The sequence below is a fragment of the Athene noctua genome, chromosome 2 (assembly GCF_965140245.1).
Source record: "Athene noctua chromosome 2, bAthNoc1.hap1.1, whole genome shotgun sequence".
NCBI classification, from domain to species: Eukaryota; Metazoa; Chordata; class Aves; order Strigiformes; family Strigidae; genus Athene; species Athene noctua.
Window position 1 is genome coordinate 56,845,761 of NC_134038.1, and position 144,179 is coordinate 56,989,939.

General features: G+C 40.5%; 2 protein-coding genes across 13 annotated transcripts in view; one reads left to right on the forward strand and one right to left on the reverse strand.

Moving 5' to 3' along the window:
* Positions 1-236: 236 nt before the first annotated feature.
* PPP4R1 (protein phosphatase 4 regulatory subunit 1) lies at positions 237-67,173 on the reverse strand. 10 transcript variants are annotated; one of them, XM_074899218.1, is made up of 20 exons: positions 67,012-67,173; positions 66,655-66,699; positions 51,165-51,249; positions 42,424-42,530; positions 31,507-31,649; positions 29,981-30,127; positions 28,317-28,424; positions 27,484-27,549; positions 25,025-25,183; positions 23,855-23,985; positions 21,833-22,350; positions 14,176-14,351; positions 9,972-10,067; positions 8,533-8,718; positions 6,813-6,974; positions 6,102-6,202; positions 4,253-4,373; positions 4,022-4,156; positions 2,896-3,037; positions 237-1,276 (listed from the first exon to the last, which is right to left on the reverse strand). In XM_074899218.1, exons 1-20 carry the CDS (start codon positions 67,016-67,018, stop codon positions 1,113-1,115), a joined length of 2,799 nt encoding a protein of 932 aa, XP_074755319.1. In that variant the 5' UTR covers positions 67,019-67,173; the 3' UTR covers positions 237-1,112. The 10 variants fall into 10 exon arrangements, with proteins under 10 accessions (XP_074755319.1, XP_074755317.1, XP_074755323.1 ...); XM_074899216.1 differs by having other exon boundaries at positions 51,165-51,300; XM_074899222.1 differs by lacking the exon at positions 67,012-67,173 and adding an exon at positions 66,033-66,175 and having other exon boundaries at positions 66,655-66,681.
* A 17,984-nt stretch (positions 67,174-85,157) lies between these two features.
* Positions 85,158-144,179, forward strand: part of RAB31 (RAB31, member RAS oncogene family) — a 67,181-nt gene continuing 8,159 nt past the window's right edge. For 2 of the 3 annotated variants that reach the window (XM_074899228.1, XM_074899226.1), the window contains exons 1-6: positions 85,158-85,305; positions 113,023-113,102; positions 115,679-115,760; positions 129,854-129,925; positions 131,828-131,934; positions 136,526-136,635. In XM_074899228.1, the coding sequence (XP_074755329.1) occupies positions 85,267-85,305; positions 113,023-113,102; positions 115,679-115,760; positions 129,854-129,925; positions 131,828-131,934; positions 136,526-136,635 (490 nt within the window). In that variant the 5' untranslated portion in view covers positions 85,158-85,266. The remainder of the gene's footprint in view (positions 85,306-113,022; positions 113,103-115,678; positions 115,761-129,853; positions 129,926-131,827; positions 131,935-136,525; positions 136,636-144,179) is intronic. The other variant, XM_074899227.1, reaches the window with a different exon arrangement.

Here is a 144,179-nt window from a genome sequence, read left to right on the forward strand (position 1 = left end):
CAGGCTCCCCAGCACAACAGGGATGCCTGAAAGAGAATCTTAAAAAACCTCAATTACAGGACCAAAGTCCATCTGTGCTGTAGTATATTCCATCTCAAAATGCAAAATTCTTCACAATCATTAAGCAAACCTTTCCCCCTGCAATAGCTGTCAAAGTGTAAAGAACTAGGAAAAAAAAAAGGCCACTTAAATTTCAAACTTATTATTTTAATGTCTTAAAAAGGTCACAAGATTGCTTTCAATCTTATTAATAAATTTTATTTGGACAAGTAGAGAACAACTTGTATCACAACAGCTTTAAACAACATGATTAAAGACTGCAGCACTCCAAGGAGGCTCACAGATATGTACAGTATATGAAGAAAAAAGTTGCACCTCAGAGCCGATCATGATCAAGTTAAAAATACCTGACTTAAAGTACATGTGCTAATAAATTTCCTTTAGGTCATGACCAGCATGAAAATAATTAGGACACAGGTACTCAGCAAAGTTTTCTGCTAATGGGTACAGCAATATGCTGCATTTAAGGATTAAAATCAAATTCTAGTTTAGTGTTAGCACTGAGCCCTTAAGAGACATCCCAATTTCTACTTTTTCCCCATTTACAAACATCAAAGCTATTCCCACTTAAGGGTGTGCCCAGCTGCACACAAATCAAGTCCTTGAACGATAAAAATTTTTAGCGCTAATACTGGAGGTCTTACAGCCCGGTATAAATTTGCCTTTCTGGCCATTTCATCTATCAGTTGCTACAGAAAATACTTGCTAAGTTCACTCCTCAGGAGAAACAATGCAGGTCTCTGGAAATCACATCCTTTCTACAATGAAAATGATCTGCCAATTCAAGTTTCATTTGTTCAGGAAGACAGAAGATTTAAGGCTTCGGTGGCAAAAATAATCCTCTGAGCAGTGTTTTTCTAAAGTCAAGCTGACACAGGTATGGGTTTTTTTTCTTGACTTAAAATCCCCAGTATCAGGTTTAGATAACATCCACCTGTTAAGTCTGGCAAGAAATCTCTCCTTCCAAAGAGGTTGTTCTAGATCAACCATTTTAGAAGCATTTGAGGATAGTTTGTTTAAAATTTTTTTAATTATAGCAACATTCAGAACTTTTAGTAAGTTGATGAAGCAGTGCTCATGGCATCATCTGCAATTTTGGTACTGGCAGGGTGTATGCTTGCAAAGTATTTGACATCATTATCATCATCCATTTGAAGCACCATAATTGTTTGTTCCACAGCTTCTTGATGAGAGTTGGCAGAATTTAGAAAATATTCTGTAAGAGAAAATGCACAAGACTTAGAGGAGGAAAAGACTGCAGATACTTCAACACTAACCTCAGCATGAGGTTCAACATCTCAGGAGACAATGCACATATATAGTATCATAAAACTGGAATATCTGAGCAGGCACACAATACACTTCTGAATATACCTATGAATTCAATTTTTTAAAAAAATCATTCCATGTTTCAGAGCACAGTGCTGTTAGAGTATGGGATTTCTACAGTCCTTCAGTATAAGAGTAAGCGTGACAGACTCCACAACCAAAGAGGAAGAAAAAAATGTGCAAGAGACTCAGAAGGAGAGTGCCTATATTTGTGACGGAGGGAAGGTATCACAAACCCACAGCCATGCCATTCCAGTTCACTGGCAAGCTTGCCAAATAATTATCAAACAATAAAACTCCCAACATCTGACAGTTTTCATAAACTGTACGACACAAGTTGTACAAAAGCAGCTACAAACAGCTCACAGGAAGGGCAATGTAGATCTGAGGTTTAAAAGTTTCTGAACTTATTTTTTAAATCTGCCTTTCATAATCTATCCACCACCCCTAACCATATTCACAGCATCTTCTGAGGCAGGGACTACCTGGGTTCTAAACTTACATAGCGGCAACGCAGAATGGACGTGTACCATCCAGGTGGGGAACAAAAATAACGAGGACAAAACCATAAATACCAATACTACATGATAACAGAAAGACTGGTGACAGCCTTGGCACAATTAACAGAGGATAAATTACTGCACATCAACTGATCTCTCTTAACTATCTATATATGCTTACTCAGAGTCTCCAGCACGCACAAGACAGCCAGCAACAGCCTAGTTCTCACTGTGTTGGCACCCTTTTCACTGTCCAGTCTTTTGAACAATTTGCATTTTTCTTCGCACTGTCTACACTAGAAACAGTGTATGGTTTTGAGAAAGTGACCAGAACTGGATGAAGTATTTCAAGTGTGGACACTCTGCTGGTTTACAAAACAGCATAATATTGCTAATGCTATTTGGACTCAGCACTGCTGACTCTTCTGGCATCTGCTATGCATTGGGGATGCTTTCCTAAGCAAAGTCTGCAATTTGAAAGTTACATGTCTAATTTCCTAAAGATACTCCAGAGAAACTTTCTTCCCAATGCTACCATAAAATATAAAAAACCCAACATCAGCCATCTCTTCTCCCCCAGTGAGAAAACAGATGGTGGGTTTGTATGGAAGGATTCTTCTTACTCTTATTACACAGAACATCAACAGAATGTTTTTAACCTAATAAAAAGCACTGCTCAACAACTTCACAGTTGCTAGTTGTTCAATTTGTGCTTTCTGTGCCCTGATGACACCTCTACAAACTAGCTCAGTCAGGGGAAATGGTACCAAAAGAACAGGCTGGCACATGAGCAAGAACTCTTACTTCCTCAGTGTTACACAACAGTGCTCTGATACCACAAGGTTCATGGGTTTATCTCAGCCAAGGTAACATCCCACACCAAGGAGACTGCAAAATCAAGAGTGACCCACATCTGATACTGTTTCTTCTTTTCCAGCTGACTATAGGAAAGGGGAGGAACAAAAAGATACACAGTCAACACACTGCAACTCCTTCTGCCACTAACCTTTCTCTAAAAGGGTTTGCTTTAATGTTTTTGCAAGCAGGACTCTAACGTTTGGAACCCTGTCCGATGCCAAGTGTAATAAGTGTGGCAGCAGATGTACAGCAAACTGGTCCATGGGCAGGCAGTCGTCTTCACTGATAGTCTGGCAAGAAGACAGAAGCAATTTCATTAGATTTCAGAACAGTGAGGATAAAATCCCAACACATAATCAGAGCTAATGTATCTTAATACTTCCATAACACGAATACAGTAGGTAGTATCCAGTATCCACTAAGTTTTAAAATATGGTACAATACTTTCTAGCACAAAGGTGTACACAATGAAGCATGTTAGGGTTTGGCAATTTCCTTTTTTCTTTTTTTTTTTCCTTTCTTTTTAAAAATCACAGTATAATTTGAAAACAGGGAAGAAAAGTAAAAAACCTTTCCAATCCTTTTCAAGGCTGGTTTAGTCTTTGTTTTAACTAGGTACTATATTAAAACAAGAATGATCCATCTCAGTAAATATCCATTGTGCCCAACCATGTTTCTGTCTCAATAAGCTCAAAGCTCACATTTCTCCAAATACTTCAAAGAACTGTCCCACTTGGGCAGCAGTCATGTTGGCTCCCAGTCTGCACCTCTGCTACAGCCTCCAAATATGACTATTTCCTTGGGACCCTAGCTAGTTTCAACTCTTCTGCTTATTTTGATGAGAATACGTTGGTTTTGACCAAGCTGCAGTAGCTGGCTAAGAAGAGGTCTAGTCAACTCCCAGTGCTTGACTTCTAAAGGGTAACCCAAAAAAGCAGTAGGCTGCTGCAGCATATTATAAAAACCTCACTTCCTGCTGAGTAATGAAGCAGCTTCCCAACTCAGGGATTATTTTGCTATGCTTTTGTTTTATAATCAACATCAGATTTGACAACCTGATGTGAACATGCTAAGCCAAAGACGCATTCAAGCTCATCTATAGAGCAACACTGAAGAAAGCAGCCATGAAACTTACTCCCTTAGAAACAAAGTTCCCAAATATTCATGAAAACAGTGTCAATAGACAGCCGAAGAGTTCCAGTTGCTATCCCCCCCTTAATTCTTACCACCACCACCTGCCAAAACCAAGAAAGATGAACAAAAAGACATTTCACCTGGCAAATAAAGACAAAAGTTTGTCGACCAGACCATTTGCGGCATCTACAGAACTTTTCAACAAGTTCATTCATGAGGTCTACCACGAAGGTTGATGTTGAAGCCATGTACAGCTTTTTAACCATTTCACTAACCTTGAAGAAATGAGAAGGAAAAAAAAAAATACAAAAATTACTTCTGACCACCAACCCTCAGAAGTCGAAATCCTGAATTTACTTAGACTGCTTTACCAGCTTGTAAGAAATCCAACGGACAGAAGACACTTTGTCTGCACAGAGGCTGAAAGCAATAGGTCGCAAGTAGTCGTAAATGTCTCTGGCACTGTACAGATCTAGAAGCAAGATCAGCTGCCTACAAGATGAAAGAAGAACCAAACAAGAGCACATTATATTAAGAAGGTAGCTTTAACTGTGAATACAATCATTTATATGACAGCACTTGCCAAATATGCAATGTGGCCCTAATAAAGTTACTGAAAAGTAAAATCTTCTGGTTTTCAATGCCATCAGTTTGACAGTGGGTCACTTGCAAATTTTAACTTGCCACTTATTCACAATAATGGAAAAAGGCCACATGAGCTCAAAGAATGAAAAACTAGAGGAGAGGCACGGGAATCAAGGTTACATTTACAAGAGAGATATTCTGGTAATGGCTACCACGTACACCCAGCACAGCGACCCAGCCATGAGCAACACCGCAGGGTGCGCGTGCATTTGAGTACCTGGTAAAGACGTTTCACACACGTAACACAGGTACAGCCACAAAGCAACTACTCTAACTTGGTTTGATAAGTATCCTCGGTCACTTAAGTACACTGATCAGACCAATAAACTTCCTCTACTTCAGAGTATACTGGACAGCTAGAGGAATTATCAGTCGTCTTTAATTTGTAATGAGTTGATTAAGATCTCAGCAGGTTACAGGCATTAGTATGTGTCATGAATGGTAGAAAGTGTGTCAAAAGAAGTGGTGTGACATGTTACAAGGAACCAACTGGACATCTCCACACCAGCAGTAACAGGTAAGCGATTTGCAGTTACTAAATCAAAACTACACTTAAATGCAGCAAAAACATCATGACATCATAATCAGTTGTTAAACTAGTCTCTCAAAATTTAATTCAAGAGACAGACTGTAATGAGTCATTACTATGTGCTCATTTTATCATTCCTGGTAGAGGAGCCCTGGTCACACAGTCTCTCCCCACAGGGTAAGTGCTGCAGCCCTGATCACCTTGGCAGCCCTCTGCTGAATGTGTTCCAGTCTATCAGCATCTCTCCTGTACTGGTATAGATGCACTGCTCCAGATGAGATCTAATCAGTGCTGACTAGAGGGGGCCGATCTGTTCCCTCGATATCCTGGCTGCATTCCTGTGGATACAGCCCAGGATAGTGCTGCCAGGACACACGGCTGGTTCATGTTCAGGTCACTGCCTTCTGCAATACTCTGGGCCTCTCCAGCAGGGCTGCTCCCAGGGTAGCCAGTCCTCAGTGCCTGTCAGAGGCTCTTCCTTCCCGCACACAGGACATAGCATCTGTCCCTTGTTGAATTTCATAAGCCCGTTCTGCCTGCTTTCCTGAGCAACTTGCCCCTCCAGAGCTGCCTCCCACAGAAGCTCACCTACCAGTTCCAAGAAAAACCCAAAGTCTGCTTGGATGAAGCCCAAGGTCACTACTCTGCTACTCACTTCCTTCACTCCTCTCAAGATCTTGATCTCCTCTGTTTCATGGTCATGAATTCAGCGTACTTATCAAGTGCAGCAACTTCAAAACAAATTGCTAGAACACTTCTACTGACTTCAAGAACAACCAGATGTGTTCTCATCTTTTGGCAGCTTTTTTTTAAATGGAAGGATAATGTTTTCAACATACAGTGATGGAAAAAGACATTCAGGTTTCAAATATTTTAAGTGATATACAACTACTGGGGATTTTTAAGCAAGGGGGACAAGTGAAGGAGGGTAAGGACTATCCACTAAAAAATGTAATGAAGAATGTCAGTGTAAAACATCTATTTTATGTTTTTAACATTTTTAAATATCCACAACAATAAAAACAAGCATCCATAAAACTACATACTCAGCCAGCTCAGCACGGAAACGCCAGTTCCTGCTGTTATCAGTCACTAGGAATTCCTGCAGCTGATAAAGATACTCTCTTCTTTTGTCAAGATGAAGAAGCTGTAACAGTAAATATAAACTTACATAAAGAAATGTAGGCTACAATCAGCAGATAGGGCAAGAGCTTTAAAATACAAGTAACGGAACACTTGGTTTTATTTTTTAAAAAAAATCTTTAGTAATAGTGTGGCTTTCCTGGGCTAAACCCTACCATGCTTAAATCTGTAAAATCACATGGCACACTACTGAAACCAAAATCTGATGTAGTTTCTGCTTTTACTCTAGGAAACAACAGGGATAAGCCTTAAGATAGTATTGATTTTAAAGGTTTTATGATTTGTGTCTTTCGGGTCCAAAAATGATGGGGTTAGAGGAAAAACTCCTAAAGAAATTTGAGAAGTAAGCTGCATAGAAAGCTCAAAGCCATCAAAAAGCTTAATACCATCCACTGGCACCTATAGATTGAACAAATATGCACAAACCAGGCTCTTCAGAGAGAAGAAAGTATCAGCCACACAGATCTCCTGCAAAACATACTCTAGTATTCCACAGACTTCTGTATGGATTCCCACAGAGAGTTATACCGGTGTTATGTCAAAAAAACAAGTGCATACGAAGAAATGAAGCAAAATATATAATCGCACTTGAGCAGATTTGAACACAGACATACCTTCAGAAAGTCATGCAAGTGTTTAAGCACACCTATTCTGACTTCATCTAAATCTTTTAAAAAGCCATTGAAGACAGGAACTAAATCTCCAGCTGTAAGCTGATCTCCAAGGATGACAGCAAGTTCGTGTATAGAAAATGCTAGTGTCCGCCGAACCTTCCACTGTAACATAAATAAATAAATGGATTTAATTGATGTATCATGTGAAGTGCTCTATTTTAACCCGAGCGTCAGTATCCAAGCTGGACTCCCAGTGAGCTATTGTATTTACGAATACATTCAACAGTGTTTCATGTAACAATTTTGTAAATGTAACAATCATGTAAAAAATAAATTAGAAATTAAAAAAAAAAAAAAAAAAAAGGGAGAAAGAAAGAGGACGACAGGGTATCATTTATTCCACCTGAATATCAAGGAACTAGGCAAATAGAAGTAATGGAAATATTTTAATTTTGCAGGTGTCAGAGAGGAAAACAGTATTCTTGACATCAGTACTCTTCTACACATTACTCTCTCCTTTAAATTCTTTTGGGTCAATTAGTTCCATACTACCACTCTTCCACTCAATTTATAAAATAGATTTTTGTTATATATATGCATATATATTTTATATAAGATATATATCCCACAGTATTTCAGCTGGCGTATTTTAGCTTCCATAATAGGTAAAGTTTCACGCACGCTGAGTGCCCAGCGGTCCAAGGACCAGTAGAGCTTTTACTCACCCTAAATGGAGGAGGTTTAATGGAGTAACTATTTCAAATAAATCTTTTTAAAAATAAAATAGCATCTATTCTTTAGCCAGCACTTTCTAATTAGCATACAGACTGTTCTTCTGCCCTGGTTTGGTGATTCAATGTTAGTTCAGATTAGACTGGCGATAAACTCTGGACAGTTCTGAATACAGAGTGATTTGGTTTTACTTATGTTTTAAATTTATTAGCTAGATGCTTTTAATGCTTGCAAAAGAGTTCGGAAAACATGAGCAATAGCCATGTATAAAATTACTCACTACATTATCACTGTAAACTGCTGCTCTGACATAGCAAGCAGCAAGTTCAAGAGAGGTGAAGTAGTCTGAGAATGCTTAAAAAAATAAAAAGAGCATCTCCAAAAAAGGAAACAAGGGACAACTGGGAAACAACTGTAAACCAACAGTAAAATGCACAAAGCCACCTCCTTACCACCTGACAAGGAAAATGTTGCTATTTCCAGTATTTGTTTTTAAAACAGCAATGCTGCATGGTGACAGTGATGTTATTCCCTTATGACTAACTGGATGCAGCACCAAAAGGCCACCAAAAGGCCTGGCGTGAGGCTGAGTCACTGAGCTCTAGACATGCCTGCAGGGGCACATGTCTGCTCACGCACAGCAGCACAGCCCTCATCCCTATGTGAATCCCAAGCACTGCCATAAGATCTCAAGCAAGCACAGGAAATCAGAGACCTCTCTTCACATTGCCACTGGAAATCCACCTCCCAACTCAAACTGCCCCATTTCCTTACTGCCTGAGCACCACACACACCCAGCTTCCTCCAAGATAACCGTTACACTTTAATTCATTATGCAACCAACTAGTATCAGCAACAGAAAGCTCCACATAAAAGGCAGAGCAACCCAACACCCAGTAAACAAGAGGAACCATCCTAGAAGTGCAGATTATTAATTGTTGCATCATAAAAGTTCAGATCATTCACTGTCAGAGGTTCTTGAGCCTACCTGCATGTCAGATGCCAGCGTCTCATAGGTGTCTTTCAAACAGTGCCAATTCTGTCTGCCCAGTGTAAGTGCCACCCCTGGCAGGCTGTAGGCACAGTGCTTGGCAATCTCAGTATCAACTGTTTGTGCGCGAGATGGATCAGTCATTGATAAATACTGATCCAGCAAGGCTTGAGGTACAACATCCTACAGCAAGAAAAGGGTAGAGTGTTTACACTATTTTCAATAAACTGTCATATGGCTTACTAAAATTCCAGGGCACACTGTCAGAACATTTTTTCCCCACAGCTACAGAGTATTATTCAATTACAACCTCTTAATAAGAATGCAACGATTCTATATTTCATAAGTTCCACCAAAAAGTTCCAAAGAAACAATGACATGACTGAAGGCTATTTGAAAATATATAGACCAATGTAACAGATCAGTGGGGTGGATCAGTTTTTACTTAGGCAGACCAGAAAATTAAGACTACATTCAAACAGGCTCTTAGGCTGTGCAAACTGGCCGTTTTAACTCATCCACAAAAATAGGTAGAACAGCAAATGGCAAGATTCATTTTCCTATTCCTCTCAGAATCTTGGGGAGGTTGGGAGAATAAAATGGAATTAAAATGCCTTAGTGAGGGAGGGAAGAAAAGGGTGCAGAGTATGTATAGTGCGTTCAATATTGCTTCCAAACTCTCTAAATAGTCAGCAGGAAGAAAAAGGCTTCTCTTGAGACTGAGGTCTCTGGTGAAGACCAATCCTTTTCTCCACTGAAAAAATTAAAGCATCTGAACTAAAATGTTGTGAAAACCTCTTTGATTCAGCTGTTGTCAGTTTATCTCAGGCACTGACTGTACCCAAGAGGGTGCACAAGAGCCTTTCCCCAACACAGCTGTCCAACAGCTCAGCTCATGTAAGCAACAAGAGGGACTGCGGCTCCCATTCAAGGAGCAGGGTGGCACACTTAATACTGAATTATGTAACAACAAACATTCAATTTCTTTTGGAAACAAATAACAGAGACAGTTCAAGCTTAATGAAACACTTTCACAAATTTTCTGCAAAAGTCTGTCACAGGGTCAGGGCAGTTCTGCACAAAACATTTAACAAAATCCTATTTCCTCAGTAACCTGATTTCCACTACAGGATAGTTTCTGTAGAAAATGAAACCAAACAAAACAGGAGCCTGGAAGTCTACAACAACTGTTACCTCATGTCAAAAACCACTGTCATCTCTTATTACATAATTAAAAAAGAAGCAACTACTGAATTAAGCCATTATCTCTGGAAACACAGAATATTTTAAAACTATTTAAGAGGTTTGCCATATTTAATAGAAACTACATTACATCAGAAACAACAGAATGAAACAAATAAAAAAAAAATCCCTATATACATTTAAAAATTCCACTTATCTGATACATGTAGGAAAAGTAGAAGTCACTCATTTACCTGTACTTTAGATTTTCTTTCTTCTTCAGGGCTGAAACTACTGTTGGTGCTCAAGTCTGAATCATTATGAATATAGTGAAGTGTAGAATCCATATTCTATGAAAAAAGAAAAAAGGTCACATAAAATACACTCAAGGATTAAATACAAAACAAATGTCAATGTTAAGAAGGGCTGTCCTCACCTCAGGGTCTTTTTTAGATTAAAGGAATATATGTCTTAATATCAAATACAATTTTGCTACAGCCCGAAATCAAAAGGTCTGTAAGATAAATCTTTCTGCTTTCAATTTCAAACACAGGCTCCTCTTATTCTGCTCCATCTTGGTTCTTATGGAATAAAAAAAAAAAAAAATAATCACAGGAGAGAAGTACCTTTGATACTGCATTAAGGAAAATGCAGCTACCATATGGGGCACACTGCTACCTCACTTAAGGGAATAAGGAAACATCTGTAGTGGATTTTGTTGGATTTGTTGCTTTGGATTTGTGCTAGAAAGAGGTCAAAACAAAGCCACACTCACACTTAAGAGTAGATACTGATGAGACTTATGCTGTTGCTCCTTTTCTGGAGGTGATTATTCTGTTTTCCTAGAGGTGATTATTCTATAATCTCCTCTACAGATGAGCTTCACCTTATAACACAGATCCCAGTAGACCACAGCTGCTGACACCAGTCATTACCCCTTCTCCACAGTTCTATGAAAATAGTTTTTAGCAATCATGCAAGCATCCTGGCTACATTGCTGGGCCTTGAAGGTAAGGACTGAGACTGCTTCAGAACTGAGCAGCAGAAGTTTGATACACTATGACAAACTGTGCTGCTGAGGAGATGCTCTGTTACTTTCTATACCAGTGGAGTTCCCCAACTACAACAGACTTTGCATAATTAACCATGAATTTCCAGAAGTATGTGATGAGTATTTGAAAAGTAGATCAGGCTGTTGTGTGGTAGAACAGGACAAAGGCACTTTTGCTAGATATTCACAGATGCTGCAGGGTGAGCTCTCAGGGTCAACACACACACACAGGGAACATGCCTACTCTACCAGCTGTTCAGATCAGTTTAACAATGACAATTTTCCAGCAAACTATTAAGCTTCTTCAAAAAAGCCTCCAGACCATCTGTTTTCCTTAGTTTGACTTCAGACAGTTGCTTTTTTCTCTTCCATGAGCTGCGTTCATCTAAGCATTGGATTGTCATTTTAGTCTCTGAGGTATAATTACAGGTGATAAAGAACAGACAGAGCTGTGAGGCAATCATATATTGCTGGCACAGCAGCCCAAGTCACCCATCAGGCTTATCAAGCAGCAGTAGGAAGGTGTCAAAGAACCAAGTAAGGAACAGACCTGTAAGTGACTCTAACTAAATGTGTACAGCAACATACAACTACAAAACCTCCAGACTCCCTGAAAACCATCTTCGCAGGATTTTAGTTTGCCAGTCAATTCTGCACTCTTTTTAGCATTTTTTTTTTCCAGAAAAAAGAGATCTTTTCAGCATCCACCAGAAAGTCATCAGCTTTGACCTCTTTCAAATCAAGAAATTACGAGACAGCCAGCACAACCGAGCCACAGTGCTTTCCATGAGTTGCCCAGGTGCATGAGAGCAGAGGCTAGTCATCCATTCTGCTACAATAAAAATGAAAAGACTCCATCTCACAGTCTCTGCTACCCCAGCTCTAAAAGGCCGACTTCAAAAAAAAAAAAAAAAAAAGATAAAAGTAATACTTTATTGATTGAACTAAGTTGAACTTAAATATGCTGAAGGGTGTCACAGATGGGAACAATTTTACCCAGCCACTTTTAAAGTCAAATATGCATTCCAAAACGGAAGAGTCTCAGTACAGAAGAACCGCAGCATCCGTTGGTATTTAAGTCTACTCAGTGTCTCTATTCCTGTAGATGAAGTCCTCCATCTGTACTTTTTCCATATAACACACATCCACTGAACTGAGCAATGTAGAGAGCTAGGACATAAAAATTCAGCAGGGTTTAGCCTGAAAGCTTCTTCCATACCCCTGAGATGTAGTGTCTTTGTCATGGCCTTTACAAATCTCCTAGGTGGGGTTTCCTTTAGCTGCAGCGTAACAAGAGCTCTGTGGTTGTGCTCCACAGACCCCTGATCTGTGCCATGGACTGCACACAAAGCCCCCAGCACCAGGACAAGTGGTGCTGGCGTTTCCTGACAGGGCAGCTGGCCCAAACAAAACCAGAAAAAGCCAGTATTAGGGGTCCAGTCTCCTGGCATCCACCCTCTTCTTAAAGAGAGGCACTTGTGCCAGACAGGAGTGGGCTGATTTTAGTCCAGTTTCCTTATTCTTCTCTCCCTTCACCTCCAGCCAAAGAAAGAGGACTCCCACACCCATCCATTGGGAATACAACTTGGGGAATTACTTAAGGTTTACATTCATTTATCAAACCTTATAGAGAGCATACAACCTAAAGAAAATAAAAACAGTGCCTCTTGAGGAAAAATAAAACAGCTATCCTCATCCTCGAGAAACAAGCTTCATCTACGTCCCAAAATCTTATCTGTTCATCCTATTACAGCATTTATCCTCATCTGAATAGAGAACTTTTTTACCGGGTTGCATTAACTCCTTCAAGAGCCAATGCAGCTGCAGAAGGACAAGCAAAGTGTGATTTGCTTTGTGCTATGTGTGTAGAACTATGAAGGCTGCTTTTGAACATAAAATGTCGTAGCTTGACTTTTTAAAATTGTCCAGCACCCTATTGACACATTGTTATGTTGAGACTTAAAAACAAACTAAAACATGAAAGACACCAAAAAACCCCCACCCACAACAGGAGAAAAAAAAAAAAAAACACCAAAACACACCGCCAAATAAAAAAAAATCTAGAAAATCAGAGCGCTCTCTACTGCTACAGGCAACAGTCCACTTGCTCAACAGCTCACAGCGTGATTCCCAAATTCTAAGGCACCTCTATAATATCCTGTCAGTTGTAAAATGAAGACTTGATTCAGTGCCAGTAACAAAGAACTGACAGGTTAAGAGCATCCTTTTAAAGAGTAAAACCATAACATGCAATACCAACATATAGCAGCAATGTGACAGGTTCTTAAACTTTGTCAGCATCATGCTCTGTACAGAAATAAAATGCAGGACAGGTGCCTCTGAATAAACACCACCCTCATCACCTCCAAAAATTAGGACAGAGGATACATTTACCCTGTCATTTTACAGGTTAGCATTAGAAAGAAGTGACTACAACAGATCCTATGATAAAGAAACATATCAAACCTGACATTAGGAATTGGGGGCAGGTTGCTATTTTGAAACAAACCAACCAATCACATTTGTAGTGTTAAACTATGATTGAGTATAAACAGCAGTATTCAAGCAAATGTCACATTTCTCCACTCCCCATATTTTTGGGCTACATGGTAGTCCAATAGCTTAGGTGAAAAGTTAATCCAGTGTCACCTAGAAACATTGCTCTAATTAAAGAAGGCTGAAAATGTTTGCACTGGACTGATGTCACCTCCTAGGCTTTTTTAAGACATTTATCAAAATTTCGTATGAAAATAGTATTTAGGCAGTTTGATTCAACAAATCACTTGCTGTGGGTTTCTGGAGCATATTTTGGAGCCATAGCTTTCTATGTAGCTACAGCTTTTAATACCAGCAGAGCTTGTGGTACTACATGCAGTGAACATAGTGGGTTTGGCCTAATACACAGTACAGAACAGAAAATACTACCGAATGCCACAGACTTTAGTCAGGCAGGGGGAAGTGGTGTGGTGTTGATGAAACAAGTGCAGAACCACTAAGATGCTACCGATTACTAGAATTAACTTTCTCTTTCAACAGTCCAATCCTACATTGCAAATCCTCAACTCAATTTATCAGTAGGGCTCTGTTTTAAGGAAGGCAATTTCACAGTAACGAACTGCAGTAGCATTAAAACATCTTAAAATGCAACAGTCACAACATATTAGAAACAATTTCAAGAATTTATATGGACAAGCACACAACTGGCAAATCAAACGCACCCAACGTAATTCATTTTAATTTAGTAGCTAGCACTTCAATACCAGCCAAGAAATTTGTCACACTAGCCAAAAGTAGGAAGCATTTGGCTGCAATTACCGCATGAATGCAAAAATACAGCTCTATTACTGGAGCCCTGGAAATCCTAATGAAGAAAAAAAAAAAAAAAAAGAATAAAACTCACTTCTTACCTCAACAGTGTCACCAATTAAAGGCACAATATCACCCAGTATAGGTTTAAAATTTTGTTGGTCATTGATGGTTAGTTCAGTCGGAGAGTCTGTTCCCTTGCTGACACTGGCTATTGTCTCTTCTTGAGGATCCAAACCTGATGCTCTGAGTGCAGCAGACAACACCTCCACTTGTGCTGCAGCATATGAAAGAGAAATACATGAGAGTCTGAACTGCAGTAAACTTCTAGCAAGCCCACAATCAGCTTTCAGACAGTGACTAATTAACTGAAAGGTGGCAGAAGAACTATAGGGGAGGTACAAATTTAAGATTATTGACTGTTAGTAAATTCCAAACTGGGGACAATTAGTGTAAAATGTAAAGCAGATTAACACTCCACTCTTTTCCTACAGTGCTCAACCACACTACAGTTCTGTGAAACTGGTCTTTAAAGTGGAAAAAAAAACAGGAGTAAGAAACTGCTGTTATGGCAGGATGAGTTCTTAAAGAATCTCCGTACATGTTAATGGTGCAAATAGCCTTTGGGGAGGAACAGCACATGAATACTAACTTACTGACCGAGTCTTTTGTGGGAGGTGCCAATAAGAAAGAGAAGGGAAAAATAATTTAAATGAAGAATAGGTTTATTTCTACAGAAAGGATTTCGGTTCTGAGAGGCTGTGTCTCTATATATGGTCATTAAATCCTTACATTTTTATAGCAACTCTAAAGCAAGATCTCTACAGAAAGACGCTAGGCCTCAGTAAATCTTTTCTGGACAAGATACTTCAGTCTTCTTGCATTCTCCAGACAAATAATGAAGGTTGCACTGTTTGATGTCTTCTCATTCATCAAAAGTATTAGCACTTCACACTCTGCCATCCACTCTCTTGAAAAAAGATCCAGCAGTTCTGAGACTGCTCTGCTTTCTGCTAATCAAAAAAAGCTTTGCTGAGCAATGTTCCTTGGATATAGCCTGACCTAAGCAGATCAGGTATCACAGCCAATCTTAGCCACAAGCAACATAGAATTTAGTGCAAAGTGATACCCTGTCTCTCTCCTCCTCTACTTCTTTCCAAGAAGGTAAGGAGGAGTAATCTCCTGACCCATTAAATTTACCCAGCCATCTGGAGACTCTGTTCCTTACAGACTTTGGCTTTTCCAAGGTTTCTTAAATGCTCACCATGAAGTTAAACAACAAACCATATGCTTGCTTTTAATCCCATATTGCCATAATAAAATCACAGAATCTGCATTTCTCCCTCTAGATTTTTTGATAGGGTTAACAACAAAAATTAAACAAAAAAAGTTGGACTCATTTGTAGATAGAAGAAACAGATATCCAAATACATCTGTTACAAGAAGCAAAATTATAACTTGGCACAACCTTAGCTAGCAAAAACTGGATAACATACTACTGGTTCATTAGTTTCTAGGCTGAGTCTGATGAGCAGTATTAAAAGATAATTCCTTACAATATGCAATTCTAGCTCTGTAACCGTGTCAGATTTCTGACAGAATAGCCAAATTCTTGCTGTATTACTGTAAAACCACAGCAAGTTAGAAACTGAAAAACAAAACCAACAGCATACTAATACTTCTACTATAAAACACATTATGTTAAAAAATACAGTTTCAATACATATATACAAATTATATATTGTAATTATAGATAAATATATAAAATAGGAACTTTACAATTTGTACTATTAACAGAAGCTTGCTATGACCTCACTCTTCAAGTGTTACTTCATCAACAATAAACCTCTGTACTTTAAGGCCCATGAGAATAAACAAGACCAAGGTTAGTAAATTACTCCAAAACTTAAGAGTTAAATAAATCGCCACAAAACCAGCAAAAATAGGTGGTCATTTCAGAGCATCTGCTAGGGCAAGAAACATTTGTCTGATTTCCAGTTTATTCTCATTTGAGAAATCAAACACGAAAATTAAAAGTAATTCTGCTGCACATCAAGGAGACATTTTTCACAAAGACTTCTTTCATGAAAGACAACTTCATGAAAAACATATGCTCCTCTCATTTTCACTTAAAAGTCAAGAAAGCTTATCCTGACTAGGTAACACATACTGCTTCAACACTGAATATGTATTTACTGAACAATCCACACAGAGCTCCAAAGATTACTTCTAGTAAGAGGAGTGAAGGTATCTACAGCAGTAGTTGGGAATTTTCCAAGACACATTCCCCACCCATGCTCCACTGTCAGCCTGCACGCCTGCACCACCCTTGCTTAGGAGCTTAGCAGGACAGAGACCACAGGTATCCTGATTTCCTCTGCCTTTCCTAGAGGAGATATGACACAAATGTGCAAATCCTCAGCTTCTTGTCAACTACAATCCCAAGACAAGGGGATGAAGAAAGAACAGGTGAGGCCAGACTCCCAAGGATTTCTTTGATTGGCAAGGGCCGCCTTTCTTCTCTGAGTGCTTCTCCATAGGTTCCATCACCAAGGGCGACTCCAGTGCCATCATTCACTGAGAGGTAAATGACGGGAAGTTGGTAAACATCTTAAAGCCCTGATAACCCCATTACACACTGACACAGTCCCAAGATCTGCGCTTAAACCCTCCTGACTGAGGTGGCTGCTGCTCTTCCCCATTTCCCACAAAGATCTTCTCTACAGCCACAAGACAGGCAACCTTTCCCAGAAAACCATTACAAGCAAAGGATAAGGCTCACCTCACACATAACAGAAATGCCTCGGAGCTCTTGGGAAGCAAGGTTTTGAGAGGAAAGCTGGAAGGGAATCTGCTGGCTAACTAGCTTTCACAACTACCTTCAGTAAAAATTGGAGTGTAGAGGTCAGTTTTGTGCATAACAGCACCCACATATTGAATTGGTAAGTCAGTGTTCACTGGATCTTAAATTACCTGCTAATTAACTCTTGCTTCCTTTGACTTTGTTACAGGTAAGAAATATTTTTTCAGCAAGGAATTACTTACTCTTGGCTTCTGCACCTGCATCCTAGAACTGGCACAGCCTCTAAATTCAGAACCACATTTTACCCGGCCTTATTAAATTTCCCAGTCCTTAGAAGTTTCTGTCCCTTCAATATGCTTCGTTGGTTTTTTTTTTTCCTTTCTCTCCTGATGTTTCACTAGAAGACATTGGTATTTTTAAGTGGCATGCTCCCTTCTTTTTTCTGAAGGAACTGCCTTCCTTACCCACACTTCTTACTCAGAGGCAAAAGCTATGGGCTGCATTAACTGGTACGGAAATACAAGTAATTAAAACATAAAAATAAAGAATTTCTTCTCCACTTCCTCCTCACCTACTGTTCCATTAACAATATATTTTAAGACTTTACTGCAGGCAGCATTAGTAGCCTAACTTATAAACATAGTTTTTTATAAGGGAATGGGATCAATTTACCCTGCATTTGGGCTGGTTTATCCCTATTAGGTCTCCTTTTGGCAAAGCAGCCTGTAAATGGCACAAGCCACAGTAGCCCAGTAACCTGCAAGTCAGGCTTTCTCTCTTCCCCCTAATAATATTAAGAAAGGCTGACATTACATGATTTATCACTTTCTATGCAGAACATAAGGAGATAAATAAAGCGTACTCGGAAATAAAAGAAATAAAAAAGATGATAGAAAAGCAACATCTGAAGTGAAGACAGTAGCAGCCTCAGGGAGCTGGAAGAAGGTGACCTGAATAAAGACTCTGTGATAATTTTAAAAGAGCTGGCATACTTCAGAGGAACATGCAGGTTTCCATCCCTCAGTCTGAGAGCCTCAGGATGTCTGGCCAATGGATTGGGAAGGTGTTATTGACAGGGATTACATACCACTGCTAAACTCTGCATAGCTTGTGTAGCCTTGCTAGCCAGTCAAGTTCGTCTGTGAGGAGACAGGCTGTCTTCATCTTGGTTGCTGACTGCTCAACCACCCCTTACTCAGATTTTTTGGCAACAAGCTAGATAAGGAAAGAAAGCCTCAAGGGTAAAGATTTTTGGGAGTGAGATTCAGTTAGAGCAGTTCACTCCTTTCTAAGAATGAGATTATGGAAAATAGTATTTTCTATTATGGTTACTGGTCACTGTTAAAATGTATTTGCCATGGAGCAAGGATTTGATGTTTGGAATGGAAACTGTTCTGATGATGAGGAGGTGCACTACAGAAACACAGAAGACACAGTCAAGTTACAAACCTTAAAAACTCCCAAAACAAGCAAACAAAAACATGTGAAAAAAATCCACAGAGCTACAAACAGTTCATTCTGCATATGTAAACAGTAACCCATTAGTGCTTGGCAGCCAAGAGGTCTGGAAGATTGGGGTATGCACTGAACACACCATACTCTGGGCTGTACCAGCTGACAGTGCCTTTCCTTTCAGCTGAGCCTTCCCCTTGGCATGGTGTGCTGAGGTACCCCTTAGATAAAAACTGAGTTACTCTGTTCTCAATACTTCTGCTATAATGATGCAAGCAGGTGAGAGGAGTAGCACCTCACACAACATAGAAGGGTGAGGGGAGATATGTGAAGTAGAGGAATTCAGAATCCAGAAAGGGAGATAAATGAAAACAAAAAGGAATTATGAGAGAAAGTACATAGAGAGGGAGGGGATAGAGGTACAAAGGTATAGTAGTTGCTATAGATGCATATACAGCACAAAGCACAGGGAAAAACAAACAACTGTACTCCTCTGACTCGAAGAATCACTGCCAGTTGAACTCCAGTACAAAATCTCTACATCCGCCTCGGCTGTCCAGGGACTGGCTCTAAAACCAACTACCAAAATGGAAACCATCAGCCTCTGCTGACTGTACCATGAAGGCCATCGCCCAATTACCATCACCAGTTACGCTACAGAGTCAAATAATAAAAATTCAGTGTGATCTTAAGAACCTTTAAAAACCCCATGCCAATGACTCTGGCCAATATGGTTCTGCACAACAGGTATTATTTTTTTTTCCTTTTTTAAGTTTAGAAAATATTCTCCAAAACAAAACGTGTTAAGAGAAAGATGCTGAAGTTGCACAGTCAAGCACTGAAAGGCTAGGTACAGCCAGAGTTAAGGTTGTCTGAACAACTTAACCTTACTGACACATGCATAACATCCTACACTACAGTCTCACTCCCAAATGACACTTCTGCGAACTCATCCCCACTTCACCTTGTGATGTCTCTAGGATGCTTGCCCCATTTGCTATAGAAACCAGAAGATGTGTACCCATGGGAGCTCTTCAGTATAGCAGGCCTCTGCTTACCCACTACAGAGAACACAGCATCTTCTGCTCCCATCCCTTGGCTGGGAATGCAGCAATAAAGACAGGAGCACAGCACAGAAGCAGGAATCCAGGACTTGGATGACAGCAAACCATTGAAAAAAAGTAAGTGCAAGAAAAAGGTCACAGGGATTTAAAAAGAAAGGAGAAATAAAAGAGGAAAAAAAAAAATTCCTATCTTGCTCAGTCTTTGCTGTCAAGAACCCATCCACTCACAGTACAACACTCAAAAACGTAATGGCTAGTGTTGCAAGGAGGAGTGGGGAGGGCAGGGAAAGACCCTAAGCGCTACTTGGGACCAGGACTGTTTGGCAAACAGTTAAGCCACATATATGATACAAAACTATTTGCGAAATTAAGAAGTTTTGTAAATTTTCTATGAAAATAACAAATTAAGACTGCCTTTGGACTGAGTATTTATACCATCAGTTTGCAACAACAGCTTTAGATGGTAAAGATGGAAGCATTATTCCTGGTATTGCCATGAGCAGAAGCAGTCTGGGCTGTGATCATCTGGATCACCCCCAAAGGGAGTCTACCTACCTCCTGTCACAATTTATGGAGTGTAAGGTTCACAACACAGGCACTAAGCCGGCTACTCTGAGACTAAAGTCTGGATAGCCACCATTTCTATGTGCGCTCTGGTGTTTGAGACAAGCATGCAAAATAAATACTATTCTATCAGTTTGGTCTCAATTTCCTTATGCCTCAACACACTTTGTGTAAAATTAAAATAGCAACATTACCAAATCAAAACAGGCATGTTGTTAAACTTCAGATTCTGAAGTATTTAGACCAAATAATGAGAATACAGGCAAATGGAAAAAAAAAAAAAAAAAATATTTAGAAGGTGTGTTTCATGGGGCTTCAATACACAGCCTTGACCAAGTCAGAAGTACTGAATGAAATACAAAGGTGACTCGGTAATTAAGACCACTCACCCCAAAATTAGAATAAGTGGCACTGATAACCTTAATTCGAGTCTTTCCTAACCTGTGGACACTGGGAAACCACAGTGCTGTCAACCTAGTAAGTTTTCCACTGAAATGCACAAGCGTTAGTCAACAGTTGCACAGACAACCTCTTGACAACTAGTCAAGAGCACTACAAAACACCTCGAACTACTCTAAAACAAGACATGCACACATGACAGAAACAACTGTGTAAAATAGGGCAATTCTGGATGTACAGATATAAGCTTACATAAATCTTCCTTAAAAGCGTTTAAGATATGTTCTGTAACTGGACAGAACAGGGTTTTATAAAAGAAACCTAAATAGCAGTGCAAGTTTTAACAGTGGGCTTAAGAGATGGGTTATGTGGAGACTGAGATCATTAGCAAGGCTGAAATTTTTTTCTCTCTTCCCTTAGAGAGTACCCAAAGCACTCTTAAAGCAGCAAAGTTTCATCTGCTCACTTCACAGTAGTTCAAATAGAAGCAGTCCAAAACGGATTGAAGAAAAGTTATTAGCATATCAACCTACTAACAACAAGAAGTTGAAAGCTGCATCAGTTTACTTTAAAATCTTTACCCACTCTCAGCTTGCCCCTCTTTTTCCTTCCTACTTTTTCTGGTATAGAGGCATGCCTCCCCCTAGGGATTCTTCAGCTCCAGATAAACACAGCTTCTTCCTCAGTGGTACCTCTGGACTTCGGACTGTCACAGTCAAGCTTGATACGCTTTAGAATTCACTCACCATACAAATACCAAGGGAAACGTATATTCAGCAGGTATGTGTGAAATAGCCAAGGCATTTTAGCCCAGAAGGTATCTCCGAGGTGCTGCTTCACCAAGTGGTCATATTTATGAAACCCTTCTCCACCCTTCAAGAGCTTTTACAATGAAGGATGCATGTTCACTTCCAGAACTGAGTTTGAATCAATTCTCAGTTTGACCCAACAAACTTGGCACACTTAAGTAGACAACATGTGACTGCAATAATAAAGACCTTGCAGTCTTTAATTATTTTAAGACTTTAATGCAGTCTTTTTAATTCATTAAAAATAAAATGGATAATGCATAAAACCAAAACCCATTTATTACACTTCAATATTTAAAAAACATAATCTGACTTTGTATTTTGCAAGTATGCTAATTTAAAATTAATTTCCTGATCAACATCTTATGCCATTGAACCATCTATTTGATTATGCTGTCAAAACATGCAGACAGAAGTTTATACTGCTAACTGTATGTGTATTCAGTTTATGGAAGGAGTTATACTACCTTTAAATATCTTTACATAAATGCAAGTTCTCTTTTAGTTCATCATCACTTTTCACAAATAAGTCAAAACAGATACAATCTCTTTGAGGACCAGAAGAAAGTAGTACTTCTGACTTAAAACAACTGAAAGGTTAAAGCCCAAACTGTTAAGGCAACATATGTATACCTTCAAACACTAAAGATGCTTATCTTTACTATACCTTTAACATCTGGATCATCTATATGGGGTTCCAAATTTTCTATCATTTCTTCCAATTCTTTCCTTGTTGCCATAGGAACACTTGGAGACACTGGCATAGCGAGTTCCTGAATTTCTCTATCGAGTATTATCTCAGAAGTCTGCTGAAGCTCGAAATCAATATCTATTTCAGGAAGTGGAGTCCTCCAGAAATGGAAAGAGTTATACAATTCCTGCTCTGAAAGAGAGGTTTCCTGTGAATTCAGCCCAGTCTCCCGCAGACCTGCTGTACAGCAACGAGAGCTTCGCTCATTCTCATCAGCTATTTCCCCACAAGATTCTGAAGACAAAGTGCAATGGAAGGATGACTCAGTCTGGAAATCGCTTTCCCTCTGGGAATTATTTGACACTGTATTTTGATCTTCCATGGCATTTTCAAGTTTTGTTCCAGAACTGTTGTTATCAACATGCGAAGACAGATCCTCTGTCCTGTTGTGCTCATCCTCTGTTGTGACATCTTCTCTAGTCCTGACTTGTTCACTGTTGAATACCAAAGCAAATGAACATTTAATAACCAAAATATACTTGTTGCAAACACAAGCTCTTGAAAATTCACACACATACTATCAGCTTATTATTTATCAAACTAGATTTACTTAACAGCATAGAAAAATAGTTTACAGAATCACAGAATGGCTGAGGTTGAAAGGCACCTCTGGAGGTCATCTGGGCCTAACCCACTGTTCAAGCAGGACCACTCAGAACCAGTTGCCCAGCACTGTGTCCAGGCAGCTTTTGAATATTTTGGAACACAGACACTCCACAGCCTCCCTGGACAACCTCTGCCAGTGCTCAGTTGTCCTCATGGTAAAAAAAAGTGATGTTTCCTGATGTTTAGAGGGAACCTCCTGTTCTTCAGTTTGTGTCCACTGCCCCTGGTTCTGTCATTGGGCACCACTGAAAAGAGCCTGGCTCTGTCCTCTTTGCACCCTCTCTTCAGTATCTGTATACATTGATAAAATCCTCCCTGAGCCTTCACTTCTCCAGGCTGAGCAGCTCTCCCAGCCTCTCCTCATAGGAGAAGTGTTCCAGTCCATCATCTTTCTGGCCCTTCCTGAACTTTCTCCAGTATGTCCATGTCTTTCACAGCGGGGAGCCCAGAGCAGGACCCGGCACTCCAGCTGCAGCCTCACGAGTGCTGAGCAGAGGGGAAGGATCACCTCCCTCCACCTGCTGGCAACACTCCTAATTCAGCCCTGGATACCACTGGCCATTGCACCAATGACATGTTGCTGGTTCACGGTCAACCTGGTGCCTACCAGGACCCCCAGGGCCTTTTCTGCCAAGCTGCTCTCCAGCTGGTCAGACCCCAGCGGGCACTGATGCCTGGGGTTGTTCCTCCCCAAGTGCAGGACTTGGCACTTTCTCCTTGTGAACTTCAAGAGATTCCTGTCAGTCTATTTCTCCAGCTTACTGAAGCCCCTTTGGATGGCAGCACAACCCTCTGGCACATCAGCCATTCCTCCCAGTTTTAAGTCATCAGCAAACTTGCTGAGGGTGCACCCTGCTCCACCATTCAGATCACTAATGAAGATGTTATACAGGACTGGACCCAGTACTGACCCCACTGGGGTACACAACCAGCTACTGGCCTCCAACTGTATGTTGCTAATCAGCATCCTCTGGGCCCAGCCAGTCTTCCCGTTCAGCCCATACCTCATCAGCTTCTCCATGAGAATCTTATGGCAGATCATGTCAAAAGCCTCACTGAAATCTAGGTAGACTGTAACTACTGTGCTCACTTGTCTATTATGTCAGTCATTTCATCACAGAGTTATATGCTAAGGTATCTGAAGTTACTGAATAGTTATGTATTTTTAGTAAGTAACTAAAAATTCTGGTAGTCTTAAGTAAGATGAGAAGTCCAGATTATTTCCATTTACCACAATAAATACAGGAAAGTGTATTTCCTTAACGTTCATACGTTCATACAGAAGAAAAACAAGGAGGAAAAAATAATTTGTAGATTTAGAAAATTCTTTACCTGTTTTCCTGTACAGACCCACAGTCTTCTGGGGTTTTACCATCTTCTTCTTTAAAGTACTGGCCACTGCTGGATGGATTAGCAAAAGTTGATATGAAAGGCCCCAGAGATTGAAAAGCAGCTTGGCGGACCTAATGGAAAGGGTCCAAGGTGAAAAAAAAAAAAAAAAAATTTATATATAAATCTTGCTGTCCTATGAAACAAACACCTGCCACTACAGGAGAGCCTCTTGTCTGGAAAGAGTCAGCCAGCTGTATACATAAAGTGCTAAGTGAAAAAAAAAAACAAACAACAAAAAAACAAAAAAGCAGGGTAAAAAACCGTTAAACCACAGGTAACTAAGTTGACAGGCCTATTCCCCACAACCAAAGAAATCACAACTATTTAGATAGTAGAAGCAGGTAAATTTGACAGCTCAGCTGAATATTTTAACAACACGAAATGAAAAATTTTGTGCAGTGAACAGACATTTCACTACCATAAGTCTGACTGATGATAAGCTCTGCATTTCTTTCCCTTTCTTATTTGTCCATGTTGCTCATTTGCCTGTCCTTTCTCCTATTATTTGTTCTCCTCAACAATTATCTACCTCCATTTTTTATTATTTGATTAATGCTGCTGAGCTACAACTTGCATGACCTTCCAGGCTCCAAGAGCTCATGCTCCTGTGCAAAAGATCTACTTTTGGCTCTCAGTAGTAGTCTGCTCAGTAACAGACTTAACAAGGCTTGAAGATTAGATCTTCAAGAAAAAAAACAACACAAAACAAAAAAATCCCCACCATACAAAAAAACCAACCAACCAAACCCAAAAAACAAACACCACCACCCCACTCACCCCAAAAAAGGTGGTGGTGATAGGGAACCTGAAGAAATGCAAATAAATCAATTAACTTTCCAGTTCTGTTAATGATTTTCAGCAATGTTAAGTCACAGGCAGTTCTGTAGCTAAGAAAAGCTATCCCACTGACACAGTTTTTCTTACATGCTGCACTGAAAATGTGAGGGACTCTCTAGACCCATTGACAACCTAAGCAGTCCAAGAAGAATTTTGCTTGAGGTGCGTGAAACAAGTTGTTGTCCACACCTATGGGGAGACGTTCTATGTGGAGTATCGCAGTAAAATCCTTTAAATATGAGAGCTATTCAAGAAATAAAAAGCAATTCTTACCCATCGTGAAGGATCACTAATCAAATTAATAAAAAGGGTTGACAATTTTGTCCTCCGGACTTCCTGTGATGTTGCACAAGAAACTGCCATGAAGCATTCAGCACAGGCTTTCCTAACTCCCCACACATTATCAGAGCAGAGCTGGAAAAACCTCGGCAGCTGTTAGGAACATAGCGAGTGAGTTTGCAAATCTTAACAAGCAGTACTTGTTTCAAAGCAAGTTCTTTTTTCACATTCATTCCCTTCATCTGGTTCTCTGCCCTCATACTCAGATGCATTAGTTTAACATTGGCAAAACAAGGAACACACATTCAGTAGCATCACCCTTCTAATCAGTTGCTCTTGTGTTACTCACGGATACAGATAAGGAAAACTCACCTGTCTGAAGAACAGCAAAAAAGTACTAACCTTCTAACCTCATTCATATCCAAACCAAAATATCCTCAGAAAAGTCAACTACAAAAAATATCCCCAAGCCCAGCAAACCTATTTTAAGTTAAAACCTCATCTCTACACCATTCTTTTAAAGCAGTTAACATTGAAAGGAACAAAAATATAAAGAATACTGGTGCATTAACATTTTACTTATCAGAGACCACTTCAGATTCCCACTGAAATGCAAAGGAAAATCATCTTCAGAAAGACAGCCTTTCCCCCCCCCCCCCCCCCCCCCTAAACTTCTCATTGTTAGATTTACCAGTCTTTGTCACCACCCACACTACAAAGCAGGACCTGAACTCCATACGGGACTAGGGAAATGAGAGAAACACATTTTTCTTTAGCATTTGGTGCTAAAGAAAATCGTTTTGAACAGAGCAGTTGTTTTACTAATAAAACTGAGGCATTCTGAGGTTGTTTGGGGTTTTTTAGAAATAGTAATGGGAAGGATAAAACAGTGGACAGAGCACAGGTGAGAAAGTCAAAGACATTCTGGTCATCATCACATGGCTGCCTTTGCTTGCAACAGGCAGAGTGGTAAGATGGAAGTAATAAGACTGTTGGTACAGCTGTTTATCATCTGATGTTCAGCTGTTTCTACTTTCTGCAGCAAAGTTTTCTGGGCTTTACTTCTGATTAAAAAGAGTATTTACATTAAAAAAATTAAGTTTGACCTAAAGACACTAAGATTTGTGCCCCCCCTCCTCTTTTTTTAAAAAAATAAGCTAAGAAGAGCAGAAAATGGCATTTTCTATTACAGAAAGAGATCCCCAACCATCCAGTCACATGTTATTGTTTTCACATTAAATAAACACCACTTTTTAATTTCATAGTTTAACTGCACCCTCTACAAGGTTTTAATCCAAGTTCATGACACATATCACTAAGAGGGCATTTATGTGAGAGAAATCAATTTATATTCCCAATCAAGAAAAATACGCGATGTAAATCTGTGCAATGGTACTTCATTATCAGATGGCTTGAATCACACAGTACCTAGAGAAAATGCAGCAAATGCTGTAAGAATGTAAAAAATGCCCTGAGGGTCACACTAGGCCTACCTGTCCCAATACCACATCTGCATCAGGCTGTCGAGCCTCTTGTTGAAGTCATGCCTGTGTTTACACTCTTCTCCATGCAAGTTCCTTGCTAACTCATGGCACTGACTTGTCAACCTCTTATGGCCCTTATCAAGCTCACTGGTCACATCCCAACAGGAGAAAGCTTTAAGAAAGATCCCAGGCCAATTTCTGATCCCTAGGTCCTGTCATGTCTCCAAACCTAGCAACATCCATCAGCTCCTTGGACCTGCCAGGGTGGCACTGCTAAGGGATCCTCTGCTCATCGCTCCATTCAGCTTCCGGCTTCTCCATTTTGAATTTGTGTCTCTTCCCTCTACTTCTTTTATTATTGCCCAAATTAATTTATTTTCTCTGCCTTTCTTTCTCTTTCCCTCCTTCCCAGGAGGGCTGTGAGGCTTTGTTAGGAACTGATTTTAAAAGATTAAATCGATGAACAGGAGTATTAAGTGATGCTGTTTAAATAGACAACATAAGCCTTGCCACTTCTAGCGGTCTACGCCCCCCATACTCTCCCTGCACCTGCAATCTCTTGACACATTTATGGACATTGGAAGACATATTGCTGCCTACTTCTTGCCTAATGTATTTTTGAACTTGCAAATACTACCTGCCTCCACAGCCTGAAGTATTTTCTTCAGTCTGGTTTAAACCCTTCAGCCAGCTCTAGAATTGAGTACCCCTTATCTCTAGAACGTGTGACTTGGCAAGGAAGAGTTCTGTATTCATGGTAACTGTCTCTAAGATTTTGTTAATGTCAATCATAGCCTCATGTCAGCAAAACTGAACAGTCACAGCTTTTTTAGTCTCTCTTTACTAAGGGTGTGTAGCAGTTGTCTAATCATTTCAGCTCCCCTTTTTCTGTACCCTGTACCCCCAGCTCCACTACTGATTTATGGGGGGGGGGGGGGGGGGGGGGGAATCCTTTAAGAAATGGCTTACCAGCATTTCTTCAGTGGCTTGTTGCCCAACCACACTGCAGATATCTCCAAAATTGGCTGCACATACCTTGCAGACAAAAAGACAAAATGCAAGAAATAGTTTTAATATAGGAAAGTTTTAATGCAGGAAACAAAGTAAAAAGGAAAAAAATAAGCAGCTCTTAAAATCATAAAAACAGGTTTCAGTACAAACTCAGTATCAGCTACTTCCCCATTCCATCAGTTCCCATGGTTTAAAAAAAAAAAAAAAAAACCCACCTTAAAATTTTCATCTTCATTTCAAGCTTAATCAGCCTTTTTTTAATCACAAAAGAAACCCCTCAAAACTTAAGTGAAAGGGAAGGAGGATAAAATACATTCTGAAGTACTGTCAAATTAAAGAATACAGTTATCAAGAAAAATAAACTATGCAATGGCAGGGTGAAACCAAAACACAGCCTCTTCACCTAAATACCATGATGGAGTACTGGCTTATTTCATCTCAATGAGCATCTTTAATTCCATCTATGCACAGAGATATGAGCTCAGGTGGCTGATGCTGTATCTGTTACAGCTGGTTCACATTTTCATGGCTACCTACACAATCATAAGGATAAGCAGATTCTTTCTTTGTTTCTGATAATAAAAGGTAGGGACTCTGGAAAAAAGCCTCAGTGTCAACTATAAAAATCTGTGGAAATGCAAGCTACAATGAAAGCTATGGGGTTACTCTTATACACGTCACAAATGAGATCTAGCAGGGAAAAAAAAAAAATATCATTTAGTCAAATAAAAGTTCCAAGTGCATGACACTCCTTTCACAGATAATCCAGACCAGATGGCAATAATTCATACCTTACGAACATGAAACATTCTGCAGTCACAGCACATCTCACAAAACCTAGGAAGAACAAGTCTTTCCGTGATGTCCTTTCCCACCATGGAGGCCATTTTGCACATTATCTAATGACAAGACAGACACTAATCAGAGATGCTTGCACAACACACAATTCCATGTCAGTTACACAGATGTTTATTTTTCATTCTGATGCACATTATTTTATTGAAAATTGTGAAACTAAATCAAATTCTTAACTAATGGAGATAACTGAACTCTCAGAAATTACTCTCATATCTTACCAGACTTAGAAAACTAAACCAAGTATGACATTATTTCACTATTCCAATACTTAACAAATATATATTTACAATTAAGAGATAATTATTGACGATTAATATGCTTAACCTCTACAACTTCTATATGATTTAAATATGAACTAAAACACACTATACTGCGCACATTCAACTCCCTAACATAGAATTACTGAAAAAGCATATCATAAAGAAAGTGAGTTTTTCCCTCTAACTGCTCTTTCATTCTGACTTTTAGATTACTGTCTTTTAGTAAAAGAATTATGTTTAACTTTCCTAATTACGTCAGTAGAGCTATTTAAATTCATTTTCCTGTAATAACAAATTATTATTTTTCTAACTTCTAGGGGGTTGGTGAGTTACAGAAACCTTTCAAGTTCCAGTATCTTCTAAACAATGAAGATGGGCAAAACAATTCTGCTTTAAATTTTATTCCTTTATGTATTTGTAAGCTTCTTCAAAAAAGTACCAGAAATTTGATGCCAAATGCAACATTGCCCAGCCTGCTTATTTACTTGCAAGTCCAGCCACATTACAAAAGTAAAAAATTAAGTGTGGTCTCTCTCAAACAAAAAGAAAAAAAATAATTTAAATGTTACCCAGCAAGAAGCATCAACATAAACTGCAAAAATTCAAGGGAAACACAAGGGCATATATCTTCTGCCATTTCCCCTTTATAAATTAATTTATTCATTTGCTTACTATTTTAATTTGACACAGAATAAATTTAAATTAAGGTTGTGTCTAATAGAAAAAAGAAAACCACCAACCAATCATGAGTTAATCAATTCAGATGTTTATTATTTTGCCCAATAAAACAAAACAAAATCAATAAAGAGAATAGACATACAGCAAAGACCAACCGAATTCAAGCATTAAAAATTTTCCACTGATGGAAATTTTACACGTATGGAATTTAAATTTCCATTAAACAAACAAACCTGAAAAAAAATTTAAAAAAAAAAAAAAAAATCAACAATAGCAGATGCTTTAGGAGTTGATAAAATTAATCCTCAGTATTTCCTTGTCCAGCTGGGTTTTCTTTATAGCATATATGTCATAGTTTAAACCCAGCCAGCATTCAAACACCACACAGTTGAGTTTCCCACATCTGGGGATATCGCAGGAGTCAGCACATCCAGAGTGCAGGCGATGAGCCTCTACCTGACAACATATAGACTACTGAATTTAAATCTAACCTTGAGTGTAACATAGCATGGAAAAAGTTATATATTAGTTATGGACACCAATATAATTTTTTCTTTTGAATGCTCCATCAATGTGCAACTCGGAATGACACTGCCATCACTAATATCAAGCATTCAAGCAAACGTTACACTGTGTGATTTGGTATTGCTGTTACTTACAGCCACGGCTTCAGTCTTCACATCATCATTGCTGTCTGGAGCTGTCAGATCTATCAGAACAGGGCATACTTTGGTCTCCACATCATATCTCTCTATGAGTTCTTGCTCCAAGAGAACTAACAATGCTGCCTGGCTTGTTTTTCTTACCTATAAGATAACAAAAATCGAACCAAAGAATTCAAAGGGAGTTTTTCAGTTTTTTATTTAAACATGCATCCTGTATTTTAGAAGCTGTACCTATATACTACCTCACACTTACACTAATTGCACTCAGCAAGAAGCCAAGTGCTCCAACAGCACTTTTGCAAACACATCATGTTTGAAACAACCTATGTCTGAAGCCAAGAACACCTGTGTATTATAAACTAAGGCAGTGCTGTTATAAAAGTGTCCATCTACATGCTCCCCAGAACACAGGACAGCAATGTCAAAAAAAAGTCGTGATGGCAAAGCTCATGCGATACATAAAAGAAAAACACCACAACTACCGCTTTTTGAGAGTAACAAAGTTCTAAGGAACATGAATTTTATTCAACAAATCCTCTTTTTCTGAGATTACCAAGTTCAGCTGACAATGAACAACTGTGCTTATTTCTAATGTATTTTAAATTCTGAGACACAATTTTGCTTAGTCCCATCTAAAAAAAACCAAAACAAGATAACCATTAATAATTGACGTCATACGTGGCTAACCTCTCAAAAAAAGTAATTTCACCAGTAGAGAAAACATTACATACAGAAAGAAACTATATACTGCGGTACAGCCATTTTGAAAACACCTTTGAGATTTTTGTTTCAGAGCAAACAGCCAAATTAACTATGAAGTATCAACAGAGGTTAAAACAATGAAAAGAACTGCTGCATCTGCTACCAAGAGAATATCAAGCAGAAGTATGATTGCTGTACTATACATGAATTCGCAAAACTACTACTGAGAAAAATAGGTTTGGGTGTCTCCTTTTAATTATGGAAAATCTAGAAGGGGTAAAGAAAAAAAGTGACAAACTCGGAGGCCTAAAATACTTAAAATAACATATCACTGAGGATTACCCTAATCTGAAATGATGCAGAGAAGCTTGAAGAAAGCTTTATGCAAACTCATAAATGCACAGAAACAAACCACATAAATTCAATCCAAAAGCTTTATTAAATTGATATACAAAGAACTAGTTGAGAAGACACACAATGGTGTTAAAAAAATGAATTATAACAAGGAGTCAGTTTTTCACGACTACTGTTCCTTTTTGTCAGAATTTAAATTATGTAAGCTTATCAAAATGACTGTTTGATTTTGTCCATGAATATACAATACCAGATAAAAGGCCCCAAATGAGAGCAGATCACGTTAGACAAAAAAAGATTGATAATTTTCTTTAATTGAAGGTCAGAGCAACATGTATTTCATGTCCATTCGAAACCTTTTTACCCTGAAATATTACAGACTTGTATGATACTAAATTATTTAACTCTAACATTACACCAGGTATATTCAACCAGTTAATAAACTATATGAAAAAGACATTTACCTGGTTATTCTGGTCTGCGAGGTATCGTACCACAATAGGCAGTAAGTATTTGGAAAAAGCATATGGTATTGAAGGTCTATTTTCTTGACAGAACATAGCAATATGAGGCACCTGTTCCATCAGTTCTGCCCGTACTGTTGGCTCTGTCAGGGTTAAAATAAAACCAAAAAAGGCACAATAAATGTTCACAAGCATACTGTCAGAATAAGTTTTTTACAGTCATGTACGTACAAAGTATGTTCTCAATTGTTCATAGCAGTTTATGTCAAGCTTCATTTTGACAACCACCATCTTTTTGCAAAACCAGGTACAACTACACTCTGTACTGCTAAGCTACTAAAAATACAGGTCCTACCTTCCTAGTAAAAAACCAACAGGTATAACACAGCAAGCCACCAAATATTACATCAAAAGCTGTCTGAACTCCCTACAAGCACCACCTACTTCTAAGAAACCTGCTAAGCATAAAGTCAAGCCAAAATTGGTACCACTGTGAGAAAAAGTGAACTGAGGGGGACTCCTGGCCACAGCCTCTCTGGGCAGGAAAGATCCTACTGAGCAGGACAAGCAGCCATAACCACAAATACTTTTTCATTCTTTGCTTTTTAAGGCTACCGATATTTTGTCAGATAGAAAAGGTCTGGCATCTTTCCAGTTGCTTCTGTTAAACATTTCAGGTATGTTTTTCAAAGTTGGTGACTATTTAAAAAACATTTCATTCACTTATAAAATTCAGGAAACAGTGCACTGCTTGAATCAATCCTAATCCCCACAGAACATGCGCATCTATTTGGTGGATGAGAGGAGAAGCAAGAAAATACAAGTGTGGAATAAATTCTAAATATTAGAAGAACCCCTTCAATTTTAAAAGTACGTCATCACCACCTGCTGGATAGGCCACTTGTCCACAGGAAAAAAAAAAACCTAAACCACATACAAAAACACATTAATTTCAGAACTAAGTATTTCTGTCCTTTCAGAATTTGCTGACATATGTGGTTACATTAGAGAACTGTTACCTATAAACACACATAACAATCAACTACTCTCAAGTTACAGTAATTCGGATTTACAATGTTTTGAATAATAGGATGTATACTGTTCACAGACTACACATGCCTTACTAAATTTTTACCTATTAATTGTTCAGGTAAAGCTTAACGGTATGACCAGAACCATCTTCCTTGAAATACTTGGAATTAACATGATACATTAAAAATACAACCTTTTGTTAGATAGGATAATGTAATTTGCATTTGTATTTAACATGGCCAATGCACGTACCACTTGGCTTTCGTGAACACTGGTGACAAGTGACAACTTGGGCCTGAATAAAACAAAATAAAGATAAAGCAAATACCATGCTGTGTGCAGTCACTGAAGACAGTGAGGACAGAAAAGATCACAGCACACAAAGTAATCAAATGCCTGTAGGCTCTATTTCTTTGGCTACAGTCTTAAATTACTTTTCCTACAGAAAAACATACCAAAAATCCTCTGTAGTTTATGAATTGCCAACAAAGTTTCAAGATACAAAATTAAATCCCAGACAAATCAATACTGAATAGGTTAGCTGTTCGTAACAACAAAGAAAAAAAGTCTCCCATCCGCTCTGTTTCTCTTCCCAAAACATTAACAGGAACACACAGGACAAAAGCCTTTTTATTTCCAACTTCAGATGTTCTGAAACATGCGTAGGTTGAACTCCATAATACACACATCCTGAAGTTTATATTGAAGAAGTCAGATCCTGAAAAAGACTACTCAAACTATGTGCAAGTTTTAGCAGACCTGAATTAACAAAAATGAACAGATAAAACGCTATATTTGTAGCACTAAACATGACAGTTCACCAAAGTAAGCACCCGTAAACAGCACAAGCATAATAGTTGAGATCATTATTTCTGAAAGCTAAATTCTACATATCATATTAATGCAAAGAAAGGAAATACTACTTGCAGTTTTTCTAAAAAACATAGAGAATACAAGATTACTATCCTCAGTTTAAGTTTTTAGTTTCAGTCTAGCCATCTATGGGGAGTTTGCAGCATCTCCTATTATAAAAGTTGCCTATTGCTTCCTGTCACAGTAAGTTTTGCTTCCTTATAAAAATTGGCCAAAACAGTCCTTAGAACACAAGATAGGATAAGCTGCAATTCTTCATTAGGATGAGGTTTGGGGGGGGGGGGGGGGGGGGGGGGGGTAAGAATCACCATCAACCAAAGCAGATCAGCTGTTTTCAAGACTGAAGTTGGCAAAACCATTATTTTCTTCCTACGGTGAATTCTGGTCCTCTTATCTGACAAGGTTTAAGCTTCTTCACTTCTGGAAGAAGGTCTTGAAATGTGTCAGAGAAAGAAGTCCTTTTACAATTCAACATGTTTTTTTCTGTCTGTGTGAAAACCTGACCAAAGGTGACTAAGAGGTCTTGAAAACACCCTGAAAGCACCTGCCCCATAGCTGATAGAGCACAGCAACTACAAACTGAAGAGTCCTTCCCTCCAAGCATGTTTTTAGATGGAGAAAGCCATCACTGCAGACAGACTCCCTCCCAAGAGCAATTATTTTGAAAAGGCTGCAGATGGGAAACAGAGCAGAATGAGGAACCAACAAGGCTGTGCAAGGAGGGATGGAGGTGAGTGACAAGGAGGTTAAGACTAGTAACTAAAGGGAAGGGAGATTGGAACTTGCTGGACAAGAAACTAGGACTAGGGCCCAATGCCAGGGCGGAGGGACTCGCTCCCACCTTTCCACAAGGCTGCTATTTCAAGACATGCCCAGGACATGATCTAAAGGTACAAGAGGCTTGTGTCACAACACTTATCACTTTGATCTCATTCTCACTTCTTAGGAGTCCTGCCTCATTGTCCTGCAGCAAACAGAAAATTACTTGGGAGGGGGGGGCAGAAGGGAGGAAGAGTGAGGAAGATAAATCTGGCTAAGACTGCATGTTTGGCAGCACTGTTTCTTAAATTGTTTCCAAGTTTGCTTCAGGCAGTTCCCACCCTCCCAAACCCAAACCTTGCAGCTTCCATTATGCCAATGCAACTGTCCGTGCAGCCAGACAACAAACCATATCAAAGAATTGATCTGGCTGACGCAGCTTTTGCCCCACCACAGCAGCTTGATTAAACAGCAAGAACTGGCACTTAGATTGGTTTCCCCGTGCAATCACATATTTTCCTCAAGTAACAGAACTATCTGATGATGGAAGCAAGCAAGTGATGGTAAGAGAGGACACTGGGACTGCCTACTGTGGTATTACCATCAAAACAGAGTGAAAGAAGCAAAATGATGAGAAACCCGACTCGTTCCTTTGCCTAGGGTGTAACTGTGCAAAATGCTCAAGACAGTCTTCATTCTGGCACACTACTCCTTTGACTGCAGTCTAAACTCTGTGTCTTCACTGCTGAAGAAATGCCACCACTACAGTCAGAGCCAACAAAAGCTCTGTATTAAGCATATCAGGAACTATGTATAAAGCTTCAGACACTAGACCCTCAAAATGGGCAGACTGTTTTGACTTTGATACCCCACCCACTGGTTTGCCCACCCACTGGTAAAGTAATGGCAACACTCTCTCTCCCCAAATTGACTAGGTCTGCTCTGAAACTGAATTCATAAATTTCTAAATGAAGCACTCCAGTAAGACAGCAATGAGTACCAAAACCACAAGATCCCTTTTCCTTCGTAATGGGGTTTGCCTATTATGCAGCACTTACAGCCAGGCCACCTGACAACATTGAAGAGCTGCTCATGTAAAGTGACCCCCTTCTTCCTGAGCTGCTAAGCAAGTTCTTGCTTTGTGAGGAACAGACAGATGAGATGATGCAATTAAAGGCTTGAAAAATTCATGCCCGGGAATGAACTAGAACTGTAAAGTCACCTTAGTTCTTACATTCCCTAACTTTTAAGTACATGGTTCTGCAATCTCAGTAAGGTCAATTCAACAAACAAACGAGCACTGTGTATGTAATGGGCTGTGTAACGCAACACCATAATTCGCTATCAAAAAGGCATTTGTGCTGTTCTGAGGAATTACTGCTGCTATGCAAGAACCTGAACCTTAAGCCTACCAATTTAGATAAGAGCTCAATTCTTCCAAATGATGAAGCATATGTTCCAGTGTGTAGCGAATAGAGCCTAATCTTGCAGTCTGATGGGGTTACAGTAGAGCTTTTTTTGGCATTATGTTTCCTAAAGACTCAAGCAACAATGCCAAAAATTTATACTGAAGATACAGCACTTAATCATTCTCTTCATCCATTCCTCAGCTTTGTCTTCAGCTTAGACAGGTGGCAGCTCCAAACACAGATTTCAGCAGGCTTCAATACACGACAGTGTCTGCCATTTCAGTTTAAACTTTTCTGTTGTTGATAACCAAATTTATAGTCTGGTCATCACCACAGTGAACAGAGCATGGCAGTATCACTTAAAATTATTACACACAGCTTCCTAAAGCGTAAACTCATCCAGCTGGTGAATACATCTGTATTGTGTATTTTTTGCACTGTAGAATACAGTCAGGATCAGGCTTGCACACAGTATAAACAAAATCTGGGTGGAGAATTTTGCTTCATATCAAGACTGAAAGTTTCTATTTTAGGCACTCTGGAATATTACTGTGTACAATTAGGTTCTCCATAACATTTGCTTAGAACAGTATTTTTCTGTTTGGCAGACGAAGTTTTTTTAAATGCTGCTCTTTTCAAACTATCTCCCAAAGGTACAAATCTGCGCCTTAAAGTAACAGGCTACTAGAAAAAAGCTGCAACTTATCAAAACAAAAGAATTTGGAACCAAATATTAATATAAAAAATTACATTTCAGAAGGAAACTCATACTTCTTCCTCATTCATTAGAACTTTATTTCATTCTGTCAGGTCTTGTGTATTCTCTAGATACAGAATTATACTGAAAATAGACCACCATTTCTTCTGTTTGTGAAATAACTTTAAAAAGAAGTTGCCAGAATAAAAATATGCAGTTCTACCTCTCTCGATGTTCAGATCACATGAAACCAGCAGTATATTCCAACCAACACCTCCAGAACCTGGGCAGTCTTTTGATCTGCACATGCCAACCTTCAGTTTTAGCTATTTCACCAATCACAATTTAAATCAACACCCCAAACTGACTCCAAAGTCACAGAAATAATCAACTGTTCCTTCCTCACCAATGAAAAAACATTTCAGTTTCCCCTAGAATCTGACACTAGCTCTCATGTAAGCAAAGTGCCAACATACCCATTCAGCTACTCCCAGCACATACACTTAGTTTTCCTATACGAATGTGCAATGTTTATCTCATTCCTGCTGAGGTTTCAGTTCACCCTGTATTCCACTTCAGCTATGAAGTAAAGCACCACAGTTAACTGTATACCGAAAATTAAAAGGGGATTATTGCAGAGCCGCACAGTACAATACCAATTAATTGCTCCAGAACAGTTATTTGTAAATGAAGTAATTATTCCAGAGCCAGCTCACAACTAGATTTATTTCACAACAGCTTGTTCTGCCACAACGTACAGTATTTAGACAACGTACAGTATTTAGAAGAAATGCTACAAAGCTTTCATTATCCCAAAATGCCCATTCTGGAATACAAGCAGCAGTCAATTCCCTGTACATTTGTGAGAGGCTGTAAAGTTTGTGTGTGGTAAAAGTGTATATTAAGAACAGCTACTAGTGATGCTAATGTTGCTTTAATCAACAATTTTGATTAATGTTTTATGTAACCTGAATATTAATAATATTAATATTTGTTCTTATTAATAGTTGTAAGAAGTAAAGGTGTAAGTGCATAGCTTTGCATTTACACTTTCATTCTTTAAAAAAAAAAAAAAAATCTATTTTGGTGAAAGATAAATTCAAATATTGATTTATGCGCTAGAGAGAAACAACCAGTACAGAAAACACCTCCATGCCATTCCCCTTGCACAGATCCCCATTTTCATATTCAGCCTGAATATAAAGTCCACAGCATACTAAAATGCCAATCTGCCAACAGCATGGCGACAGTACTGGATTTGTATGCATACTCAAACAACATCATTTGCATGATCAAAGTTTAAATAAATTCTACAGTTTATCAACTCAAACTTTATCTACTCCCTTCTTTCCCAAACAGAACTTCCCCTTCGCCTCTTTTCTTCCTTCTAGTGTCATCCACGTTTTCCCTTTCAATTTCTCTCATTTCCTGTTTCATCTGTCCCTCCAATTTTCCTACCTTTTTTGACGACAAAAGATAGTCTAGACAAGTGAAAATACATCGTAACCAAAGCATGTCCCTTTTAGCTTAGGAGTCCACCAGAAAGACTGACATGTCTGACACACGTGCTGCTTCAGTAGTCAGGTTCTTTTCTCTTACTAACCAAAAATGGACTTCACTACTGACCGACAGAGCGAGAAGTGAAATACAGACTAATGAGAGAGGGTAAAGTCACCATGAGTCATCCATCAGATGCATGGAGAGACAGAAAAGGATCACATCAAGCAAAGGAAAAAAATTCTTAGTGTAGCAGGAGGTGGAAGAAGAGGTATGGAAATTGTGGAAACATGAAGATGCAGGAAGGGAGAAGACACAAGTGGAGCTACGGAGACCTGGGAAAGGCAAATACTAGCATTCCCACTAATATTGCTTAAATATGAAGACTTTGTTAAATGCAATGCTGTAATAAGTATTATTTGACAGGTATTGTTGGCATCTCTTACTATACCAACACCAGTAATTGAAATGGTCTTACTAACAGGTTAAGCATGCTATTAAGTAATTAAGCTTGTGAGGCCATCCACATTAAGCCGTATTATATAGCTTTAAAACTTAATGACCAATTAGTCTAATAAGTGTTTTTAAAATCAGTTTGTTTTGCAAATGGCATTCACAACCGATTCTATGCAGTAGAGAGACTACTTTTCATTCAGAAGAAAAAAGCCATTCACAAGTCAGCACCAAAATAGTTTGAATTATACTAATTTACTAATTTTATACTAATTTACTCAAGTGAAAAAGACATAAGGCCCTCGTTCAAGCTCATGTAAGTCTGTGGCTACATTTGAGAATGAAGAAGGCCCAACTGTTTTAACACTAAGATAAGCATTTTCTCTCTTAACAAGGGTTTATGGGGGATAAATTAACATTTGCCAAGAAATGGGCTTCTATGCCAAGCTGCTGCTTGGCTTCTACAGGTTCAAAGACACCATAAAAACAACTAAGTGGGAAGCCACACCTAACATCCCTAAGAAACAGAGAAATTATGAAGTGATTAAAAAGCAGATTCAAAAGCAATACAAAGGTATCTCAGCTGTAACTGTTCTAGGGAACTCACTACCAGAGACAGTAGGGAATTCCAGAGTTTGGAATGACTGAAAAATACACAAACCCCACAGCTAAATCACAGACTTAGCAGTAGCACCCAATTACACAGCAATGAAGACAAACACTGAAGAAAATAAGCCTTCCAAACAATTGAAATTTGGAGAAAAAGTGCCTTTGGCAAGTAAGTGGGTTGGAGGCAGCAGATTATTCCCCAACTGCCACTGATGGGCTTCCTCCACTGGAACAACTATTCTGTGCTGCCATTTACACACAGCAGGACATGATACCACAGCAGAGCAATTCCTGTGTTCCGTCAGCACTGGAAGCAACTCATTTCCAGTATCACCTGAAGCAGATATTGTTTCCCAGCACTAGTGATCTTAAGGCTGAAAAAACACATGTAACACGGAACTAATTCATTAGAAAAAGTCCCAACTGCCCTGTCAGAAGACCCACTTTATATCATCTGTACGTGCACTTACACAACAATAGTCAGAACTCTCCTTCACAAAGTACATTTCACTACAAATCTTTCTGTCCACCTGCAACCTGCACACTGATGTTCGACAGATGTTAAAACATCATTTAGCATTCTTTAGGTATAGACAATATTTAATTCTTCCCCCCAAAGAAACTGTCATAAATTAGTGATATTAGTAAGACTCTACTCAAGATTCCAAATGAGTTCCCACCAAAAGCTATTTCTTTGAGAACTTTTTTGTCAACGGTTCTTTGAAAATAGTTTTAGAGCTGATATTTGCCATGATGCCTCCAAAAATTTAGGTCTTCACTAGTCAGTTGGTATGTCAAGATCTGCATCAATCATACTAAACCACAGTCTGATGATTTTTTTGTACCTTCTATCCTACAGTCATATAGTTGCACACAGATCTTTTTCTAGTAAAGATTAATTTTTATTTCACAAATGCAGTGTTTATCATCTCAGTTGTGCTGTTTAGCTTCTTAAAGTGTTATCATCGTACAAGAACAAAAATAATTGTTTTGAAATTCTCTTACTTTCAAACACAGAAATGGCTGTCTCATTGTAGCCCTAACTTACTAAAAAAAAAACCCAAAAAACACAAACCTGAAAATTAACAAAAAAAGGGCACAAAAAAAAAACAAAGAAAAAATACAAACAAAACCCTAAAGAAACCCACCTAAACATGTTTCTTCTTCAAGCAAAGACCACATCCAAAAAACAGCAACCCAACTACAGGACTTCTGAAGTTACAAAGTATTAACGAGACAGAGAACTGCTTAGGCAACTTTAGGACAGTTGGTATTTCTAGTTCCTGCTGTACCTGTATTTTGGATAACGCAGCAGTAGCACCAAGAGAGCATGAACACTGTGCACCCCACGTACATGCTTCAAGTCAAATCTCACTATAGCAACTACTGCCAAAAAAACAAACAAAAACCAACCTTGCTTTCTGTGACTTGATTTGACAAGAGGAGACACCTACCTCCAAATGTTAAAAAACAGGCATAAGACTAATGAGTATCACCTGTTAGAACCAAGAAGACCTGTACATAGTTTAGTTTGACTTCCCAAGTTTGTTTTCATTTTTATTTATTTATGCATTTAAACATGAAGGCTTAACTCCAGGATGGCTCTAACAATGCAGATACCTGGCTCTAACCAATCAAGTCAAAGCACACATATACTTTTATAATGTTTTCTTACTCCAAATTCAGGGGTTTTTTTTGTTTTACAGAACAAGTTGGAAAAAATATTGTAAATGGAAAAAAGCATCAGATAAGAGAAAAATTAAAAACAAGTCTAGTAATAGCAGCCTTACACAAAAAACCTCCCAGCAAAACTCCAAAAACCAAACAAAAAACACTGTGCTGCCGTTTGTATAATAGTCAAGCACATATATTAAGAAGATACAAATCAGATCTAGTTCCCTAATGAATTTTCACATGGGTTAAGACACAAGGATATTCTAATAACCTGTCTTACAGAAACAGGCAAAGTCCAATACTGCAACTGCTCGAGGCACAAAACTCAGTTAAGTTTGCAGAAATTTAATTTGTGGGGCAGCTGCAGAATCCAGTGTTACTAGTTTGCCGTATCTGAGACAACTTCTACAATGCAGGAAAAGCCTGAAATGCTACTTTTACTGACGCTGAGAAAATATCAACCCTGACTAAAAATGTACTCCACCCTTGTTAAAGGAAACAAATTGATTTGAGCTGAACTCTTGGCTTACATTACAGTTCTACCTAAACAAACTTCCATTTGACACACTTAGTTGATCACCAATGAAAAGCCTAAGGCTACAAAATTCCTGCACAAGGCTGTTTCCCCCTGGACACATCAGCCCTATTTTTCAATGCTGAAGCATCAGAAAGGTTCTGACACCCAAAACTATTAACATGATCACACAAACAAGCACTGTATATCCAGATTTCAGAAGCAGAGCTTTGCTAGGAAAGCACTCTAGAAACAGTAGCACACCACTGTTCTCAAAGACACATTTAATATTAAATGAATAGTGACTCCCCCCCCAAGAATCCTTGTAGAGGTTCTCAATACAATTATGTAATGCTTACAACAGGCTATTTTTCCCAGCTAAAAAAGGACATTCCCTCACAAAAATAAAAACATACATTTTAAATGAAGACAGTAATGACACAATAACAGAAATGCACAAAATACCTTTTTACCCTTGGAAAGCATTATATTCTGCAAGAATGTAATTCCAGAAGAGAGAAAAACTAACAGACACTAAAAAGAAGAAACGTTTTTTTTCCTCATACAAGATTTAATACAAGTTTCTCTCCATAGCACTCCTACAATAACTAAAGAATGAACTTCAGATCTTCTCTGATGGTTTGCTGCTAAAGCCTTCTTCTGGTGCTTCAACTAGTATTAGCTATGCTGAAATCAAGCCCTTAATTTTTTCTAGACCATCTTCAACCTGGAATTCTGTTGCAGCTCTGTCCACACCATTTTTCCCTTCAATCCACTCGCACGGCACTTTTTAAGCACCCCTTTTCTTTCACATTTGTTTGTCATTATTCTCCTACATTGCTTTTTATTCCAAACACCCAGTAGCCTCAATATATTAATGAACAAAAGACCCTCTGTATCTACAGAGCCCCCTTAACTCATTACTTATATCTGCATCTTGCTTACCAGTTCCTGCTGCCTCTCTTATCTTCACAACTAGTTGCCCAAAAGGGACCAAGTGAACAACTTCAGCATTTAAATTCTATCAAAACTAATGGGAGTTTTGCACACATTTTGCAAGATTCTCTTCAAAACAAGGAATTTGTCTACAAATCTAAAATAGTAATGTCGAACTGCTGAGTAGCTAAAGTACATAATGAAAGTTATTCAAAAAATGTATTGATGGAAAGTGGTAATCCTACATTTTGAAGGAGACCAATTCTGTTGAGGAAAATAGCAAGGAAAAAGTTATCTTTAGGGGGATGATTTAACGGAAGGAAATTTTGCAGCATTTTATTGTCTTTGCAGAAGCCTAGTTTGAATATTGAAGACAAGAAAGAACATACTGGGCCTGTGCTGAACACAGGTTCAGCAACTCTGACTTTCCTTATTAACCCAGTAAAATGCTTAATGCTACCTACCTGAATCATCAGCTAATCTGCTGATTCTCTCCAACACAGCAATACAATCTCTCTCATCATCACTGACTTCCTTCAAAGTGTCCAGCAAACTTCGAGCCACCATTTGCCTAGTTTACAAGAAAGATTAAAAATTAGCATTATTTGTGTCCAGAAATACAGCCAAGAAGTTGAACAGTCATAAAAGTTTCTTAAACCAGACAGTAAAATTTTACATAGATTCACTTTTAACTTAGTAAACTTAAGTTAGTCCTGCTTTGGGAATTCTTAATTCTGTTACCTGGCATAATCCTAAAGAATTGTTAACTTTAAATGTAACATTAAAAGTATCCCTTTGGTTTACAAGGATAAGAGAAACCAGCCACAAAGATGAAAAACAGTAATCATCTGCCAAGCAGGAAAAAGGAGCTGAATGTTAGAAAGTCAGTGTCAGCCTTTCACCCTCACCTCTGAATTCCCTATCTTGTTCCATACAAAGCAAGACAACACCACTATTGCCAGAACAGTTTTAAACAGAATATTAACTTATTTCATAAACAAAAGCATGAACACTCAAGTTAAAGACTTCCATACCAACAGTGACATTTAGAAGCTAAACTTCATTCAAAGGCTATATAGAGCAATGGGTATATACTGTGAAAATAAAATGCACTAGTACATATGCACTTGGGACCTACATTAAGCAAAGTAGAAAATGAAACATTACAAAAATATACAAGTCAGAATCAACCCAGTTACAACTTCTAATGTATGAGAATTTTTTCTGAGGATTAACTTGTCAGTGACAAGATACAGCAATATTTGGGGCTTTGTCCTCTAACGTTCTGTTGCAGCCTATGTTGCAAAACCCATCAGTTACCTAAAGAGCCCTAAACCTTAAGTTTTTAAACAATACAGCTGGCAATGTGCAGAAATCAACCTTTCTCCTCAACAACAGTCTGCAGTGCTGTAACTTTCTTTTTTCCCCACCCTCTGGGACAATGTGGGATGCACATCAGTTCAGAGAGCTAGCAGGATCATCCCAACAGCAGAATGGGCCAAGGACCAGCATCCAACATGCTGCTAGCTCTTATACTGCCCCAAAGCAATTTATAAAAATGCTGAAGCAAGAGTCAAGTGCCAGATACTTCCAGAACTGATTGACAGAATCACTGTTAGGATGTAACAGATATAAGCACTGTTGAAAAACAATGGTGCTGTAGACAAGAGCAGAAGCATAGCTAAACTTGATCATGTTCACTACAAATGGTGAACGTGAGCGATCGTCACAAACTCATAAGAAACAGATGACAACATTCCTAGTGTATGGGGGAAGCTTGAGAACTTTACAATTCCATGAAGAGAAATACAGTAGGTTTTGATGAACTCCCAAAGCTAAGAAGACATTTCTATTTTCTAAAACTGAAAATTATTAATAAACATTTCACACTAACCACTTGCAAAGCTATCTTAAACAAAACTGTTTTAACACACAGATGAACAAAATCCTCCAAAAAACAAACTGCAAAAAACTGTTTGCCTTTAACAGATTTCCTCTCCCTCACTCTTTTCAACTTGGTAGAAGTGCAACATGTCTCAGCAGAGATCTTGACATGCAGCTGGAAGTTCAGATAACAAAATCCTAATAAAGGGAAACAGACTACGTGACACACTAACCTAGAAGCAGAGTTGACTTGGTCTTTTAAAGGGCTGGACACCTCTGAAAAGAGAAGAGGAACAGATGAAACATATTTCATAAACCAGCCTGCTTGGACACATGTGTCTCCCACATATTAAACATAATCTTGGAAAGCAAGAGACAAGTCAACTGACCCACGGAGTTGCTTTCAGCAAGTAAGGAACCAGAATAAACAGTACTACATCCCATCTGGCTCCTGGAGACTATGGAATAGTGCCCTGCTATGCTGGGAATTCTGAGAAGACTCTTATCCCCTCACAGAGCTTTGTCAGCAGTATCCTGAACTGTGGTGGCTGGATCCCACATTAAGTCTTCACTAGTTCCAGGAGTTGGACAGGCAGCTATGCAGAAGTAGCCAACCTGTAAGCTGAAGGCCACAAACCTTCTGCTTAAGAGGAAGAGACGAAAACACAAATCCTAGCCTGAAGTAGCTATGACTTAGTTATTAAATCCACTCCAAGTTACGAAGGGACATTCAACTTTTTCCCTGAACTAAATATAGAAGATGGCCCCCACCTGCATCCAGATGGCATTTCCTTCTTTAGCTTGTAAAGGAATCAATGGATCTACTTTTACATTTAGCGGATTCTTGTAAAAAGCATTACAACAAAAGGCAACAGGGCAAGCTAAGCTCCCTTTAGAAAAATTAACTGTGTAAACAGCCAGTAATAACAGGGTAATCTCATAACTCCATCCATCCAGTGTTCTGGGAGATTATGTCCACTCATGTCCTTTAAGCATTACAGGCTCTGATCTAGCTCTGCCACTATCCCAAACAATCTGCCAAAATTATTCTTTTGCCTCTAAGGTGCAAATGTTAAACCTACCTTGTGCATTTGCCACAGGAAGGCAACTAATGCAGAATGACTTGAGCCCTACAAACTCACACTTCAACATGCTCCGCTTACTAGAGAGGAGAGTAGGCCTGGGTCCCCAGTGCCCTATCCATCTGAGCTTCCTTTTTATGCAAGCCTTGGCAATCGAGCTACAAAAAGCCTACAACAGTGGACTGCTATGAACTATGAATGCATAGTAGCACAACATAAGGCAAGCAGTAGCTTGCCCAGCAACTTGCCAGGGAAATACCAGGTAAGCATTTGTGAAATTGCAACAGCTCTGAAGGATAACCTGTCTGATCTAGACACAGAAAAACCAACAAAAACAGGCAAACATAGTTCATGCTCAAGAGGCAAGGAGATACCTCCTCTGAGATGGAAAAAAAGAGATGCAGGTTTCCTCTAAGGATAATGACATATCCTGATAAGCTGCATCCTAACGGGGAATCAGACCTCAAGTACAGACTCCTTCAAGTGCACATGTAACAGAAATTACTTCACCAATGTCGATGCTGACCATAAAAGTGATTTCAACAGCATACGCTCTGTTACTATACATTACTCCTGGTTATCAGGGCATGACTCGGGGCTAGGATTAATGGTTTCTTGCCATTTTCTTCCTGCCACTGGCTTGGGTTTGTGCAATGCTTGCCTCTAATGAGATACTAAGCTCCACTAAGAACTCTACCTTTACACATTCTCAGTACCAGCAGAGTCGTCTTCATTGCAAGAACTAACAGAATTGCATCTTCTTGCCCATTCCATCAGATCTCATACCTGATTCCTCCAGGTCCAAAGAGACTTTTGCTAGCTGCTATGTCTAGTGAGACTTCAAAGCAATAACCCTACAGCTGTGAACTCTCAAAGAAAATTATTTATTCACCATATGTACCTTCGGTATACAGCTGCCATCTAAGCAGCAATGCATCTATTTATCTGTTAAATGACTTACAGGCCAGAGAAAGGGCAGAGGTCAAAAGCTGGAATGTAGCATGCAGTACAAGCACTTCAGCTATTACATGCAGAAGTGAAGGATAATTAGCAAAATTCAAGTTTTCACGAGAATGCAGGGGGAGAGCTTGTCTGATGGCTGAAAAACTGATAGATATCTTGTAGGCACACTTCACCACAGTTAGCAGCAGGATAAAATGGGAATAGATAACAAACACCCTGGCTTTACGTCCACATTCAGGGGACAGATACTTTGAAAACTCTGCATGCATGGACATAATTAGGATTTGTAACAATGTACATCAGAAAGAGCTATAAATATCTTTGCTTGGCTCAAACCCTTTTTATATACTCCTTTGACCTTATTTGGAATCAATATTGGGAGTCTCAAGTGGTGTAATTATTGTGTACTAATCATCATCATTAGCCCTTCAAATAAATTTCTACTATAGAATATAAATGAGTTCATCTGCACAAGGAGTGCATTTAGCTAGTAAGCATACGTTAAGAAAAAAAAAAAAAAAGAGGAGAGAAGACAACTTTTTCTTCTCCCATTTTTGCAGAACTTCTAAATCAAGATTTGATGACATTTCATGTTTAACTGAGACTGGCAGTAGTAACTTAGCTTGGCACTGTTTTCCCCAAACAATCTCAGAAGGTATTCTGAATAACCTCCCAATTTTGAAATCAACATCTTTGTACCCTTCTTAAGAAGAAAGGCTAAATACATAGAGGTACTTTCAGTATTGTTGCAGTAATTAAGACTTCTTAGGGCTTTGGGAAAATTCTGTCCTTTGGTAGCTCAGCTTGTATCATTTTAATGTACACTTACAAGATAAACTTTCTCAATCTATATTGTTAAACTTAAGTAATTTATTTGGTAAGCACATATCTGCCAATCTGTGCACAAAGAAACCTCATGGTTGGACATTTGTTTCAGTTTCACTAAATTTTAGTTTTTGACATACAGTGGGCTCAGAAATACTGGAACATGAGAACAGAGGAAAGGAGAGTTACAGATTAGGAGAAATAACCTAATTTATCCTGAACTGATGAGAAGTGCCTTAGTCAGAATGAATGCCACTAGTTTCACATGCATGGCTTTGGTATGAGTTTGGCATTTCCTTACTGTCAGTACTCAACAAATACCCCAAAAAGATCAAGTTTACACCAGGCTAAGGCTGCATAGACAGAAGGAAAGTGAATGGGGAAAAAAAAAAATCCTGCAGATGTAGATAACCAAATACTCTATTAACCTGCTGGTTATAATCTGATCATCATAAATTAAAATAAGGCAAGGTAATTTCTTACACTTCAGGAACGTCTTGATAAGATTCCCAACATACCACCATACATACTGTCTTAGGTTTTTGACATGCATTACAACAGAGCGATGAAAACAGCATTCTTCTGTTTTAGTGGGAATACCTTCTGCATGCAAGTCCTAGTTTTTAAATACACAGTAAAATTATGTTCCTGGCTCTGCAAAAGGGAGTGGAGGACCACAAAGGCTTATGGTATAGCCCTGATACATCTAAGAAATTGTTACCCTTAATTCATTGGAAATAAATTGATTTCTCAGTTTCCAAAACAGGGCATATACTCTAAAACCTTCTAGACTATTTTTCAGAATCACAGACATGTAAACCCAAAGTTTATATTGCAACTGTTGGAGTCAGGAATCAGATAATCACATTAAAATAATTCATTGTCACATGTGGTACAGTCTGCTTTCTGATGCCAATCTCTCTTCCACCTAGAGTCTAGAAAGCAAGAAGGCTACCTTCTACGGACCATATCAGAAACCACATGTCTGTGCCTTGAAGTCAGAGGAGCATATCTTTTAGCCAAAAAAGACAAGTTACCCAGAATGCTTTAGGCTAAATCTTCAGCTACACTTTAGATAGCCAAAGTGCTACTGATAAACTGTATGTGAGTACACACACCGACGCTTAATTCCTCTGAGATCCAATATATCCTCAGTTACTGTTGAATGCTGTTCTATGAGTATTTTGAAGTTAAGCTTTTTTTAAAAAACTATTTCAAAAGATATCAGGTATTCTCCCAAGGGAAAAGCAAAGTCATACTTCAGAACACAAAGGAGCATGGCAAGAGGACAGCTTTAAAATATAAACATTGATATGTAGGTATAGTCCTGATAACCAAGACTGATCATACTGATGAATGAGAGTCTGCTGCCAAGATCTGCTTTGGTTTGAAGAGAAAGGGCAACAATTCCTCAAAAAGTAGGCTGATCAGAAGGAAGGGTCTGTTGTTCAGGAACTGCCTCACTATTAGAACAGATCTATTGGCGCATGTTGCATACTTCTGAGCCTTCTTAATGAGGAATGGAAGCAAGTTAATGGCAATAAGGCTCAGGAAAACCCACAAAGCATTTTTAAAATGAAGACAGAAGCTACAGTCCAATCTGCACCAGCAATTGGTTTTTAAAGCAAACAGCAAAAGATAGTCTTCATCCATGTATGCATGCACAGAAACCAGTGCTACCAGACACAAGGCGACCTTGTGTTTCAGGGCGATGTCTTGGCTTTCTGCTCGGCATCTACTCTTGTTGCAATATGATAATGGATTATTAAGGCATATGCCAGAGATGCTTCTCAAACCTGGTCTGGAGGCTGCCTCTTCATTAATTAAACCATAACCACAGTCCCACTTCCCTTGGTCTTCAGATACAAGATGGGGTCTTTTATTCTAATACGTGTCAGGCTCCACTCCATTCTCATTGACTAAGACAACATCTGTGGTGTTGATCAGCAACACTTAAGAGTGAGGATGTAGACAGTAACATGCCAAAAATTGTCACACAGCAATTCCTTTCACCATTTTGAAAGCTGTTAAAGGATTCCCTACCTCGCTCTTTTTTCAGTTCATCCTGTCAAAAATCATACATATTTAAAATAAGAAGCAATTCTTATTTGCAAGTTCCAAATTATGATCTGCTAAAACTTCTTAGGATGTAGACATAGATCCATTTCCATCTCAGAGCAACTGGCCTGGGCCTTCAGACACCAGCTGAGAAATCATGAGTGCTCAAGGAATTGACTCAAAGGAGACTAGGCTTTTGTAGCAATTATTAAAAATCACTTCATTCCGTATAATCACACAATGCAAATATGATACATATGTAGATGACTAACCAGATAGAAAATTATAATAATAACAAAACACAAAGATAAATAATATTAAAATGAAATTTAAAGATTAAAAAAAAAACACGCTAAAAACAAATTCATCCATTTAAGAGAAAAAAAAAAAAATAACCCTAATTTACCCAGGGTTCAATGATTATGTTTCAAGGGTTTGAGCATCTACAATTTGAAGCTTCCACAAAAATGCAGGTTCAAGGTCACAAAAACAACCAAAACATTAACAACTCATTCATAATGTTAAACTACACATAAGTAATTGGATGTGAATATACCATACTAAGTTATATAAATCAGAATACATTTAAATTGCTTATTCTTACCTTTTCCATATGAAATGCTCCAGTTTGTCTCTCTAGCAAAAACCTCTCCATTTATTCCTGAGACTGACTAGTGCTGAACCATCACTAACTGTCCGCAATAGTTACTCGCTATCACTGTAAGTGATATGACCGCTGCTTACATTCTATCACTACTGGCTATCGTATGCTATATCCCATATTTTCTTATGCTACATAACACAGTAGGCCTACAAAGAGAGCTAGCATTAAAATACCAGCAAAAAAAACCCAAACAAGCAAACACAAAAAAAATCCAGGGAAAACTATTGCTACTCCACCCATCTTCCCCTGCAGAAAAGCACAGGCAAGCACAGTATGCATAAAGCTGGACAGTGTTATCACAAAGATTTCAGGCTTATGCATGCCCCACAACCCATGCAATCCATACTGAGAACTCGGAGGTTTTTCTTAAGGAGACAAGTAAATATTAGGACCACTATTCATGTTTAAAATTCAAGTTCACTCAACTTGAGTTTCTGAGTTTGTTCTCCTCTGTACTGGCTTTTACTACAAAATTGTCACTTATAGGCCCCTAAAGGCTTCTCTTGCCTCCCTCCCCATGAAAAGTCAAACACAAAAAAAACTCTCTCCTGGTTGGAAAATTGCTGATTTCATCTCAAATTGTAAAAAACTTTGGATTGCAGGAAAACAGAAAACTTTGAAATCAGGCATCTCTGAACTAATTTATGTGTACAGATTTATGCACGAAATAAGAGAAACCATTCTAGAATTGTTAGCTTCAGTGCAATCAGGATGAAAACCTTCCAAATGGGATATGTTCATACATGTAATACAGAATTTTAAGTACATTTCACATGACTAAAGTTAAGCACAGGGCTACATTTTTGCAGAACTCAGATCACGAACAACCAAAGAGAGACTAACCTACATGGTAGTTGATCATAGACTTATCTTCTGCATACTACTGAAGAATTCAACATAAAAGCAAATACGCTTTATTAAATATTTACTTGGAGTCCAAACTAAACTAAACTAAAACACCAGAAAACCTCAACCTTAACATATTTTATGCATTTCTGTGATCTTGTAACTGTTTACAGCTACAATTAAAATAAATGCTGGTTTTGAATTTCTTCTATTGCAGAATACCTGTGTGCAGGGATGGGGTAGGGGGGTATGTAACATACTTCAGACAGAAAATATCTGTGCTTTTAAATGAAAAAGCTAGTTCAGTGGCATTACAGAAATAAAAAGGGGGAAATGCAGACCACAGTATTAACTGGACAGGACTTTCTTTTTTTTATTTTCAATAACCAGAAGCAGCAACACCCAAACTGTAAGCTGTGGATGAGGATGATCCTGCAGAACACTTCTTGAGTTCCTCTGGCAATACAGTGCTGTTCATTATCCTCCCCTGACCTTCCAAGAAGTATTTTCTATAAAGTCACTTTCCACAGAGAGTTATGGATACAGTTTACTGTTATATTCCATTATATTCCTCTGTCAACAGGAATGTTAGCATCCACAAAAAAACCCTAAGACTATGTGGTCCAATTAATGAAAAGGTTCAAGAAGTCCTGAACTAGAGTTGCTTAAAAGATAAGCTCACATTTTTCTGTTATCATTAATCTTTCTCTCTCTGTAAGTAGGAGTATCAGAAAACAGAAGGAAGAGTGAAAAATGAAGAATTTTGTGAAGCTGTTCGATTTTTCTCAATTATTTGTATTTCAGGGAAATTAACTTTAAGCAGATTTGAATCAGATGAATAGTTTACATAATGTTAGCCAGACAGGACATTTAAAAAGCATACCTGTTAAATATGTTCTCACTTGCAGCGTACTTGTCCAGTCTTCCCAAAGGCGTCAACATTTCATCTTGTGAGACAAAGTCCAGGGCTGAAGGTATAATAATCACATCAGACTCTGAGCTGTAGTCATCCACACCAACTATCAGAGACATCAGAAATATTCCTTATAATCACAGTAGTTTAACACTAAAATGATGTCTGTTGTTGGTCTGAAATACAGAAGTCTAGGCAAGATCCCACTGACAACACATTTACTCACTGCTCTGTATCATTCCCCCTAGCTTTCTGCAACCCTCATAAAGCCTCTCCTATACAAGAGTGATTGATGATGTATAAATTGGACTAAATGGATTTTGAGTAATTTTCCCTAAATTTCCAAATATTAAGTTTCACTAAACATCCAAGGTTCATATTTTTAGCTGACAAACAGAATTTTTATACCTTATATTTTTATCAAGCAAATAACTTTTAGATAATTCTAAAGGCAGCTTTTTGAGGATGTATAGACTAAAGTCATAGCTGCAATTAACCCAGAGATAAAAAGTTTATACATCATCATGTAACAGAAAAAAATGTTTCTTTTAAAAGAAAATAATTTAAATTAATAAGTATGTTAGAAATTTCAGATGTGTATTGCTATATGCAACTACCAAATAAAATAGGCATAACTTACCTACAGCATAATTATTAACCTGTGTATCAATAGGGAACTTTATATAAACAGACACCTTTATCAACAAGGAACTACAATGAAGCGGAAAAGGGGTCCATCCCTACTCTGCAGAACTGCTTGAAAAATTAGGATTTGAACTACAACTTCTTTTAGCTTCTATATGCCCTCTAAACTGCTCAAAAACTCAGTCCCATAACAAACACACACCTTAGCCTGCAAATGTTGCAATTTAGTTGCAAGAACTACCCCAGGTCACCCGCTTTACTCCTGAAAATACAACACTACAGTATACTACAACTATTCTTCAGCCTAGCCAAATTTCTCTGAAAAGCCTTTTGAAAACTGGCAAATAGAGATTGATAGAAGACAAAAGAGATCTGTAAGTCCAACAATTTTTTTTTTTTTTTTTTTAAAGTGAACTCTATAAAGGAAAGAAGAAAGATTATACTCTTCTTACCTTCCATACAATTATGGTAACGGTACATAAATTGGTTATCAGACATTGCATCATTATCTTGAACATTCAAAATACACAAGTAGCTACCATTTTCTGAATGTCTTAACGTATTTCTAATGTCAAAAGATTTAACACCAAACTTCTCTAGAAGAGTAATATTAGACCTAAACTGGTCTAGACCTAACTATTGAGTTAACAGCATCCCTTTGCCAATAAACTAATACTCCCATTTTCTAGGTAGAGAATCAATGGACATTGTTTAATTGGTCATAAATAAATCCCATCCCTGAAAGAGGGTCCAAATTCTGCAGTTGCTGATAGGACATCAAATCCTTGCCAGAAATCTAATGAAGAGATGAGAAAAGAGCAAGTCCATAAGAAGAATCTGGGAGATAGGGGCAAGAAAAAGTGTCCAAGGAGCTGCGAGTCAAAGCAGATGGTAGAGCTATTTGGGGAGAGGAAATAGTGTTCTTGCATATGCCTAAGGTAGAGGATAACAAACCGTGGGAGGGAGGAAGGGAAGACTTGAAAGGTCAGCTGCAGAAAGCTATTGCTAAGCTTAGCAACACCAGGTTTACACAACTGTTTCAAACCTGTGTTTTGTTTGAATTTGTGGGGTTGGTTGGGGTTCTTTTGGTTTGTTTTGGGTCTTTTGCAAGAGTCAGCTTTATTTTCACAGGAAAGGTTAGAGGGAAGGTAAAAATTCGCTCAATGCAAGGAAGGATTTTATGACAGGTTTACAAGGAACAGGCTACATCCTTTGACAAGTTCATAGGCCTTCAACCCACTGATCCAACTGAAACCAGAGGTTTTCCTACTACACCATGCACCTTTCTCACACAGACTAGTCTTTTTAGACTAGACTATTTCAGTTGAAGGTAACTACAATGATCATCTAGTCCAACTGCCTATTTCAGGGCTGACCAAAAGTCAAAGCATGTTATTAATAAGGGTATTGCCCAAAGGCCTCTTAAACACTGACAGGCTTGAGGCATCGACCACCTCTCTAGAATGCCTGTTCCTGTGTTTGACCACCTTCTCAGTAAAGAAATGCTTCCTAATATCCAGTCTAAACTTGCCCTGATGGACACAGCTTTGAACTGTTCCCATGCATCCTGTCACTGGATACCAGGGAGAAGAGATCAGCACCTCCCTCTCCCCTTGCCCTCCTCAGGAAGCTGCAGAGAGCAATGAGGTCACCCCTCAGCCTCCTTCTCTCCAAACTAGACAAGCCTAAAGCCCTCAGCTGCTCCTCAGAGGAACATTTTATCTATGCAAGCTCCTACCAGAGGACAGAGGACTCAAGACATACTTTGCAGCAACAAACACATTCTGCAGCATCCACACATGAAGTTACAGAGATACTCCTCATTTCAGGAAGTTAATTGGATTGGGGTTTTTTTGCATCATTATAATTGCACCCTTTACTAGGGAGCCAAACCACTGCACTCAGATCAATTTCTAAACTACAGGACTTCAATTAATACAGTTAGGTTGTGACATAATCAACTGGGGAGAAAAAACATCACACTAATATTCAGTGAAATTCATTTTGTGACAGGGTCCTACTTTCCTATTTTCAAGTCTCCTGATCATGCTATAAATTTCAAAGCATAAACTGAAGAAACTATATCAAAACACCAACATAATTACCGTCACCAATTATTATTTAGCCAAATACACAAATTATAAAAAAATGCTGACCATTAAACCAATGACCACTAGTTTTAATTAATTTCTCTCCTCCGAACCTCAACTTTACATTCCTTATTCCTCTCTTTGCCCACTACATTTATTCTCTCCTAATGCTCCTACAGTGAGTGGTCCAATGTAGATGACATCTTAGACAGAACATGGTGACTGCTCACTTTATGTCTTAACACATAAAAATGGACCAAAGTTGACCAGATGTGTGATGCTTCTGATTCAGTGAACTGAATGTTCTAATTTTTGCCTCATGAAACCAGTTAAGTCAACCAAACTGCTAAATTCATTCTATACCAGATGTAAATATCAATGATAAAAATGAGCAGCTGCTTACAACTTCTCTCTCTGATGTCTCCTACTAGTTCAAACAGAAAGTGAGGTGTGCGGATTTGACCCTGCTGTGTTTGTGAATTAACTTCAGCACTACGCTGGACGTGATGTGCCTCTGCTACTTATGCTGAGCAATATTATATATACCTGCATCTCAGCTCCTAGTCACAACAGAGATCATTCAAATGGCAGCATCCTGATAAACACACCACTACCACCAACAGGGAAGAGAGGGGTGATAAAAATCAAGCAGTAGCAGAACTATGAAGTGTTCATGTAAAGTAGATAGTTATCTTACATATTCATTTTCACTTTCAACATCAAGACACCAATCCAAGTGAAGAGGCATCAGTCCAGTAGAATTCCCATTCTAAAAAAGCCCCTCAAGTGGATGTTTGTCTTTAACTTGCCCCAAATATGATTCGCCAACAATCTAACCATTCATCTAAAATGCATAAAGAGCATACTTAGCATTATTTATTAAACCAAGTCACTTTGACATTCCCTACATTTGAAAGGTGATTCCAAAAAAGCTATCAAAAAGGCTGTTAACCGAGTACTGCCTCTTCAGCCCTCCTCTGCTTTCCACTCAACTGCGAGCACTTGTCCAAGTACCACAGGACCTTTTGTAAATTTTACAAATGCAAAAAACACCCCTGAACACAAGTGTACTGGTTTTGGCTGGGACAGTTAAAATTCTTCACAGCAGCTTGTATGGGGCTATTTTGTGCACCTCCAACCTACTCAGTGGCAGGGCAGTGTAAGAAGTAGGAAAGGCCTTGACACAGCGTAAGCACTGTTCAGCAGTAACTAAAACATCTCTCTTAGCAACACTAGTTTCAGCACAAATCCAAAACATAGCTCCAGATGCCTGATCATCTCTGCAGACCTCCTCTGGACCTGCTCCAACAGGTCCAAGCCCTTCTTATGTTGGAGATCCCAAAGCGGGACACAGCGCTCCAGGTGGGGGTCTCATAAGAGCAGAGCAGAGGGGGAAAATCACCTCCCTCAACTAGCTGGCCATGCTGCTCTTGATGCAGCCCAGAATATGGTTGGCTTTCTGGGCTGCAAGCACATATTGCTGGGTCATGTTGAGTTTCTTGTCAACCAACACCCCAAGTCCTTCTCTGCAGAGCTTCTCTCAATCCACTCATCACCTCACCCAGCCTGTATTTGCGTTTGAGATTGCCCTGACCGACATGCAGGACCTTGCATTTGGCCATGTTGAACTCCATGAGGTTTGCACAGGCCCACCTCTCAAGACTGTCCAGGTCCCTCTGGATGCCATCCCTTCCCTCCAGCATGTCGACCAAACCACACAGCTTAGTACTGTTGGTAAACTTGCTGAGGGTGCACTCAATCCCGCTGTCCATGTCACCAACAAAGACCACGCGGTCCCAACACGGACCCCTGAGGAATGTCACTCATCGCTGTTTTCCACTTGGACATTGAATTAACAACCACAACTTCTTGCGTACAACAATCGAGCCAATTCCTTTATCCACCAAATGGTCCATCTGTCAATCCATGTCTCTGCGATTTAGAGGCAAGGATGTCATATGGGACAGTGTCAAGTGCTTTGTACAACTCAAAAGTAGATGACATCATTTGCTCTTTCCTTCTCCACCAACACTGTAACCCTGTTGTAGAAGGCCACCAAATTTGTTCAGGCACAATTTGCCCTCGGCGAAGCCATGTTGGCTGTCACCAATCAACTCATTTTCCATGTGCCTTAACTCAGTTTCCATGAGAGTATCTGCTCCATAACCTTGCCAGGCACAGAGGTAAGACTGACTGGCCTGTAGTTCCCCAGGTCTTCCGTTTTTCCCTTTTTAAAAATGTGGGTTATGTTTCCCCTTTTCCAGTCAGTGGGAACTTCATACAACTGCCACGACTTCCCAAACATGATGGACAGTGGCTTAGCTACTTCATCCGCCAGTTCCCTCAGGACCCGCAGATGCATCTCTTCAGGTCCCATGGACTTGTGCACCTTCTGGTTCCTTAGATGGTCTCAAACCTGATCTTCTCCTACAGCACATGGTTCTTCATTTCTCCCTGTCCCTACCTTTGCCTTCTGCGATTTGGGCAGTGTAGCTGGAGCACCTGCCAGTGAAGAGTGAAGGGGGGGGGGGGAAGAGGAGTATTTCAACGTTCTCCATATCCCGGGTAACAAGGTCTCCCATTTCCTTCCAGAGAAGGCTCACATTGTCCCTAGTCTTGTTTTATCACCAATGTACCTACAGAAGCTTTTCTTGTTGCCCTTGACGTTCCTGGCCAGATTTAATTCTATTAGGGCTTTGGCCTTCCTAATCTGATCCTGATCATAGTATGCCTTTTAAAAACAGGTGCACAAGATTCTGTTTGAAAAAATTATTGCTATTCTTTTATTTAATAATGCATGATCAACTCTTCACCATGGACTCGTGAGTAGCAAGGTCTACATGTATTCTTTTTGTTCTTCTGTATTTGATATGGGCTCCATGGCAGAAACAGTCTCCCTCATTTCGGTATGAAAACTCAGTAATAAGATGACAGGTATTCTAAAAATGAGCAATTTTCATTTCTGAAAGCTGATCAACAAACAATTTGAAAGACTTCCAATTAACATTACCTTTTTCTCATTTTATTTTCTGCATTCCCAAAGTGTTCTCAAGATCTGTTAAGAAGTCTCTATGGCAGTTGCTACAGATATCTCTAGTAAAATGGACTAATTTTTAGTCAACTGTCGTACAGGCTATTTATTACGTCCTACATCAGTTGTTACTATAAGGATGTTCAGGCAAATGCAGCACTTATATCCAGAAAGGACTTTGTTCTGTTCTGCTGTTCAAGCAAGTAATTCTGTTTAACTGTAAAACAAACACAGTAGTCCTATGAGGCCAAATACTTGATACCGTAATCACAAAATAACAGCAGCAAGTTTTGTTCTAAGTTAATGTCCTCTGTGCTATGAAAGAATAAATTCACCTTACACTCAGATTTCCGGAGAACACAAGTATTATTCACAGCCCTTCAATACTGTAAATACATTCAATTCTATCTCATTTTCTGTAAGAAGTATCATTTCACATCTTGATGTTCTGCGAAGAGAAATCCACTTCTGCACGAGCATGGAAGCTAAACATTTATATTTGTCCACAGTTAGGAACTCATTACTCTTACCCTTTTATACTGCACTATATTCCAGTTCTGGTTCCACAGTGACATGACAGACCAAAGCATCAGTCACACTATTTCAGCTTCATTGGCTACCACAGATTTACTGTGCTGCTTCAGTAACATTAACCAAGAGCTATTGTGATGACAGTTACACCAACATTACAAAATGTGCTTGTCATGTTGAATTCCACCACCCTGCCTGCCCAATGCAGGTATCACTCACTGGTGATCCTAGATACCATCATCAGAAAGCGAGGCATTGATTTTTCCAAGAAGCACTTAAAATCTACTCTCTGTTTTCCTGCTGTAGTCTGAAACTAAAAATGTAGGTGAGATGCCAGAAGTTTACAATACTGATACTACAAATGTTTTCAGAGAAAAATGCAAGTTTTAACAGTGTGTGATTTTACTCAAAGTTACAAAACAGGTGAACAAAACTGTGACAGGGATCTGCAAGTAATCATCTTCGATTCCATGCCTTCCACCATATTAGCAGAAACAAGAACCACACCTCCCTTTCTGTCTCTCACCTAAATTTCCCCCTCAAACATGGGAGCACCATCTACCTTGAGCATCTTGCAAATGTTATCACACCTGTATACACAGACTTTGTTGTCTGCACCCCAAATTTGGTGGGACTGGGTTTGGGGGTGGAGGAGAAGGAGCAGAGAGGTAGGAGCAAGGCAAATAAAGGGAAAAATACAAAGCAGCTCTGATGCAAAGCTGCTGTGTTAACAGCAAGGCTTACCACATTAGCTCCTATATAGCATTTTCATAGCAAAGCTTGCCAATAGCTTGAAGCACGGGCAGAGCAAACCCTTTAAATAAGGCTGGGGAGAGGGGAACATTTAGCAGATGAAAGAAAGACACAGGAATCAAAATCAGCAGCTTATTACACACAAAACTTACACAGTATGGCACAGCAAATTTAAAAGGTCCACTAAACCAAACCTAACAGACTAAGACAGTATTTTCATTTAGCAAAGGCCTTCAAAAAAAGATATAGCATGACAAGTTGCATTTCTTATCAAGCATCAGAGGAAACAAGAGGTGATACAACATTCTTTAAGCAATAAGGACAGGTACAGTTGCAGACAAGTTTGTCTCTTCCAGGCATACACAAACAGCACTGAAAATCCTGATTTGCTCTGAAACAAAGGAATAGTTCTATCTCATACTGCTCACTAGTCACTTATTTACACAACAGTGGAATGTACCTTCTACCAGTTAACAGTTTGATCTGCAACAAAAGCTGGTCCAGAGGAAACTGAAACAAAGAGAAGGACATACAAGCTACCAGGTAAAACAATCAATAGTTTCTATTTTGTCCGCTGATTTCCTGTTGGGTGCATGTCACACCCACCACCATGGCCATCAAGTCTCCATCTTTTACTCCTTCCAAACAACTGCATACAACTAAGAATTGTGGAAAAAGGCTGAAGCGAAGCAGAAGTCAGCTAGTGCAAGCAGGAAGTTCCTCTAAGGTACTTTTTTCTTCTCTACAAGTTCCTTATAGTCAAAGAAAGGTATCTACCCTCTCTGCAAAGCACTGCTGCTTGTGGGGTTTTTGATTGACTCCATGACTGACTGAGAATTTTGTACCACTACGAAGAGAATCCCACTTCCATCTTCAAGATGTTCTCCTTGGTCCTACCATGACAGGACACATGCAGCCACTGTGCTTGGGGCTGTGCTCAAGTTCTGCTTCCTAATTTGGCACATGCAAAAACATCAAGTTCAAACTACACATGCTTAAACCTTGGACTAACTGGAAGGAAGAGCATACAAAGCAAACAGTTAAAGCTCAAATGCTCCAAAGGCTTGTGCTAGTTCTGCCAACACTGATATGACACCATGAGTTATAACTACTAACCCAAGTGCTCCACTTGAATCAAGCACTGCTCCACTATGCAGTTACTTCAATTGGTTCAGTCACAGTAACTGAAACACACTTACTTGGGGTAAATGTTACAGAGAAGACAAGTTCTATGACTAGTACATGCATAATCTATAACACATGGCTTTGAAACAGAAATCCCTTCAAACTTCCTAATTGTACTTCTCCACTTAAACTCCAAACAACACTCAAGATGTTGTCTGACAGCAATCAAAACTCTTGGTGGGATAACCCTTGGAGCTTCCTGAGCATTCAGAGGCAGAAACTAAGCCTTCACACTTTTCCTGTCCGTGCTCAGTATAAGGTATAAAACTGGTCTATGGGAGAAGACTGAGCACAATGAAGTGGATTCACTCTTGCAAAAATTAAGAGCAGTCATGGATGTTAATGTCAATGTTACTTAAAATAGAGTTTCCTCTAAGAAAACATAAATACAAGTAAGTATTCCTACAGACTAATCAAGCCATTCCTCCTGCAGGCTGAAGAGGAAGGAAAAGGTGGTCTCTTCCATTCAAATATTTAGGAACTATTCAGGCACTATGGCAACAAGACAAAAAAAAAACCTAAGCAGATTTGTTTGTCAGAGAAAAATGCTCCAACAGTCTGCATTATCATTTATATGAAAAGTCACTTATACATTGAGGTATTTAGCTTTTATAGAAATTGTATTGCAGAATAATGCATATTTGTTGCACCATTTGACTGTCATTTTTCTTCACCTTAAAAACAGTAAAAAACACAAACCAGTGGTCTCAACTCTCAGTGCAGTTGTTTTGCTGTTGTGAATGAACATCCTTCACAAAGGGATATATTTTGCCACTTCGTTCAACCTATACACCGGACAAGATTTTAACACCCTACTGCCAGAAGAACTGCAGCATTGCACCCAAACCAAGAAAAAGCCACATTAATTTTTCTTATGCTATACCTTCTAACGCAGAGAAGCCCTGATGCTCTGTGTTCCTTTAGGGGCAATTGTCACTGTCCCGCTCTTATGAAGAATCGTTACTCCAGCTCTCAAAGCAGAAGCTATCCTTTCATCCAGTTCTACTACTGTTAAAAGTGATCTCTTGCAGCTACTACTCTTACAATGAATGCTTCCTGCCCACACAGAGGCTAAGTCTTAGCAGCAAAAGACACACACAGGAAAGAAAAGCATTTTATCTTCAACATGCTGTGGTCTGCCACCTCCACAATAGGTCAGCAGTCAGAGACAACTGCATGAACACCAAGGTTTTGCTCTATCTTAAGCTTAAGATTTTTAAAATTTCCAGCTCCTTCCTGACCTGTTCACTCCTTCCCCTTTTTGTTTTTTCCCACCAAGTGGGAGAGAAAGGGAGGAGGAAAATACCTGAAACCCTAGGAGATGTCAGGAGACAAAAATAAATTAAAAAAAAAAAAAAAAGAAAAAAAAGAGCTGGCAACCTTAATTGAGGCTCCCTGCCAGAGACAGGAACATAAAAGGTGACTGGTGAAAAGCACATTTCCACATCAGAAGTGATGCTACTAGCCTTGGGAAACTGCAATCCTAGAAAATTACCTCTTCTTCAATCCTCTGCTAGGTGTAATGGAGAAAACACGTGCAGCTGCATGAGGAAGCCTGTATCAAATCAAGCACAACTCTTTCCCCACACCAGCTCTGTCCCTCTAGGATCCTAAGAGGTTATTCAAGAAAAAAATACTAACCATTACCCACCTGAGACTGCTAAAACCAGAATTCCGTGGGGACTCAACCATCCACCTGGAGTCTCCCAGTTTCTATGAAGGTCAGTCACCACATTAAAAGACAAAGAAATGAACTGAAGAGTCAGGAGAGTTAAAACCTGATCTCCAGGGGTAACAACTGACTTAACAAGTATGCTTCATTAGCATTAAAAACCGGTTATTAGATTCCCAACGGAACAGAATCTCAGTCACACCAGAGAACTGATTCCAAGCACTACAGAAAGTCTGCCATTAATTTCTGTTGTTATTTTTTGCAACACAGACATTAAAGATTGCAGACTACTGAAATATCAACCCAGTAACTCAAACTCTGAGTACTCTTTCATCAGAGCCAAGACTCTGACGGGATCAAAAGATCAATACAACAGGGCATCTGAACATTATGTTGGAAATTTAGTTTAAGTGACCTGACTTGCAGTCTGTACTTAACAACTAACAACATAACAAATTTTGCTAATCCTTGTTCTGTGGCAAAGGAACTGCAATGCAAAATCTTCTGATACCATTACGTACAGCTATAGGAATGGGAATGTGAATTTTAACATACTGAATGCATGTTATGCCAGTATAATTCAATGAAAGAGAATAAGAACTACAACATGGCATCAAGCTGTGACTGTGCTTTGACACTACAGGGAAATACAGACTGCTTTTATTAAAAAAGAAAAAATAAAACCACCTTCTAATTTTAAGTATAAAAAACTCCTCTTAAAAAAATTAAATTGAAATTAACTCCTAGTTGGGAAGACACCTCTGTGCTACCCTAAGAGAAAAATTTCATTAAAAGCATTCAACCAACATAAGCTCGCTGTTAATGCCAAGTGATTTGCTGATCACCTGGAAAAAAAAAAGAAGAACATATCATTAATGGTAAACCAGCTTTTGACATCTGCAAATATGCAGAGTATTTTCTTTAGCTCAGCTAAATAACTGGTTCACTCAGAGAAGCTGCTGAGAGGACAGGCAAGAAAGACCTGTCCTAGCTTTCCAATCAATGAAAAAGAACTTGATACTAAAAACTGAGGTATTCTTAGATCATAGCTACTGTTCTGGGTTTTTTTTTAATTTTCAGAACTGTTAAATCCACTAGTAAAATCCAACCAGTAACACTAGATTTGCTAGCTGTAAAAAACATCTTATTGTTAAAATTTGTATCTATGATATGGTTAAACTCTTACGCTAAAGAACTCAAGTTTACACACAGGGGTGTGTATATATCTGTAAAAACTCAGTTAACTGTCTAAACTATGCTTAGATATTAAAATACCATTTTCTGCATTTTTAGGTAATACATCTGAACACTAAGTGTACAGAAAAACATAACTATCACTCACCATTTTTCAACACAATAAAAGCTTCAGAATCTTAAGCTACATACAACCATCAAATGCATATAGTACTTGCAACTATCAAAAGTCCAAAAGTTGTATGTAAATGCAACTGTCAATTATCAATAATAAACATTTTTTCGAAAACCACAAATGCAAAACAATATTAAAATCAGTTATTAGATCAACATTTCTCTCTTTTCACAACCTGAATTCTAATCAGACGGCTCTATTTTTCAGAACACACATCCTGCACACATCAATGGACAGGCTGAAAGAAGTCAGCATCATGGTAGGTTTGATTGCATTTATCTCTACCGATCATTTCAATCTTCAGAAACATCCAGGGGGAGAGCTGTAGGGGGGAACACAAACTATCCAGGAAGTCATAAAGAACATTTTATTTATCATCAGCAATACGTAGTTCTACAACCTCACGTGTTTGCTTTTCAATCGTTTTGTTGCTTATTTTCTGTTCTATCCTTAGCTTACACTAAGCTACATTTAAGCTTATTCTATTTTGATTTTGTATGCACCAAAAAAAAAAAAATTGAACACAAAAAACAAATTTTCCCTGACTTACTTTCATATACTGTGCAAGATTTCAGACTAAATATCAATGAAGCCAATAGTCCAAGTAGTGTAATGGGTAACTGTCCAGCTACCTTAGTTTTCCCACCTTATAGCAGCCAGATGGGATGGGTAGTCTTCTGCAGGCTTCCACTTTGAATTTTCACCCTATTGCCTTTAGAGTGGAGTTTGGGGGGTTTTTCATTAACGAATATCACGCAAGGATTCCTGTTAGGTTCACCTTCACACAGATGAAATGATGTGTCACTTATTTGAGGGGTTCACTGATTATTTTTGTTTGTTTGTTTTTAACTTCAAACTACCACACAAGGAAAAGGTACTGGCTGAATACGGGAGAACCAGAATTTCTTTATTATCATAGCCTCTGACATCAGGAGCTACCTCTAGAGAATCAAAATTATTAGCTAAAAGTACTGAAATATCACATGCCAATGTGTAATTGTGTAATTTACCATCAGGTGTAAAGTATGCATTAACCTTAAAAAAAAAAAAAAAAAAAAAATCAAATCAGAGCTTTCCAGTGGTTACCAAGCAACCAAGAGCAGAAAATAGCATGAAGCTTTCAAAATAGAAGTGCAAACCAAAGCTGAAATTAATTATTTAAAAGTCAATCCAGCTGGTTTATCAAGCACTCTCTAAAAGCCTTTCTTATAAAAACTCCTGTGTAATCTCTGACCTCTTAAACAAATAAACAAAAGTCAATTTTTAAATAAACGCCTTCCATAGCATATATTCTCAAGGTCTTCACTACTCCAAAAGCAGATTTACCACTCTCTGTTGAAATCCAGGAATGTTTCACTAAACCTAAATATTTATCAAGCTCTCTTTGGGAAAAGGTAAACTTTCTTTTACAGGCAACTATTAAAACAGCACTCCAAAGATATAATAATTTACTCTTTTATATTTCAGGTTATTTAGCATTCAGTAAGTTGGCACATTAAATGAAGGGAGGCACAAGTTGTACAAGTTGCTGATTAAACTCCAACTTTCCAGTAAAATACTTAATTCCAGAGACCTTAAATACAAATATCATAAACCAGCTGTTCTTAACCCTGTGTATCTAAAGAGATAACACAGATGCTTGGTTCATTACTTTTAGCAGCAACTGTGCAGCGTTATTTGTTCGATTCCAAGACTTTCTCCTACTGCTTTAGAACATGACCAATAAAAGGTATCTATTAGTCACCTTAACGATTCTTTCATTTTCTTTTGTACTTTTATCATAATAGAAAATGGTGAATCACACTGTAGATTTTCATTATAAAAAACAATGTGATTCAGAATCAAACCTAGACTCACTGATGATACAAAGGAATGCCTAATCTACTAAAATGTTCTAAACCATATGCCTAATCAGAGACCCAGCTTCAGATGTCCAATCCAGAGCTTTACACATGCATCTAGTCTTATCACTCCTGGTTTCTGCAGCATACCTCATAGATGTTCTGCTATTGTTTGACACGAGATCAATTAAAAGCCCAAAGATTTATTGAAAACTACATAGTTCACTGTCCAAAACAGACAATCAGTTGATCCCATCTCAGTCTTTTTCTTATCATTCATATTAATTTACATTCACCTAATTTCTCCTCCTAAATTACACCACCAGGACTACAGGTATTCCCGCACATCTTTTTCTTTGTTTGTCTTTAACTATAGCTTAGCACATTTAATAGCAAGACCAGTTGACAGAGTCACACATGCATAAATAAAAGCTGCCAGCACTTCCACTTTTCCCATAATTGTGTTACTACTTCAGGAATATACCCCTAAACCAACTCTACTGCTCGAAAGAGCTGTAAATATTTCAAATATTTACAACAGAGAGGTATTGTAGGATGGGGTTCAGGCTTGACACAGCCAGGCAAACATTGCAGCTTTTTGTCTTTTTTTTTTTTTTTTTTTGACATTGCCTGTTTCATATGTGCAACCATGAAATGTAATCCCGAACAATGCATCAATGAGAACGGTTTCATAAACTGTGTGAGACCTGTTGTGTGGGGGTATAAGACATGGTTATTTCAAAGAAATACCACTGCACATGAAACACTGCTTTTGACTACATAGGTACAGTCTCTCCAGTCTGCGTTATTTTTCTTTAGCTCAAAGCCACCTCACAAGAACAAAAGCACATAAAATTTAGAACCATAGACTGAACTATGTCCAGACAGTACACATTGTTTCATATAGATTCCTGTTTTTTCTCTTAAAATAACACACATAAGTACTGAGCTATTCACTTTTATCTGCTTTCATCAAAACCTCAGTAGTTTTTAAGGATGTTTCAAATTTTTAGATTTCTATGGCTGTTGCCTTCAGGATGCTCTCATCAGGATTGAGTCATATCTCCACGCATGCATTATGTTTTCAAAGACAAGACCATAACATTCAAAGCATCACCAGAAACCCACAGGTTCAGAATCACTTCTCCAATGACTACACTTACATCTTCAACTCCTGTCACGAAAAACATAATCTAAGTGGAAATGTAAGACCACACTTAAGATTTTTCTTTAAAAAGTGTGTCGTTTCTGAGAAAGTCCTCTTGTAATCACACGAAGTTTTCAAATGGCTATTCTATCAATCTGAATTTCAAGCAAGCAGAATTAAAAAAGAAGCCTCAGAGAAAGGCTCCCTCTTTGTGCAAGGCAACGCACGATAAAAGCCTTTTAAACATCAGATCGCAGAAACTGAAAAAGATGCAAAACGTTTGCAGTTAAATTCTGAAAAGTTAAAATAACACTCCCCTAAAAATGTAAGGCAGAAAATGAAAGATTTTTCTCCTGCAATCCAGCCCTGGTGAGCGGATCGCTGTGCAGACTGCACGTCAGACAAAATACCTTCAGACAGCGACAAGGGTCCGCACGCCCACGGCAGGCTGCGAGGCAGACGCCTGCCTTACCAGCTGCCTCCGCCTCCATTTTCACTTTCCGCCCAAAATTTATCCTCCTCTGCTTCCAAGAAGCTCCCTCGGTATTGACATTACCAACAGACACCTTCTCACCTGAGTAACATTTTACAGTCTGCCCAGCCAGGCTTCATACCCCTGAGTTAGTAATTTTGCACCAGAGCCACATTCTGCAATTTGCACCCTGACATTTAACTCTTTTTCCACACATCTCTCCAGCGGGGTCAGGAAGAGGGGGCCTGGGGGGGGGGGGGGGGTGCAGGAAGGGGAAGGACACAGGAAAAAAAAAAAAAAATAAAAATAAAAATAGATATAAAAGGAACAAGCAACCCACACGCTGCAGCCTCCGACCCGGCAGGTTTCTCCCCTCCCGGAGGCGGCTCCCCCCGTGCGCAGGCCGAGGGGACGACGCCCCTCGCCGACCCGCGGCGGCCGTTAACGGAACCCCCGCAGCCCCCGCCCCTCCCCGCGCGCGCTTCCCGCCGGCCAACGCACCCCGCTGCGCGCCGCCGCCGCTCCCACGCGGGAAAGCCCGGCGGAGCCCGGCCTGCCCCACGCGCGCCCGGGTGCGTGTCATGTACACAGGGAAGCGCGGAGCATGGCCTCCTCCCCCTCCCTTCCCACCCCCGCCGCCTCCCACAATGCACCGTGGGCGCTCCCCGCGGAAGCCACTTCCTCGCCCGGCAGCCGCCCCACGCCGCCCCCCGGCCCCACTCACATCCGTCGATCTCCTCCTGCAGGTCCTCCTGGAGCAGCGACAGATCTGCGGGAGACACGCACCATGTGCCCACGCGGCCGGCCCCCCCGCCGCACCCCGCCACGCGTGACCCGGCCCGCCCGCGGGGCCGGCCCCGCACCACCACCACCCCCCGCTGCCGCTCGTTAACGGGCTCCGCAGCCTGCGCCCCGGTGCCCCCCCCCCCAGCCCCGCAAGCCCGCCGCGCTCCCAGCCGGACAGCGGCGGGAAGCGCTTCCTTAGCCGGGGCGGGGGAGAGGAAGGGGGGGAAGAGGTGGGCTGGCACCTCACCGGGGAGGCGGCAGCGTGTGCGGGAAGGGGGAGGGGGGCGCTACCTACCCGCCATCTTGCTGCAGCCCCCCGCGGGGCGCTGGGCTACATTTAACCCGCGGCCGAGCGCTGAAGGGAGGGGGCGGACAGGGGACAGGCCCCGCGCGGTGCAGGCCCCGGGCCCGGCGGCGTTTCCCCGCGTCCCTGGGAGAGTCGCGCAGGGAGGGAGGAGGGAGGAGGGAGCGGGCGGGCGGAGGAAGGCGGGAGGAGGGGTCTGGGCCGGACACGCTGCCCCCGCCTCCACCCGGCGGGGCCGCGCTCGCTCCCACAGGCGGCCGCGCCTCCCCGCCCCTCGCTCTGACTCACCCCCGGAGCCGCCCGGGCTGAGGCCGGGCCGCGCCGCAGTCCCGGTCCTGTCCTGGAGGCGTTGTGGGGTCGGAAGGGCCCGCGCCGCGGAGCTGCTCCCCTCCGCGGGCTGCGTGGGCCCGCTGCCGGAGGAAAGGGGCTGCAGAGTTGGCCTCGGGCGCGGCAGGGTCGCCGGGAGAAAGCGGTGGCGGTGGTCCTGCCGCGCCACCCGCGGGCACCCTCCTCGTGCGAGCTGCCTGGCGAGATTCAGCGGCTGGGAACCCGCGGCTTAAAAAGACGGGATGTTCTCCGCGTGGCTGCGGTGCACTTCTGACTTTTGTTGTAAAAATAAATGGTTTGGTTGTACTTAACGCAAAGGTGTCCCACCGTTTGCCTTGTTCGTTGGCTGAACCTTATGGTCAGTGCTGGTGGTGGTTGTCATGTAACTGGTTTGATTTTTCCACTGTACACTGGAAGATTAAAAAGGTTGGATAAAAGCAAATGCTCTAATTAGCTGATACCCAGAGCCCTTGGTAAAGGAAAGGACTGTGACTAATGCTACCTAGGAGTCTTACCTGATCCTCCGTAGTCTTAACTTTCATCTCAGTAATAATCGATGAAGTTGTTAATACACAGAAAAGCAAAATAAGTTATTTTTGTCTAGTTTTTCAAAAGAGGATGCAATTTCAGTAGCTCTCTTTTTAACTTAATATCTAATGGCATGTCTTGTAAACTGGTTTTTATCATATGGTTTTTATTTTGTGAATTGGACAAGGATTAAATCTCTATAATCATTCATTCTCTTTGACATAATGGCTGAAAATGTGTAATGTTTTTTTAAAATGCAGACATAACTTTTTACAATCCTACAGAACAAGCTCTGCCCCGTTTCATACCCATTCAATAGATGAGTCACTAGGGCCTACTGGATACTGATTATCCAACACTTGTGTTTATTCAGGTATGTAACCTCAAAATCTTGAGTAAATCAAGTAAATTCACCACGACTGAGTTATATGGACCACGCTATCCTCTGCCACTGTAATTTAATACAAGATTCAGGGGAAATTTTGACATCACAAATAGCTGGCAATGCTGGGTGTAATAGCAGTAGACCTAGAGCAGAAAATTGAAGCATACTTGAAGATCACATTTTCGTTACCTCTTATTACCACAAGTTATTTCCAGGAATTTTTCTCTTCTCTCTGCTCTGCATCCTTCACCACAGTCAAGGCCCAGTTTTGCTTCCTGGCAGTGTATTCAATGGCAACAGCCTAAAATGTGACGTGCTTTGTTTTGCTAAAAGAATCAAGGGGTTTGTTTCCTTTTTCCAACCCTTTCTGAAGAGGCACTAACGCACATTTACCACAGAATACTGTGGTCTGAGGGCATCAAAGCTACTGACTCTTATTATTATCATCAGAATGAGAAATGAAACTTAATGAGATATATCAATGAAAACTGGGTTTATAATTTGGAATGCACCAGAATTACTGCTCTTAAAAGTGTATTAATAGTGTTAATTGTAATCCTTCAATTATTGTCCCATATGTAATGGTCTCTAGAGTATTTAGGATTTTTTTATTCCTAGGTATGTGTTTGTTTAAAGAGAGGAAGAACAATTTATGCAATAAAGCAAGGTAAAATGATGATTGCAAGAGTTCATACATAAATACATATAAATGAACTTTGGATCTTCCTATGTGCATGGTTAGATCTTTCTCTGTAAGCAGGACTGTGTGGTATTTAAATAGCACAGGTAACAACAACCAGTGTGATTTAGCCTTGCAAGACAAATGATAATTGTGCAGAAACTGCAATTTTTTTTGCTACATGTTACCCATAGAACATCAGACTGTGTTTCTCGGGCATGGTTGGTCCCAGCACCATCTCTAGCAGCCATCAGGAAAGGTCTGTTCCTCTGTGAGTAGAAATTCTGTGGCAAGACCTTTGGCTCCCACAGTGACACACACATGGAAAGGAAAAAATAATTGAGATAAAAAATACATTCTTTGGCTTTGTGCCAACACACAATCCAAAATCCCATTTAATAAATAAGCTACCAGATATTTCTGAACTTCTCAGCCTCAGGAGGCCTTTAAATCCCCAGACAGTCCTTAAGGGCTTGATCCAAAGTTGAAGTTGATGGCTTGTGTCACTGGTCACAAGCAAGGCAGACAGAGACCCTGTAAGTGTAGGACAGAGGCTGACTCTTTCAGACAGTGTGATGAGCTGCCATTCTAAAATAACATATCTAACTACGAAATAAAACTGTCATAACAGACTTGTTTTATTAGATGAGACGTGTTAAGGAGCAAGTAATATGGCACCTGCCAAAACTTTCTAGCAGATTTTGTGCTGGAGTTCTCATAATCCGTTTGAGTAGCCTTACAGCCACTGAGAAATACAAAGCTTAAGAAATAAACTCACATTCGCACACTCTATCTCATGCAAAAACACACCACAAAAGGTGGAAGCCGGGGCTATGGATGGAAGGACACAGATGGAAGACTCCTTGGCAAGATACTTTGCATGTGATAAAAGACACCTGTATTGCTATCTACATGATGTATCTCAAAAAAGCCCACAGCAATCAGCAAGACATTATAGTATAAATACATCATAGTATAAATAATTACATAAAGTACTACATAAATCCTTTCAAACCTACACAAATGACCAAGTTAGAGACAAGATACACAACATCCATCTAGATGTATTTGCAGGATGCTATTCTGTGGTTGTATTAGTGACTTTCCTTCAGTCAAAACTGCTCAGGCTCAAACACTCTGCAGCCCCAAGAACTCACCCAAACTATCTATTATATTATTATCTAGTATATTATAATCTATTTTCTCTCATTTGCTGTGAAGAAGCAAGTCTGATCAGACAATGCCTGTTTTTGATGTCCACACGTCCACCAGCTTTTCATTTCTCCCAGACTACCCTTCATGTGTGGGAAGAGCTTCCCATAAATATCTGCACAGCCATCTCACTATCCTCCTTCAGATTCCTTCGCAAAACTCTCTTTTCCTGTAAAGCCTACCAAAAAATATATTGGGGTTATACTGCTGGTGCACCAAGGCAACTGCTTATCCTCTTGGGTAATACTGACTCATAGTTTTCTTGTCCACCCCCAGGATTCTGTCTGCACGCATATGTTGTGCTTTATGGTTAAACTATACACTCTTTACTGTATAGACCATCGTTTTGTTCTTTATGGAGTGCTTATCCAATACTGGTCCGTGAATAAACACACAGATTAAGATACGTATACACACATAAGCACACAAATGGATAAACATAAAAACCTGATGTCTGAAGCCTGGGACACAGTCGATACGCATTTGAAAATATATCTCATATTGAAGCATTTCTGCCAAAAATAGTTGTTCGTCATGAAGCCTTTCCTTTCTTCTCCTTCCATTTTCCTTTCCTTTTCTCCTTCCCTTTGCTATTCCTATTCTTATTATCTCCCTCCAACAGAAGTAGATTTTTTATATATGCCTTATAGTTGTGAAAGTTTTTGACTGTGCACCACGCAGTTTTATTTAATTTTCACTGTTTTCTGCGTAAGAGCTTGAGCTGGTGACTACCTGTGAACCTTAACATCAGAGTCCAGCTGCCACTGCTCCCATAGAAGGCCTCACAGAAGGATTGTAAACACATTAGTATACCAACCATGAATAAATTAACACCTAAATTTTCTGACAAAGAGCTTAGTTAATACAAAGTTAAGTTTGCCTTGTAGGTTCTGCATGTCATTCCAGGACAGCAACAAATTCAGTGGCAAGTTCAAGTGATGCTCAAACCTCTGAAAACTAGGAAATACCCAACTGAGGTACATCCTGGTGCAACACGAAGTCTGCACCTGGAGCTTGCAATGGCTCTTGGGATTAATTTGCAAGCAAATCTATTGCACCAATGGCATGAATATGGTAGCTGTGTGGACAAAAGGAAGAGAGGCATGTAAATCAGGAGACAAGTCTTGATGCCTCATTTTGTGATTAAGACCACTACCAGTGGTGATATCTCCAACTCCTTTAGCGATAGACACTGCATAAGGGTGGTCTGTGATCTTTATAGCAGGCAAGTGAAATGTCTGTATCTGATCCTATAGGTGCCCAAGCTCACTGTGAAAGAGGAAAAAGAATTAATGTATCAGAGGCCATTTCAGGGAACTGGGTCTCAGTGTTTAAGCGCAACATACGTACAGGATTCCTCATTCAGTAGCACGGTTATTCCTTTAAGAGAGCTGTGCTACAGCTCTGAGACGCCCTTCAGAAATCATGTGTCATGCATATGTACACTATGGGAAGACTGAATCACTGATCAAACAAGGCAGAGTTCAGGTTCTACCCATGTACTTTAGCTCTGGATTTCCTGGTTCTCCGAGGTTTGTGTCTCACCAACATACTGGAAGGAAACGAGACTGGACAACCAGAAACCGAGTATTTTCCTCACTGAATTGCTCATTGTTTTTGGTTTTTTGGTGTTTTTTTTTGTTTGTTTTTGAGCAGAGAGAAAAAAAGAGAGTTTTGGCTATTTCAGGAAATTACAGCAACCACATATGTGTGCAGTTGGGATACTATTGTAGTTGATACCAATATCCCCCAAGCCTTCATCCTAGATCTCAAATAATTTTGGAAGGAAATACATATCATTATTCACATATTACAGGTAAAGTAACAGAGACCAAAGGAAGCAAAGTGATGTGCCTGATACTGCTTGAGGCCTGAGGTGGAAAACAGTGAATAAAACACACCCAAAAAAATCTTCTGTGATATTTTTTGCTATCTGATGCCATTACATATATGACAGGTAGCAATCTAATGCATAGTTCCTAATGTGCCAGCTCTGAGTTGTATGCCAGGCCAGATCCTGCCTCCCTGTTAGACTTGCCCTTGAGTCAACCAGACCTTCAAGCCTTTCCTCAGCCCACACAGTCTCCCTTCCCCACCCAACCAGTTCCTGCCTGGCAATACTTAACCTGATTTTCAGATTAATATATTTGCATTTATTCACTCCTTCGTTTCCTGGTCTACTGAGTTTAAATTTGCATCTCTCTAGGTCTGCTTGGATATTGGCACATACAATCAGCTCACACTCTTCTTCTGAATCAGAGATGAGTTATTCAGATCCCAGAACAAATCTCAGAGGGACAAATGGGACGGAATTACCACTACCACCAAACCTGCTTTTCCTTTTGGTGGTTGTCACCCAACATCAGTTTCACATCCTTCCAACTGGTCCCTTCCTATGATCCTTTCTCTTCTTACTACAGCACCAGCTGTCCCCACCGTCTTTCTTCTCCATCCTGAACGCCCCTCAGCAAGCTGCTGTGTACAGTACTTTCAATTCTGTTTTCGTCGACAGTTTTTGAACCTTCTTACTGTTTTCTTCTACTCACATTGCATTTTTCCAAAGCAAAAAAGAAACAAGACTAAATCCTGGCAGAAGTGGAGTCTGGCAACTTGTCTGCAGACCTTTTTCAGATTTGAACTGGGCTTAGGTCAGATTTGAGAGTAAGTGTTTCACAACCCATGTGAATACTAGCTGGCTGGAAGTCTTCTTGGCCACCCTATTCAGCCAACAGCAGTGTAATCCATTTAGTCAGGGAGAATTGAGTACATGCCTACGCAGGCAGCTAAGCTCTTTTTCTGCTGATCCGAAGGGTAGTAGGTGCCAGTGGGATGCACGTCAGGAGAATGATTACTTTGGGACATGGCTTGTTATCCTGGTCTGTGCGATTGCTAGGACCTGTCAATCCTAAAAAATGCTAGGGGTGAAGAAGTCAAGGGGTTACATCCTAAGAACTCTTTGTTTAGATAACCCTGGCTCTTGTAGGAAGCACACTGAGTTTTAGGGTCAGTTACACATGTGTATTTTAGACTTTTGGAGGAGTCAGTCTTTAGGTGTGTATATTTGTACAGTCTTTTGAGGGCAGATGTGAACTCATTCTGCTTGTGCTCCAACTCAATCAGCAGCTGTGCAATTACAGTTCATGTAGCACTGAGTCCAGACAGACGTATGGACAGACAGCACATTTGGAAACCAGTCAAATATATGCAAAATATAGCAGAGGTCTATTCACTGAAGAAATAATTGAAAACAAAATTGTTGTTCCTTTAAAAGTGGAGGCTGAGAATATGCTAAAGGACTCAATGTCTATCTTATTTACACTGTTGGAAATTGATCTATAGACAATGAGCAAGGATTGTATAACAGAGGAAACAACCACCAAAAAGCTACCCAAAATGAGGAGGACAACCAAATGATGGTTCTTGACATGTGCCAGTTTCTACACAGAACTTTTCAGCTATTGAATGGGGAGGAAATCCAAAGAACAAAGTGTTTTATCTGAAATAAGTATACAGAAAACTAGAGAGGATACAAATAAACACAAAAACTCACGTATGATCTCTGAGGAAGGTGGTAATACAGTTATGATTTATGAAATCTGACAATATACACAGCCAGATGGTTTGTAATAGCAAGTGTCAGAAGTTTAAAGAGCTGTCTGGTCCAAAAATAGTTCATTTGTTGAATTAAATTACCTACGATGTGAAAGGGCAATTACAGTGCTAAAGCAACTCCTGACTCTCATTGTCTCAATAATTTGCAAATCAACTTTGCTCACTCGATATATAAATGACCATTTCCTTTTTTTTTTTTTACCATCATATGGGCCTTGAACCACTAGGTGCCTGGTTGTGGTGCAAATGTAAGCTGTAATATTTTTAAACAGTGGGAACAGTTTAAGGGTGTCAGATATATTAAGAAGCTTTACATTACTCGATTTCGACATCTTCTTGGATTCAAGCACTGGCAACATTTCAGGTTCAAAGGTTTTTGTTTAAAATGAGATTTAATGTACGTAGACTGTAGCATTGCCAATAATATCTTGAACTGGGTGTGTTTTATTGGGTGATTCATAAAGAAAGTCAGACAAAGTATGCACAGTGGTATTGGAATGCGGGTGGGATCAAAGTAATGATTTAGTGGAATATGTTTGTCAAGCACAGCGTACAGGAAATCTTCTTTCTGAATAAAGATGCATTTAGCCCATGAGAACCTCAGTATATTTCCAAGTGTCATTTATTCCAGTGAACTCCAGTGAAAATATCAAAGTAAAATGAGAAAGCTGCATCGTTCACCCTCAGACGTTCCATTGGCAATGAGACTACAGTCAGACTTGTTGGGAGTAAAGGGCAGGAAAATGAATAAAATTAATAAAAATAACATTGATTTAAAGGGACATTGTCTGCAGTTCCAACACAGAAGGAAATTCTATCTGTTCTCTAACAAGGTGGCTGCAACATTTTTATTTAAATACAATTCTGCTGTTAATTGAGCATCCATAAGCCTGCTGAGCTGGGTTTGTTGTGATTGTACATTTGCATGCATATACCTCACTCGCTCTACACTCTTACTGTTCACATCTCTTTGCAGGCTGCATTTTGGAAACCACAGTGTTGATTTTGTTTCTGAGACTAAGGAGCCACTCGTACTGAGAACAAGGAGCTCTAACACTGGGAAACTGAGTCCTACTTAGAGGGTTTCATACTGGTATAAGCGATGATGTTGTCTGGAGTTCAATTATTAAAAAGCAAGCTGTTACATTTATAAAACAGCTGTTTAAATACATTATGTTTAATTTCTCTTTGGCTCCTGATCAAGAATTTTATCTTTTTTTATACTGCTTGCTAAACAAAAACACTAGGAACAGAGCAGTCTGCTCTTATCCCTGCTTTCTCCATTTTGATGCACTTGGAGGGCATAACCACCTTTGAAGCTTGGCCGTGCTTCCCCACAGCCTCGCAAGGCTGAGAGATGTCATGGTCCGACCAGCAGAACACCTCCGCTTCTGTGCATACCGAGAGGATGGCACGGCACGTGCCATACCACACAGTGTATGCATGCTGTATGTCAGGGAGCCAGAGGAGACAGGTCTTCTCGTTGCTTCAGCGGTACCGGTGCCATTTTTCAATGCCTCAGTATGGTTCAGTGGCTAAATGATGTTATTACAGTGGTCCCAACTGCCTTTTTTTGCAAAATCCATGCATTTGTGAGGCAGGACAGCTTACTGGAATAAAAAGAAAACTAGGAAAGGGAAGACTGTGGATACCCTGTTTCACAAGGAAGAGTTTTACAAAGAAGATGTAGCTTGCAAGACTCACATTCCCACAAAACAAAGGCAGATGGGACAAGGCAAACTCTCCAGATGAGGGGAGCTAAAAGAAAGACTCCAACTCTGATCCCTGTGCTGGAAAGGATTCAGTATAGGAAATAGTGCAGATATAATGTTTCCAGAGGGCTTTCTACCTTTGACTTTGAAATTTCAAGACCTGTGTATAAAGAATTAATATTCCACAGATGCTATACAGTTCTCAAAATTTCCTATCAACTATGGATTTTTAAGGATATGAATTCTATTAACTCATAGGTTAATGGATCACTTTAAATAATATATTACATCCTTTCACTCAAATGTAATTTAAGATTTAAATTAGATTAAATATACAGGGAAGATTTTAGTTTGTAATTTGCCTCAGTGAGAAATAGATGAAATAGAAGGCTGTGCTTGCTGTAGTGTCTTTCACCTACCTACCCAATAAAAGTTAACCTGTACCATTCTCAACATTGTCAGGGAAGAAAATTTCAGGATATTAGGAATTTGAGAAGAAAGAAGAAGTTGTTTCTCTTGGACAGTTCTAGTTTATATGCATTAATAATCTCATGATACCTTTTGGTAAGCAAACAGAAAAGCATGCAGTGTACAGCATGCCAGCACAAGTGAGAGGAGAGGCAGTAAAAATTCGGCTTATCTTGAAAAAACAAGCTGTTAGAGCGATTTTGTTTCTTTGATCCAGAGATAGAGCTTTCATATAGAGCTGGGAGCAGCACGTCTTGCTTTAAGATAGGCTTTACATGTTCTTATCTTCAAAAATCTCTGCATACTTTTTTCTTCCACATTTATCTCCTTAGATGCCACTAACACAGCATATGTACATTAAGCCTGATTACTCACCTATTTTACTTCTTCCCTTGGGCTAGATAAACAAACCAACTAGCCCTCAGTATGAGCTTATTTTTTGGGTGACCAGCCCAAGAATAGGTGTAAATAGGTGTCCCCTCAAAGGGATGCTTATCTCCTCACTCCTGTGTTGGAATAAATAAGATGTTATGAACTTGCTATTGCTATCAGATAACACACCCAGGCAGTTTTGCATTTGGATAGAAGTCTTTGAACTCACACAGTGTCGTTTACCTTCCCTTCCTGCAGGAGAAAGCCAGCTGGGAGTTCAATTTTTCCCTATCCTCTGTGCAAATCATTTGGGGCCCAGCTCCCTAAATCCTCTATTTCCAGAGGCCTGATTTCCATACTTTCCAGGTTGCTGTTTGTTCTGCAGCCACAAGCAAGCACTACAACCCAGGTCACCCATATGCCCAATTGCTCCCATTCTCTGGGTAGGAGCCAAAGGGGATATTCCCACTGAGATGCAGTTCATCTGAGGTTGTTTGGAAGACGAATTACAATCAAGACACATGCCCGGAAGTTCAGTGAACTACAGTATCTCGAATAAAGTCCAAATTGTTCATGAACTAAGCTCCTCCCTTTGCTAACCTGGATGAACACTGGGACCAGGGGGCTGGGGACCACATCTCCCTTCCAGCCACCTGTCTTCTGAAAGGATTTATTTGGCTTCCGCAGGACTATCTCAAACTCAGACTTCACCCAAGACCTGAAGAGTTCAATCAAGAGATTTTTTTTAATATCTCCTAACACCAAAATGAGACTTGACTCTTTCTGAGTTTTGAGTGAATGACACTTTGTCTTTTTCAGTGTCAGATTTAATTATTTTCTAATCCATTTTATCACCCTCCTGATATCATTAGAAAGATTATGACTGTGGTAGCTTCTCTCTAAGGTTGACCTGCAGATAGATCTTCACTTTGCTGACTCCATTACTGCAGATTAACTAGTGCCAGTTCTCTTTAAACTATACCTTCACAACTGACCTTTCCAATTATTGCTCTATTATTTTTATTCTCATCAGTTCTTAAAATTGTTCTAACTATCAAGGTGAGAGATGTGATTTCCTAATCTACCCGCTACTTGGTGAAGGTATGTCTGCATACCATGAGAATGCAGCCTTAGTACAGAACTTTGCTTGGCATTTAACTGCTCTAACATTTAGAGCCTCCTAGTGTACTACGGGATCTCTGGACCTGATGCACCCATCACCAATCATCTTTAAAGAAACCGAAAAAAGTGATTGAAGGGGAGGGTAAAAAATCTGGACTGATAAAATACATTGCATTGTGCAGCTTTCCAATTTCTGCTCTTCAAGATAGTCTCTTAGCTTAGCTATGTCATGGTAATCACCATCTGTTGGTACACTTAAGGCCCTGACAAGCTATTGTTTATTTGAAGAGATTACTGTATTATTACTCCTCATTAGAAAAATAAAGCTGTTGATCAAGTAATGCATTCTTTCCCCCCTTGTAAAACATTTTATTACTAAATATTCAAAAACCTACAAAACAAAACATACAGACTTCATATTTATTTTTAGGTTTAAACAAACTCAGATTATCTGGTTTTGAGGCAAATTCTGAAGTCCATAAACAGGCTGTACTACCACTGAAGTACATGGAAATTGACATAAATATTAAACAAGGACTTGTCCTGAAAATAAAAATATAGAGATCATAACGGCAATAACGTGTGATGAGGATTTTGCAGAACTGCAGGTTTCCTTAAGGGTTAATTTGTCCTTGTAAAGGACATAGACCCAAAAGGGGATTTGGAGTTTACATCAAACATCCTCTGCATTTCAGGACTGTTTAGACTGGCAGTGGGAAGAGGACAGGTCACAGTCCCAAACTCAGACTTAAACTCATTCAAACACACAAAAATTTTATTCATAGCAGAAACAGGAAAAAAAAAAAAAAAAAAAAAAAGTTAGGAACTCTATCTTTCATGGTGTAGGAGATTTTTTGGATTGATGAGAATTTCTTGATCAGATTTTTCTCCCTCTGAGATTTCTTTTTCAGATTGTTTTTCTATGTACTATTTGGACTGCAAAGAACCTTCTCACTGTTAGTTCTAAACAAATGAATCAACTTTCGTCCATAAGATAAGTCTCCTCCGTCACCACCTGGCTTACAACTGAATTTTAATTTCTCCTTTTCAGTTGCCTCATGATTGTTTAGAATGAACACCCCGTTCCACTGATGCAGACAAAGAGACACAAGTGATACCAGAAGCTGGCTACAGACATCCTACTCACCACCTAAAATACTGTAAGGCCAGGATGGATAGATGCATTTTCATTTGAAAATTTTCATTTAAGGCTTGTTTGTAAGATCCCTCTTTGGGTCTTCTGTAACCAGAGGAAGCACCTATCAATGTGCATTCACTGCCTGAGGATTTAATGAGAAAAATCAATGTGATGTTCAAACCTTCTCTGGCTGGCAGCACACACACACTGGGCATGTTTTAGACAAACCTGATGCCCACTTGGCAGGACAAATTTCTGACAACATAAGAGCCCTGTTATCTCTCCTTGGCACTATGCACAATAAGAGCCTGCTTGCTTGACAATAAAACATTGGCCTTAATATAATACTCTTTTCATAGTTTACAAGGCTAAGCTTAATTAAAAGGAGAATTGTGGATGCCCTCCTTTTATTTGGTAGTAAACATAGGCTCCTTCACCCCATACAAAGCTAATGGTGGTAAACTGGGAAAAGTTGACCACTAGATACTACACTACTCTGTATGAGAATAGTGTACTGTGGGATATACTGCTAGAAGGAAACAGCATTAATATTCAGTAAATCCAGTTGTAATTTACAATGAGATCCTCACTGGGCTGCTCCTGCAGTGAGCTGGAAGGCAAGAAGGTGTTGTTGTCCTGCTGCAAAGTCTCCCTGCATGTTGAAGTAGAGCTCGCTCTCATTATCGCTCCAATCAGACAACATGTAATTGTGTGAAGCTGATCTTTACCTTCCCTTTTCAAGCAGCAACTAACAGGTATCAGCTATACCAGAAGCCTGAAAAGAATGGAGCGAACCAATGTCAGCACCAGCAAAAGTAAACTGAGACAGTTCACGTCACCTCCATGGACTCACTCACAATAATCATCACTCTGTCTTTTCAAACTGTGCTCAAAATTGGCAGACTGAAGAGAGGACCTGCAAAATGAAACATATTACAATAGCTATGGACACCACCAAACTGCACCTTGAATTCCCATGGTCCGTGAGCCCCCTGTTTTGAACTGCATCATGGTACATGAAATCACAACAACCTTTTGTTTGGATTGGTGTTTACATTGCAAACACCTGCATGATCAGGCATATTTTTGCATGGAATGTAACATGACAAAGGACTTGTCCAGCATTGTGGGCTCACACAAGTATTTTTCTAAGGTTCATATGGAAAAGAAGATTGATAATAAGATATGGAACTTTCATCAGGAATTGATTGTCGGAATTCATCTGGTGTAAGTAATAGACAGGCTCAAAGTAACACACAGGCTGAAGCAGCTGGATGGCTTTTGCTGGACTAAATGAAATACACTGGTGATTTCAATCTCAGTAGAAAGAGCTCTAACTTGATTCGTTTGTGACATATCAGGCCTGATGTCCAAGCTCAACAGTTGGTGCTGACTGGCAAATTTACTTAGTGATAATAGACAAATGATCTGTTGGATCACTGAATCTTGACTTGTGGTATTTCAGGTCATCTCAAATTTCTTTTTACATTTATCAAGCTTTACCTTTAAGTTTGCTTTTCATTTGTTGCTCTGACAGCTACTATTTGAAAAATTTTCCAAAGCCTTGGAAAGCCATACTCCTGACTTCCTGTCCAAATCCATCTAAGGCCAATTTATGTCTATTTTTTAATTGAGACAATATTTAGTTTAGTTAGTTCTTGTTCTTTCTTGGTGCTTAATTGCCTATATATTTGTAGTGGTCTCAAGTTGTACCTTGGCTTCTGTTTTTCAGTTATAAGAAAAGAGCATTTTTGATTCTTTCCCCATCGAACAATCTCTGTGGAGAAATTGTAGTGCTGTCACCAGCTTGGGGCTACAGCGCATCACTTGCAAAGAATGAGAAAACATGTATTACTTTTCACTACCATTCTCCTGTGATAGGAGATTGCCCTGGGGATTAACAGTGAACCAGTGAGTAAATTTGACCCTCTTGACAAACGTGCATCTATGCTGCCAAAAACCTTTCCCAAGCACTTTAGGAACAGTACATCTGTTAGAAGGTATATCAAGAAGCATGCCAACAAGCTTTATACAAACAACCCCCAGGTTTTTTTCAACAGCAATAATGCCACTTTTCAAAGTACTTGGCAGTGAAGTTTCAAGTAAGATCTTGCAGAGGTTTACTCCCCTTTAACCTTTCACAGCAGATTTTCTCTTCAGGAGGGAGTGACTGGACCATATAAATGCCACAAACAAAGATGTTAAAACATGAAGCAGCACTACAATAAAATGAAGTAACAGGCAGCCACAGATTCTTCTGGCATTAATGCTGGAACCAGTGGGCTATGAAGGGCCTAATTCACTTCTTGCATGTGAAATAAAGTGGAATAACCCTACTCAAGTTAAAAAAATTTGCAGTGGCTTAAGACCTATGTGACTGAAATTGGAATCAGGCCCTCAATTTTTACCAGGTCATTCCTGTACTTTTCTTGTTTTCATGCCTCAGAAGTCTCATGATGCCTTTCCAGGGTAGCCCTTTTCTAACCTTTGTGGTGATTAAGTAAACAAGTTAACAAAAAATAGCATCTTCCAGAATTTTAGCCATTTCGTAACCACTGGATTTTGCAAAGGATCTAAGGTCTGAGCTGGAAGCTGCTCCTCCTGCTTGAAGAACTCCTTGCTCAGCAGCAGCTGCCTTCCTTTCAAGAGATTTTGGCAGTTTCTTGGGCAGGCACCAGCGAAATTTCTGTGGCGGCAGTGGTTACTGTAGTGCATGTTTGTGTCATCCATGGGATGCAGAGGCATTTCTCCCCGGGAAGCGTGGAGTTAACTTGCCTCCTGCTCTGCGCCTTGGGAATAAGAGCTGGGATGGCAGCCCATAGTAGGAGGGCCTGGATTGAACTTGCCAGTGAAGAGGAGGGATAACATTTTTGTGTGAGGAAGATGCTTGCCAAGAAATCAAGAGGGAAAGCAACAGTGGGAGAAAGGAAGTAACTCATCAGGTGCTCGGGACAGACAACAGCAGTTTCAGGAGCTGGGTACGCATCAGGGTCTTTGATGGATCGTTCTCTATGTGGGTCACTCACCAGAAAGAAAGCAGGAGGAGGAAGGCAGATGCCTTCATAAGCCTGGGAACACTGCCAGCACCTCACTAGCATCCAGCTCCTACTGATACAGGCTAGATAAATACCACTTCTAGAGAGGAAGAGACTGAGGTTTCAGAAAACATAGGACTAGTTTTCTACCAGCATGAGCCACAGAGGGGCAGGAACATGTAGGTAGGGGCAAAGAGGAGAGCAGCAGCAGCCCCAGCTACCATTGCCCCAGACTACTGGAGGGCTACACACCAGGACAGAGCGCTGTCAGGTACCCAGCCCTAGGTCTCACAGCAAGGCAACGCTGCAGGCAGGAGAATAGCCCAGTCTTCTGTACTCCTGGCCTTGTGCCTCTAAGCAGGAGGCGGTCTTCCTTCCTTTGTTAAATGAAAGCAGTGGAAAAACTAGGGTGAGTGACAGGATAGTCCTGCTTTAGCTGTCTAAGCAAAAAAACCACCAAAGTGAAGGATGAATCAATCCTACCCTCCCCAGGCAACTAGTACTACCTTGAATCTCCAGATGGAGACAGGCCTGTACAAACTTTCCAATTATCACACTCAGAAAGACCTTGAGCCAGATCTTGCTGGCTTAAGCACAGCTCTGAAGGCCCTAAATCTCTCACACTAAGGAGTAATTAATTTGAGATCAGTGCAATTACACTGTTATAAAATTAGAATAAACCAAAGGATGGTCTGGTTCCTCCAGTTTCTGGAAACTGGAGGAAATTATTTCTGAGGAGAGAACAGATTACTTGAAACTCTAAGGGAAGACTGCTGAAAAACAAAGCCACTTGGCTTTGTATTTCCCAAACACAAAATACAGTTGGGTAGAAAGAACTGAGGTAAATTACTGCTTCAAAACTTGTAATTATTTATTGAATAAGATGCTACAAAAGGGAAAAAAAGAAAACCTTTAGGATGCAAAGACTTGTTTTCCTTTGCTTTTAACCAGCCATTTAAAAACACTGCAACATGACCAATTCCTCAAAAATGTTTTCCTGACCACAGCATCTTGCATGCAGACAAACACAAGGATTATGCCAGTTCCTGGAAGAATGAACGTCATTGGGTTTTTTTAATACTGGAGCACATGTCTGTTTGTATTGTTGTTTTTCTCTTTTCTTATCTCCCTGATTTTGGGGGATATTTTTTCCTTTTTTTTTTTTTTTTGGTTACTAGAATCTTTGTTTAAATGAGTACAATAGGTTATTTTTTCCTCCGGTTGTTTTTTTTTTTTTTTGTTTGTCTCTTCAGACTTTTTGCCTGTGCAAGTAAAACTGCCATTCCTTAACACTCTCCTGCTGTTTCAGCCTAAACAGCTTCCACTGGGTCATCTTCGTGCTACTGTTTTAAACAATTTGCTTGTTCGTAAGTAGCTAATTAGTTATTTGCTGTCTTCAGAAGTAAGCTTTTGAGGTCTGGGCTTTAACCTTTTTTAGTGAGGGCTTCTGTTTCACAACTGTGTATTTGAGAAGAAATTTCCCCAGATGAGAAGAAAGATGGGAATCTGCCCCTCTTTCCTGGGCAAATTTCTCAGGCACTGTTTTATATCATGGTGGTACTGACTCAAGGCAGCAATTAGGTGTGAAGTCGGTGGGATGTATTACCATTTCGAATATGGACAGGCTTAAGTAAGTGCTCTCCCAGACTGGAATCTTATTAATTGTACTCTAGTGCATGCCTGCATTGAGAGGCTTTCAAAAGTTAAGGCACCTTGTTTAAAGCTGCAGAGACCATGCACCTACAGTAAAGTGCATTAATCTGTTCTATGGACGCGCTCATTACCATTACAGCATTCTAGCTTAATCTGAACGCACCTACGGACAAGCCCTCAAACTGTGCTTGTGACACTGAACAGCTTCGAATACAGTGCACCACTTATCAGTCTCTTTCTGTAATTCACAATCTAATGTAGATTAGATTAGAATCTAATGCAATTCAAGTGTTTCTTGCTGAAATTAATTCAGCTGGTATAACATTTCATGCGTACAATAAGCAAAAATTCCCAAACTTCAAGAATTATCAAAGGACCAAAGAAATGGAATAGGTAACTAATAGGATACATGAAAGACATGGAAATGTTTAAAGATGTGACAAAAAAAAAAAAAAAAAAAAAAAAGAGAAGCAATTTCAGTTATGGAAAGGTGATCCTGAACCGTAACACTGTCTGTGGATCTCAGTCATTCAACAGTGGAAAAGTCTCAGTCAAAGTTAGAGGAGCAACATTTAATTCAGACTTAAAATTGAAAGACAGGATGGAGTGGGATAGTGGAAAACCTTAAAAATTCCTATCTCCTGTTGATTTGTAGAAATAATTACTGGCTGAAATGTTGAGCTGCTTTAAATTAGCTGTGCTATGAGTGCAATCTCTAATTGTTCTATGCTAGTGAGTGTACCCTATTTACTTATTGAAAGACTTTATTGTATAATGCATTCTTGTGGAAAGGCAATGAGCAGAGAGAATCCCAGCAACATTCTGTATTGGTTGTCTGAAAACCTGCTGTGTTTTCTCTTTTCTAAACTCTCCTACAAAAAGACGACTAGCTTCATTAAATCACAAGCATCTCTCTGATGAGCCTCTTCTTTGATCCCTCTCTTTTGATTCTCTCCTGACATGCTGTGATACTCCACTAGAAATGCTTTGTGTTTTCCTCCTTGGGGATAACAACTGCTCTGCTCCAAGCATTTCCTTGGCCTAGGATCTGGGAGCTCTGGAAGAGTGCAAACATCTTCTTCCAGCTTATCCTTGTGAGTGTAGGACCCCATGTGGAACTAATTAGTGACATAATGAACGCCACAACCGTTTATTGCCAGGAAGCTCCTAATGACGTGGCAGTAATCTCACAGTGACTAATCAAGATTTTCTTCATTTCCCTTCAGCAATTCTACCTGATAAATTAGTGAAAAAAAGAAAAAAACTGTAAGTAGAGCAGAGGCTGTGATTTAAAATGCCTGGCAGATGACGTTCTTCTGCTTTCCCAGGGTTGTAGCATGGGATTCTTCTCCATAAATTCAGGACTTTGGCTACTGAGAAGAGCAGTAGAGCAGTTACAAACCCCTCTTCCTGATTTCGGTGGCCTGGTCCTAACATTAGGTGTAATGTAGTATTGAGGATAACTTTTGGCTGCCCTGGTGTGCAGCCCTACTACCAACCCGAAGTCGACTGTTTTCATCAACAGTGGGAATGTATTACTAGGATTGGGTAAAAATGAAGTCAGTATTTTAAATGTTTTCTGCGCATAATAAGTAAAAAAAAAAAAAAAGAAAGTTTTCAGACCTTTCACAACCGAAAGCGGCCCCAGCCGTCTCTCGAGCAGCACGCGGGGTGTAGCGTAGGACCCCGCGGAGGGTGCAGCCTCCCACCGGTTATTTTCCTCACAGCAGCGAACGTTTACACCCCCCTCGTGAAGGCGCGGTTGGCAGCACCGAGCACGTTCCCTCCGCCCGCCACGAAACGCCCCGTGTGCTGCCCCCGAGCCGCGACCTGCGAGGCCGGGGGGCGGCGGCGAGGCGGGGCCGGGGCCGGGCGCATGTGACCGCCGGCGGGCGGGCGGAGGGGGGGCGGCCCCGGCGGGGGCTGTTCCGTGCCGCGGCGGGGCAGTGCGGAGTGGCGGCGGCGGAGCGCCGGGGGATGCGGAGCGGCCGGGCCGCGGGCAGATGATGGCGATACGCGAGCTGAAAGTGTGTCTGCTTGGAGTGAGTAGAGGAGACCCGGGGGGTTGGAGCGGGGTTTCGAGGGGTCGCTTCCCCCTATTTTTTTCCCACCCCGCAGGTGGGGGCTGAGGGAGATGGGGTACTCGCTAAAAACGGGAGAGCTCCCTGTCTACCCCCCCCCCCCGTCTTTCCCGGAGGGCGCCGCGTCTCCCCGTCCCGGGGCGGGGGGAGCTCGGCCGCGGTGGATTCCTCCACGCCGAGGCTCGACAGCCGCGCACCGGCCTCCGGTGTTTTGGTTTGGTTTGATCTTGTTCTGAACTTTTAAAAAGTAAGAAGGGCGTATGGGGGGGGGGGGGGGGAGTGAGGGGCTCTCTTTTGGGGGGCGTTTCCCCCAGCCCTCCCCAAGCGGGGGGTGTCGCTTCCCCCCAGCCCGTCCCAAGCTTGGGGGTGTCGCCGCCGGGGCGCCGGCTGCCCCCGGCCGCGGGAGGCGGTGGTGGCCCCCGGCTGGTCTCCCTCCAGTGCCAGAGCCCCCATTGGCGGCCGGGGGGGGGTTCGCTGCCCGCCGTCCCCGCGGAGAGGCTAATTTAAGGTCTTGTCACCCGTCCCCGGCAACAATGGTGGGAAGCGAAAGAGAGGAAAGTATCAGCGCGCTGCCCGCCCGGAGACGTTACTGCGGGTGGCTCCTTCTCCCGGGCGCCGCTCGGCCCCGTGTCACCTACGTACCATGGCGGTGCTTTGCTTAATTACTGGCCTGGGTTTAGTCGCTCAGTTCCTTAGAGGAATGGCCTTTCTGCCGTTGCTTTTTCTCCTTTTGCTTTTTGGCGAACCCGTGTGTGCGTTTCACATCTGGAGCAGCAATGTGCTTAGCTTTGCAGTTTGGCTCCGCCTGCCCCCCTCTCTGCCCTGCACGCAGGGAACTTCGCAGCAAAATGCGCTCACCCGGCCACAAATACCGTTGGGAAAACAGAGCCACTTCTTCTGGCAGTTACTAGCAGAGCATCACTACTTAGTTTTTCTTTTTTTTTTTTAAATCAAACATTTCAAATTACCAGGTGCGAGTTAGGCTGCTTTTAGGTCCGTATCTCCATAAACGTTCAAGAAAGCTGCATAGATGTTGTTTTAGAGTGAATTCTCTTTCATGCAGTACAAGTGTGTTGAACATTTGAAAAACAAACAAATACAGACACTCCAGTGCTCTCTGGTTTGTGTTGACACTTACCCCAGCGGGAGTGGGTGCCTTGCCCTGCACTAAGTGCCAGGATGTGGTGCCAGGGCACTGGAGAGTTTGACCCAAAGTATTTGACAGTGACCATTCCTCCTTTCTCGGTTAGAATTCCTGCCTTCAACTTTTAAAATGGCATAGAGACAAAATAAACGTGAGGAGTCTGTGGTAGAATACATGGATGTGTCTCTATTTTTTCTTCCCTAGCAGAAAATCCTGTAATTTTATAGAGATGAAGTGTCTTGTGGAATGACATTCCTCTTGCTCATTATTTATTGCTGTTTTGTAACGTTAAAATGTACTGGGGGTTTTGCAAGGCAATTGTTTACTTCTTTTAAGACAGGAAAAGAAATCTACAAAGCAGCTCTGTCTTACTAGGAATATGCAGTTACTCTGTGGATTTGTTAAAATGATAGGGTGGCAGTGGGAACACTTAGGGAAGATGTGTCTGTAGTTATAGTCACCTAGTAGTTAGTGAGATAGTCCTTCCTGAGTTTTAACAGGGTATAATCCTAGAAAACCATCTACTTCTGATCACAGATATCTCATTTACCATGGTGATTGACACTGTCTTTCCTGAAAGAGAGGAATCCTTCATATGACAAATCCCCTCAGGAAATTCAGACACATTTCCAGAACAGGGAAAACTCTGTACCTGTCCATGTGAACAAGTGCAGTCATCAGTCTTCTGATCTGTTTGAAAGCTAGATGGCAACTCAGAATACATTTTCACACCTAGCAAAAAGAATCTTGACAGTTGTCTTTTCAGTAGGTCCTGGACCTGGGTAGCTTAATGCATCAGGGGATCTACTAGATACAATAATCAGTCAAGTCTGGCATGTCCAAGTCCCAAGATGAGTTCCTATCCTTATTAGGAATAGGGATTAAATTGGTTTCAAAACCTGCATCTTTTTCCACTTCTGAACAAAGCCCTAGGCTGTGCCTCTAAATCAGACGGAGGATTGCTGATGGTCTGTGTCCCTCAGCTGTGCAAAGGGCCTGCGCCTGGGCTGTTTCTGCCAGCTCAGAATTCCCCAATGAGGAAAAATTGCAGCTGCCACGATGTTTTCAAAGACAGCTCCACAAGCCGTGAAGACCCCTTCGGCTGTAGAAGGTCGAGGTGAGAGGGTGTGGAGAGAGGGGAATGGAAAAACCAGAGCTGTGCTCCATGCTGCCAGCCATATAAGCAAGCCCAGTACTCCAGGGCCAGTGTTTGGCTGGCTTGGAGCCATTGCAGTAGAGACGGGGAGTAAGTTACTGGCTCCTGGATGTAAACACCCCCCCCCCCCCCCCCCCCCCCGCCATTGCCAGGAGGGAATCTGGCCTGTGATTTTTAGTATGAATCTAAAAAAACGTGGGATTTGGGTATCTGCATTTCATTTCCTCCTCCTCCAGAATATCTTGGGGTTTTTTAAACTCACTGTGGGCGTGATGGGAGCGATTTGGAGCAGCCTGGAGTACAGGACAAGGGGATGGATGGTTGTGGGGTTTGTAAATGTTGAAGGAGACATCAGCAAGAGAACAACAGCTCAAGGGGCAGCTCAAGGCTAGGTGAGTCAGTTTGGAAGGCAGGTTTTGTTGATGGTGGAGCTTTGTTATTCATGAATTTCAGAAGGCAGTGCTCTTTGAGGAGAGATGATTCCAGTTTACTGGTGGGCTGGCAGGACCAGGATGCCTGCCTGATTGTTCAGTGCCTCACAGCTACGGAGGTACAATTTTAATAGCTCTCTTGAGTATGTTGCTGTGTAAGTGGCCTTAAACCTGCTACTAAACTACTTCCCCCCATAGATTATTGCTGCAGAGTAGTGAGGTACCTGCACATGGAAGGTATTCATCTTCATAAGTGCAGACACTTGAGCATGAGTCCTGTCTTGTCACCCCAGATTCTTCCTGGTCTCTCGGTCCAGTCTGTTGGTTGTTCACAATATTTCTCCCTGTGTTAGAGGCCACCTGCTTCTGGGGCTGAGCAAGTTTTATCTTCAGCTCAGTTTATGCAGTGAGATGAAGTGCAGCTCCCATATGACTTATGTGATGTTTCTCTCCTGAGTGAGCACCCTCTTGAGGGGATGGATGGGGCAGAGGGGGGCTTGTGTGTTCCTGAGCCGTGCTTTGGTGCTCTAATGTGGCCGGGCATGCAGCTGCCTGGTTTCCTAATCTGGCTGTGGCTGCTGAGTGCCATGTGCCTTGGCTCCCAACATTCTCTTTATGCGGGCTGGAGGAGTGATTTACAACTCTCTGCCAAGTCCTGACATAATTGTGTGTGGCAACCGCAGAAGTGGTTGCCAGGTTTTAGGACTAAGCCAAAGTTTCTTGTCTTTGTCACTTCCTGAGGAAACTTTGACAGCCCTTCAGACTTTGGGAGGTGGCTTGCTAACTACCATCTAAAGTGACCTCCATTACCTTTTACTTTTTGTTCATTACATTTTTATGTTGTGACTGTTTACCATAGCACCAAAGGAATTAAGATTGGAAGAGGCTTGGAGGTCATCCCTTGACCCTAAAGCTCCTCTTGTAACTTTTCTGACATATGTTTGTCTCACCTGTTCCTAAAAACCTCACGATTAAGGTTTATCTTCTCCACAGCGTTATGCCCCATATAATTACTATAATATAATTACTCTTACTGTGGAAAGTTTTTCCCAAACCTGGTACATATATCTTCCTTGCCTGAGACTTCATTTCTTCACCCTCCTGTTTGTGTTTCCATTTTCTTGCTAATAAGAAGTCACTTGCTGGCATGCGTTCTGCTAGCACGTAGTCTGAAAATACTGTTTGAAGTTGGTAAGCCTACATTTGTAAAAGGAATGACATTTCATCTGTGGATGAGAAGGTTTCCTCAGCAGTTTCTCCACAACTGAATTCCAGTTGTTAGGTATGGAGAGCAGTTTATTACCTTTGATGTTGTGCACCTTGGTGTGCATTGTCTGCATATGTAGGCTGTGGAATTGAGCTCAGAATTGTTTGATATTCAGAGTAATTGGGAGTATGATAATAGTTTTTTTAAGGAGAAAACCTCTCTGGTTTTCTTATCTTCATGTCATGATAATGTAAAGCTCTGGATTCTGGGAGAAGAAATTCCTCTAGCAGAGCATATGCACGCATGTGTCACACATTTCAGTGCAAAGCTCAAGTACCCATACATCTTTTCTAAGTAGCTATTACAATGAACACATATGACTCAGAATCTTTTAGTTTGTGTTGGTGTTTATAAAAGACAACAATTTTATTTCTCTTGACTCTTAAAATGTTTGTCATTACTAAGGCTCTTAGTGCCTGGATGTCCCAACCCAAATAGGAGCACTGCTGTTAAAACCAAAAATGCACCCCTGGATGGGTTGTACCAGTTAAGGACTTTCTTCTCACTAGGTATATGTAAGGGATTCTACATGTTAAGATGAGCATCCTTCTGAAGACAGTAACACTACACAGGTGCAGAAGCTGTACGTGCGTCAACAGCGGCAGTGCTGTAGCCTAAAACAGAACAAGAGGGATGAGAAGTGGTAGCAAAAGGTGGTAGCAAAAATAGTAGTACTGGTGGAGTAAATGTATGCCTTCTAAAATTTTGTCCACAAAATGTCTGAGAGAATAGAGACTGACAAGTGTTTTTTTTCCCCCTATGTTAATAGTTCATCATAGTTGTGTTTTATTATGTAAACAAGTAAGTCTATCATGAGATAAATTTTTGCATCGTAATTTTGCATGGCTGTCTGTCTTGTAGTGATACTGGTGTGACGTGTCCATCATTGCATCCTTTCCAGCAAAGAAGCCTTCATCTGTGTCTCTCTCCTAGCCACTTATTTCTTTGCATTGTAGTGAAACATTGAGTCATATGTAAAACTGGACAGTGATTTTGAGGCCATGAGAACGGAAAGGCAGACAGCCAGACACACAGTTAGCATGACTACATATGCCTCATTTCCTTGGGCAACAGTTTTCTTAATCTTCCTTGGTGAAGAATATTCTGAAGTTTGCACTTAATGTGTGCACATAGCACTTCCATACTCATTGCCCTGCTTTGCCATTCAAAAGAACAGTCTACCGGCATACTGAACAAGACTGGGACTGGTGATTTTGGGTTTTTTTTGAAAGATACTGCATAAAAATCAAGTTACATAGCAAGTGAGAAATGCCTTTTCTCTTGTATCAATAAACAAGTATGTTCAGAAGCCTAAACTAGCCTTTTTTCTATTAATTTATAAACTATTTAAATGGCTACAATCATATTTTTGCGATGTCGATGTTAAATATGTAGGTAAACAATTTCCCAGAATTTAACGAAATTCAGGATTACATATTGATCTTACTGCTTTCCTGGTGTATCTGTGAAACTTTTTTATTTACTCGTATCTTCCAGAAGTTTTGGGTGGGATTGCTTAGAAAAATGAGGAGACTGGGTCATGACCTGAAAATCCTTCTAGGAAAAGATGAGTGTGGAGGCCACATCCTTTCCAGCAGCAGAACCAGACGGGATTTCTGAAGCCACAGAAGGCAGAACTTTGAAGCAGGTTTTACTTTCAGTAGCTGCAAAGCCTCTGAAGGGGAAGCCTTTTGCAACTAATCAACTGGGTAGCAAAAGAGCACCCCGTGGCTGGTGCCTGTTGCTGCAAGTGATCAATTCTGATCTGCTCACCAGCTCTCAGGTGCCAGCTGCTGCTTGTAACTTCCCTGTTGAATGAGACCCTGCTGTGGCTATCATCCAGAAATCCTGTATATGTAGGCATGTAGGCTGTAGTTTTCCTGTCTTTCAAATTGTATTTATTTCTTTTGTTTATAGTGTTACCAATTGGGGTTTGTTTCGGTTTCCCCAATCCTTTGCTTCAGTCCCTCTTTTTAATTTCTTAGTACTGGCTGAAAAATTGCGAAACTTCTTGTTTTGCAGTAATTCAGAGAAAGAAGTATATTCTTTCTTTCTATGAAAATAAGGATGTTGAATTCATAATAAACTCAATTTTTTTTTTAACACACCAGTTTTAGCCCTACTCAGTGAAGGAGTGCTGAGGCAGATGATGTGAAGCAACCAGAAACTGCATGTAAAAAACGTGTGGGGAAAAGAAAAAACTCTCATTCTCATCAGGCAGTTCCTTTTAACTGGGTTAGTCAAGACATGTTAAAAGGATTTTTTTTTTAATTTACATTTAAAGAATGTTTTCTGACACTCTGGTTGATGGTAAGACTTGTTTCCAAGGTGATAATTTGCCTTATTGATAGGGTGTGTTGCAGTTTCAGGAAGTGGCAAAATAGACATTAGCTGAGCTGGTCATGGGCAAAGGCCTCTGAACCTTCAGGGCTTTTGCATATGGTAGTGTTTATAAATTACTGGTAAACTTTGGTAGCGTTGGGCTGTGTCTGAGCTGGATGTGTGGGTGCTGCAGAGTGCAGGTGTACAGGCTGGATAGATAAACTCTTTCTAAAACTTCTCAAGCTAACTCCTTGTTGAGAGAAGCATTTACAGGGAGGCTGGAGCCACAGCTCTGCTCCAGTTGCTCTGAAATGCCCATCTTTTCTTTTGCCTTCCCTTCTGCTCCTTCTTCCAAATGCCATTTGCCCAGACTTCAGGGCTGTTAGACCCTCCAGGGGTGTGTTATTGATCATGTATTTCCCGGATGCATCCCTGTTCAGATGAGATGAGAGGGCAGGCATGATTTTCTTCATTTGTTACACCTTGGGTTTGAGGGGGAAGATGGAGGGGTACACTGAAATGGAACACAGCTGGCTTTAGCAGGTTTGCACTGTTGACCCCACCTTCCCCACAGTTCCGATGCTGCCTCAGAAAACAAGCTGTTGAGTGCAGGGCAGCTTGTTTCTCCTCAGCTTCAGTGGCTCATCAGCCTCCGTTGATGGAGGCTGTAGTTTGGAGTTGTGGTTTGACCACCTTGCCATCATCTCTACCTCCATCTGGAAGTTTGGGGCTTCCTCTGCTCATGTTTTCCTCAAGCTGCTTCTGAGGCCAGCCGAATGGCCAACACATGGATGGATACACAGAGGTACCCTCCAAAAGGGCCGGGAAAGGTGGCAGGAAACTAGATGGGTTCATTTAATCTGGTCTACTGGATACTGACATCAAAGGGAAGAAATGTGTTTGCCCTGGCTACATTAGGTAGTGTGCCCGTCAGGCATTTCAGTCTTTCTTGGGGTTGGTCTCGTTCTTCTGTGGAGCGCATCTGTAAAGCTACAAGCACCAAGGATCTCATTTTCAGGGCAACTGTCATTTGCTGTCTCCAGAGCTGGCAGTGCGTGTCAATTCACTAAGTATCCGTTCCCTCTTCAGCTCCTTGGTTTCCTCACCTATGCCATGGATGCTGGCACGCAGGCTATTAGCAAAGGGCTTCCTACTCTGTGTCATGGCTTCATCTGCTCCCCAGCTGCTCTGCGGCCCCGTGGGCGAGCCAGACCCACAGCAGCTGGCATGGAGGGCCATAACGTGCAGCCCCCAGGGCATGGCTAAAGCTCTTGGTTGTGGGCTGCTCTGGCATCCCTGGAGCTTTCTGGAGCCATGGCACAAGGAGATGAGTGGGAACAGCTGGTCTTTGGGCAGTCGGGGTAGTGGCCCTGCCTGAGGGGGGATGAGAAAAAGAAGTCCTTGCCACTTCCAAACTCTCCTGGAGTTTCTTGCTCTGGTGGACTTTCCCTTTGAAAGCTGCTAAAAGCTAGTGAGCAGCCTGGTCTTTTCCTTCTAGTTTACATGGCCTGGTATTTCTAAATGGTTAGCCCACTAACCTTTACAGCAGATTTAAGCTGGTTTATTTTTTTCCCTTCCACTTCCTTTGGATAGTTGGCTGCATTATAAAATATTTAAAAAAAAATCCTACCTCCATCTGGTGCTAATCACACTGATGGGTTAGATCATCCCACACTCTTTGGACAGGGCAGAGCAAACCTTCAGTGCTCTGCTCCTTGTCAGGGCTTATTGTGCCCCCCACTAACTCACATTCTCAGCCTGCAGGCAGCTTGTGTGAATAAAACTCTGCAGCCCCTCGCTGGAAAGTGTATGAGAGCTGCCATGGGGCACGTGCTCCTGGAGTAGATGAGAATAAAAGATGTTTTTATTCTCACGGCAATATTTTTCTTCGCTCTACCTACCTCATAGAGACTGGATGATGGCGTAAGGGCCAAGGTGAATGGAAATTTCTTAAATTCCATCTCAACTTGTAATATGCCAGGAAAGGGACATGTTGCAGTTTTCTTCTGAAACATTTTTTACACGTTTCCGATGAACGCTTGTAGTTTTGAACATCACCGTAAGAAGACAAATCCAAGCTTTAGAAAGCTGCCAGCAGAGGTAGATGGGAGGCCAGCACGGAGCACAGCCTTGTGTAAGCAGATGCCAATGGTTTGATTTATGGTCTCCAGCCTCGCAGGGCTGCTCATAAAAGCTGAACAACAGGCAGCGGAACAAAGGCTTTTTATTTTTGCCTGGCTATTTTTAAATATAAATGCTAGTTAGTGTGTGGTTTTTCTATTTCTTGGAGGAGAGGGTAGAGCAGTTACAGTTTTGCACTTTTTGTTTTGGACAGAGTAAGTTCTTATTTGGGCAACGTCTGCAGTGGGAAGTACATGTGCATGAAATCCAGCTACTAAATACTTTGTGTCCCCGAGTTATTATTTCCTTCTTTGTCAGCAGAGCGACAGGATGCTGCAGACGTCATTGAGTGTCCTGGTTGGACTGGTCAGCCTCTGCTAGCACAACTGCAGGGGACTATAAAAAAACTGTAAGAGCAATCTTCTAAAATTATAAGCATCAGCCTCCTGCAGGAATTCACCTACAGCTAGGGACTCTGATGCAGATTTACCTCTACTTTAAATCCTACCTACAGAGCCAAAGTGAGTTAAAGAGGTTCCTAAAGTGGGTTTAATTTTGAAAAATTAATATTTTTTTTCCCATTTAATTCTGCAGCAAGCAAAACTTAATAGGCATTGATAAGATCTAAGAGTTTGTCAGCAAAGATGTGCTCCAGAGTGGTGCGTCATGCCTGAAGTCATTTACATGTCCTCCTATGCTCACTGGTGACCTGTGAGATACAGCGGGCATTGCAGTAGCTTTAACTTTCTCTATGTTATGCTTGTAATCAGTAGCTGGTACCTCAGCTCTAGGACTGCCATTGCATGTGTTCTCCAAATGTGCTCATTTCTTGATTGTGAGGCTGATACTGGGGATTCAGTGGCAGAGATGAATCCTTAGGTATTTGATCAACACCTGGTGTGTGCCAATGCAGAGAAGCTGTAGTAGGGATCACCAGGCTTCCCAAAGATTGATGTGTAAAGCATCCCTGAGACAACTCTCTTGAATGTGATGTGGAGTCACACCAAGGCTCAGCGTGGCTGTTGGGACTTTTTTTCATTTTTATCTACTTGATTATCTACATTAACCACTACATTACCACTATGGTTAGTAGTTTAGGAGCTAGAAGGATATTACAACTGAAAAGTTTGAGGTGTTTGTTTGTGCATAGTCATGATTTAAATCTCAAGCAGCTTCTGCCATCTGTGGAAGCAAATACTATGTTTGTTTGCTTAGGACAGTCTTTGTTAATTAAAAAAAAACCAAAACCAAACCCTCTTGCTGACTGACACGCACCACTACCAGTCTGTAAAGGTACACTTCCACTTTGTGGCAGGATAAATCTGGTGGTTGGTTAATTCCTGGAGGGATTTGGGAAATGAGAAAGAACAGATGCCCTTTATTGGATATGAAGCCTGTTATCTCTTTTTCTTTCTCTTTTTTTTTTTTTTTTTAGCATACTAAATATAAGTGGGTCTATTTTAAGAGTCATAAAAGCAACGCTTACAGTATATCTTGTTAAAGCTGATATTAACAGGAAGCTTCCAACCACATTTAGGCCAGAAGTCCTTCATGGTGCATAATCCATGGTGACTTCAACCTTTGCAATACTATGCAGACAATCTTACTTCTAGGATACTCAGTTCTTGAGTGTGCTACAAACAAGGTTTTTTCTTATGTTATCCCTTAAGTAGCATTTTTCTTCTTTTAGATGATATCTCTCTTGTAGAAAATTCAAGGAGAATTGGACTTTGTCTTAGTATGAATGTCAATGAAGGAATTAATTTTGTCCCCTACATTTAATGTCTTCAACTGTTATAACTCCAGCAACAGAGTGTAGTTTGTGTGAATAGTCTTCAGAGTCAATTGTTTTGTCCTTTGATATTCCCCCCCCACTCCCCTTGGATATTTTTATTTTTTTCCCCGCAGGGTGTGCTTGAAAAGACTAAACCCATGCCTAAGCATTAGACTGACAATTGGAACACATTTTATGTGACAAAAATGGTGGTTTTATACAATCGGATAACATAAATGCGGATTCAAGGTTGTGTTACTGAAGCCTTAATTTGTAGAGTTGAGTCCTTAAACACGTGTTTAATTCTAAGCATTGGGGTAATCCCTCTTCAGCCATGTATCAGGGTACATCGTTCAGCCTTTGCTGAATGGGCTAAATTGAGTCCCAAGCGTAAAGCTCAGCATATACTTTAATATGCAGCAGAATGTAGTCCTGCATGGAGGACAAAGATAAAAAGTTTATGTAAATGAAGTTATTTGAGATAACACAGCTCTTGAATGATTCCTGACATCTAACATTAAAAGCTCGGTTTTACCTCTGCTTGGTTTTCAGGATCTGGTGGGCTCTTTGGAGGTGGTTCTTTATTTGGTCAGGTAATTAAATTGAACAAGAATTTCATGTTCAGCTTTGCCTTCTCCTTTAGGCGGGTGTGGCGAAAGACAGAATGAACCTTTGGCACTTGTAGAATAAGTCCACATTTTAAAAAGTTTGAAGGAGCGATAGCCTTACAGCCTAAAAAGTTTTCCAGGAATAGTTGAAGTGATGACCAGTAGGAAAAGGGGTATAAAAGTCAGTAGAGGGAATTTGGAAGAACAAAATGATGAAAAAAGAGACAAACAGAGGAGGAGGAAGTGGAGGACTGAAACTGAGAGACCAAGGGAAAGCATTAGGGGAGTTTTGTGGGGGACTGGTGGGAGGGAATGAGGAACATGAGATGCTGAGGAACGAGGAAAAGAGATGCTGAGAATAAGGAAACGGAAAATCACACAGAACAAAACAGCGGAGTAATACATACAAAATAATAAGAGGGGGTGTGAAAAAACCCTGCCACCTTTCCCTTGGTTTTAGCTTTCAGTTTCCTTTTTTTTTTAAAGCTGTAACTTTGTCTTAATTGGCATTATTTCATTTATGTTTCAAAATACACTTGTTCAGCTGAACCTGCAGAATCGTTGTTTACACTGCATTAAATTGAGTGGTATCTTTTGATCAGTGAAGAATGTTCTGTTGCAAATCTGGTAACTGAAAGTGAGGCTCTTGTAGGATCTCATGAGCCACTTGAGATGTTGTAAGAAATCCCTGTGCTTGTCATTCTGCTGTGTCTGGGGTCTGCAGGAGCTTTGGACTCAGTCCCACATAGTCACAAGCACTCGGGCTGTGGCACAGAAAGCATGTTTACCACCCAAACAGCCTGTCCTGAGAGGGACTCAGTATCCTCTGCATGGCTCAGTCTCTTTCTGCTTTGGAGGGAAAGATCAAATTGCCTCTTCTTCTAGCCCAGCTATTCTTGTCCCTTGAGGAGATGTCCTTAAATGTACTAAACTCCATGGTTTAGTGTTGCCACTTGAAATGCTCCCAGCGTCTTTTCAGTTGAGATTTGCAAAGTCAGTACGCTTTTGACTGTTTCTGGTTTCCGATTTATAAGTGAAGATGAGAAAAATTCATCAGGTGAATCAAAACTTTCTTCTGTGAATCAGTTGTAAGTTAGATACTTATTTCCTGTTGGGTTTTTTGTGTTGGAAAGAGGAAGGTGCCTTAATAATAACGGCAACAAAACCTGTTCCTGCTCGTTTAAAGGGCTTTTCCCTAAAAAGTTGAATGCCCTGGCACTAGTGGTACTAGCTTTAGGAGCTGCTGGGTTTCATTCCTTCTGAAATCAATGGGAGGTGAAAACATTCAAGAAGTCAACTGCTTAAGGGATACAGCCTTGCACTGATAATGTCTTCCATTTATGAGCCTGTTCAGCTTTACTCTCAGTAAGTTCACAGCAGCACACAGTAAAACCACAGATAAAAAATTCAGCCCTGGGTTTTATTATACTGTGCTTACTGTTACTCTTCTGTTCACTTGAATGGGTGACAGAGGGGAAAGCACTAGATGGGTTCTTATATGACTCTGTTTAAAGTAAGTGGTGATGTTTACTGTATTACAGAGAAAACTTCAGATCCAGGCAATAGGTGAAATGAACATGAAATCACTATTAATTTAAATTAAACATGATAGTTTGGTGAAAAAAAATTTAACACAGATTTAGGTTTATGTGGACCTCTGATTGTCCATTCCCAGTCCTACACCTCAATTCAGGAAATGAAAACCCCCAGTTTCAAGGACTTTAGACCTCTCTGTGATGCCATTTACTGGCCATGTAGAGGTACATTGTCTACATGTTAACTGTAGGTAACAAATAATGGCAAATTCCAGTAAATCTCAACTCGCCCTCTTCCCCTGATGTCCTGGGGGGAAGGCACACGTTTTAATATGTCTGGAAGATTAATGAAGGCAGGTTTCCAAAGGATGCAGGTGGGCTGGCAAGTTCTAAGGGCAGCCTGCATGAAGAAGGTGCCATTAGCTGCTGCCAAGCCTTTAGCCTGCTGCTGCTAAGGCAGACTACCTCAGACCTTCGATGGTCATCCAAGACTGCTGATTTTGCAGGTTGTTGCGTCAGCTAAAAGGAATGGATAAGCAGAGACAGAGTTTTTAGCAATAAAACCAGGAACGAAATCCTTAGCTTCTGTCCCACCTGTGTGGCATTTCCTGAATCACTGGCTGAATCTGGTTGCTTTTGGCCGCTGGAGAGGCAAGGAAGAGTTGTTAGACTCTGATTGTTGGTAGGTGACATACACTGTATGAGGGCTCTGCTAATTTGGAGCAAAGATGCCGGGCCACGAGGCTGGTTCCCATTTGTTAGGGGAAATGTCTTTATATAGCTGCCCCTGAAACTCTGCCTCCTTCCTCTCTGTGGCTCATTGCTGCAAGACAGACGGGATCAGGCTTTTCTCCAGGGCTGAAGTTTTCAACTGGTGTTTCAATTGGCACTTGTAATTTATGTGGCTTTTTTCTTTCTCTTTGGTATGAAATGCAATAATAAGTTGCAGGTGGAGTAGTTACAAATTGGGAGGGGAATGTCTGAACGCTGAATTGAGTTGTGTACTGAGTTTGGATGGGCAAATTTGAAGGTAATTCAGCCCTCTTACAAAATTTCCGGGCAACTGCTAGACTATTTTTATATCACTGAAATATTAAACTGAAGACCAAGAGCGATTTCCTCAAATGGTGTACCTACCTGATGTGCATATAGATGATCGCATAAGAGCCACTGCCTTCATTTATTTAAAAAAAATTGTTTTGTTCAGATTTGTAGGGAATCTCTAATATCAAACTATAATGTTTGGATTGGATTATCAATTCCAGATTGTCTGGAAGATTTTTGTTATCTCTGTGTGGTGACAGATATATAAAATATTCCTCCCCCCCATTTAGTAAGTGACACTAACAAGCCTGTATTTTGAAATTATGGCCCCTAATGATAGGATTTGACAACGGAAGAGGCAGGGTGTTGGAGTATGAACAGAAACTTGTGTCAAAGAGCAATTCAGGTCAAAGATTATCTCCTCGGCATACCATTGTTTTGAAAGTTTCAGCTGCTACAAATATTTGTGGGCAAGGTTCAACTTAGAAAAAGAATTTGGTTTGGAAAGAATAACAGAATTGTTTATCCCATTTTTTGCTGCCAAACTGTACTCAAAACCAACATTTCTCATCATGCTGTTGCCTAATGTGTTTACTGAACTATTAAAGCCTTGGGTTATTTATGTATTTAGTCTGAAAATTGAATTTAGTTTCTCTGATCACTGCATTGCACAATGATGATGAATGATATTTAACCAGATTGTTACGCTGGTGTGTGTGCATATGGCCAATAGAGATAACGGTCCCTGCAATCAATACTCATTATCATTGACAGTGAGGTACAGTGACTTGTAAGTTACTTCCTTACACTTACCCCTTACTTAATTTTTCAAGTTCAGGGCTGATTATCAGGATACCTAAGCAGATATTCACACAGATTTTTACTGTTTTTTTAACAGGAATTTATCTGTGGGAATAGTAGTATAGCAAGTGGATTTTTGTGACTGCATTTGTATTTTGAGATAGAGTGGATAGGAAAAGGATGGAAGCATGCAGGTGTTAAGAGGTCTCCCAAGTTTGTCCAGAAAATAAATTCTGACCATTGGAGTTGCCCAAGTCAGGTATTGCTGTCAGTAAAATTGCATAGTCATTAAATCAGGACTTGCAATTTTTCTTTGTTTTATTTCATCTTTGTTTAGCTCCTCCCTGTTGAGGTTTCACATGCTGGAGAGATCTCCTAAGTTTGCTCTTGGTTCCTACTTTGTTGGCAGGGGGGGACAATGAGTGGTGACCACTGCCCATTTGTGGCACCACAGTAGGTAAAGTGGAGCTCTCATTTCTCCTCCTCACCTGGAAAATGAAGTGGTGAACATGAAAGTGATCATGCTTAAGTGTCTGTGGTGGTGCTCAGCTGGGAAATGTGAGCAAGCCAGTAACAGGGAGAGGTCAATAAGGTGAACTGCAGTGGTGGGAGAGCATATAATGGAGTGTGAGATAATACACTTTCTTATCACTTACAGGGCATCTAGCAGGGTAGGTTTACCTGCTAATCGGTGTTATGTGTTGGTCAGAAGGATCTATGATTCAGTGGTCAGTAGAAGGCAATTAGAGGTGTGATTCTGGTTTGGATGGTAGTGACTTTGTGAAGTCCCACAGCTACAGGTCTCTTAAAAATGAACCAGCAAACCACCTCTGTGACGTACATTGTTGATACTGTGCGGGTTTTTCTTCCTTTCTTGCTTCATTAATACAGTGATTTATGTGTGAGATATGGACATTCTTTTGCAGCTGCCTTTGCTGCGCTCACACCACTCGTCATCATACCGAGCTCCGAAGGTGGTAACAACAGTGGGAAATGCCTGTGTTTCCAAGGGAAAGCGCTCAGGCACTTTTCTTTCCATCTCTGTCTGTCCCACCTGTCTAGTTCTTGTAAGTCCATCATGCAGTCCTCTTTCCCTCTTTGCCCAGGCTCTCGGTTCCCAAATCACTCGAGCAATTTAGCTAGTGCTCCTTCCACCTTTCCTCCTGTTCAAGTAAGGTCAAGTTGGCCGTTTTCTTCTCCCTGAGTACCAGGAGTCACCAGGTGGTGCTATTTCCCAATGAAATGCCCTTCTTTGCATTGCAGCGCAGTCCAGCCTTTGTAGAAGGGTTTTATAGTGTTTGGTTTTGTGATGGAGCTTTCTTTGGTGGGCAGCTGTGTCAGGTAGCAAGGGTCTTGCTTCTCGCTGTCGATTCAGTCTTGAGTCAGATTTTTGGAGCAAAGTTGTTCCCTGTGACTTGATCACCCAGTGCCTTGTTTGACATTGAGGTCCCCGAAAAGGCTGGACTGCTTCTACACAGCTTGGGACCACACTGTTGTATTCAAAAGCTGCCTTACTGCAGCGTAAAGCACGAGCAAGTCTCACTAAGGATTTCCTCAGGCTTTGCATTGTTCAGTGCCCCCCCGTCCAGTGGGAGGGTTTTTGTGTGTTCATTGGCATGTGCTGCTACTCCAAAGGAGATTTGTGTGTCAGACTGCTCCTTTGAAAGATGCTCCTCTTGTTTCTCCTTTCATCCTCTGATCTTATTAGTCAGCTAGATTGATACCACCTTATTTGCAGGTGCTTTTTACAGAAATCATGTGCTTATGTGAAACTGTAGAGCCGGTTCAAAACAAGTTCAGCATCTTAAGCAAATACCTAATGTGTCCAAAAGCCACATTTTGAGATGAAGGAATGCAAATAAATACCAAGTTCCCGTCTTCATTTTCACCAGCCTAAGCAATTCTTCCTTTGCAGCCGTCCATACCACGTGCTGTCAAGGGCATAAGAAATTGATTGATTAAGATTCTGCTCTTTGATTTCAGTTTAAAATCCTCCATATCTCTCAGCAGTTCAGCTACTGTTCTGAATTTGATAACTTGTGTGGAGAGGGAAAGGAAATGTGAAGAAAAAAAAAGAAAAAAAAAAAAAAAAAGACAGAGAACTAGGTGGAAATTTGATGTGGGGAAGCAGTTTCTAAATAATATTAATAACGAATGAAGGCTCTTATCTTTGCTGTCCACACTCATACTAGCATGGCAGTGTGGTTAGCTTGCACTTTGTATGATAAGATGCAGTGATTAAGCATTTATATTTGAATTAGAATATGGGTTTGGGGTTTTTTTTAATGAGCTAGGTGAGCTTTAAAAATTGCTAAGTTGGATGTTCCAGAAATAGGTTGGCTGCAGTGTTAATTTGTTGTTATTGTTTTTTTAATATATTCTACAGTGTTGCTATTCTTGAGTCACCTTGCAGAGAAAGGAACTGAGGTAGCTGGAGTAATGACCCACAGGCTGTTTTCTTCATCAATTTACATTTCTGTTTTGCCTTATGGTTTTATTTCTTTATTTTTATTCTATTGGAGTTATTTTAAAGAATAGCTTTAAAGGAAGCTTTTTTGTTCTTCCTTTCCCTCCATGTCCCCCCTGTTTCATAAATAAAGATTGTTTTATACTCCCATGCCAATGCCCATACACACAGAAGAGTCGGCAGGTTGCAGAAGAGCATCACAGTTTGTAAGCACTGGGTGACTAAATCTGCAGCAGCCATGTGAGCCACTTTGTGATTTCTTGGGTAGTAGATAGTTTAACTGACCGCTAATCCTGCCACTTACTGCTAGTGCCATGTAAAACAAGGATTTGTTCCTTACTGCTGATTTAATGCCATGTCAGCCACTGAACTATGTACAAAGGAAAGATAGCTCCTTTCTGACAGAGTCAGCTTTCCAGCACTGTCTCTTGCCTTCTTCCCAAGAGGAAGAAAGAGGAGGAATCTTGCCTAGTCCACTCATCTTGAAGTTCTTCAGGCTGTAGCTGTGACTCTCTATGCCTTCAACTCATCATGAAGAGCTTGAGATTGGAGCACTAGTTATGATAGCAGGATAATGCCACCATCTTGGAAACACTCTAGGAGAGACTTTGGTTTCATATAATATTAAATATACATATATATGAATGTCTGTAGGGAAGTGAATTTATTACTAACATTAGCTACTATACAGACATTAGCATTAAAGAAAGTTTATTTGAAACTTGAGCATTAGGGCTTTTTGTCTCTAAAAGATTCCTGGGCTGGGATCTGGGGTAGAGCAGTGAACCTGTGACAAAGAATACGGAGAAACTTAACTCCAGAGAAGCCTACAAAATGGCAGGACAAGTAGAACTGCGCTTCCTGGCTCCAAGTCTGGCAGATACCAGAGTAGGTATGCAGGCCCGAGTTTAATTCCACAGAAGAATGTGTGCAGGATGTGTGTGAAAGGAAACCACATGCTGAATAATCATGCTGGTAAGGGAGCCAAAACTGGCAGCAGACATTTGGCTTCAGTGACTGGTTGAGAACCAGAGAGGTGGCCAGGACTGCAGACACATCCAGCTCTGAGGTGAAGCAGATGGATCGTCACTGTCTATACTTTGCTAACTAATGTGAACTAAAGGAAGACAGATCGAGAGAAGGGATCAGATGTCATGTTAAACTTTGAGGGTGTATTGGGTTTGTGTGACAAGGTCTTGGTAGCAGTGGGGGCTACAGGGATGGCTTTTGTGAGAAGCTGCTAGAAGCTTCCCCTATGTCTGACAGAGCCAATGCCAGCCGGCTCCAAGATGGACCCACCACTGGCCAAGGCCAAGACCATCAGCAACCTGGGATACCATATTTAAGAGGGGGGGAAAAAACACCTGTGCAACAGCAGCTGGAGAGAGGAGTGAGAATATGTGAGAGGAACTACTCTGCAGACACCAAGGTCAGTGAAGAAGGAGGGGAGGAGGTGCTCCAGGCGCTGGAGCAGAGATTCCCCTGCAGCCCCTGGTGCAGCCCATGGTGGGACAGGCTGTGCCCCTGCACCCGTGGAGGTGAACGGTGGAGCAGAGTCCACCTGCAGCCTGTGGAGGACACCATGCCAGAGCAGGTGGATGTGTCTGAAAGAGGCTGTGACCCCTGGGAAGCCCACGCTGGAGCAGGCTCCTGGCAGGACCTGTGGACCCATGGGGAGAGGAGCCCACGCTGGAGCAGGTTTGTTGCAGGACTTGTGACCCCGTGGAAGGGACCCACGCTGGAGCAGTTCATGAAGAGCTGCAGCCTGTGGGAAGGACCCATGCTGAAGAAGTTAATGGAGGGCTGTCTCCCATAGTTGGGACCCCAGGTTGAAGCAGGGGAAAAACGAGAGGACAACGGTTGATGAACTGACCGCAACCCCCATTCCCCATCCCCCTGTGCCACTGGAGGGGCGGAGGTGGAGAAAATAGGGGATAAAGTTAAGCCCAGGAAGAAGAGAGAGGTGAGGGAAGGTGTTGTTAAGATTTAGTTTTTATTTGTTGTTATTCTACTCGGATTTGTTTGGTAATAAATGAAACTAATTTCTTCAAGTTGAGTCTCTTTTGCCTATGATGATAATCAGTGAGTGATCTCCCTATCCTTATCTCAACCCATGAGCCTTTTATGATACTTACTCTCCCCTGTCCAGCTGAGGAGTGAAGTGACAGAGCAGCTTTGGTGGACCCCTGGTGTCCAGAGAGAGTCAGACCACCACAGGAGGTTAGATAGCATTAAGCCCTGTCCAGCAGATATTTTTCTGTTTTAAAATGGCTTTTAGGAATGTACAGGGGATATTGAAGATGCATGTAAATACCAAACAAATAAACTCAGCACCTGACTATCTCTTAAGGCACTTAAATGGTTCTTTGCCACTACTGTCTGAACACGTTACAACTATCACTGATGTAAATCCCCATAATGCTATTACAATGTAAAATGAAGTAATTGTTATTTTTGTTTAACAGCTAGTGAGCTGAGAATGGTAGCACCAAGAATTCCTGTGCCAATTGTAGTCCTTACAGCACTAGGAAGAAGAATTGTATTCTGATATAACAAGTTGGGGGTACAAGAATGTCTCTGAGAGCAAGTGGTGCACTTCCTACTTGTAGAAGGAATTACAGTTAATCTAATTCTAATGCACACCAGAGAAAAAAGCCTTATTCTGTAGCTAATTTGTGCTCCTCAACACAAGCATTGGCCTGAAATTACACTAGCATTTAATTATATCAATTAGAGATGATATGTAGGGTATATTACCATGGGAGAATTGGCACAGTCCATTTAGGGAGTAATATACTGACTGGTTAAAAGATACCAATATTGCCACATATTATGAGTTTAAGGAAGGGTATGCAACAAACAGAAATGCAGACAGGGATATTCTTGTAAAGTTCACAGATGGACAGATGACCAAAAAAACTGTGGTGGTTTCTACTGAAGAAGTGAAACACTGCGGAATAATCCTCTCCATCAAAACACAGTTGCATTGAGATCTGTGTGTTTGTGCTGGGATCTTGGGGAACTCGGTTCTAGTACTCAGTGGGAGCGTTGGTGTTCATTTAGCAAATACCCTTCACTCAGAAAAGTATGTGATGGCACATTGACACTCCTGGAGGCCAACTGTGGTTCCAGTTCTTCCCTTTCAAGAATTTGCTTTGCAACCAAGTACCTGCCAGACCTTTGCAGATACTCCTTGTAGATCACAGGGAGCATAAGGCCATGTCTGCTGTCGTTTGGAGCTTGTGTTGCAGCAGTACATTGCCAGTCTTGGTAATGAAGCAAGTCTAACGATTGAAGGTGATTGTGTTGAGGTAGGGAGGAAAAACACAACAAGCTTCTCATTTGGTAAAGGGCCTATCAGGGAGTTTCAGGCCGCTGCTTTGGGAAATAAGTGTGCCCCTGGGCTAGTTGTGTAGCTCTGGAAGGGGGATCCCAGCAAATCGACAGGAAAAGGATCTTCTCCGACAATCATGCTCACAGGGGAGTCTCTATTTCTCATTGTACAGGGCTGTAATGAAGATTGAAATTTGCAAAAATTATGTGTCCTGAATGAGATGCATATTCTTTTGACTGCAGAAGCAAGGCTTCAGAGCACCTCAGCCTGCATCCCTGTGAGGCTGAAGCCTCGGGCAATTTTTTGCTGGTGAAGAGGCTGAGAGCCAATGTGTCAGTCTGAGCTGTTCTTTTATTTTCATCTGTATGCTTATGCAGTGGTGGGATTTGCTCACTTGATACATCTTGCAGATGGAAAAACTGAATACAGTGAGAAGCTATTTGCACTTCTTCCTAGACACCGCTCTGCAGTGCATGGCTGCATTTTCACTGGGACAAGCCTGACACTTGGCAGATTCAGTTCAGTCTCAGGGGTGTCTCTGAACCCAGGTCTCCTGAAAGGTATTTCTCCTTACAGCAGTGTTTTCAGACGAGTAAGCGATACCCAAATACAGGGAAGGATGAAGGATGTGTAGAGTAATTCATGGATTAAAATACTGCCCTTGGAAACTGCGATCAGGAGTCTGTTGTGCATAACTCTTCCTTGTATGTTCATATGGTTGCTAAAAATCCAAAGCCAGTTTCAGATACTCTTCAAGCTGACTGCCACAGCCTTCTAGAGCAGCTGTAACTGGATTAGTAAGACATGGAAAGTATTGCAATGCTGTCTTCATCTGATGGTCTGAGTAATGATTAAAATGTTAATGGCAGGCGTAGAGGACTAAAGCATGCTGCAAATTTCAAAGCTTTATTTTGTTGTTCAGCTTTTGCTTTTTTGCCTTCATTGGAATTTAAGACAGCCACAATCCTGCACTCAGCTTTACCACATCGTGTGCCTTTGGGTTAAGAAGTGGCATCTCAGAAAGCATGGAAGATGCAGGTTGGATATCTAGGTGATGCATGCCAGACCTTACCCGAGGACTGACATTCCTCCTAGATACCAGGCTTGACCAGAGCTGAGCATACATTTCTGCAAAAGCCCAATAATACTTTATGGTGCAGGCCTAGCGGTTTGTTTGATGATAGCTAGCAAAATGCTAACCATCTAGCAATGTTGTGATGTGATTATGCTGCTATGAATTTTCAAATTCCATCAAAGTCCTGCTGGGGATAATGGGAGTGGGTCAGGGGGATTCAACTGTAAATCAGAAACTAAAGCATGGCCAATTCTGACAGTGGAAAGAATGGCTATTTTAATGTGCAGAAGCTCAACTGCCAAGTCAAAACCAGCTGTGCTTCACAGAGCTACTAGAATGAAAGGTCTCTCTGCATTTGCATTTTTTGAAAGACTCATGGATTATTTTTCTTCCCCTAAAGTTTAAACCATGTCTTTCTACCTCAGATTTGCCTGGCCAGTTGCAGAGATTCTGAGAGCCTTTTTTTTTTGGTATTTAAAATATCAAATACACCGATGGTAAAGGACAGTGTTCTCCTTTTTACAAACTTCATACCAATTCAGATGTTTTATTCTGTACATCTTAATTACTCCCACAATGAAAGTTCTGCACTGGGCAAGGCAAGGACCTCTCCTTCCTCTCTACTGTAGCACTGGCAAGGGTCAAATTGATGTAACAAAGACGAGAATTTAGCTTGGAAAATCTTGAGCATAAACTGGCTCCTTTGTTATTTTTTAGTTAGTAATGAACGAGCCAAGAAGTTTGTCTGGTGGCATGAACGTGTGATCAACGATTAGGGAGCCAGGAATTGTTGCTTCTCTTAATAGTCAGGAGCAGCTTCCTCTCTGAGCAGATCCTCTTCTAGGAGAGGGGGACAACTTTCTGACTGTACCCTTGTTCTGTGTATTTGAGCACTGTTATTACCCCCTGCTCTCTGTGTCTGAAAGGTGACACGAGGCAGCATTATTTCACTGGAGGGTGCACTGGGAAGATCATTAGTGAGCCAGATTTGACCACGCTTGTTTCTGGTGTGTGCACTTACTGCACATCTTGATGCTAACTGGTCTGAAGAAAGCTTCAGAAGAGCTTGCTGGTAGGCTCCAGTATTAACTTCTGCCTGGAACTTGGATTTTCATCGGTGTGAGCAGCTTTGTAATTCAAGCTCTATGCCTGATGAAGAAGCTACGCCACAAGAGGCTGCCTGCCTGATCAGCCCTGACTGCATCAGTCATACTCTTTTTCTCTTGATCAGGGACCAAGAGAAGGGCTGAATCTGAGGAAGGGCTGAGCTGCCAAATGCTTATGGTGCCTTTGCAGCTGGGGTGGTTAGCAGGTCAGCTTTTGGGGGGCCCCAGCACAAACGGGTCCTGAGGGGCAGATGCATTTCTGTTGTGAGGTGCAGGGAAGTCCTCCTGAGTTCAGTGGAAGCCAGATGTGCCATGGCATCAGTTTCTTGCTTATGGGAAAGGATAAAGACTTAACACTTCCAAATGTTTTCAGTATTATTGTTGAAATGACATCTGCTTTACCTGCTTTTTTTGAGCACTTGGTTATTCTTCGGATATGTAAGACTAACACATGTTAAACCCAGTCAGTTTTAATGAGACCTTTGCCTGTAGATGGTGTCTCAATGAATCTTGATTATAATGAGAAATGCTTCGGAGAGACAGACATTTTTAATTTGTAAAAATTACAAATTGAAGTACTGTGGATTGACTTGAATCCTGATATCTGTCTAAGCTGATGGGAAAACTTCTATCCTTCTGAAGGAGCTGTGTGTTGGATCCCTATTTTACAGATGTCAGTTCTCCATTGCTTCTCAATGCAGATTTTTGTGGCACCCGTCTCCAGGGTATCGCAATCCTTTTTTAAAGCTGAAATGGGAAGTTAGTCATGAGATCCGTGGTGGTTACAAGCCAGATGATCTTTTTTTTTTTTTTTTTTTCTTACTTTGCAAGTAGGAGGACTGAAGGCAGTTTCTTCAGTATCTTCATTCTTAGTGTGTCATTTCCTCATGCGAAGTGCCGTCTAGTATTCTTGATTTATTTGTGTTTCCAAAATTCTAGAGTCATAAAAGGATTTTTGCATGGTTTAATTTTACATCCATTAAAAAAGCTCTATGTGTTAACATAGCACAGAAATATTCTGTGTAGTCAAGAATAAAAAAGCTCTTGCAGCAGTGTGCATAATTATAGGGCTGCTGTTTAGTCATCAGTCATGATATGTGTGGATTTTTTTGTGAATTCAACATTTATTCTATTTCAGATGTAAAAAAGAATTTACATGAAGAGTGTAGTTTGCTCAGCACAATAGAGCTTGACCCATCTGAATCTGTTAAAAGCTATTATATGAAAGCTAAACACTAATGTCCTGATTGAGGATGTGTTTACAGAATAGTATAGTTCCCTTCAGTGTGGAAAAGTGCTTGGAGGACTGGGCCCTATGTTTTTGCAAAGATATAAATGAGACATCCAGATTTAAATTAAAGAGCTAAATTTTTTGTATTAGTTTTTTTCTGACAGGATAAATGCATCTGGAACAATGGACAAAGGAATATGCCAATTGCCTGTTTGTAATGGGAAAATGGTTTTCTTTTTTAATATATTGCTCCTATTGAACTTCTGCTTTTTTTTTTTTTTCTTAAATCTTCCTCTATGCTGCTGCAAATCAGCCAGAAATAATCAGCAGCTCAGTTGTTGTTTGCCTGCAAATGAGTTGCCAGCATCGTGTAATTCCACTGGCTTGAAATACAGTCTCATCTCCTTTACAGTAATGTGAGCTGAGAAGAGCCAAGTGCAGTGGTTCTCCGTGAGCAGAAGTGTGGGTGGAAGCACTGGTTTTTGTGGCATGCTGCTCTCCATCCTGGTGCTCTTGAATTTGTCATGCCTAAATCTGTGGGTAAGGGATTTTAGAAGAATAGGGAACATCTCTTCAGGGTTAAAGGGTGAGAATCAGAAATTAGTCATGCTTGCATTGGTTCCTTGTATTTATCAGAAACATCTGATAGGGCTTCAGATTTCCATGTCCATTTTGCTGACCAGTGGGAGATTCTGAAGTTGTAGTTACTTCTTCTGCTGAACTAATAGCAGTTTACTTACTGTGGATTACATTTCTGCTCCTTTCCTTCCTCATCACCCCACCCCTTTTGCCTATCTCAGTACAGTGCAGTTTATAACTGATCTTTTGTAAGTGTGCTATGAGGCTTATGAAGAAGAAAGGAGAAGAGCAAAACATGCAGTTGGTCCCATGAGTGACTCATCAAATGCATTTTGAACACCTTAATTCAGAATAATTATATTTATTACTTTCTTGCCTCTCCTTTCATGTAGTGGTCTGCTCTTGATTGTGATGAGTCAATGTAGTGCTGAAGCCCTTGGATTTACTGTGAATAAGGATTTTTCTGAGGAGTTGCAGGATGTGGTCCCTAAAGTGCGACATAACTCCTGAGGACATGTTTTCAGTCTCTGAAACTTGTCCAATCCACTCAGCTCAATACTGCTGTGACCTTTTACATAAGCCTTGTTATTCCTTGGTGTATGTTTGATGTTATATGTACACCAACATGGAGTAAAACGAAAAAGAAAAACAGATTAGAGGGTGTAAAAAGCTGCCAAAAAGCAGAAATCTGAGAACTGAAAAATAAGTCATCTGCATGCCTGAATGCTACCCAGGCATGTGGCTTGACAAGTCTGTTATAATCCTTTGAAGAAAAAGGAACAGAACAAGGGTGATCATCCCTGTCAGATGTTAGAAAAATGTATGTTAGAGGGAGACCTTAACAGCAAAGGACAAAGCGGATGGTAGCAGGAAGGCTTTGTACAGCCTTATCAAGGAGGTTTAATTTCGGTGCATTGGTGAGAAGTGAATACTTTTTCTGCTTCTTTGAAGCAATCATGCTTTCCTTGAATTCTGCGAGATCAACCTGAAAGGTAGTTCCCTATTGTCAATAAAAGATAAGGTCTGTTATCAGTAGAAGATTTCTAAGTGTGCAAGTTGTTGTCCAGTGTTCATGCACCATGATTTGCTTTGCTATCAGGCAGGTGAGTGTCTTGTTTGATGGTATGGTAATGTGAACTGAAAACTGGCTAAGTAGTTTCAAATCCTGCGATGGAATGATAATCACAGCCTTAAGTGGGAAGCGTTTTCTTTCTTACTTCCTTCCCCTCTGTGCTCTAATTATACTCTGGTAGCTGACCGTTTGTATCCTCCAGGCAACAAAACAGAAGCTAGGAGGGCTTGTTTCAACTGAACCCCTTGGTGCAGTAAATTGCCTGGCTCCTGGAGAGCGCTGGCCACTGGCTGCAACAGTGGTCATCCTAAAGACAGGTTCATTTGTGGTCCACATCCATTGGTTTCACTGAACTTTCACCAGGGGTAAATTTAGCCCTCTCGATTGTCCAAGCAACCCCAGGAGTAAAGTGTAAGAATGCCTTTAAGCTTCTTGAGCGATATTGGTGTGCCTGACATAGCTTGAGTTGAACTGTGCTTGTTGCGAGAGCAATGGAAACTTCGAAAGTTCCTTTAATGTTAGCGTGAAACATTAGTAAGAACACGAACTGAAAGATGAAGAGGTAGGAGCTTCCAGGAAAATGAGCTGAGCTTTAATCCACACTTGTGGATGTCGCATCCTTGCCAGAGGCTGGTCTCCTCTTGCTCAGGAGCTGTAATTGCAGTTGCCCTTCTGAGTGACCCATCAAGGGATCTGAAGGAGATACATGAAACTTAAGTGTCATTGGGTCATGGGAGTCACTGTGTTGTTTCAAACACGGTGGCAGAAACTGTGTCCCCACAAGAGGGAAATGTAATTCTTCGCACTCAGTGAGTGGTAGTTCTGGTTTCTCCACAACGTTAAAAAGTCCAGAATAATAATTGGATCCTCAGTTTCGTCACAGAGGAACTTTTCTTTTTTTAAGTGCTCTGCCATCCTGGCCTAGTAATTATACAGAGATGTCAGCTGGAATCGATAATGAAGGCAAAATTTGGGAATAGCAACAAGATGTGTTGCTGGTATTGATCAAAGACTATGGGGCTGGTTTTAAACACTGCTTCTCTCTTTGATCTTTTTTTCCTATTGATTGAACACAGTAGATAAACAACCGTCTGTGTAGTATGAGCATTTATTATGGCTTTTAAGATGACTAAGGACAGCTTTGAATTAAATACAAGAGTTTAAATGATGGTTTTCTAGTAAGTGCTGTCTAAAGACTTCACTTGCAGTGGTGATAGTTTCATTTAAGCATGGTGAAGGAAATCTAAATACAGGCATTCTTTTTCTTTCATATTCAAAAAAGATAAAATACTACAAAATTGATTGCAGGAAAGGCAAAGGCGCTTTTTTTATATATAGTCATGTGTGGGCAAAGGCTGCTTTTTTTTTTTTTTTAGTATGTAGTTATATGTGTAGTGCTCTCAACAAACTGTATTCTCTTGTCTTGGTAGTTTTTGAGAAGTTTGTGTAAATTAGTCAAGTGTCTTAAACTGTGAATACAAATGGAACTACCAGGTACAATCTGGTAGTTCTGCTATCACATCCAATGAAATTAATAGAAAACTTTCCATTGACTTTTTAATGAGTTAGATTGGACCCTGGGCTGTCATTGTTAATGTCTTGGAAAGGTCAGGATCGATTTCCTGGCATCCTTTTTGTCTCTAGGAGGATCTTTACAATTCTGTGGTAGACATAGCAATATTGCTATTTGTCTTCCTTTGTATAATTTAAATTCTTCTACCTACCATCTAAGGCTTCATGAAATAACAGAGGCAAACCGAAAAATACTGCATTTTGGGGAAGTTGCTCATATTGTAAATGCCTAAAAGAGTATTTCTGCAAAATATCAAGCTTTCTCCACCCACCCCTTGTTATTCTGAGTTTTATCCCAATACTGTACTGCTGTTATTTTTTCCTTACTGGGGGGGGGGGGGGGGGGGGGGGAAGACTGTTCCTGCAGATGGAAGCAGCCTGCCACATTGCAGTATAGAGAGCAAGTTGCGCTGCATTTAAAGTTATGCTGTTTCACCGCAGTCTGGTAACACAACCTGCACAGGGATAGCTGCACATCTCCGGGGATCCAAATCTTTGGATTCCTGCCTTTTCAAAACCACCTGAACCCTCTGCAAAGTTTCCACCAAGCAGGCTTGCTTGTCTTGCTGCTAAAAGTTAGTTCCACTAAGTTAGTGCTGTCTATCTACTAAAAGGTTGGTGTTAGTAATCTGTTTTGGAAGCACAGTCGGGCTGCCCTTGCGACGGGCCTGAATGAAGTTGTTTCTCTGGCTTTGCGGGGTAATGTACCATGTGTTTGAAAGCACAGAATTGTCTCGTCCATGTAAACGGCTATTCTTGAAGTACTGCAGTCCTTGCAACAGGAGTATAAAATCCACCCCAAAAAAAGAATGCTTGGGGAGAAGGGAGTGTTGGGAAGAGGACCAGGGAGCTTCATTCACAATGCTGACATTTGAAAAGGATAATCCATGTGCTGGCTGTTCTTTTGAAATGTTTAACCTGCCCTACTTGCCAGTAGAGATGATTTAATTTCACAGATTAATATTTGACTATTTCTTCAGGTGAAGAATTGGTGTCTAGGGTCTCCTGAACTCACTGTCATGCTTTTCTTTATTTTCAGGATACTGGGGTTGGGAAATCAAGCATTGTTTGTCGATTTGTCCAGGACCACTTTGATCACAATATTAGCCCAACTATTGGGTAAGTACCACGCATAATATATTTTTTACTTCTATGTATTTTTTAACTTGCTGCCCTCTGCTGAGCTACTTTCTTTTTCCTTACTTTGGAAGGCTCTGAATACTGTATATAATTTTTTTCTCTGTCTTATCAATCTCATTCAACTCTTTACTCTTCTTTAATGTCATTCAGCTCATGTTGCCTATTTAGAGAGTCTGGACTGCCCCAAACCATGTCTGCTCTGCGCTCCCTGTTCTGGGAATACAGAGATGCCCTAAACTTACAAAATTAAACTAAATTGACAGAGCTGTGCCAGTTCTCCTCCTGGGAATGGTGTTTCTTGAAAGAGCCTCTTTTCTGGGGTGATCTAGAACCACGTTGTATTGACTTGTGTTGTGCATGGCTGTTGACTTCCAGCTCTTCTGTTTCATTTTTCTTCACTCATCTTACACCAAGAGATTCTTAGATGTCTTACTCAGTTGGTAACTCTTTTTGTCTTGTCAAGAGTTTCCCACTTGAGGTTTGTTTTTTGGTCGTAGGACCTTAGGATTAATATCACTTTAGTTCCCACTGGTCCATGAGATATCAAATCTGATCCACGTAGCTTAAAGAACTGAAACCCCACAACCTAAGAGACCATGATCTGCACAATGACCAGGGCACCCCATAACTGAGTAATGGCAGAAGAACCATGGGGAGACCTTAATGTACCTACATTATGTGGCCTGCCAGGCTGGGCTGGAACATGGGCAGTGTCTGTTCCTGTGTGCGGACATACTTTCGTCTAGGTTTAGGATGTGCCACATTATCTGGCCTTTCTCAAAATAGGGAAAACGCAATTTAAACGAAGTATAATTTGTACCTGTTCTTTAAAAACTGTCAAGCTTCCATGTGTCGGACCATTAGAAGCCTGTAGTTGATTTTGATTCCAAAATTTTTTCTTTTAACATCTTAGGGACAAATCTGCCACGTCCAACATTATCTGGAAAATTTTGAAAATTCTTGATCCCTTACAGGAAAGGAAGCTAATATTTAATGTTCACAGAGGAGTAATTTGGGTGGGTAGGGCTGATCTGACTCGTGTGTTAGAGCTGTTTTAAATCGTCTGTGGATTGTTATTGATTGCTCTGTGTTGTCCAGAGGGTTAGACGATATTTTCCAAAGCTCTGCCTTTTGATGCATGAAGGAGTCTCAGCTGGAAGTTGCCCATTGAAGTTCCAGGACGATTTTAGACTCCTGAATATAATTAATAGAGAAAAATGGACAGAGAGAAAGGAAGCATGTAATGAATAACATTACTGACTGAAGGGCACTTGTTTGCAGTGAAGGAATTGATGGGACCTTGAATGGTTATTGACTTTTCAGTCACCATTGGCATTTTTCCCCAAGTAGTTGTTTTTGCTAAATAAATGTCTTCTGTTCAAATAGAAAAATAATTTCTCTCTGTTATCATAATTACGAAAATTAAAGGGATTTTTTTTCCACTTGAAGATTAAAATATGATGGCTAGCTTGCACACAGGTGATAATTACTCTTCTATATACATAAGGTTTTAATTTTTATTCCAAATTGAACAGGTGTTTTAAATATAGAATCCTTGCAATCTACAGTAGGTGCTGTGGCTCTAAAGTTCCTGTTTTTGAAGCTCTAAAGTCTTGCTTAATGCTTTGAGAAGGAGAGTAACAACTGAAAACACACAGCCTGAAAACAACCAGAGAAAATGCTACACATTTTTTGCCTCGATATTTTTATAAGCAATTCACCATTGTTAAATTCAAGCAATTTGCAGATGACTGTAGAGGAGACCTCTGGTATATCATTCTCAGGAAATGTTTTAATCAGTCATATGTCACTCAGTGCTTTTGTAATGACAGTGTATCATATCAAATGCATCTTTATGAGCCAGGAAAAAAGTTACCACAACAGAAATTGTTCAGCAGTGTCCAAGTGGGATGGGAGAAATAAATCTGCCAGAGTTTAGCAGTCTCTTCTACCCAGCTTTCAATTGAAATGCTGTAATATGGAAAAAACCCTATAAATTTGTAACCCTCTTACCTAAAAGAAGAAAAATCATGCTGTGAAAACAGACGAATTTAATTTCCTACAAAAAATACAAGAAGCCATGAAGATTTCTTCACCTGAGATGAGAGGGGGAAGAACTTTTTTCCATTTGTCCACCACATGCATTCCAACAGGTGACTTTTCTGTTCCATGGTAATCCAGTGTTCTGCCTTTAACTGAAAAGTTGCACATTTGTTGCCTGGTATGATGCTGGCTGATGCCTTTTTCTCAAGTCCATGTCAGTGAGATAGAACTAGCTAGCAGCAGAAGCTGCATGTGAGCAGCAGGAGCATTTGTGTTCCTGGGCCCATGCAGAAATGCCCTCTGAACCTTAGAGACTTTTCCCTTCTTTTAAAATACATATATAGGTATATATTTTATCTGAGAAAATGGAGTCTTTCACTTCTGTAGGCATTTTATCAAGGTTTTGGAGTTTCCCATATGCAGTCTAACCCTGCAGAACTGGCTAGGCTCTGTAGGTTACATATTCAGAGTGACTGTCACGTTATAAATTTCTGCTGCTTCCTCCTTTTCAGAGCATCCTTCATGACTAAAACTGTGCCTTGTGGGAATGAGCTTCATAAATTTCTGATCTGGGACACAGCTGGTCAGGAACGGGTGAGTATCACTTTGCAGTATGTCTTTCTTATCCTGCTCTCTTTTAATGTGTTGGCATACTTTTTCTAAACCTTTCATCATCAGAAGACTTTGTAAGCATAAACCTGCTGAATCTTTGCAAAGCTCTGCGAAGCAGGTGGTTGGCAGTCACCAAGTATATAGGTTCCCATTTCACAGGTGAGGAAAATGCAGAGGCAGGCTGACCATACCACTTAGCCTGGCGTGAACTGTCAGCCACTTTCTTCAAGACAGCTTTGGCAGTGCCCATATGGTCTCCAGCTCCCCACTGGTTTCATTGGGTTTACGTGTGGCAGCTTTTGTTGGCATTGGAAAGCACTTGACTTCCAGCACATGGGCTGGCGGGTGGTCTGAGCTTAGGTGGTGACTCCGGGGTTGTCGTGAGTTGGGACATAGAATATGGACACAGGTTGTGTCCGCTGTGACTATTTTGGAAATTAGCACTGGCAACCTGAACCACTTAGGGTTTTCATCTTGATTTCTCAAGTGTGTGAAGTGAATTACTCTAAGTAGCTTTTCCTTTGGATTTTCAAAAAAGCCATAACAGAGTTTGTGGGCATTAGTTCTTGTTGACTATATGTAAACGTGATTGGTCATTTGTTTCTTTTAATAGCCTCGATGTGGTAGCATGTAGTAATATGCTGTAGAACTGTAGAGTTCTCTTAGTATATGCCCACATTTATCTTGAGAAGTTTGAAAGAAATGGAAAAAACCATGCACACATTTTAAAATATCTTCAGACTTTCTTGTGAATTTTTATTGTTCCTGTTCATAGAAAAATGTAGCTATGCTCATGTTAGGTTGAGGTAAAATGAGATGCTTATACAGGCTGTAATGTCAGTCCTGATACATCCCACTGTATTCTCCATACCTTGTATGTGAATTGCGGGCAATGAAGATTTTTGCTGTTAAGTGCAGGAAATGCTTGTGCTTTTATTTACAATGTGCAGCATGATGTAAAGTGGCCCTGGTGAAATCTGTTGACTTTCAGTGATTCAGTATGTTATTTATGATGGGAAAACGGATCTTGAAAAACATATTTGAAGTATAGCATAATTCCTTCCCTTAAGTCTTGTTTGTTCCATTTCTGCATGATCTGGAGCTGATAACTGGCTAATTATTGCAAGAGGTAGCAAAGGTTCAGTGTTCTTTCCCATGGTTTGAGTTTCCTTGCTTATTTTCTCTCTGTCTTCCCTCCAATGCCCCACTCTGCTTGCTTTTTTTTTCCTTTAGCTCTTCAGCACACAAAACTCAGTTCTTGACATTTAGATATAAGTATTAATCTATTCTCTCACATAGTCTTAAGACTCTCAAAGCTTTTTTTTAAAGTAGGTGAATATTAATAAAGCCATATTTACTGAACTAAATGATGCCTCATTTGAGGCAGGAAATCTGTGACTGAGCTCTGACCCTTGGACACAAAATCCATCCTTCCCATCTAGTCCCTTATGTTTCCTCTCAATTTTTTTTAGGCTCATCATTTTTCAAACATCTGCATTCCTTTTTTTTTTGGTGTCCAACAGTGATGAGCAGTGACCACCACAAACCATGTTAAATTTTTCAGAATCTGTTACAGATAAGTTATGTTACAGGTTTTCATGTGTAATCATGAATTATATAACCTCTTTAGGCCGGGGGCCATCTTTTTCTTCTGTGTTTACACAATGTATTCTCAATCCTTCACTAGGACTCCAGGAAACTGGAGTGACACTGTAAACAGAATTGATGCTGAGTCCTAGGTACTGAGGCAGACAAGTTTTCTAAGGTGAGGTCCATACTGTTCCAGGTCATTCTCTGTCCTAGAACATCCCCATTTTACAGCTAAACACATGGGGCTTCTCAGTAGTTTATTCACTTTAATCTGATCTGGGATTCTGGTTATTTTGTCATGTGTTGCTTCTTTTGATCTGCTATTCAAGAACAAATGTCTCCCCCTGCTAATTTCTTTCTTGTTACCCTCTGAACAATAGTAATGACCCAAAGCTTCCAGCCTAACCCAACCTGTGGGCCTATTACTGTTTTTCGTAGTATACTAATAGATGTCTTCCGAGTGGTTTCTGCTTTGAGAGCTGTTGTCCTTCTCATGCTCTTTGTTGATGCTTTATGCTCCACTGCTAAAGTCTGGAAGTTTTGTCTGTTGTCTGCACTGCTGATAGCATTGTTTAGGACTTCCTGCTCTTTCAACATTGCCTTTGTTTGGCTTCATTCTCTTAAACACAAGGCCAAGCATAGGAGTTGGGTGTGCTGTGCTTCCCCAGCTGTGCCAGCTGGTGCTGTGTCTATGTGCTGACATGGAGCCTTCACAGCAGAAGAGCCCTGAGTCAGATTTAACTGAAGCCTCACTTATGCCATGAAAGTTAAGCTCAAACCTTAACCATGGTAGAGCGGGCAGGCAGAAACAGCAGCAGCAGCACTTCCGAGATCCTCGTTCATGAGTTTCTCTGGGCAACAAACTGGGAAACTGCCAGCTTGGAGAGTTTAGAGAAACCACTCTTAAATATCTTAGTTACAAGCCCTTATTTAAGGCATGCCCTGTGAGAACCCATGTGTCTCCTGGCTGCCTTCAGTCACTTGGGAGAAACTGAAAATTCATGTGGCTGTTTCTGAAAAGGAGCCATGTCCTAGGTGCTCGGAGAAGCCAGCTGGAAGCACTCAGTACCCCCTTAAGGCATTAAATTGATATTCAGATAGCCACTTGTAATGTTGCAAGCCTTCAGAAATGCTGGTCATTGCTGGGTTTAAAAGCTTCTAGGAACAGCTGAGTTAGTTGAAGAATCTTAATATACAGACCAACCAGTCAGAGGTTGATCATGGAGAACACATAACTTCAGATTCATATGGATAAGGTACAATATTTCTGTTGTGTCAGGAAACTTGGAATTGTAGGCAGAGTAGAAAAGGAACCAAAATTGCCATTTTGTAGACAGTAAGAAGCAACTATCACTTCTGCAGAATGACAATAACACAGCAAAAACTGGAGATCAAAAACGTTTCAATCGGAGCCTTGGGGGTGAATGCTTAGCTTGCTTCCTGGAGGAGACCCTGGAGAGGGGTACATGGCTCTCCAGCAGCTCTCGCTGTGGGGAATTCACATTGTACTTGATTACAAGAGGAGAAAGCTTCTTTAATCCTTCTATCATGTTCTTCCTTTTCCCTTTTTGGGTAGGGAGAATCTTAAACTGTCAGCACACTTTAGAAAATCCCCCTACTTTTCTGTGCCTAAGTACTGGTCTCTGCGGACCCAGCTGCTTTGTGTTGGTGTGCTATCAGACAAACTCGCTTTATTCTGTTTCTCAGAGTCACTTTCCCTCCACCACACTATTTTTCAAATGTCACTTTTTTTCCCGATCTCACTTTTCCCCCATCAGCTTTAAATTGTTGCTGTGGACTCCAGGATTTAAATGCACGACAATTATGTTACTGTTAGCAAAGGTTCGCTCCCCTAAGAAGTCTCTTCACAAGTTAGTTAATGATGTTTTTATTAGCATATATTTTGGTTCATGGTGCCCTAAGTAGCTTCTAATTGCAGTGCTTTGTCTGAATACCTTGGGTGGCTGCCAGCTTTCCATTTTGCCAGCTGAGGAATATTGTAGCAAATAGTTAGGGAGCCTGAGGGCCCTGTTTCTAGGGCAGGAAAATTTATCTTTGTCCTTTTTAAATTTACTGTGTTGAACTCTGGGATTTTTAATTTTGTTTAATAGAAGGAACCTCAATTACTTGAGCCCAATTTAAACCTTGATAGGAATTACCCTGAGTTGTGGGCTTTTTTTTTTTTTTCTAAACTGCTCCATTTCCAGGAAAAGGCTGACTGATGAGATACCTACAGTGATTTATAGTCCCCTCTTTTCTGAGTGACAGTAGTTGTCCTGCTGATTCAGAGACAGTGTCACAAGGTGGGAGGTGAAAATGCTCCTTGAGGGAAGGACTTATCTTTGCCGAAGTCTTGACTGGGACGTTTCACCTAAACTGATCAATCTAATCACTGAGAGTATGGATGCTTCCTCTGAAACCAGACTGTTCGAATTGAGAGGACTTTACAGCAACTGAATTACTTGCACAGTCAAGACATGGCCTGAATTTTGCTCTACTGTTTTATATAGGTGACTCTGATGACTCTCTGACCCTCAGCTTAGCCCATTGTGGATGTGGTTCCTTGTATGTGGTGTAAGGACCTTCCTGTAGTGAGCTGATGTTTGCATGCTGCAAAGGTCAGCAAGTGATATGGTAGTATGTGCGTTTGTGAGAGCACCAGTGGCATTAGAGCTTGTAAATGAATATGTTACTTTTACTATTTTTAGAGTCAGCGTAAAGCGTGGTAAATCATTTAAGAGATGCACATGGATGTGTTTTTTCTGAAGCTTCAACAGACTTCTACCATGTGTAGTTTGACAGTGAGCTGCAGTATAGGTGTAGTGTCTTTTGCACCCTTTGTTTAATGACTGTAAAACTTCAGAAGGGCTAATCACAGATCACTTCTGTGATGTTGCAAAAATTTGTTTTCTGGTTATTTGAAATATCTTCAAAAGGTTATCAAAAAATGTTGGATTTTTCCTTTTTGCTTTAAGAATTCTTACATATTTGAGAAAAATCTTCATTTATATATATATCTTCTTCAATTTAACTAGCAAAAAAATATCTGTAGGTCGGAGACAGATGGATCTTTCCTGATTTATTCAGCTTGTGAATCCTGAGAACTGGAATCTCAGTCTTCAGGTATGAAGGGAAAACTACTCCAGGTTATGAAATGCTAAATGGTATCTGATAGTGGCTTTCATGCACAACATTTTTCCATTTGCTCTTTGCCAGCTGAGAATGTTAGGAATTTTGTATCCCTCCCTGTGCTGCTGCTTGTGAGAGAAGCTTATGTGTCAGGGTAATCTGTTTGACACTTCTGTTTTTTTGCCTTTGCTTCTCTCCACACCCCAATTTTCTGTTTGGCAGCTGCTGCCTGGAAGATGATAGGAACAAGGTGACGTGTAAATGCCCAGGCTTGGGCAAGTGGAGGCTCCCAAGCTGTGGAATAGGTACTGTTCATGGTGTATGGGCTGCTTCAATGAGCTTGTGCGATGCAGGAGTAGTGGTGGTAACCTCTGGCTCTTCCCTGATCCACAGAAGCAGTTAAGGCAGATCTCCTAAACAGGCTGGTAGTAATGTGTTTCTGCCACTGGTCTACCATGCTTTTCACTGTGAGAACCTCAGTAGATTGGTTTATAGGAACGGGAGCCAAAGTGTCATGAGGAATGTGCTTCAGGTGGGTTTGGGAATGGGTCTGAAGAGGTTTTTGGGGGTGGCATGGCAGGAAGGACCAAGGATGGGAGAAGCAGGACACCCAAAATCACCTGCAAGAGAGGCTGGGAATGGATTATGGAGTGAGGGGACCAAGGTGCGTAAAAGTCCTAGTCTAGCAACATGAGTGTGTATAATAGGAAGAGAAAGGAAGTTGCAGAGCTGTGTCACTGCCCATACATGTAAGTGGCTAGCAGACAGCGAGAAGGTGTGGCTGTACTTCAATAGAACCCAGATAAAGAAAGTGTAAGGATCTCTGACCTTGAGAGGAGCCAGGTGGTTTGATCTTGGCCGCTCAGGTGCAACATACTTAGAGCATCTCTTCAAGAATGGGAATGAAATCTAGTCATATGATTACAGCTGTCAGGAAGCAAATCTTGTGCTGCGGTGCACCTGCCGATGCTTGAAAAGGCAGCATGTGGAAAAATCTTAGCTGAATTTAGCCCTTGACGTGAGAAGGTGCGTAATGCTTGCTGAGCGCTGGTCTGATTCGGCTTACTTTATGCATCCTTACCCTTTTCAGCCATGCTTGTAGGCAAAATTCGAATCCTTTTGTAACAAGATCAAGTGATGTTCTTTATAGTCTAGGATGGTAAAAGCAACCCAATAGAGGAATTGTGGAAGGTTTTGTTGTTGCTTTTGGTTTTATTTTTTTCCTCTTGGCTCTGGAGTTTGGAGGAGACAGCCCTGCTGTGGCAGTAAGCCAGCACTGGGGTGTTAGCACTACAGGATGGTGCAAAGAGCTGCTGACATGAATTACTGTTCCCTGCTGTGCCTGGCAGATTGACTGAATCCAGACTGTCTTCAGTAGCATTTGTCAGCCTCTATATAAATAGGCAAGAGTGGTAGTTTTTTGTATTTATATTTATTTGGCCTTCGTTTTGCTTTCTAAACCAGCATTACATAAGACATGGTTAAAAGACTTTCACTATCACAGCTTGGGCGTGATTTATGTTCCCTTGAATTTGTTCCCTTGAATTTGTTTTTCTTTTCTAAGTATTGCGATATGGTTATTCTGTGGCTTTTTCTTCCCCATTCTGTACTGTTAGTACAAAGGAAATGTGAAAAGCATTACCTACAACCAAATATACCCCTCCATGATGAGATATGCAGGAAACAGAAAGGAAAATACTACTAGAGCTCTTAAATAGGTGGTAAATTTCTTAATGGCTGGTTGGTTCCATTTTTCTGCCCTTTGCAGGGGCAAAGCTTCTGTTGACTTCAGTGAGATGGCCAGATGAGGGGTTGCAGAATCCCAAAATACTCCTGGAATTAACCAGAACCACTCTGGTTATGCTGAACTTGGATTTACACCACCTAAGATTGAATTTGTTCTCTGTGCTGCAGGGCTGTACAGCTGTAAGGTTGGGCAGCTTCTAGTTGGATCCTGAGAGAAAAAGGGGACCTGCTTTCAGAGGAAATTTCATAATGCACATGAGGCTTCACCACTTCTTCCTTAATGGCAGATGATGAACTGCAAGTGCAAAGTGGACGTGTTGGTAGGGGAGCATGAGTATGAAGGTTCTCCGAATCCAGTTAGCATTTCACCAGTACTGATGCAACTGTGTAGGTATGTAGCATGCTGTGTGGCGTTCTCTAAGGAAGAGAGTCTTAAAAGTCTGCATGAAGCTACACAAGTCATTGATTTTGGGTTTTGGTGTGTCTTTGGTAAAATAAGTTTCTTACTTACATTTTGAATGGCCCTTTTGGCCTGAGTGTAGCTGTTGAATTGGGAAATGTACTCCTACTTAACTATTGTGCTGCATGGTTTAGTGACCTCAGCCTCACAAGTTGTTACCAATCCCTAAGGAAGCAGAATGGGCTTAATGAGTGAAGTGCATCAGTATTTGCAAATAGGCAAACTTTTTGTGGATACTGAATGAGAGGCACAGGACTTCTAGATTTCCATAGTAGGTGAGCTGCTAATGATAGAGTACTCATTATACAAAGATGGGAGGTATTCGAGTTCCTAGAGGGTTATGGTGGAAACTGATGGGAAACAGTGGGGGTGAAATTCAGTAGTAAAGCAGCAAGTCCTTGTACCTTTTGACTCCCAACAAAAATATATGCTGTAAAGTTGTGGGTGATTTTTTTGGAAACAGAGGAGGAAGCCACCTGTGAATGTATTTAATGCTTAAAAGATGATTATGTGTGTATGATGCAGCCATGAGAAGTGTGTTACATGTTGGGTAATGTGCAGTTAAGGCTGTTTTACATCTAGAGTTCTGCATTACAAACCTGGTCACCAGCAGTCAGAAAAGATGAACTGAAGCTGGACCCAGGCACAGAGAAAAGCAATTAGACCCTGTTTTTTCCACGTTACCTTATTTTCAGACTGAAAGATCCTGGTTTAGCAGACTGGCAAAGTTAAGACTACGTGACTGCTCTATGTTCATATTTCAGCTGAAGGCAAGCACTGATGCTTGAATTTCAGTAAGTGAAGGTGCCAAGTAAATTACAAGTAATTTAGTAATTAGGAATTCAGAAGTTTATTAATTGTCAAAATAATACAATGCTGTAAAAGTGTCATGGAAAAAACCTCAAAATTATTTTAGGCTGGACCTTCATCAGCTTTTGATTTGAGTTAGCAGTGTGGTTATTTGGGATGGTGGGAGCCAGTAGAAGACTGTTTTGGGTCTGTGTTTCCCCATTAGCCCAAGGCGATGTGAGCTGCTGCTGACTGCAGGTAGGGATGATGTCAGCCAGAGCACTGCTCTTGTGGGGGTGGGTTACAGAGGGGCTGGCTCCCCAGCAAGTTGGGGTTTTGACCTGGGTGTCCTTGTGGCAGAGCCAGGGGTGCCTGCTCGAGCATTTTAGGTGGCCCCTCTTGAGAAGCAGAGCTGTTCTCAAGCCAAAGCTTGAACTGCTCCTGTTTCTCCTAACTTTCTTGGGAATTACTGGATACAGAAATACTGAGCTATAAAATCAAGGTTATAGACATTGTCATTTATAATACAGAAGGAGTCCTGTGAGATTTAATTTTGTGAGATGATTTTTTTGTGTGTTGCTTGTTTTGGGCATCTGTCCCACATTTGGTCCTTGGCAGGTGAAAAATGTGCACATTAGTATTTTGTATCCCTTTAATTAATTTTGCGTGACTCTCTAGGTAATTAGGCCAGGAAAAGGTTCAAGAGGACTCTTCTTTTGAGCACTGATTTAAGAGGAGAAAAAGAAAGAAAAAAGCATCAAATATAATTATTTGCATAATCTTTTTACAAGTATGTTTGTGATATTGGAAAAGCCATGCTCATAAAACACGTTTGTTAAGTCTATTATTAGATCATGAAACTTCCTCAGAGTTACAATTTTTCAACCCCTTTTGATTTATTTGGTGTTGCAAAGAGTCTTTTCCTGTTTTCTTGTGGACAACAGTGATTTCTTATGACGGAGACATAGTATATCATGTTTGTTTATTAGCCTGCACAAAAGAATGATGAAGGGGATTTAATTTTGGTTTTATTTGATATTCTGAACTGCGATAACTGGTATAGTTGTTACTAGTGTAATTTCAGTTGTTATTAAACAGTTTCAAAGTACATTTTTTTTTCTTTTCCTCACAGATCATAGGAAGTTGTGTTAAGATGCATTGTAATCCCATTTTGGTCACTTTGTCCAGTGTAAAATATGAAATCTTGAGTGTCAGGTTTATCCAAATAGGAATATAAACTTACATGCCAGATGAAATCTATCAGTTGATATTTAAAAAGCCCAAATCCTGAAGCTACTTGCCCAGACATGGACAAAATTATTTCTCCTCTTAAAAAGTCTTATAACTAATATATTACTGTAGAGTCATGAAAGAGGAAATAACTATCCTGTCAGCTGAGCAAGTAAATAGCTTCTCAGTAGAGTAGGGAGATCATACTTGTTTGTTAACAACAGCTACTGAACCTGAGTGCCTTTCAAAGGCAGTTGCCTTTCTGAGCCTAGCTCGCTGTGGTCTTGCCCTCCCTCTTTGCAAGCTTGTAAGGAATTGAAATATTTAAATGGATTATTTTGCCTTAAATAGCAGGGGAACTGCATTCCTCCTGCGTGCTGCACCTCTGGTCACTGCTTTTTATGTTTCTTGACACAAGGAGCAGGTCAAGCATGGTTTGACATTGTTTAGCATTTCTGTTACTGAAATGCAATGCACTGTTGAAGTGATTAATCTCCAAAGATATAAATTTTCTTTGTTTCTGCATATTGCCCACACTAATTCAAAATTATTACTGCTTCCGTTATAGGAAGAAAGAGTAAAACTGCCAGTGACAGTAGACTGTACCAGCAGACATGTGCACAAAGTACTGCAAGTGCAGACCTATTTGAGTGTGGTCTAAACTGAGGTGAATCTGGCTTCTAGTGGTCCTGTCCTTCCTCCTTTTCCTTAGCCATGATTTCCCACCCTTTCCTTTTGACTGAGCAAGTCTGGAATTTATCTTATGCACAACAACCTGGCTTTGGAATCCAGCTGAAAGTTAATGCTACCCAAAAACCGGTAGTTTGCATCCTGGTTACAGTCTGCATCTGGTTCTACTTGACCAGGATCCATTGAGGGGGTCTGCTTTTCTGGGTTTTTTTTGGTTGGGTGTTGGTTTTTTTTGGTTTTTTTTGTGTTTTGTTTTGGTTTTTTTTGTGGGGGGGGGGGTTGTTTTTTGGTTGGTTTTTTTTTTCAAATTATGGTTATTTTTACTTTCTGGCCCTAACACTGTCAATATTCTTCAGTGAAACAGCTGTTATAGAAAGTGTTCTTGTCACCTGGTCAAAAGAAAAGGGAGAGAAATTCCCAAGATATTGTACAGGTTCTCAGTGTGCTTTCTGGGCCTGTACTGAAGGAATTTGGAGCATGTGAGTTTAACTACATGGCTCCTGTGAAGTGTGATTACTGTTATCTGAGATGCCTTTGTAAATTCATGAATACCATGTAATCTAGATTAAAACCAAATCAGCATGTGTGTAGAGTATGTTTTTTCCAGACTTTACAGACTGGGAGGAGTGTGCATACACTATGAAAGGTCAGATCTACCCTCTACAATTAAGGTCCCTGATTTTCAGGATACTTTAATGCAACACATGTGTTGATGAGCAAGTCTTGGAAATTCTTGAAGTTTGTAGGAGGTAACTTCTTGCCGCGGGTACTAAGTGAGCCAACTAGGAAAGATGCCCTTCTAGACTTGCTATTTGTGAATAGAGAAGGACTCGTGGGGCATTGTGATAGTAGGTGGCGGCCTTGACCGCAGTGATCATGAAATGGTTGAGTGTAATGAGAAAAAAGGACAGCAGAGTTGCTACTCTGGACTTCAGGAGACCAAACTTCAAACTATTCAGGAAGCTATATAGCAGATTACTGTGGGAAGCTGCTTTTGAGGGTTTAGGAGTCCACATGTGCTGGTCAGTCTTTAAGAACCACCTCTTAGAAGCACAGGAGCAGTCAATACCACTGTGTTGTAAGTGAAGGAAGCGGGGTAGGCCAGCTTGACTGAAAAAGGAACTCCTCATGGAGCTCAACAGAAAAAGGAGTTGTATGATCTCTAGAAGTGAGGTCAGGCTTTGCAGGAAGAATGCAAAGCTGTGGTTCATTTTTGCAGACCAAAGCATAATTAGAGCTGAAACTGGCCAGTGTTGTTTCAGATAACAAGAAGGGCTTTTTAAAGTATGTTAGTAGCAAGAAGAGGTCTAAAGAAAATATTGGACTGATACATGTTGAAAATGGTCATCTAACTAGGGATGAAGAAAAAGTGGAGGCATTCAGTACATTTTTTTTGTCTCAGTCTTTAATAATCCTGATAGACCTTGGGCTGCCCAGTCCCCTGAATTGGAGGATCACAAGTGTGTGAACAGTGACCTTCCATTTGTGGACACTGAAATTGTAGGGGACCAGCTGTATCAGCTGAATGTTCACAAGTCCATGGGGCCTGATGGGATTCATCCCAGAGTTCTGAAGAAGCTAGCAGGTGTTATGGCAGGGCCCCTCTCAATCATCTACCAAAGGTCTTGGGAGTGTAGGGAGGTCCCTGCAGACTGAAAGCTGGTCAGTGTTATTCCAGTTTACAAGAAGGGTGTGAAGGAAGATCCAGGGAACTACAGACCTGTTTAGATTAATGTCAGTTCCTGGAAAAATTGTGGAGAAGTTTATACTGGGTGAAAGGCATTTAAAGATAATGCAGTCAGTCATCAGGCATGGTCAATGTGGGTTCACAAAGGGAAAGTCCTGTTTAACTACTTTGATTTCCTTCTATGATAAGATCACCCGGGATAAAGGGAAGGTGGTGAACGTAGTTTTTCTGGACTTTAGTGAAGCTTTTGATACTGTTATTCTGAGCAAGTTGTCCAACTGTGGGAGGAGTGGATTCATGGTATGCTGTGTGAAGAACTGGCTGAAAGCTCAAAAGGTTGTAGTGAATAGGATTACACCTGGCTGGCGACTGGTCACCAGCAACGTTCATCAGCAGTCTGGATGCAGGAGTTGAATGCACCATTAGCAAGTTTGCTGGTGATACCAAACTGGGAGTTGCTGTTGACTCTCTTGAGGGACAGGAGGCCTTGCAGAGATCTAGGTGAGTTGGAGCATTAGGCTGTGATTAATAGGATGAAAATTAACAAGTCCAAATGATGGATTCTGCACCTAGGAGTAATGCTGGGCACAACTATAAACTGGGAGAGGAGTGACTGGAGAGCAGCCCTGCAGAAAGGGACCTGGTCAGGTGACAGGTCAATACGAGTCAGCAGTGTGCCCTGGCAGCCCAGAGAGCAAACAGCACCTGGGGTGCATCAAGCACAGCACAACCCAGGCGGTCAAAAGGGGTGATTATCGCACTGTATTCAGCATTGGTTCAGTCTCACCTTGAATACTGTGTGCAGTTCTGGGCATCACAATTTAAGAAAAATGTGAAGGTCCTTCATTGTGTCAGGAGGAGGGCAGGAAAGCTGGCGAAAGGGCTGGAAGGCATGTCCTGTGAGGAGCAGCCGAGGACTTTAGGCTTGTCTAGTTTGGAGAGAAGGAGGCTGAGGGGTGACCTCATTGCTCTCTGCAGCTTCCTGAGGAGGGCAAGGGGAGAGGAAGGTGCTGATCTCTTCTCCCTGGTATCCAGTGACAGGACACATGGGAATAGCTCAAAGCTGTACCCATCACAGGAGGTTTAGTCTGGACATTAGGAGGCATTTCTTTACTGAGAAGGTGGTCAAACGCTGGAACAGGCATTCTAGAAGGGTGGTCGATGCCCCAAGCCTGTCAGTGTTTAAGAGGCATTTGTATAATTCTCTTAATAACATGCTTTAACTTTTGGTCAGCCCTGAACTGGTCAGGCAGCTGGACTAGATGTTAATTGTTGGTTTCTTCCAACTGAAATAGTCTATTCTGTTTTAACACACTGGAAATTTCTGTCATGATCTGGAAGTTTAAAAATTCTGGAAATTGTTTATTACACTAAACATGCAAGTAATAAAATCACACACTAAAAGCCCAGAAGGCATGCATCTACCCAACTCCCTCAGGAACTTGGCTGATCCCTTTTCTTTAGACCACTTTTCTTGACTGATTCCTCTTTCTTTCCTCATGCTCTTTCCTGCTGCTTTCTCTTATTAATGAGCTCTCCCACCTGCCTTGCTCCCTAAAACACTTCAGCACTTGACCATCTGTCACTGCTGCTGTGCATCCTTACTGTTATAAGAGAAAGTATTGACCTTGAGCTGGAGCGTGTGATCTGTGAGAAGTAGCTTAGAAACTGGCAAATGAAACAGTATTACAAATAACTGGCTTTACACATTGCATGTAAAACAGCAAGAAATGTGGAGGCTGCTGGGTCTAAATGCTCACTCTGTAAGTACAGTTCTGAGAAAAAGATGTATCCAGTAAATCTGCAGAGGTGTTCAGTGTAACACATGGATCCGTGCATGTTCGGGGGCAGCGAGCTTCATACCCTGCATTTGATTTAGGAGTTGACTTCAATTATTAGCTGCAGCTTTATATGAAGCTTTTGCAGATCACTTTGCAAATAAAAATTTGTAAAATGGCTGCACAAATATAGTGAGACTAAATGTATTTTTCAAGAAAGATTATTTTTGGTTTGCTTAAGACACTTTAGTTGAATCAGCAGAAAGGCTTTTTGACTTCCTTTCTCTGTGTAATTATAAGCTGAAATTCTAAATCAGCTGCTTAGTCATGGTAAATTATGAAAATTATGCTGTTCATTGGCAAGCTGTTGTTATAATAAACATCTTTATTGCTTTTTTTTTCTTAAAGGATGTTTCCATTGAAACAAAAAGCTGACTAGTAACTTAAACTGCAAGAACCCTTGTTTTTCAAAATACCTGTCATTGTATAGGATGAGTAAACATGACAGGTGTTCAGAGTTTTTGACAAATTAATTTTATCCAAGTCAATTTCAGTGTTTTATAAAACTCAAACCCAAGCTGAATCCAGTATGTTAAAACTACAAAGCAAAATGTTGCAGTTTGCCAGGGGAAGGTACCTATATGCTGTCAGGTTAGACCTCCAAGTGTAGGTGATCTTCATGTCCAAACTTGTCCTTAGAGTCTATGCATGTAATGGAAAAGATGCATTGAACCTGTAAGTGCTGATAGTGTAAATCCAGTGGGATGGAGAACAGCTGGAGATAAGGGAGCTCTGCTTCCTTGGCATTTAAGGAAAACTAAAGATAGACAACCACTGAAGAAGTCTGTTCTTAATGGGATGAAAGAAAGTCAGTGGTCCTGCCATGGCCATCCTGCCATATGACCTGACAAAGTGTGTGATAATTCTGATATATTAATGATATTTTCTGTTGGGGGGGATGATTATGTTTTAACAGTTTCATTCCTTGGCTCCAATGTACTACCGAGGTTCAGCAGCAGCTGTGATAGTTTATGATATCACCAAACAGGTAAGATCTCCTGTATGTTTTTTTGCCTGTGTTAGCTCCTCTGCTTGGGCCAGAGTTGGAGTTAAAACCTGCAACTGCAGAAGTAGTTATGTTAATTCCTGTTCATGTCAGTGGGGTTTATATGTGTGGGTAGTTTGTGTAGATTTGGCTGGAGGAGTCCCGCTGCCTTTAAAAAAAGAAGTCCTTCTTCTGTATTGTTTAAACTTCATCTAAACAAAAGGTTGGTGATTTCGTTTTGTCAAAGTTTCTTTGAATTTCCCCTGGCTAAGCAGACAGGATAATATCCTGCAATACCCCCTCCCACCACTACCACTTATGTTCTCTGTGGAATTGAGTTTTTGCCACAAAAAGCAGCTGGCTGCTTTATCAACTGAACAGAAATTCAGTTGTTTGCATATTACTGGTTTTAAACCTAATTATTTTTAACTAATCATATCATTTGATGTTTGCATTGCACGACTCATATCTTAACTTTGAAAGCAGTAACGAAGTAATAAGTCTCTGACCTTTGTCTCAACATTATTCATCTGGAATGAAAATTGTATTTTCAGAACCTAAACTGCTCTGACTCGTTTCTTGGGCAGAGGAGGCTAAGAGGTTCTAGCTGAATGCCTCTTCCACTGCTTTTGAAAGAAACCCCTGCTGATAAAGCTGAGTTAGAGGAGACATTAATGGATGGATGGTCATGACAGTTCACTAGCATTTTATTCCTTTCCTTCCAATTGAATTATTTACTACTAGGTTCAGAAGGCTGGGTTGATTCTCCAGTGCATTAGTGTAATGATCTGTGGCTGATGATGGTGGCCACTGTTGCACAGTGGTACTGTTCTCCTTTTCTAATTTGCCAAGAAAAGAAGAGGAAGAGTGAATCGTGCTGGATTGATGCTTATTTTGAATTTGAATATCTTACAGTTGATCTTTTAATGCATTGTAAGAATAGAATTTTGTTTTGCTAGCTTTTCTTTAAGATTATGTGAAACAGCTCTCAGAATAAAGAGAGGAAAAATAAGAGAGGAAGGTCAATGTGTATTTCACTTTCTGATGCTTAATATTCAGCGTTGATCATTAAAGCAGAATGGATGTGTTTTTCCCAAATGACTGATAGTGCTCTCCCTTCAGTGGTACTGATACAGCCATTGCTGATTTAGACGCAACTCTTATGTGCACTTCTGAAGGGGTAAAATGATTTATGATATATTTGGGAGCTCACTTTGAATTTCAGTAATAATTTCAACCATGTGTTATAATTAAAATCTCTAGGAACAAAGTTGATTTTAATGCTATTAGTTCATTAGTGTAAATGAATAGAAAATTTACTATTAAAACGCAGGTAGCATCAAAAAATGTTTGAATTTTGCACTTGGAGGGGAACAGCCAGGTGAATTGTCGCCTGTCTCTTTGGTTTCATAATGAATAAATAGAGGTTTACCAGGTCACAGATTTGGAAATGTGGGGGGGTGGGGGGTGGTGGTGTCCCTGTGAAAGCTCTCCTGGATGTTACCAAAAATTATGACACTGGTTGAGATGGTAATCTACTAGGCAGAAGTTGAAATTAGACAAATTAAGATCACATTAAAAGTGAAGGAAACTAGCCACTAGCCAAACTTAAAAGAGCCGTGGTAGTTTCTCCATAACTGCAAATTTCAGGAAGATACTCAGTGCTGCTTTGGAGGGGGAAGCAAAGGGGGAAGAGTACAAGTTCAAGAATTAATTTGAGGAAGTTGTATGACCTGAAGTTTGAAAAGTGGATTACATAGATACTGCGATCTTCTTCTGGTCTTCTGATCTATAGAATTATTACTGCATTAATACTGTCAAAGCTGTGTTCCTCTAACTCAAAAATTAAGCAAATACATTAACAGAGACTAGGCTGTTAGCTTATTTGTTATTTCTCTGACTTAGGATTCATTTCATACTTTGAAGAAATGGGTGAAAGAACTAAAAGAACATGGTCCTGAAAACATTGTAATGGCCATCGCTGGAAACAAATGTGATCTTTCTGATATCAGGTAATACATCCATTTTTGCTGTTGCTTTGATTACAGTAACGATATTGTTTCCTTCCTTCGGGTAACCAAGTTGTTCTGTTGTTCAAACAGTATATAATTTTGGTCAGCTGTATTGACTCTTTCCTAACACCAGTGGTTCTACCAATGTACAGTCTTACCAGCAGCAGCACAACTTGAATTATGTACTTTTTTTAACCTCTCTTTTACTGCCCTTACTTCATATCTGTACAACCTACACCCTTTAGCTACGGAATCACTGGGAATGGAAAAGTATTATATTTCTTTTTACTTCCATTCATGTTAAAAGATGCAGAATGCATTAAGTGATGAGCAAAATCAGCAATGGAAAGCTAGAAGGATGGGCCTGAGGTAGAAGGATGTTATTCACAGAGAAGCTTTGAGAACTTGTGCTTTGCACTTTGCAACAACTTTTCTGGAAATGGAAGCACATTCTGCTGTGCAATAGTGATCCTTTTTGTCAGTCCATGACTCTGCCGTTTCTTGCTTCAGCTGTGAGTACAGACTCAAGGGCTGTATTTGATGCTTTCCTCTTAGGACCTCATAGGCTCTCATGGTTGTTCAAATATGATCCCCCTGTTGTTTTATAATAATTGCTTTGGCTCAGGTTCAGCAGAGCCCTGAAGCATGTGTGTAACTTCAAGTGAGTAATGCGGTGCTTTACTGAATCAAGGCACATACAAGGATTGGACCTGTGTGGTTTTTGGTTGTTTTGGTTTGTTGTTTTTTTTTTTTTCTTTTTTTCTTTTGTTCCTCCCCATCCCCCACCACTGTCAGCCACAAACCAACACAAAACTGTGAGACACTGCTTTCTCTAAGACCCGATGCTAGAAGACTCCTGGCTTCTGTTGGGCTAAGAACTGGGGAAGCAGGTAGTATATTGGCATCTCCTACATGATGTTGTGGTATGCTTGTCAACATGGTGAAAATGAGTCCTGTAAGACTAAACTAAAGGTTTCCAAATATGGAGTAGAAAAAAGAGGAAAGGATGATTATAAAAATAAAACCAAAAACGGGTTAGCACAAGTCAGAGTTCTCAGCTGCCCTGAGAGTCACTTTAATTTTATTGCTCTAGTGTTCCCAGCAATACAATTGCCTGATTAAATCAAGGGTAATAAGTTTGAAGACTGTGACAAATGGCACCAATTGCAAATGAATCCATAAGCAGCCTTCTCCCTGCTTTTGGTAACATTTGCCATGGCAGCAAGCTTTTAAATGCTGTTCCACCAGAGACAGGTTAACTTGGGGACATGAAGAACAATCTGCACCCCAGTAATGTTGTGAGAATACTGGGTTTCTCACAGAGCGACTGTGCTCTTCCCATGATGTTATTCTCAAGCACTATCTGTTGTTTACTGATTGCTGATTGTCTGTTTCTTGCTCCTGTTCAGCCAGTACAGGTCTTCCATACACAAAATGTTCTGGAGGAGGCTTTTTTCTCCCCATAATTATGAATAGTTTTGAGCATATTTGTTTTATGCAGTTATTCTTTCTGCATTCCCCACCCTTTTTTCTTTCTAAAGTCAGTCAGTGATGTTCAGCTAAAGAGATTTTGGTGGAAAAATAGCAGACTATCTCGTATGTGATATGTTTTCACAGTTTTTCCAGAAATCTCATTGTTTATGCAATACATGCAGCTGTATGCATTCTCTGGCTGCTTTATGTCTTCAGATTTACTTCAGTAGAAATTATTTTAGGTGAAATGTGTCACCAATTTAGCAGATTGTTTCCATTGAGTAGAAAATACATGTGACTTTGGGCACGAAGAATTTAAAAATAAGATGATGTGAACACACAGGAGCAAGCTGCTGCTTCTATGCATTTTTGGCATCTCTCTTTGTATTTGTAGAACTTTTGGCAGATGTTTTGCTGAACATCAGAGACATAGCTGCATTTAAGACCAATGTGAATAGATACAAGCTGACCTGGTTCAACTTGATTTGATTCTGCTGTCTGTGGCTGTGGGAGATAATGTAAGGGAGAATGAATGGAAGCAATAAGAACTGATTATCTTCCTTTGGGAAAAGACTGACACTATTTCTCATAATCATTGACCATGATGCCCTCCTCCTTTAGCATCTAAAATTTGGTTTTGAGCTACCAAGATGGATTTGGGACACTTGAGGGTCGTGCTGATTTTCTCAGTGCTGTTAATAGGCTATCAGCAGGTTTTTAGCACTGTTGAAGTAAATTTTTTCTCTGCTTTGAAGGAATTTCTACAGGTAGACAAGCAATTTTGTTTAGTATAAATCCTCACTTTTGTTACAGTACTGTCAACTCTAGTACCTGTTGAGTGTTTAGCATACTTTTGAGTAATAGGCTTTTCCTTCTGATACGTGTCTTGTCCTTCTGATAGGAAATTAAAAAGTAGTTTCAAAGGCATGAGCTGAGACTTCAATGTTAAAATGTCATGTGTCCAAAATATTTTTTGAGCGTTACAGAAGTCCATAGTCATAACAGCAACTAAGAAGTATTTACTTCCCTAAAAACACAGTACACCTTCTTAACAAATTATGTTCACTGGAAGTTGCCAGATCTTTGGTTAAGAGAATTCAGCAGAATTTCATGCTCAGATCTTTCCTTGATGCATCCAGAATATTTCTTTATTCAGTGATTATTCAGAAAATCACAAGGGAGATTGAATCAATAGAATGATTTGGAAAGGATAAAATGAAATAATTGACATCTTTCAGAGAATAGGTATTCCTCTAACTTTCCCCATAACCCTGGAATAACACTTTCTCAGTATTCCACTGATGGTTCTTGCCTTCTCCTCTCTTTACCCCATCTCACATGTGTTTACCTCTTGACTTAAGAGTTCAAGCATTAGTACTTATTCTTTTTGACAAGGTAGAATCTTAGCAATGTTGACATCCAGATTATGATAACTCCACTTGATGTATGCAGCCTTCTCGGTGCCAGCAGCACTGGGTGGCATGATGCTTATTCCATGTGCTATGGATGTTTATAGGCTTCCTTTAGAAATGTCATCAGAAAAGGCTGAGAAGTTTTGTGACACTTCCTTGGAATATTTCCATGTGCTGCTGTTTTCCCTTTTCCTTGATTCCTGAAGTTTGCTTTCTCATCTAAATTACAACAAGTTGAAAGTCTTCATTGCATAACCTTACGCTCTCAAATTTCTTTACTGTTGTTTGAATACTATGTTACATAGTTAAATTCCTTTTTTTCTTATCTCCAGACCCATCTGCAGATGGTGGTACCTTTCATAATAAAGGCCAAGGTTTCAGAAATAGGAAAGAGAATGCTGCCTCCCCTGTGTCTTCCCCGGTAAAAAGACATGTAATACAAAGAAGCAAGTAATGGAAACAAGCTCTGAATCTAGATGCTGGAATTGCAGTCTAATTTTTTGAAAACTAGAATAAATAGGGCAATTATTCTGCCTCTCTGCATGTTTCCCATGAGCAACAGATCTGATTTATTTAAAATACATACCTCCATAAACTGTGAAACTGCATTGCTGTGCTCCCACCTAGGTACCTTCTGCTAAAGTCCAAGGCAGTCATACTAGGAGGGAATTGTACTAGGAGTCTCTGGATTGGTACATCAAAGTTGTGGGGTGAAGGAGTTGGTGCAAATTCTTCATATGCAACAGACAGCTATAAAGCTACACAAAGCACACCAGTTGATATATCAAACAACTAGAAGAAAAATGGTGCTTGCAGCCTGGTGTTTCAACATGTGCTCCCATGATTTGGTGTACCTTGAGTGCCTGTTAGAGTGTTCAGCCTCTGATTTTGAGCTGTTGCTCAAAGATCAGGAATAGCTGTGGTTATGGATAGCAGTGGACACTGGTAGATTCAGCTTTGCCACCTGGCTCAGGCAGATACAAGGTCAGCATGGGGCTTGCTTTGTGTCTGAAGCAGAGGTCTTTTACATGTTATAAACTGCATTTACCAGCTTTTGGCATATGAAGTATTGGCTACAAAATAAGGATGTTCTACCAGTGATTTTAAGGTGGTGTCCCTTTGGTGACATGGCACAGAATGGTGGTCTTCTTCCAATGAATCTGGCACTCCCAGGTTGCTCTTGCCAGTGTGCTCGGAGTCAGTGCCTTTCATATTTCTTTCAGAATTGCTCTTGTTTTCTTGCTGCTTGCAAACAAACATATGATGCTCTTATTGTTCTCTTCCACAACAGTCGTACCCTATCTTTTTTGAGCACTTGGTGTGCACCGTGCTGGTTGCTGCCTGGATCAGCAGAGTTACATATCTTCTCTCTAGTGTGTTAATGCTTTTTTTATCAGGGTAAAGTTTAAAAAAAAAAAAAAAAAGCAAGTGGTCATTTAAATTACCTTCCTTCTTTCAAGACATGGCTTCAGCAGCAAGTCCAAGTAATGTGCAAGTAGATCATTGGTGAAACTTTGATATTTTGAGTATGATGATCTAAATGCCATAAAAGAAGAAAGATAATAATACTTTTGCAGGAAAGAAAAGCATATTAATGCTTTTCTGATTAGGCTGTGTTTGAGATCCTTTTTTTCCCCTACAATTTTTTTTTTTTTTTAAATTTGGTTTCTTTTATTTATAAATCTAAAAATTTTTTTTTTTGGTAGGGAAGTTCCTGTGAAGGATGCCAAAGAGTATGCAGAATCTATAGGTGCAATAGTTGTTGAAACCAGCGCAAAGAATGCTGTTAACATTGAAGAACTTTTTCAAGGAATAAGTAAGTAAATGATCTATTTGTTTGTTGAGTTATTTAATTGTGATGTTTTGGAGGTCTTTTGAAAATACCCGTCTGTTTCTGGTGTAAAAAATTCTTTCCCATGGACAACAAGAAATTCAGTAGAGGTTGTAGTATGGCTGGTGTTTACACAGTTGTATGCTAAGAATGACTGAATATACCAGAGCAAAACATAGTAGATACAGGGTAAGCCTGTTCCTTCTAAATATGTATATAAATCCTGACCTGGGTCACATAATCTATTTCAGACCAAGCCTGCTGTAGAGGCAATACTGCTGATCTTATCATCATGTTAATAAAAACTTAAATGTTGAGAAATGTGTCTGGAAGACTATGATAAGTAGAAAACAGTCATTGCGGAGGAATCCATTTAAAAAAATATTTTCTCTCCACGTCTTTTAAACAAGATGAGACTGACATTCCTCATAAGGAGAAAAAAAAATGTCTTGTTCAGTTTGTCTTCTAGGGGTTACAGTTTTGGCCTCTGGCTGCAAGTGTGAAGGACCTTGCAGGCTGGAAGAGAACTCGGGAGATCTTCAGTACAACTTCCCACTCAAAACAGACTTGATAGTGAATTCAGACCAGGTTGCTCAGGCCATTGTCTGGCTGGGCCCAAGAGTAGAGGTTCCACAACCTCTCTGGACAGCTGAGTGCAGTATTTAAATAGTCCTCAGATCATCACCTCCCCTGTGTATCAAGTCACAACCTCTCCTGATTCAGTTCACTGTCACCATCGCTCATTGTTCTGGATGCATCTCAGTAAAGAGCAAGGCTCTGTGTTCTTAGCAGCCCTCCCCATTGGTAGTGACAGGCAGCTTTGCGGTCCCCCAAAGCCATCTTGTCTCCAAGCTGAACAGGCCCCATTTCCTCAGCCTCTCCTCACAGGGCAAGTGCTTCAGCCGCCTGACTGTCTTGGAGGTCCTCCTCTGAACTTGTGCCAGTTTGCCAACATTTTTCTTGTATCATGACAAGATATTTGAACAAGGCTGAGAAATGAAAGTTGGATACATTCTCTTGGCCTTTCATGCTCACTACTGATTATATTCTGTCTAAGCTGCATCTTTCACTAGTGAGTTTACAAATTTTGTTAAAGATTACATCCTAATTTAGCAGCTTCAGCTTGGGGCCTGTTGTTCAGGCTTCAGTATTTCAACACTTTAGCGCTTCTTACATCAGCATAGGTGGGTTGTTATAACTTAGTACAATACCTGCTAGCACAATGTTTATCAGTTATAAAATATACAGGATTCATCTATAGGTCAGCTCTGGCTTGGGTCTGTTGGTCCTATGAACAGCAGCCCTGCCCTCTAGGATATTAAATGCACCTCTGAGTTGATTATCATCTGAGAGCTGAAGTGGGTGCATATTTTTTCCTCCTTCAGGCCACTGATAAAAGGTATTAAGCAAGGTACTCCACTTGTAACTGTCCTACAGGTAGGTACATACTGTTAACCACTGGCCTTTTAAGTCTGATGATTCAGCCAATTTTTCACACTGCTAACAGTCAGCCTGTCTATGGTATAACAACACAACTTGGATATACCAGGATGCTGTAGGATAAGGTATTGAAATCCTTGCTAAAGTCAAGGTGGACAACATCCAGTGCTCTCCCTCAATCGCATATCCAGTCATACTATCTTTTAGGGTAACCAGGTTGGTTGGACATGGTTTACACTTGGTAAGTCCATGCTGACTGGTCCCTGTCACCTTCTTGACCTTCATGTGCTCCAAAGCATCTTCTGAGAGGATTTGCTCTGTGGTTTTCTTAGGAAGCAGAGTAAGGCTAACCAGCTTGTAGATCCTTGGCTTATTACTGCCCTTTTTGAAGACAGATACAACATTCACCTTTCCTCAGTCATAGGGGACCTCTCCCATTTTCCACAACCTTTCAAAAATGATAGGGATAATAAAAAACAGCCTTGTAGTGACATTGGCTTGCTCCCTCTTCATCCTCAGGCTTGTATGGGTTGAGATTTAAGAACTCCATGACTTGATCCTCTACCACTACTGGTGGTGCCTTCTTTTCTGAATCCTGTTTTGGGGCACAGAGGCCTAGGAGACAGCATGTTCAGAAACTCAACTTTGTTTCCCTAAGCATTTTATTTTATTTCATATATTCACAATCAGCTCATATTATCTACCACATTGCCTGAGACAGGGCCTGTTCAAGTGTTTACTTTGCTTGCATGGGATGTATTTGAAATGGTTAATAAGAAATTATATTCCTAGAATACGCTACCTTTCTTTTACCTCCTTTAATAAAGGAGGAGTGTGTAACATGGCTGTCTGGAGGAACTGGTTCTTCCCTGTGATAATTTACTTGATTGTCTGCGTCTGATGGTTGTAAATGTTCTCGCGGAGGAACTCATCCTTGCCACGTAATTAGATAATTAGTTTCCGTCTTTGATAGGCAGTGCTGCAGCTGGCAGCATACACTGTCCCTAATAATGGATATAATAGACGAGGAAAATCAGCTAAATTAAGTTTAGTATGAACTAGATACCCAGGCAAGTGCACGTAATTCCACAGGCAATTATTTCTATATATAGAAATATTTGGTCTCGGTGGATGTACTTGTGACCTTATCAAGTAGTCAGCGGAGAGAAAGAAGGGAGTTGATAGTGGATGTTTATAGAAATATAGTGGAAACCAAGTGAAAAATGCTTAATTAGCAGGACAATTAATTAATATGATTGTGACAGGGCAGAGGGTGTGGATAACTTTCTGATGTTTTACACTTCGGACTTTGTGCAGTTTCCAAAAAAGTCTGTCTATGCCCAAGTTGCATGGCAGCATTTCTGCCTTTTCAAGTGTATGAAGTCCCTCTGAGGCTGTGTCTCCTACGCTGTTGACTAATTGTGTGTGGTGCCCTGGAAGTCATGCTGCAGCTTTAGTTCTGCTTTCATGCTGCCTGAGAGTTTGTGCCCTTCTCGTTATGCTGCCGTAGAAGGGCATAGTCCAGCCTCTGAACAGGGAGACGGCAACTTCTGTTTACCTTGGATTTTGTAGGTGTATGTGTTACCTATTGTACAGCCTGGATTTGGAAGGATATTTCAACGTGTGGAGAATTTCTCCATTAAAAACCTTGTTGAAATTGATAACCCAAACAGAAAGGGTAGACGACATTTTAATTTAGCTAAAACATTTACCTCCTGCTTGCTTATGCTTTTCATTTCCCAGGGGTATTTTAACATAATCATTTTTCCTTCCTTAAGGTGTCTTAACAACTGTCTCTTTTCAAGGGAAAATGTTGTGAACAGAGTGAAATAGTATAATGGAAAAAACTTACTCAACGTAATGATATAAAGAAAGTGGAAAATAAAAGGGGAACAGGGATGTTTTGCTCACAACCAGTTAAATCTTGGCAAAATTGTAGAGATTATAGACAGATCGCTTCATTTCTGATGTTATTATATTACACTATTTAAAAAAAATACTAAAATCAGTTTCTCTCAGGATTTGAGGATTTGACTGCTTTGAGGCATGTCTTAATATCACAGTCTCAATACAAATCCATTGTCCTTAATTCTTCTCAAGAAAATACAAGATGTGAAAGACTAGAATCAGTAAAAGTTTCTGATTTTTTGCTGATGGGGCAAGTCTGGCAGGAGAGGATCTCTGCAGTTGTACTCAGGCAAATGAGGCCGAGCACAAGAGTTGGCAAAGTCGGTATTCTCCATGCTAGAGAGTTTTCACTGAGCTGCGTGATGGGATGCAGCTCCTGGCTGGCTGTTGTACCCCTGTGATTTCAGATGGCAAGCCACTGCACTTAACCCTGGTTACATTTAGCAGCGTCCGACTGAAGACTTGCTGTGATTGTGAAACATCACATGGCTGTTTTATTTCTCTATAAACGAGAAAATAATATTTTTAGTACAGTTGTCTATTCTGCACTCGGGCTAAATTTTTCCCACTGTCTGTCTTGAAAGTTTTTTGTCATAAAAAGGGCTTAAGATTGTAGTGGTTTTTCATGTGTTACAGTAGTTCTTTTCTAATAGCTCAGTGTCCATAGGATCAAATGTTACTAATTTTGTATTCCTAGCCTTAGAAGAATAAGCACAGTGGCTCCTTGTCACTGGTTTATACTAAAGCAGCAGCAAAAATGCCAGGAATGTACTATACGATAGCAGTATAATACAGCATAAAGTTGTGCCTGTGCAGAGGTCATACCATTTCTGTATTGTGCCTTATTGGTTGTGGGGCTTTAGTCCACTGACCACTGCTTGTGCCTGGGGAGGCAGCTTACCTACTAGAATTGGCTGGTTTTCAATGACTAAACAAGCTGCCCCAAGTGTACTGTCATTTAATAGCAATCACACCCTTGCAATTTTCAGACTCAGATAAGCCTTAGTTACCTTATTCAGATCTAGTAGACGCCCAGCTGTTTCTCTTCAGCCTGTGTGTATTGCCTGTTACCTTAGTGTGAAGGTGACCCAGATATGAAAGACTGCTTAAAAGCCATCCTCTGTAAATGATAGAGCCAAGATTGTACCTCCCAGGTTAATACCAGTCTGCATCAGTAGGTCCAAAGGTAAACAGGTAGTGGGACAAGTAAGTGCCGAAGAATACCTAGCCAAATGAAATATGAAAGAAACTTGTGCTTAAACAAAAAAAAAAATAATGGGCATGTGTTATTTTTTTGAAGTCTGGCAAATGTTGGAGATTGGTGTGCTACCAAAGGGAGCAAGATTGAAGCATCTTCTGTCAAGAGTTGAGAGGGAAGCGATGAATAAGATTATCAGAATCAATCTGTGGAAAGCGTGTAAAGAGCTGTTAGCACGCTCAGTCTTACTGATGCTAGTACTATGAGAAGGAGAGACAGACTGATGTATAAAATCCAGATAAGGATGTTCTTCTTAGACAAAGCTTCCTAATTAGAACAAAGAGTTTCTGTCTCAGGATACAACCTTTCATGTGGTAAATGCTTCGTTATAAATGTATGAAGCTATTGATTTTTCTGATGCCTTGCCAGCAGCTCAATTATTGAATATTTAATATAACCCGAATACCTGTTTCCTAGAAATACTGGGAGATTTAAAAAAACCAAAACAAACACAATCTCTAGAGTTTACAGTTTAACCAGCTGTATACTGGACAAACTAGAGAGGAATGTGTGAAATGTCTGTGTGTGGAATGAGGAGGGATCCTTTCCAACAGAATTTTGATGTTCTCACTGTCTCAAATGGACTTGGATGAGTGAAATTGCAGATGGACAGTTTTCAAGCTTTGTGAGTGATGAGTATGGTGGTTTTCATCCTGATATCTGTGAACTACTTTGAAGAGGTCTATGAAAGACATTTTAAGAAAAGCAAGTCATTTATATTACAAAGCAATTCACGTATGCCATTTTTAAGGCAGCCCAAGCTCATAATTTAATTTTTGTAGGGGGTATTCACCTCTGAACACTTGGTGAAAGAATGAAAAAACATTGCCCTAACTTATGTTTGAGATTATATTTTTTTACAGTTTATGTTCCCTGTATTCTAGGATTAGTTCTCCTCTTGCTTTCAAATTTTTAAGGAATGAAGCAAAACTTATTGGCCTTTGGACTACTCCTAAAGTTAAACTTGTGAGGTCCTATATTTCTCTCCAAACATGGGAGAGCACTTCAACATAAACTAGTAAATAAACCAAAACAGCCCAAAGTTAATTACAGCAGGACCTCAAATCAAGGTTGGATCTCTTAGTAATTAAAGTAATTAGGAATTCTGTTCTTTACTTTGAGGCATGTAAGATTTAAATATTTTTTTTCCCCTGCACATTTTAATTAAATGAGCATAATTTAGTTGTTTTGCTGCTTCCCCTAGCAAGAACTTCAGTGTCAGCAATCTATGCTTTTGCTTTAATAAAAAAAAAAAAAAAAAAAAAAGGCTTTATTTTCTTGCACGGAGTTGCTGTTAGATATGCTATTAGGAGTATTAAAATAATTGCAACTTAACTATGTTTAGTTATGCAATATCCTTTATTGTAAATACATGTTACCTTGCATGAAAACTTAGAACATGAAGTAAACAGCAGTCATCTCTGTCAACTGGGGAAATTCTGCTTCACTGCAAATACGGGCGAGAAAAAGAAACTAGAGACTGGCTAGTGGGCCAAGCTTTATAATCCATGTGAGAGACATGGGAAACTTATAAAATACCAGTGAAACTGGTTTCAAAGGATGAAAGGATTTGGGGACATAAGCAGTGTGACTGTTTTAAGTCCTGCAGGTGCAGAAAGTATTGTATGCAAATGACAAAACTCTTGGATAAGATGTGCTTGCTTCATTCTGCCATGCCCTCACAGATGGCTGTGCTTTATTAATGAGCTTTATAGAGAGCAGTTCTTTCCAGGGGATCACCTTGCTATGATACAGCTAGCAATTTTAGGAGGATGTTCTGGCCATTGTATAGCTGCTGTACCACTACTTGAATAATTCTGCCTTTTCTCAGGTGAGCCTTAGTTGCAACAGTTGTCAGGCTGCCACTCTGGGACAGAGTGAAATGGATTTTGCGTCCTACACTGATGAAAATCTCCCCTTCCTCCAGCCCCCTAAAAAAAGAAGTTGTACGTGATTTTCAGGAAGAGAACAGATGGGAGAAGTGTGCGGAAAGCCACCATGTAGCACTGTGAAGTCTTACCTCTTACCTTTAGCAGAATTATAGTTGTGTTAGATAGTAGGACTGTGCTTCTTTTGGACTTGGATTTCATCATCTGGATGTGCCAGCTCATGTTGATCACATCACATCTGTTCCCACACTAAACACGTATATGTTCAGTGCACTGTTGTATTTGTCCCTTTGTCAGCATGGTAATCTGTTGTGCTTTTTTTTTTCTTATGCTCAGCTCTAAGGCTGTTTCCAGTTTTTCAAGCAGTCTTGTACAGGTCTATGATGAAACTTGTTTCATGTTTTTAAACAAACAAAAAGCTCAACTCCACACCTGATTTTTCTGAGCTAATGGATGTCACTCACAGCTTATAGCTGGAGCATCACATTCAAAAAAGAATGAAGAGAGCATATTTTATTACTGTGATGATGCATTCTGCTTCCTGCTGAGTAGAGCAATTCCCACCTGCCTTTCTTCAAGTTCTGCTTGCAGAGCTGTCATCCAGTCCCTGCCATCTCTGTTGCTTCCCTGCTCCAGTTCTCATTTTTGTCCCTTTCCATTTTGTTTACCCCTTGTCCCACCCTCCCATTTCCCAATCTCTTTGCCTCTGGCACTCTCAGAACCACAACTCTCAGAGTGCTGATTAATCTCTTTACACTAACAAATCCCAGATTCAATAGCAGGAGTTGGAACTCGACAAACATTGGAGAAGACTGACCTTCATCTTGGACTGCCTCAGCCCAACTCAAACTTGCCAGAAAGGACATGCAATTGATTTAGTGCTTCCCACCTGTTAACCTGGTGGTTCACTTCAGAATCATGACAATTTCTGTAATCCTACATTTGACCAGTCTCTTGTGATGCTTATTATTTTACACATCATGGTGTATTTACTGGAATGAGATCATGGAGGACACCAAGACCTCTGCATGAAT

Excerpts from the sequence above, each read along its gene's own strand:
- PPP4R1 (XM_074899215.1), bottom strand. The coding sequence starts at position 66,513 with ATGACACGCACCCGGGCGCGCGTGGGGCAGGCCGGGCTCCGCCGGGCT. Across the intron at positions 4,157-4,252 it reads GTTGGATTTCTTACAAGCTG|GTTAGTGAAATGGTTAAAAA; the intron begins GTAAAGCAGTCT and ends CATTTCTTCAAG. Across the intron at positions 3,038-4,021 it reads CTTTTGTCTTTATTTGCCAG|ACTATCAGTGAAGACGACTG; the intron begins GTGAAATGTCTT and ends TCTTCTTGCCAG.